This window comes from Enhydra lutris, unplaced genomic scaffold, assembly GCF_002288905.1.
Source record: "Enhydra lutris kenyoni isolate GAN:26980312 unplaced genomic scaffold, ASM228890v2 scaffoldscaffold45, whole genome shotgun sequence".
Classification (NCBI taxonomy): Eukaryota; Metazoa; Chordata; class Mammalia; order Carnivora; family Mustelidae; genus Enhydra; species Enhydra lutris.
The window spans coordinates 8,726,981-8,868,887 of record NW_019154129.1 but is presented as its reverse complement, the minus strand read 5'-3'; the positions used below and the strand labels follow the sequence as shown (position 1 = coordinate 8,868,887).

General features: G+C 51.5%; 2 protein-coding genes across 4 annotated transcripts; both read left to right on the top strand.

The window, feature by feature from the left end:
* The first annotated feature begins 21,310 nt into the window (after nucleotides 1-21,310).
* LOC111156128 (methyltransferase like 22) lies at nucleotides 21,311-38,673 on the top strand. Of its 3 annotated transcripts, XM_022516769.1 has the most exons (11): nucleotides 21,311-21,381; nucleotides 24,632-24,797; nucleotides 26,229-26,585; nucleotides 30,086-30,126; nucleotides 30,216-30,360; nucleotides 32,833-32,904; nucleotides 34,247-34,300; nucleotides 35,074-35,154; nucleotides 35,350-35,452; nucleotides 37,070-37,238; nucleotides 38,571-38,673. In XM_022516769.1, exons 2-11 carry the CDS (start codon nucleotides 24,692-24,694, stop codon nucleotides 38,604-38,606), a joined length of 1,164 nt encoding a protein of 387 aa, XP_022372477.1. In that variant the 5' UTR covers nucleotides 21,311-21,381; nucleotides 24,632-24,691; the 3' UTR covers nucleotides 38,607-38,673. The 3 variants fall into 3 exon arrangements, with proteins under 3 accessions (XP_022372477.1, XP_022372479.1, XP_022372478.1); XM_022516771.1 differs by lacking the exon at nucleotides 30,086-30,126 and having other exon boundaries at nucleotides 26,229-26,497; XM_022516770.1 differs by lacking the exon at nucleotides 38,571-38,673 and having other exon boundaries at nucleotides 36,963-37,137.
* A 16,067-nt stretch (nucleotides 38,674-54,740) lies between these two features.
* LOC111156046 (4-aminobutyrate aminotransferase) lies at nucleotides 54,741-133,591 on the top strand. The gene is made up of 16 exons (XM_022516625.1): nucleotides 54,741-54,789; nucleotides 99,624-99,737; nucleotides 109,161-109,258; nucleotides 110,926-110,955; nucleotides 112,297-112,414; nucleotides 115,880-115,929; nucleotides 121,686-121,766; nucleotides 122,587-122,679; nucleotides 123,188-123,250; nucleotides 125,373-125,436; nucleotides 125,942-126,090; nucleotides 127,191-127,328; nucleotides 128,108-128,275; nucleotides 129,466-129,612; nucleotides 132,062-132,173; nucleotides 133,359-133,591. Exons 2-16 carry the CDS (start codon nucleotides 99,668-99,670, stop codon nucleotides 133,478-133,480), a joined length of 1,503 nt encoding a protein of 500 aa, XP_022372333.1. The 5' UTR covers nucleotides 54,741-54,789; nucleotides 99,624-99,667; the 3' UTR covers nucleotides 133,481-133,591.
* The last annotated feature ends 8,316 nt before the right edge of the window (nucleotides 133,592-141,907 follow it).

Below are 141,907 nucleotides of genomic sequence, written 5' to 3'. Positions count from 1 at the left end.
AGCTAGGGCCACTGTCTCTGCCTTCCCCAGCCAGGACCTACAGCGACAGACTGTGAGAGACAAATGTCTCCATACTTCAGCTCAGCAGGGGCTGAGGGAAAAAATCACAACATCATCCCAGACATCTTGCAGAAGGAAAGGGGGACCCAAAAAGAAAGGACACAGTTACTCAAGCCCTCGCAGAAGACAAGGAGAGGGCCACCTCTGTTCAGTCCGGCACGCTCTCATTCGCTGAACAGTGACTGTGTGCCAGGCACTAAGGAAACCACAGGAATAGGACAAGGTCCTCCTTCTCTGAAGACCTCAGAGTGTCCTGGGGGACACGGAAAAAGGAAGGAATCATGCCACACGATGTAGCACAGGTGGTCACAGAAATAGGCCAAAATCGTCCCCTTTGATGACAACTGCCACTTGTGGAGTGCTGACCCAGAAGCCCCTTCCTACACCGGGGATTCAGAGAGACCCCGCCCACCTCCACTGCAGTGGCTATCCCGTACCCTGTCATGCTGATGAGAATTGAGCTTCACTACAAACAAGAGTTTCTTATAACCACTGCGTCAATGCATCACAAATTTTGTGGCTTCAGACAACACATATGAATCTGTTTCAGCTCGGGGCTCAGACGTCTGAAATCAGTTTCCCTGAGCCGAAGTTAAGGTGTCTGCTGGCTGCACTCATGCTAGGGGCTCCACGGGATCCATTTCCTTATTCTCCCAGCTTCTGGAAGCCACCTGCATTTGTTGGCTTGGGGCCCCTCCCTCCGTCTTCAAAGCCAGCCCCATGGCAGCTTCTCTCCTGTCTGACCTCCGCCTCTGTCTTTATATTCTCTCCCTCTGACCCTCCTGTCTCCCTCCTGTAAGGACCCTTGCGATCACAGTGAGCACACCCAGAAAACGCAGGAAAATCTGTCCATCTGCATTCGAGACCCTTATCCTAACCACATCTATAAATTCTCCTTCACTGTGGAAAGTAAGAGAGCCACACATCTCAGGGATTAGGATGTGGACAACTTTGGGGGCCCTGATTCTGCCCAGCACAAGTCCTACTAAGGTGGGGCTCACCATCACCCCATTGCTAGAGATGCAGAAACAAGACTTAGAACACGGAAGGAACTCATCCAAAGATTCGAATGGAGCAGAGATTTGAATCTCGGTTTACCTGGTCCCTAAGAGTATAGAGGTTCTGGTCCCTACTCTACTTCAAAAGACAGTGGGAAGAAGTCCCCAGCAGGCAGTCAAAGAGGGCTTCCCAAGAGAGGGGACCCCCAAGACAAACGGCATCTGCAATGGGGCATAGATAGGGCTTTCTGGGGCTAAACTGCGGGCCACCTGAACGTGCTTCCCTCCACTGCTCCCCGGGGCGGCATCCACACATGCCACACGGGGGAATAAAGCTGGGCAGCCAGGTTCCCTTGTCATTCCAGAGATCACGACAAAAATAGTAGCCGAGCTGGAAGCTTGAACAATCTAGCCAGCTATCGCCACGCTTGTTTGAATATCCAGACCCTCCCTGAGCATCCATCTGCAGTCTGAAAAAAATTAGCAGAATTGATGTCTATTAACGCAAGTGCATTAACCCACCCTCCCTGCCTCCTTCCATTCTTCTCCCAGGCCCTAGAGTTCTGTTCAGAAGCATTTTTCCAGTATGAAGAAGGATCTCATTTCTACAGCAGCCGGGGGAAATAAGGCGTCTAGACACAGAGCAGACAAGCCTGGCCTTCCCCAACCTCGGCCGTTCCTCAGTCTGGATAGAACCCCTTGGAGAAGTTGCAGTCAGGGACTCGTGGGACCATCCAGGCTGGGAAGGAGTGGAAATGTTTAGTATAAAAATAGTATGTAACCTTTTTTTTTTTTTAATCTTGGGAAAAAGGAAGAAAATAAAAGTCACCTATTATCCCATAGTAGAGAAAGCTCTATTAACATGGGAGGCAAATTTATTTTCTAACCTTTTCCCTATGAATAAAATAATGATAATGGCATTTATTAAGCATAATCTGAGTGCAGGCGCTGTCCCTGACTGTTTGCATCCATTGTGTCGGCCCTCGTGGCATGTGCATGAGGTGGATGCTGTTACTGTCCACAGTTCACTGGTGGGATAGAGCACTAGTGAGCATAAAGCAGTAAACGAGGGAGAAACCTCTATTTATCAGATAAACAGAGCCGGGATGGTGGACAAGAACAGAGGCTTTGAAGGCAGACCACCAGTTCTTTCTCTTTCTCTCTGGCTTTATATATTCTTTGAGTAGGTAAAATTGAGACAAGTTATGATATACACAAGTTTTAAAATTCAAAAGGTACAAATTGCCACACTGCTCGAAATCTCTCTGCCTCTCCTCATCCCAGCCACCAGGCCCCCTTCCTAAGGGATAACCGCTCTTAGCAATTTCTTTTTTAAGAGATTTTTTTATTTGTTTACTTGAGAGAGAGGGGGGAGTGGAGAGAGCACAAGCAGGGGAAGGGGGAGAGGGAGAAGAAGACTCCCCATTGAGCAGGGAGCTTGAGGTGGGGCTTTATCCCAAGAACCTGGGATCCAACCTGAGCTGAAGGCAGATGCTTAACCAACTGGGCCATCCATGGGACCCCTCTTAGCAATTTCTTTGTATCTTTCCAGAGGTATTCTGGACAAGCAAATAGGGTTTTGTACACATGTGCATGTGTGTGTGTGTGTGTGTGTGCATTCCTTTTTACAAATGGTAATATACCAAACACCTCTGTTTGCTAATTTAGCAAAAACACCTCATGATGACTCAATGGTCATCGTGAGTCAGTTGGGGGCGGGCTCTCACTGACCAGACGCACAGCACTGAGAAGACATTTCACTAGTTCCTCTTTCACATGATCATTGTGAGAAGGAAATAATGCAGGTAAAACACTTGGCTAGAGCCTTACACATAGTAAGTCACACAGTATATAAGATATTATTATCATTAGAATGGTAATCATACTACTTCTTTTCAACTCTAATTGCATCACTCAACTGGCTATCAGATGCAAAGGTAATTTGGTCCTTACCTTGAACCCCATAAAAGAATGGGCTCTAAGTTGGACCATACATCTAAGTGCAAACACCGAAGCTATCAACTAGAGAATCGCATGGGAGGAAGGCCTTGGGCCTTGGGGTCAATCAAGATTTCTCAAGCAGGACATAGCACCATTCATAAGAGAAAACCATGGTCCCCAATGATGCTAAACCCCGGTAATCACACCCACACACACAACCCCCTCTTTGTGAAGGGGACAGGAGTCTCGACTTGCTTGTCACCAATCAACAGCAAAGTCAATCAGATGTCATCTCCATCATTAAGTCGCCCAAGGCCGTGACTGTACTGTCCGTCTTGCCGCAGATTTTTGCCCCCTCAGCACACATACTTTGTGTCAGAAAAGCCAGCACAGCCAGAACTGCACACACCTCTCTAGCCAACCCTGGTGAGCAATCGAGACCCTCAGTCAACGGCTCTGGAGGAACTGAATTCAGCCAACCACCTGAGTAAGCTTGGAATCAGACCCTTCCCCAGTAGAGCTTTCAAGTGATGACCATGACCCCGGCCGACCAGGAGGCTGCAGCCTTCTGAGAGACAGACACACACAGGGCCCAAACAAAGCATCCCTGGTCCCCGCCCCACAGAGATGGTCAGATGAAGACACGTGTGCTCTTTCAAGTTGCTAAATTTGTGGTGCTTTGTTACACAGCAAGAGAGCACTGATACAGTCGGTGTGTTTCTGGAGAGCAGTTTGGAGCTGTGTGTCATGCTAAACACGTACATGCTCTTTGATTCTCCAACTCCACTTTGGGAAAAAGAGAGCCAATTTCTCCAAAGACTACATGCAAAGATAGCCATCACAGAGGGCCTTAGTCCAAGAAAAGTACCTAGCATTTAGTGAGGACCTGGCGGTTTGTATGCTTTACTTCATTTAAGCCATCCTATTCTTATAAGATTACGCCCATTTTACATGACAGCTAATAAAGTCTCCAAGAGATGGAGTGACTCACCCAAAAACGAATCAGACAATGCTTATGACATTCTTTGCGTGGTGTCTGGCACAAGGTGAAAGGCTCGATAAATCTCACAGGGCTTGTACTCATTTAATTTCAAGTGGCAGAAACCTAACCCAAAACGGTCAAAGCTAAAGAGGGCCCACAGAACTGGGGAGTTCAGAGAGGGGCCTGACTCCAGGCATGGCTGTATCCAGGAGCTAGAAGGCTATCTACTATCAGGACTCTGGCTTTCCCAGTCCATTTGTTCTGCTGCTTCTGTTTTCAGATTCTAGCCACATGACAAGAAAAAGTCCTAGACTGATTTCCTCCTGATCTAGCAAGCCTGGGAGGCCAGGAGCATAGGCTGATCCCAGAGAAGAATCTGATTGGCCCTGATTGGGTCACATGCCCCTTTCTAGAATTCTGTTGCCAGGAGGTTAGGACTATATGACTGGCCATCCTGGACCATATGATCATCTTCCAGGGGCATAAGTGTCATGATTGACGGCCCCTCCCAGAACCAAAAGCACAGGACAGAGTGGTCCCCAAGAGGAAGGAAGCACTGCAGACAGCCTGGGCACAGCCACCCCCATTAGCAAGGATTATTCCAGCATGGACATTGAGAGCAGACCGCAGTCAGGCCCCCACTGTCAACTCCGGAGCTCCCGTCACACCTCTCACGTCTTACCTCCCTGCTCTAACCTTTTCAAACGTCAGGGCAGCTCTGGAGCCAAGAACGGAGGGAGGCTGTCAGCAGGTCTGCAGAGCAACTCCCAGGCCTGATGGTGTGCAGTGAAAAGCCGCTCCTCGGGGAGCCTCCATGAACCAAGCCAGCAGGACGCAAAGGTCAGAGCTGAGCCCCGAGCTGACGTGCCCCCGGGCCCTTGCACACAAGGGCCCAGTGCTGCCAATGCAGCCGGCCCAGGGGAGGCCCTCCGAAGGCTGAGGGGCTGTCCGCTTCTCTGTGGCCCTACCCAATGTCAGAAACAGTTATAAATCGGTCATTACGGTTGTTGTTGCTATCCGTCTGAAGTGTAATCTCCAAGAAGAGCAACAACCAGGTCTCTGGCTGCCCCAGCACCAAAGGAGCTTTTCCATCCCTCTTTCACAATGCATATTCCTCGAGGACGGAAGTTTCCCTCCTCAGGAGGCAAATCCCACATTCAGTGGGATTCAACCCAGACTGGCTTCTCCTGACACCCAGTCCAGTAGAGCCCTACCTCTCTGTGCTGCTCCCATGTCTTGCCTTTCCTAAGAGGAGTCACCGCCACCCGGCCCTCTATGTGAGCTGGCATGTCGTCTGACCCCGCCACCGCAATACAAGCCTCGTGAGGGCAGGAATAGGTGTCTCCTTTGTTCACTGCTTCATGCTCAGCTTACAGAAGCCTTCCTAGCGCACAGCAAGCACTCAACATGTGCTTATTGAATGAATAAGTACATTTCTTATTACCCAATCTCTGTCAAACGTGGAAAACACACACATTGGCCCTCTCTGGACCAATGAGACCCAGAGAGGTCCTGTTTCAGGACAAACAGATGATGGTGTATTCATTTGCAGAAAGGTTGGCGTAAGCAAACCATGTATTGGCCTTGTAAGGACCTATTTAGCCAGAGGCTTCCATCCAGGTTAAATAATAACCTTGTTGTTTTAACCCTTAAACTGTCCCTGCTCCCCATCCCTCAGGGGACTTACTTAAAAACAAGTCCCGGAAACCAGCCCCAGGTAACAAAGCCCAGATACAAGGATGGGTCAGGCCAGGTGGAGACATCCAATCAGTGGGGGGTGCATACTGTCTCCCTAGCTACCAAGGAGTATGGGCCCCGCCCTTTGGGAACCTTTTGGGCGCCAGTTCTAACCAAGGTGATTGGCTAGGTCAAATGTCTACTATAGGGTAAATTGTAATTCAGTTGGTCACCTAGCATCACTGTGCAGCTTTCTCTGTGTGTTACAATCTCATTGGCCACCTGTGCGTGGCCAGGCCCAACCGCATGGCCTTTGCCCTTAAAAGCTAGTCTGTGAAACAGAGAAAGGTCGCCCTCTCTTGTAAGAGGTACAGCCCCGAACGTTCTGTTTGATTCTTGATGCTTGGCGCAAAATAAAGCTTTGCTTGACCTTCGCTTTGTATCAGTCTCGCTCCTTTAATCACAGACCCATTATTGGGGGACCTAACAGGCCTGACCAGCCTGATGCCATTAGCATCTGAGGCTTGCTGTAGACCCCTAGCCTACAGTGACATATCGGTAACAATCTGAAGGGAGCTGAGGGTTCCTACAGAAGATCCATATCTTAGGTATAGGTAAAGACTCAACCAACATTTACGTAAGGGGCCGGAATGGTAAATATTTGAGGCATCCCTGGAACATCTGTTCCACTCTGCCTCTGTAGCAGTTATAAACAGTTGCAGATGAGTGGGCCTGGATTTGGCCTGCTGGGCTTTTGCTGGCTGGTTCTACGTGAACTCTTCAGAGACTGAAGACAGGAATCTGTGTTATTATATACCAGTTAGTGAACTGGGCTGTTTCCTTGAGTCCCTAAAATAAGTCTGTCGGGCAGGCGTGATCCCCATTTTACAGATGAAGGAAAGTGAGGCTCAGAGACATTAATAACTTGCCCAAAGTCACACAGTTCATTAGCCAAGGTCAGGACTTGAATCCAAGACTCAAAGCCCTGGCCTTGGTGGCCACATCACACTGCCTCCCCTGGGATGGCCGTTGGCTCTAGTTACCCTACTCCAGGACCCTCAGGGCCTGGGCACGCCCATCCCCCTTGGCATTCCAGGCTCCTCCCATCCGCACCCGGCTCCTGTGGAGGGTATGCAAACTGCCCCATTTGCCTGCAGCCTTTCCGACCAGCCCACCCTCCTTGAATGCACCCCCCTTTAGCTGTCTTGCTCTCTCTTTTCCCCCGAGCTCAGAGCTGCTCTGTCCGCCTCGGCAAAGCATTTTCTCAACTGGGCAAGAAGAAATCGAAAGTTTTGTTTTTGCACAAGCTGTTCTCTTCGCCTATGGCTAAAATACCACAGAACAGGAATAATAACCAAAGTCATACAGAAAGTCAATATATCTTGAGCTGACACACGGACCAGCAGCTGGCTAGGGGCTGCCTAGGAACTGGAGGCAGGAGGAAGAAGGAAGAGCCATCTCCAGGAGCAGATAGAAGGCAGCACAAACCCTCCTGCAGGAACACGGAGTTCCCTTAATTCAGCCAGGCAAGGGAACGGGGGAGACTCCAAAAGATGGAGAAGTTGTAGGAATGTATCAATGGGGAATGTCACAAGGAAGGGCATTTCGGTGCAAAGACCCAGAAGGAGGGCATGGTCCGTGAAACAGTCACCTGCCTGGTGAGACTGGCCACAGGGAGAGAGGAGGACTGCCTGTGGGCCTCTGGGGCTTCAGGCAGCCCAGCACCCCTTCCTCCTTCCTCGAAGGCGAATCATGCCTTCCACTGCCCAGTCTTTTTTTTTTTTTTAAGATTTTTATTTTATTTATTTGACAGAGATCACAAGTAGGCAGAGAGGCAGGCAGAGAGGGGGGCAGGAAGCAGGCTCCCCGCCGAGCAGAGAGCCCGATGCGGGGCTCGATCCCAGGACCCTGGGATCATGACCTGAGCCAAAGGCAGAGGCTTTGACCCACTGAGCCACCCAGGCGCCCCTTCCACTGCACAGTCTTAGTGGGGCCGTCAGTCAAGGTGCCCCACCCACTCACAGCAAGATAGACCCTTCAGATGCTCCTGTTTCTGGAACTTGCCTCATGAACCCAGAACCTAATGAAGCAAAATGCTTGGGGACATGGGGTTGACTCATTCCTAAGATGCCTTCTGGAAGGTCCCTTTGCTTCCGTCCTAAATTTCCTGAGCCCTTCTGGCCCCTGTCCCTTTCAAGGCCTGGTTTCTCCAGCTTTTCCTTCCATTTGCTATGAGATTCCCCCTACACATCGTCACATCTTTTAGCATAAATCAGCCATTGCTGGTTCCAGGGGCTTCTAACCAGGCCATCCAAACAGATGTAGAGCTGTGTAAGGTCGAGCAGTCATGGGAAAGAGTGGAAAAGGGATTGGACTTTGGAGTGACTGAGTCTGGGGCCAGAAATGCCAGGCTGGCAGTTATTTCAGAAATACAGGTGAGCAACAAAGTGGCCTGAACCGTTACAATGACATTTGGAATCGAGAGGAGGGGTCATGGCCCAGCTCAACGACGAGAGTCATGCACCATTTATTCAATCCCAAACATTTCTTCAGCACCTACTATGTGCCCAGCATTTGTCCCCCTGCCTCCTTCTTTGTCATCTGCCACTTGTCTCTTACATGAGCTATTGCTATATCACAAACTACCCCAAAAGTTAACAGCACGAGGTAGTTAATACGATAAACACTTGTTATGTCCCGTGAGCTGGGAACGTGAAGGAGGCTCGGGTGGTTGTGGCTCGGCGGTCAGGATGGCGGCTGGGGCTGCAGTCATCTGACGGCTGGACCGGGGCTGGAGGGAGAATCTGCTTCTGAGGTAGGTCAGTCCCGTGGCTGGCAAGTTTCTGGTTGCCGCCACGAGGGCTCGGTTCCTGCCGCATGATCCCCCCATGGCTGAGCATCTGAACAACTTGGGAGCCGGCTTCCCCGGAGCAAGTGACTCCAGGCAGAGTAAGGGGGAACCTGCAGCGCCTTCATGCCCCCGTCTCGGAAGTCACTAATCTACACGCAAGGTGGACAGGGGGAAACTAAGGCCCACCTCTTGCAGGGAGGAACATTGAAGAATTTAGGAACATAGTTTAAAGCCACCACAAAGTCACAACACTGATCTTCTCCTACCTACCATCTCTATATACTCTATATACTCAAGCAAATAATACAAAAGCCCCCGTCTATGGGGTACCTACTATACGTCTGGCACCAGGTTAGTTTACTAAGGCTGCTGCCACAACGTACCACAAACTGAGTGGCTTAAGCAACAGAAATTTATTCTCCCACGGTTCTGGAGGCTGGGAGTCCGAAATCAAGGTGTCGACAGGATTGGTCCCTTCACAGGCTGTGAGGGACCTCTTCATGCCTCTCTCCCAGCTTCTGGGGGTTTGCCGGCAACCTGTGGCATTCCTTGGTTTCTGCTGCATCGTCCCGATCTCTGCGGTCCTTCATCTGATGTCCTCTCTGAATGTATGCCTATCCCTTTGTCCAAATTTCCCCTTTTTCTAAGGACACAAGTCCTATTGGCCTCGGTTCCTTAGTACAACAAAGCAGCGGGTGTGTCTCCTGACAAATGTCTCCAAACATACTCAGCTCTGTTCCCACCAGGAAATGCACAGACAGCTCCCTCTGCCCCGTGGCTCTGTCAGGTCTGAGCGGCTGGTCTCCAAGGACTGCCCTGTCCTCCTTCCTCCAGAGTCTAGAGTCTTGCATGGAGGATTACTGGAGGTGACAGCTCCATGAGGTCACAATCCACAGGACAGTTGCATTCTGTGTCTATGGCAAGTAATAAGGGACCCCAAATGCCATTTGGGCAGAAGCATCAAGAAACAACGATGGTAGTTAATGGCTGCACTGGACTGAGCTCTGGCCTGCTTGTCGCATTTACAGTAATCCCTGTGGGGTAACATGTAATTGTCCCTATTTTCCAGGTGAGGTTCAGAGAGATTTCCCAGCACCACACACAGGTGGTCTGCATGGTCAGTTCTCCAGCTGGATCCTACAGCAAGAACTCCACCCACCAGCAGGAGGTGGGATCTAATTCTCTTTGAACCTACACTGGCCTCAGGACTTGTAGATGGACAGAATGCCGCAGAAATGCTGTTCTGACACCTCCTAGAACAGGACGGAAAGGGCCTTGCAACTGCCACCTGGATCACCAGGAACACTCACTCTGGGAGAAGCCAAACATATGCAAGTCACTGGGCTGCCCAGAGGACCCCCCCCCCCGCAACCCTCATGCTGTGAGAAGCCTATGGCACATGGGGATGCCATGGAGGATGTCCCACTACATGGAGAGAGAGACAAAGACCAGGGGCACGGGTGTCCCAGAAGCAAGAGTGAAGAACCCGCCCAGAAGTGGAGTCCACCCCCCACATCCTCCAGCTACCACCACATGGGTCAGAGACAAACAGTCCAGATGAACCCTTTCTAAATTCCCGTCCCACACATTGATGAGGTGAACAAAATGGCTGCACAAAACACTAGGTTTTACAACTGTGTTTTCTTGGGCAGTAGAGAGCTGAAACAGTCTTGTCCTTTGTCCCATCTCTGTGCATCGATCCTGGCCTCCACGAGCTGACTTCTAATGGATGCAGCTGAGACTTTCCTCAGGGGACTCAAAGCACCGCATCCCTATCTACACCAGCAGAAAGCTGGTAGTGCCAGGGAGTTACTTTCTGTGGTGACCTTAATCAATCGCTAACTAGTGTGGGAGTGTGAAAGCCCAGTTTCCTTGCTGTGCTGGTTGAATGGTGACCCCCTCCCCACCCCCCGCAAAAAATATATCCACCCAGAAACTGTGAATGTGACCCGATTTGGAAAAAGGTCTTTGCAGGTGTAATTAAGTTAAAGCTCTCAAGATGAGATCATCCTGGATTGTCCATATGGGCCCTAAACCCAGGAGAAAGTGTCCTTATAAGAGGGGACAGAGACACGGAGGAAAAGGCCCCATGGAGACAACAGCTGAGACTGGAGAGAATGTGAACCTGACTGGCAGCCCCCAGGATGGCCAGCCCACCCGAAGCTGAGAGACAGGCCGGGAGCAGAGCCTTCCCAACAGACTTCAGAGGCCCCCAGGACAGAAAGAGAATGAATTTCTGCTATTATAAGCCACTCTGTCTGTGGTCCTTTCCAGCAACAGCCCCCAGGAAACTCTTCCACCGGCCTGCAGAGGCTAGATTCCGCCTGAGCCCTCCTCCCCAGGTTGAATCACATGCACGTGAATTCTCATCTCTGGGTCTGCTTCCGACAGAGCCTGACCTAACCCAAGGAATAAGGGGCAGGACCAAGGATGGCCCCACAGTGGCCCAACTCCAGGGAGCTGGAAGCACATTTGAGAAGACCTGCTTGCTTTTCTGTACCAACGTGCAGAGTCAGATGCCTGGGTCGGTCCGCTGGGAGCTGAGTGACTGTAGGCGAGTGACTTCACGTCTCTGACATGCAAAATGGGGCCAGTCTTCCCCCCTCAGGTGGCCTAGAGAGCTAGAGGTGGTGTACGTAAGCACACGGCAGGTGCCTGGGCTTGGGTGCTGTGCTCTGCACTGTGGGGTGGGAGCAGGGTGGGCAGCTCCCAGGCAGGGCTCCTGAAGCACACTCTGGAAGATGTAGACGTTTCACGAGCCCCTGGCTGCTCCATGTTGACCAGATTTGGTGTGTGAAGTGTTCCCAAGATAAAAGGAGCTGATGGCAAGCCATATCATCAAAGTGTATTTGTGAGATCTCAAGGCTCACAAAACTATCTCCGGCTACAATAGAGAAAAATGCAAATTGAGGAGAGGGAAAGAAGATAGACCACAAAGGCTGGAACAGAATGAAAGGAGCCGCCACATTCTGACCTTCAAATAACAGTCCCCGTTTCTGTTCTCAGGGGGTAGTACTGACCCATGGTGGCAACATTGCAGAGGAGAAAGCATTGAGTATCCAGCCCTCAGTCACCCAGAAAGCAGCCGGAGCTAGAGAGCTTGCCCACAGTCTCCTGGGTTGGGGGCGGGGGGCTCAATCCCAGGTCAGCTCAAGTCCAGAGCTTAGATTTCTAGCCCCTGCCTTCATGATGCTTCCCAAGGACCCTCCCCTCCTGACCATGCTTTTCTCCACCTTCCAGCTTCTTACCACTCCACCAAAGTTCAGCATTTCAAATCACAGTGCATTCTTAGAAGTTCTTACTCAACAGAGCCATGACACCCAGAGGAACAATGGTCATCTCAGAAACAAACAAGAAAGCCTCCTGGTGAGAAGAGCAACGGTCTTCCACCAGGCTGACATTTTCCTCAATGTCAAGACCATGACTGCACACCGCGCTGGAGATTTCAAAGTGTCACTAAGAAACGGGTCATTATGGGGGCGCCTGGGTGACTCAGTGGGTTAAGCCGCTGCCTTCGGCTCAGGTCATGATCTCAGGGTCCTGGGATCGAGCCCCACATCGGACTCTCTGCTCAGTGGGGAGCCTGCTTCCTCCTCTCTCTCTGCCTTCCTCTCTGCCTACTTGTGATCTCTGTCTGTCAAATAAATAAATAAAATCTTTAAAAAAAGAAAAGAAAAGAAACGGGTCATTACAGCCCAGGCTGAGAGCATCTCCACAGTTAGTTTCGGCACATGGGTGTTGTGACAAAAAGACACTCTGCTGGCACAGGGAGAAATTTAAATTAAGCACTTCCTCCTAGATGCGGCTGGACAGAGTTTAGAATTTCACCTGCTCCGCACATCAGTCTACTTCTCAGAGGGAAGTTAAGGTTGTTGGAACAAATTCACCGCATTTTTTTGCTCCATGTGGGGGTCAATGCAGTTGAATCCAGCTGCCGGAATGGACGTCAGGTTGCTGAGATGGAATCACCCCGATGTCCATCACCGTAGTGTTAATAAATAAAGAGCGGTATGTCCGTTCCATGAAATACCGTACTGCAGTGAAAATGAGGGCCATGCCGCACACGTGACACAGACTAGCCTTGGAACGCTAGGCAACACCATCCAAACACTAAAGAATAGACCTGAGAGTACTTGAAGTTCAAGAAGGCAAAACTACTACAAAACTGTAAGGACAAACTAATAACTGAGTACCTAAGTACCCTTGAAGGGAAGACGGTGATTATTTCTAACGGAAGAGGATGGGAATAAATGGGCTTCCAGGGGTTCTGGCAATGCATAGATCTTGACCTGGAAATTACATGGGTGTTGGCTTTATAGCTATTCTACTTTACATGTCTGTTGCGTGGGTATGTTATATCAATGTTATATTTCATAATGGTTTAAGACAGTCATTAGGGAGGGCACCTGGGTGGCTCAGTGGGTTAAAGCCTCTGCCTTCAGCTCAGGTCATGATCTCAGAGTCCTGGGATCGAGCCCTGCATCTGGCTCTCTGCTCAGCAGGGAGCCTGTTTCAACCCCCCCCCCCCCTCCCTCCCTCTCTGCCTGCTTATGATCTCTGTCTGTCAAATAAATAAATAAAATCTAAAAAAAAAAAAAAAGACAGTCATTAGGGAGTTGCATGAAGGTGAAAACAGCAATGAGGTACCCTTAGAGGCACCTGTTAGAATGGCCAAAATCCAAAACACTGACACCATCAAATGCTGGAGAGGATGTGGAGCAAAGAGGAACCCTTATTCTTTGCTGGTGGGCATGCACAATGGCATGGCCACCTTCAAAGACAGTTTGTCGGTTTCTCATAAAACTAAACAGATTCTCACCAGGTGATCCAACAGTAGTGCTCTTTGGTGTTCTCCTAAACGAACTGAAAACTTACAGTCACACAAAAACCTGTTCAAAGCAGCTTCGTTCATAATCATCCCCAAGTGGAAGCAACTACGATGTTCCTCGGTAGACAAATGGATAGCTAGGCTCTGGTACATCCAACACAGTGGGCTATGAGCCATCACTAAACAGAGATGAGCTATCAAACCAAGACAAGACACGGAGGAAACTTAAATGCACATCACTAAGTAAAAGAAGCCAATCTGAAGAGGTGACCAACCATAGGACGTTCTGGAAAAGGCGAAACTAAGGAGACGGTCAAGAAGTCAGGGGTCATCAGGTGTTAGAGGGGAGAAAGGGATGGACAGGCAGAGCACTGGGGATTTCAGGGTTGTGAACACACTCTGCATGGCTCTACAATAAGGGACACATGTCACCACCACCCAGAATGAACAGCAAGGTAGAGTATGGACTCAGGGTGATGAGGACATGTCAATGTGTGGTCCTCAGCTGTCACAAATGAGCCACTCATTGCCAGGGGGGAGGCCATGCATGTATGTGGGCGCAGAAGGGTGTCTGAGAAATTCTGCAATTCCCCCTCAGTTTTGCTATGAACATAAAACTGCTCTAAAAAACAAATTTTATTATTTTTTTTAAATGTTTTAAGAAACAAAGGAGAAGAGGGAAGAGGATTGGGCCTGGGACCTGACTTACGTCTCTGACCTCATCTACAAAATGGGAAAGGTGAGACTTCTGTCCCAGGATCACGATGATGACTAACAGTGACATACTATGCAGGATGCCTGGCAGCCTGCCATTCCTCTGGGATTAATGACTGGGATGTGGCTTTGTATTACAGAGTCACTATCCCTTACTCAGCTCAAGAAGACCAACCCAGGGACGCCTGGGTGGCTCAGTTGTTAAGCAGCTGCCTTCGGCTCAGGTCATAATCCCAGCGTCCTGGGATCGAGTCCCGCATCAGGCTCCTTGCTCATCAGGGAGCCTGCTTCTCCCTCTGCCTCTGCCTGCCATTCTGTCTGCCTGTGCTTGCTCTCTCTCCCTCTCTCTCTCTGACAAATAATTAAATAAAATCTTTAAAAAAAAAAAAAAAAAAAAAAAAAAAAAGAAGACCAACCCATGCCCAGCTTGAAGGAAACAAGTGTATTTTAAATAAAATGAAACAGAAATCAGATGAGAGACCAAGGCTATTGAGAAACGGGTGGTCCTTCCCCAGGGAGATGGTGTGTTAGCCCCCCTCCCTGCCCCCAGCATGCTCCTGCTGCTCTCGGGACTCACGGGTGATGGACCCCACTCCCGGGACCCTGAGTGATTACCCCAGGACCCCACAATTAGTGGGGATGGGATGTCTTTGGTTGGACAGGGCCATAACTGGAGGAGGCAGGAAGCATGGCTGGGAAGACATGCTGCTGCCCCATGCCCTCCACCAGTATCCTGGGGCCTGGATAACCTGGTGGGAAGAAGAAAAACAGAGCAGACTCGTGACAATTGGAAATACTCATTACTCTCCAGATGCAGGAAAGAACAGGGCAACTTCATAAGCTCATCTCAAAAGAGAACATTTTGCTCCAGGTCTAAGTGGATTGCTAAGACCTCTTCTGTTGACCACACACAGGGAGTGGCTGGGGTGTCAGTGGCCAGCCTCTGAAATGGGGTGTTCCCAGTGACATCCTGGGCAACAGCACCTCCTGCCATGCTCCCGGGGTCTCCAGTCTCTCGTTCATTCTGCAAACGCAGGTGCACAGCACCAGAAGGATGACCAGGAGAGGTAAGGTCCTGCTCTCGTGCCACTTACATCCACGGGGCTGGGTCCTGCAGGAGGTTCTGGGGGAGAGAATGCTCCCTGACTCTCTCCTGGCTTCTGGGGTCCCAGCAGTCTTGGTCATTCCCCGGCTTGTAGACACATCACTCCGATCTCTGCCTCTGTCTTCATGGGGCATTCTTCTCTCTACATGCCTTCCTCTTTCTGTAAGGACATTTCTAGGATGGTGGGTGATTTCATCGCAGAATCCTGAACTAATGACATCTATGAAGACTCTGTTTCCCAATAAGGTCACATAAGGTTCCAGGCGGGCATGGATTTTTGGAAAATACTATTCAGCCCACTACAGACCCCAAATTGTGCCAATTTTTTTAAGATTATCTGTTTATTTATTTAACAGAGAGATACAGCAAGAGAGGCAAGACAAGCAGGGGGAGTGGGAGAGTGAGAAGCAGGCAAGGAGCCTGACGCGGGGCTTGATCCCAGAACCCCAGGATCATGACCTGAGCCGAAGGCAGAGGCTTTAACCCAGGTGCCCTGGGGCAGGGGGCGGCGGGGGGGGGGGGGGGGGTGTTCAATCTTAAAACAATTCTCAAAAACGACAGTAGCAGGCGCTATAGACTATAGATACAGCCCCATAGCCCCTCCTCTGGACCATTTTTGTGCCTGTGGGCCTGACTTCTGACAGGCGGCCCCAGGCCCTTTTCACTGTAGTCACTCTGCTCACGCTCAGCTGACCAGAAAAGCCAAGGAATTAGCAGCCCTAACCAATGACTGTAGGATTTGGTGTACAAATACCCTGGTGGCCTCGCCCCTTGGGTGTGACAACTCAGAAGCACACATTCTACACTGGTTCCAATTCCCCAACAAGATGAAACTCCAGGGAACTAAAGCCTTCACACCCAGCTGGAGGGAATGTAAAATGGTGCAGCTACTTCGGAAAACAGGCTGGCTGGCCCTCAAAAGGTTAAATATAGCATTACCCTATGATCCAGCAACTCCACTCCATGGTATGCAGCCAAGAGAAAGGAAAACTTATATCCTTATAAAAACCTTCCATGCGTATTCATAGCACCCTTATTCATAATAGCCCCCCCCAAAAAAAAGTAGAAAAAAATAAGTGCCTATCCACCAACGGATGCACAAATAAAATGGGGTCTATCCACACGATGAAATATCATTTTGCCCTTAAAGAGGAATGAAGTAATGATACCTGCTACAACAAGGATTAGCTTTGATAATAAATGCTCAGTTAAAGAAGCCAGACACAAAACAGTGCAAATTGTAGGATTCCACTTATGTGAAATCCGTAGTCAGAAAGCAGAAAAGGTGTTGCTAGGGGAGAGGGCAGCAACTGGAAGTGAACGCTTGTGGGTCTGAACTTTATTTACGGAGTGACGAACATGTTCTGGAAGAAAATGGTGGCGCCACTTGTAGAGCCTCGCTCGTTCCAGCCGCGATGTCACCACACCAAAGGCAGAGTGGCTCATAAACCACGGAGATTTCCTTCACAGAATTCTGGAGCCCAGAAACCCATGTCTGTCCCCATCCTACCTTCCCCCCAGAAGAATCTGCTACTTCAGTTTGAAGACGTCTTTGCAGACTTCTTTCTGTGCATTTACATAAGCTGTGTACATCCTGGGGGGGAAAAATGTAATATTCTGTGAGCATTTTCTCTTACATACATAAGATTTATACAATTTGTACGGCCCTGTGACTTGTTTGTTTTTTTTTTTAATCTAACAAGGTGACTTGGTAAAATTAGTGAAATTAGTATGGTCTTTAAAATGCAACAGAGGGGGGCGCCTGGGTGGCTCAGTGGGTGAAGCCTCTGCCTTCAGCTCAGGTCATGATCCCAAGGTCCTGGGATCGAGCCCTGCACTGGGCTCTCTGCTCAGCAGGGAGCCTGCTTCCTCCTTTCTCTCTGCCTGCCTCTCTGCCTACTTGTGATCTGTCTCTTTCTCTGTCAAATAAGTAAATAAAATCTTAAAAAAAAAAAAAAATGCAACAGAGGCTGTCAGATCACCCCCCAGGAGGGGGCAGAGTCCAACCTGGAATCTTCCTTGTATTCTCTTTTACTCATTCTCAAGGCAACGCTCCAAGATAGATATGATCGTCAATACTCAAGAAATTAGAACATTAAGTTCCAGGGAAGTAACTCGCCTGACCACCTAGCACGTGGAACGTTCCCCACAATTCAGTGACTGAGTGGAAAGGACTCATCAGTGGCCCCGCTGTGGATTTGAACCCAGCACTGGCAAACCGGAAGGTCAGTTTGGTGCCTCTCCGCTGGGAACCGGGAACCAGAGAGGCAGGTGACTGCTGTGCATTTGTAGCAGATGCTGTTAGAAGCTAGCAGGAGGCAGGGGGCAGAATGATAATCACCCGCTCCCAGCAATCCGAGGGGAAGAGCTCTCCCTCAGGAGGACAAAATCCCCTAGAGCTGACTGGGAAAACATATCAAACATTTGGTAAACACACGACCTTTGGGAAGGGGGCTGCTCTGAACACCCAAGCCAGTAATAATCACCTGACAGCGATATCTTGCAAGCTGCTTTCTTATCACACCTCTGGCAGTGTGTCCGCCATCCTTTGCTGCATACATGATCTGTCATTAGCCCAGATGGCGGGGCTGATGTACACACCGGCATGTGTGAGCTAGCTCCGTAACCCTTGGGTCACCAAGCCCAGGGAGAGCCACTCATGGCAAGAGACGTGCAGGAAAGGGCCTTTTGCAGAGGGTTCATCCAGCATACCCGCTCGGATCTCTGGGAGATGAGTCTGCATGCCAGCTCCGCTGGGTGACTCCCGGTAAGGCACTTCACCTCTCTGAGCCTCAGGGGTGGTCCTGTGGGTGAAGGAAGACCTGAATAAGAAGAGGCCGGCAGAGTGACTTGTAAATAACTGAGCCATGGAATGGGGAGGGACGTCTCCCTGACACCTGCAGAGCCCCGCAAAGACGGGCAGGCTCCACACCCCTTCTTCTGTTAAGCTCCTGTTGTGTTGCAAACCACCCCAAAATTTAGTGGCATAAACAATAACACTTTTCTTATGTTCATGGATTCTGTGGGTCAGGAATTCAGGTAGGGCACGGGGGGGGGGGGGGGGGGAGGAGGGTAGCTTGTTTCTGTTCTGGGAGCCTTAGCCCGGAGGACTGGGTTGGGGGGCATCCCTTCCAAGATAGTTTCTATTGTGGGCTGAACTCTGTCTTCCCAAAAGACACATTCGAGTCCTAACCCTGTACCTGAACATAACCTTATTTGGATATAGGGTCTTTGCATATATAATAAGGTGAAGATGAGGTCATGGATTAGGTGAGTCCTAATCCAATAACTAGTACTCTTATCAAAAGGCCATTTAGAGGGGCGCCTGGGTGGCTCAGTGGGTTAAGCCGCTGCCTTCGGCTCAGGTCATGATCTCAGGGTCCTGGTGATCGAGTCCCGCATCAGGCTCTCTGCTCAGCAGGGAGCCTACTTCTCTCTCTCTCTCTCTCTCTCTCTGCCTGCCTCTCCGTCTACTTGTGATCTCTCTCTGTCAAATAAATAAATAAAATCTTTAAAAAAAAAAAAAAAGGCCATTTAGACACATACATACGCAGTGGCAGAAAAACTGGAGTGATGCATCTATAAGGCGATGAGAGCCGAGAGCCACCAGAAGCTAGGAGACAGGCAACAGAGTGGTATGGACTGAATGTTTGTGTCCCCCCCAAAATTCATATATTGAAGTTCCAAGCGAGAGTACACTTGAAAAATAGAGCCTCTAGGGAAGTTAGTAAGGCTCAGTGGGGTCATAAGGGTGGAACCTGACCGTGGAAGAAGATTCGTGTCCTTCTAAGAAGGGGCACGAGAGAGCTTGCTCCCTCTGTCCCCTGATGCACATGAGACAGCAGCCAGCTGATGACTGAGAGAAGGTGTTGTCTGCAACCCCAGGGGAAAGATTTCGCCAGAACCTGGCCATGCTGGCACCTCGGTCTTGGACTTCCCAGCCCCCTAAACCATGAGGAGATTGAGATCAATGTTTGTTGTTTAAGCTACAAAGTCCATGGCATTGTGTGACAGCAGCCTGAACTGACTGATACAGAGGATCCTTCTCTCAAACCTTTGGAGAGTACACGGCCCATGACACTTGGTTTCGCACTTCTGGCCTCCAGGACTATGGGAGAATAAATTCTTGTTGATTTAAGCCAACCGGTTGTGACAACCTAGGACATTAGTAAGAGTTTCATGGCTCACATTTGCAGGGCGAGAAGGATGAAGAACAGATTCGCCAGGGCTGCTGATCAGACAGTCTGCATGTGGGGTCCCCCCCCCAACCCGCAGCACACTGGCGGTATTCACTATGTGAATGAACTACTGAAGGCAACAGTAATAGCTTACAAAGTCCATTAATCTTTGACAAAGCAGGAACTATCCAATGGGGAAAAGGCAATCTCTTTAACAAATGGTGTTGAGAAAACTGGTCAGCCACATGCAAAAGAATGAAACTGGACCACTTTCTTACACCATGCACGGACATAAATTCAAAATGGATTAAAGACCTACATGTGAGATCCGAAATCATAAAAATCCTAGAGGAAAACACAGGCAGTAACTTCCTTGACATCAGCCGTAGCCACTTCTTTCTAGATATGTCTCCCGAGGAAAGGGAAACAAAAGCAAAAATAAACCATTGGAACTACATCAAAATAAATAGTTTCTGCACAGCAAAGGAAGCAATCAACAAAACTAAAAGGCAGTCTATGGAATGGGAGAACATGTCTGCAAATGATTATCTGATAAGGGGTTAGCATCCAAAATATCTAAAGAACTTATACAATTCAACACCTCCCCCCCCCAAAAAATAATCTGAGTAAAAAATGGGCAGAAGACATAAACATTTTTCCAAAGAAGACATACAGATGGCCGACAGACACGTGAAAAGATGCTCAATGTCGTCCGGCAATCAGGGAACTACAAATCAAAACCACAATGAGATACCACCTCACCCCTGTCAGAATGGCTACAATCAACAACCCAAGAAGCAACAGGTATTGGCGAGGATGCCGAGAAAGGGGAACCCTCGTGCACTGTTGGTGGGAATCCAATCTGGTGCAGCCACTCTGGACAACGGTACGGAGATTCCTCAAAAAATTAAATAGAACTACCCTATGATCCAGCACTGCCACTCCTGGGTATTTACCCACGGAATACAAGAGCATTATTTCAAAGGGATACATGCACCCTTTGTTACAGCAGCATTTATTACTGCTATTTACAATAGCCAAGATACTGAAGCAGCCCAAGTGTCCACCGACTGACCAATGGATAATAGAAAACAGAATACTATTCACCCATCAAAAAGAATGAAGTTGCCATTTGCAATGACATGGAATGAGCTAAGGAGTACGATGCTGCGTGAAATAAATCAGTCACGGAAAGAGAAATATCATATGATCTCGCTCATACGTAGCATTTAAGAAACGAAACAAACGAGCAAAGGAAAGAGAGAAAGAGAGAGAGGGAAACCAAGAAACAGACTCTTAACTATAGAGAACAAATTGTTGGGGGGTTGGGCGGGGCTGGGGATTAAAGAGGACACTTATAACGGTGAAAAAAATACAAATAAATTCATAAAAATAAAAAGCTTCTCAAAAAAATTTATATATATATATATTTTATATATATATATATAAATATATATATATATATATATATAAAACTTCTAAGTTGAGCTGCTGATGCTAACTGCTTTACAAGCATTAATCTATGTCCCGTTTTGGACTGGGTAAGCCCAGCGTGGGTTGCAGATGCGAACCAGCAGCTTCCTCTCCCGCCATGCACTCAGACCCCAGTGACGGAGGCAGGTAAGCAGGTCTCACAACCGGAGTCACAGGTGCTCTGAACAAGGAGATCCCAGACACGGGTCTACATGAGCTGGAGAACGGGGACTCAAGGAAGTCTCCCGGAAGAGGTGACCACAAAGTAGGACTGCCGTTGGGCCATAACTTACGGAAGGACCCTCGTGGCCCCAACAAGGCAGGTCTGTGTCAGGCTCGTGAATGGCGAAAGAAACAAAGTGCGAGGAACGAATTCCCACAGCTTCTAGCCATGGAAGCGTATCGCGGACGCCTCCGCCAGGGCAGCTCCGGCGGGTGGGCGTGGCCACGGCGCGGAGACGGCGGGCGCGCGCGGAGGGGTGTGGCCGCGCCTGCGCAGGCCGCCTACTATGGCGGCCGCCTGAGCCGGACCCGTGTAGGATTCCGTCGGACTTCCTTCTGCAGCCCGTGACAGGTAAGCTCTCGGGAGAGACGGCGGGATGGGGAGATTGCAGGGAGCCTCCTGGCAGGGACCCTAACCTTGAAACAGGGCCCCCACCGACCTGAAGGCCGAGTCCCCACTGGGCTTCAGTGTCCCTTGCCGAGCAATGGTGGTGGGAGAAGGAGCCCTGCTGTCGGGTGGGTTTCTGTCCGGGGTCCAAGCAGCCCCCTCGGCTCCGGGTTAAGAAGGGAGGGCGATGCCGAACTGTGACTGCCTTTTGAGAGGCGTTCAGGGAGGCAAGACAAAAAGGAGTCCCGGGAGGGGAAGAGGTCCCTGGAGCCCCTGACTCCCAAGTCTGCGCGCCGCTGCAGCCGCCCTGGACCGCGGTCCCTCCAGCTTCCCAGTCTTCACGCCCTGCCCTGCATTGTCCCGCGCCTGGACACGTACTGTCATAGAACTTCACCCAAATCTCCATGGTTGAGTGAGTGAGTTGAGTGGCATCTGGCGGAGGGAAAGCCTGGGAGGTGGGGACGTATTTCAGTCCTCAGATCCCAGCAAACTGCTTTTGGGCGGACCCTAGGGGAGAAAGGCTGAGAGCGTCTGAGTCTGGCCCCCACGGCTTTAGAGAGCCAAGCTGCTGCAGGATGAACCTGCAGCCCCAGAGAGGTCCGAGGGGGGTCCCATCAGCAGTCTGGGTGTTCTTTTCCTCCTCTAGACGGCACTGAAGTGCATCCAGTTGTAGCATTCCCAGACAGAGACTCTGAGTCAGCTATTCCTGAGTAGAAAACTGTTGCCTTTTTCCATCTTCAGTAAACACTCTTCAATAATAATTATTATTGCTACAATGATCGGTATTCACTGTTGTTATTTGTTATCCACTTACTATGCCCTGAACCCTAAAACCGATCATTGTCTCATTTAATCCTCACACAGGCAGGGAGGTAGGTACAAGACACCTCTCTTCCCAGATAGCCTGATCCTGGGAGAAACCCTCTAAAGGGATTCCAATTCCTGGTACTCAGTTGTAGGCTACATTTCCAGGAAATCTGGGTAGTTTGAATTTTAAAACTGAAAATTCAACTAGAAATGAAGAATTTGAGTTTTGTTTTTGTCTATACATAAGAAAAAAGTTGGTGTGCAATTATAGTATTAGGCTCATCTGTGGGTTGTCGTTTTTCCAACAAAATTGCCCTATAGCAAGAAGCAGCATCCTTTGGTTCATGTTTGATGTTCATAGTGTCATCAGAGAGGATTTTTTTTTTTTTTCCCAAAACTATATGTAAGAAGTTCTCAATTTTCCCCCAGGACATCTTGCAGTCCTGGGAGAGCCACATCTAACTTTGAGACATTTAGTCCCCTTTTTGGATGCGGCCTAATTTTCCAGTCCTCGCTGGTTGAGGGCTTTTGCCTGAGTGAGGATGAAGCATTTCTCCTCTGTCACTCTCACCGGTGCCGTGAAATCCTACATCATTTTACTAGGTTCACAGCCTCACTTCACAACCCACTGGCTTTATGCTGGCTTCTAGCGTCAGGTGGGAAAGCCAGCCTGGAAACTAATTTAACAAGGGGCCAGCTTTTCACAAAAAAATTTTGTGTAGATACAACTTTGGCTTCCCCGTGGCAAGTCTTTAAATGTAGGAACTCCAGTGATGTGTGCTCAGACTATGAGGGCAGCCTGGGTTATGATGATCCCATTTTCCAGCTGAAGAACTAGACGCCCGAGAGGTTTCATGACAGGCCTAGGACATACAGCTAGTGCACACACCTACCCAGGTAGGAACAGCTCCTGTAGGAGGTCAGGGTTTATGGGCAGGTTTGGGCCGAATGTCTAAAACCAGCCCCAACACAAGGAATTAACAACTGCTGTGGGCCATGTCTCTGCTCAGTTCTTTACAACCCTGGAACCCTTCAAGGTGAGAATATAGCTGAAGGAACAGGCCCAGAGAGGTGAAGTGATTTCCCCCAAGTCACGTAGCCACAAAGTGGGAGCCTGGGGTTTACACCTGCCCCGCCCAGCATCCCAGCCCATGACTCTGCAAGTTGCTGCATTGAGTGAGGTCTTGTGCTTTCCCAAGTACCTACTTTGATGCTTTCTGATGAGGCAGAACATTTGGTTGGAGAGAGAGTCTTCCTGTTTTGACTCTTTTGCCTCAGGTGTGGTTTTCCACACTTGGGTTATTGCTGTGTTGCCCGCATAATTTTCCGCATCTGTACATCACCTGTATGGTGATTGCCTTGGTTGCTTTTCCTTTGATACTACTCCCCTCCCCTTTTAATTTCAAAAGAAAGTTTTCAAGCAGCAAATTTGGGCCATAGGAGTCAACTTCTAGAATTAAAAAAAAAAAAAACTAAAGGAGAAGTCCCTAAATGCAAAGTATAAATTGTGGTTGAATACTGTTTTAGGAAAAACCAGCAATAAAGGATATTTGCATGAGAAATGGAGAAAATTGGCTATGGATAGCGATGAGGTCTTAAATGGTGCAAGGGAATCGTAAATGGTCTTAGATCTGCTAATGGGTTTATGGTTATGTGACAGCATGTCTTAAGAGACACTGTACAGGGGCCACCTGGGTGGCTCAGTGGGTTAAAGCCTCTGCCTTCCGCTCAGGTCATGATCTCAGGGTCCTGGGATCGAGCCCCGCATCGGGCTCTCTGCTCAGCAGGGGGCCTGCTTCCTTCTCTCTCTCTCTCTGCCTGCCTCTCTATTTGTGATCTCTCTGACTCTGTCAAATAAATTAAAAAAAAAAAAAAAGAAGAGAGAGAGAGACACTGTAGAGGAATTTGAGATAAAACGTGATGTCTAGAATTTACTTTCAGTTCAGGGGAGCAAAAACCCAGGTAGACAGATTACTCGACCCCATATGAAAAGGCGTTCATCACTGGATCTAAGCAGTGGGTATATGGCTGTATATTATGCTATACCCTCAACTTTCTTGTCTGTTTGAATATTTTCACGATAAAAAAGTTGGAAAAAATTGAAAGGAAAGGAAAACTTTCCTTTATCAGTATAAATTAGTATAAATGGAAATTCAGATCGTTGGCCATAAATAAAAGATTCCTGTGAAAATGAACACACTGCAAACAAAATAACACAATTCTAGCTGGATTATTTTCCCTTGCAAAGGCCCTGAGACTTTCTCCTTTAGGAAAAATAAAAGAGAATTGAAAAAGGAGAGCATATTCTCCTGGGGTGATGCAAAACTGTGTACCACCAGGTTGAGGAGTGTTTACACTTGATCCCCTTTGGGACCAGCTGTCCTGAGGACTTGATCTTGCCTTCCAGGTGCTGCTGTCCCATGATTCATGTAGAGCCCGGCCATGGTAGCTGGCCCCCACCCCAGCCATGGACGAGGTCACCTTCAAAAGTGACACTGTGCTCTCAGATGTCCACCTCTACACCCCGAACCACAGGCACCTCATGGTGCGGCTGAATGGCATGGGACAGCCTGGTAAGGTCCAGGACACGTGCAGAGGGGTCCAGCACCCCGTGGATCTCATTTTGTTTTCTGCTTTCTCATATTCCTCTTTTTGGGTAAAAGACTAGGTAGATTGCATTGTTCAGCTGTTACCCTCACGCTACTTCCTAAGTACCCTTGTTGCATTGAGTGAAGTCCTGTGCTTTCCTGAGCACCTACGTTGTGCAAGATTGAGGGGTGGGTGGACAGGACTTGATGCTGGAAATGTAGAAGGGAATGAGCCAAACCCTGCCCTCAGGAAGCCCATGTTCCGTTCAGGAGACAGGGTTCAAGCTTCCATTGCCCCACCCCAGTTCAGCCCCCTTTGTCACTAGGCTGGGGGCCTCCAGCTCCTCCCACCGGGGCTCTCTGGCATTTCTCTGCACACCCTCTGCCTTTTCATCTCCACAGCAGCCAAAGGGATCTTTTGAAAATCCAGATCACATCAGCACCCTGATTTAGGCCCTCCAGTGGCTCCCCCTGGCTCTTAGAATAAAATCAGACTCTTCACCCCAGCCTGTGAGGCCCAGCCCAACACAGGCCTTGCCTGTGTGTTCACATTTAACCTTTCTCTGCTCCTTTCTAGCCATATACTGCACGCACTTCTCTCAGTGCCTTTGTCCTTGCTGCTGTTTAACCTAGAAGGTTCTTCCCTCCCAGCCCTGACTCCAAACGTCACCTCACACAGGTCCTCCCTGGCCACCCTCCCCAGCTTTGATCACCCTGTATTAGCTTGTTGTGGTGTGATTAATACTCCCCTTTCCCTTGGGTCCTAGTTTGGACCCTAAATTCAGGAGCCAGAGATCCAGAACAGATCAGTGGCTGGCCTGGGGTTAGGTATCCTGGGGAGATAGAGGACTGCAGCCCAGGACTGTCCTCTTGAACCCTTGCACCCCTACCTCCAGCCCACCTCTCTGGAACACACACTCTTACTGAAACTCGTCTCGGTGACGTTCTAGTCACCGGATGGGGAAGGCCGCTCGGTGTCCTTGTCCTGTTCTCTAGCCCTTAGGAGGTGGAACAGTGTAGTGCAAAGTGCAGAAGTTTAGGAGTTGGGCGAACTGGGTTTGGGTTTTGCCTCAGCTATGTGAAAAGCTGTGTGGCCTTGTTGGCTCCCTTAACTTCCCGAAGCCTCAGTTTCCACGTTTGTAAAGAGTAGCTGGCACCACTATCTTCACAGCAGCAGGGAGGGCTAAGATGATGGGGGCCGAGCACCTTCACTATAGATGCTCATCTGATGGTAGCTGCTGTCCGTGGCCCCAGCTTCTTGGCTGAGCCAAATGGGCCTTTTCTGTGGCCATTACTAGGCCTCCACCAGGAGGTCTCCACCAGACTTTGAAACTCTGTCCGGGTGGGAATCAAATTTTCTGCAAGGAGGAGACCGCTTGGAGATAATTCTCCTTTTGTGTTTGTCTTGCCTTCCAGTTTTCCTGTCCCAGTTCAAGCTTCTGTGGAACCGAGACTCTCAGGCAGACTCCGGGGCTGAGGGTGGCCATCATGGCATGGGTCCTGCAGAGCAGACACCGCCCTCTGGGCCAGGCAGCACCAGACCCCCTCTGGGCAGTGACTGCAGTAGTGATATCACCAGCCAGGAGGGGGTGGGAGCTCGGCTTGACGAGGATGGGGATTTGGACGTCGAGAGGAGACCGCGGGCAGCTTCGGACTCCGAGCCAGCAGAGCCTCCAAGAGACAAGGTACATCCCACGATTCTAGCACAGGAGGAAGATGATCCCCTGGCAGACGAAGCACGAGAGAGCAGCCCCCAGGATGTCATCAGAATAGGTGAGTCCAGGTCAGCTCGTCTGCCACCAGTGCGGCACTGTAGTGTGGATCAGGGCCCAGGGCGTTTGCTCATGGGCTCTGTGTGCAGGCCCAGACCAGGGTGTACTGGAACCAGACGAGTTACCAGAACCAGCGACACTGAAACTGAGCGCAGGTAGCGCCACTGCCAGCAGGGGGAGCTGTCTGGGACACACAGGTCCCTCTCCTGCTCTCCATTGTTCTCAGGATACAGTCCAGGCAACTGGGCCTCGCTCACAGGGCCCTGCCTGACATGACTCTGCTCAGTGCTCACCCCTCCATGCGCTTTCTCACCTGTGGGCCTCTGCTGTGTTCCACTTCCTTCCTGGAGGGCCTGCCCCCAGCCTCTTCTCCCTCCCTACCTGCCTACCTTCCTTTCTTTCTTCAGTCTTTTCTTCTTTCCTTTTCCTTCCTTCCTTCCTTCCTTCCTTGCCCATCATGGAGCCCAGTGTGGGGCTTGAACCCATGACCTTAGATCAGGACCTGAGCTGAGATCAAGAGTTGGATGCCTCACTGACTGAGCCAATCAGGTACTCCCTGCTCCCAGCCTCATGTTTCTTAACACGTTCCTAGTTGTACATATCCCAGCTTCACTGTTGCCTCCCCTGGGGAGCCCTGCTGCCACCACCTCCCACGCCAATGTTTTGATTCAACTCAGCATGCTGGAGCGTTGGGTCAGGGTAGAGTTGCTGGAAGACTCAGCAGCAGGGTGCCGTGGAAGATTCTGGAGCCAGAGCGTGGCAGGGAAAGAAGGAGGTAGTCCAGAATCGATCTGGAGGAGGCCTGCAGGCCAGTCAGAAAGACCGGGAGCTAGAATATGGCTGGGAAGGGGAGATGGGGATGTGGCAGAAGTGGGGCGGGAACGCAGAAGTAGCAGCAGCAAGTGTCTACCCCCAGGCATAGGAGCAGGGCAGAGGGGTGTGGTGACACCAGGATTTCAGATTCTGGAAGCGGGCACATTAGAAATGCCAGTAGTGGTGGGAAGCTGGGGCAGGAAGTGGGCCAGTGATGTTAAGCACCTGTCATGTTTAGACGTTTGACCTACCTCAGTTCATGTAAAGAAGCCTTTACAGCCCTCCTCTGGGACTCAGGAGGTATATACAGATAGCAAGCCACAAGCCCGACGCCACGCAGCTGGGGGACAGTGAAGAAGAGTCTGAATCCGTGTCCATCTCCACAGCCAGGACTCTTGCCTCCCTAGCACTGCTCATCTGGGGGGGAAGCACTCTGTGTTGAGTCTGATCGTTGTATCTGAGGCCCCCATAAGCCTGGACACTGGCATGGGTCGGGGACACGGGGTCACTTAGGGCACTCTGAAAAACACCAGCGCTCTCATCCATCCATAAGTCCATGCAACAAGTAGTTAGTGAGTGCCTGTTCGGAGCCAAGCAGGCTGTGTTCTAGTCCATTCCATTAAGGGTGATGTAGAATTCATACCAGAACGCTACTCCATGTTTTCCATGGATTACCTCTATTCCTCATAGCCTTTCCAGGGAGGAGCCTTCCCGTTTCACAGAGGTGGGAACAGAGACCAGAGAGGTTGAGGAACTTGCCCCAGGTCACACAGCCAGTTAGTGGCAGAGTGACAGTTTGCATCCAGGTCTGTCTGATTTCAGAGCCCATGTTCTTTTCGGGGTTTTTTTCTTGTTTGTTTATTTTTAATATTTTATTATTTACTTGACAGAGAAAGAGAGCACAAGCAGGTGGAATAGCAGGCAGAGGGAGAAGGAGAAGCAGACCCCACTGAGCAGGGAGCCCAATGTAGAACTTGATTCCAGGACCCTGAGATCATGACCTGAGCCAAAGGCAGACGCTTAACCAACTGAGCCACCCAGGCGCCCCACCACAGCCTGTGTTTTTATGTCATGTTGGGAAGTTCTGTCCCGGGGGGCAGGGGGGGGGCCTGGGGGGCCTGTGATGGCTCATTTAACTCTCAGCCTTCACTTAATTGGCCTTCCTGCGAGAGGAGTGGCAGACTCGGTTATTCCGTACAGAAGGTTCAGCCTCTGGTGTGTGGGTGTTTAACATCCTGGGAAAGTATCCTGCAGGCTGCAAACAAAAGTCCCACAGCAGAGGTCCCGTGTATGGTCAGGTTTCCGACTTGCCCATCTCGCAGACCTCATGGTAAGGCCCTTCCTTTCAGCATGCCGTCAGTCCTACCCACCCTGGAGGGAGCTGGGTGGCAAGGCGATTAAATGCTTGAGCTGCAGGGATAACCCCTGGGTGTTCCATCCCCAGCTGTATGCTTCCATCTGGGAGGGGACCAGGTCTTGGACTCTGGTGCCCTGCAGAGCTGGGCTTTGACCCACCTCAACCCTTCAGGAGCAAGGTGACCTTTGACAAGTGTCTTGCCCACCCAGAGACTGTGTTTGCACCTATAAACTGGGGCCCAGGATACTGCCCTTTGGTGATCGTTTAATAAGTAATGCCCAGTATGTGCCTGTACGGGGCCTCGTACAGAGCATATGTAAGTCTCCTGACCATCGTTTTCCTCTGACCTACAGACCAGGTCATTGTTTTCCAGTTATGGGCCCATCTGAGAAACCAATTAAAAAGTACCCAGAGGGGAGGGACAGCTAGCTGGCTCAGTCAGTTGAGTCCCTGACTCTTGATCTCAGCTCAGGTCTTGATCTCAGGGCCGTGATGTCAGATCCCGCATGGGGGGACCAAACACCAGGGGCATACGGGCTGCCCCCCTCACCTCGTAGGGCAGAGCCTTGTGGAGGCTGCTTCCGACCCTGTGGGTCTCTGCCCTGCCTCGGTCTCTCAGTCTCTTCTCCTGTTCCGTCGTAAGCATGTAGTCCGATGTGGGCAAGTCTGACGTGCACGTGGAGCCGCCCCGCACTGCGCATGTGTTGTGCGTGTTTTAACTCAACAGCCATCTTCTTCCTGCTTCAGAACACGCCAGCTAGTCCGTTACCAGCAAAGATGTTTGCCACGTTCTTTTTTCCCTTTGGTCTCCTATTTCTGTTCTCTCCCCCGTCCTCCATACCACCACCAGATTTTATCCTGATACATTTTGTGCTTGAGAATACACCTTCCCATAGTTCATCTGAAATAGGATATATACTCAAACTGACTTTGTTGACGTCTGTTGTGGTTCTAAGTGTAAGAAACACGCAGAATGCACCGTGACTGTTGTCAGCATAGACCGGCCCAGGCGACGTCAATACGCTGTGACTAGCGTGCAGTTACGGAGCACAGTAAAGTGAAGTCGGGGCTGGGGGTGGGTGGTGACCAGGCTGGTCCAGGACCTGCAGTGACCCTCATCTCTAGGCTGAGGGGTGGAGACACCCAGTTATGTGAGTGACGCTCACACAGCCCCTCCCGACTATCCCACGACCCGTGTCTCTGCCGCTCTGGAGAACGCTCAACTCTAGCACCCATCCGGCCGTGTTTGCGGAATACCATGCACCTCGTCTGTCTGTGTTCTGTCCGTCCCCATTTTCACGGCCCTTTCTCTTGGTTTCCATCCTGTCCAGAGCACACCATGGCCACCCCCCTGGAGGATGTTGGCAAGCAGGTGGGTAGGTCCTGTCCACTTCCGATGGCCCCAAAGGGTCTCCCTGGAGCCTCACGTCAGTTGTCATTCCTTGTCCGTCTCTCCCCCAGGTGTGGCGGGGTGCCCTGCTCCTGGCCGACTACATCCTGTTCCAACGGGACCTCTTCCAGGGACGCACCGTGCTGGAGCTCGGGGCGGGCACGGGGCTGGCCAGCATCATCGCAGCCACCGTGGCGCGTACCGTTTACTGTACAGGTAGGCCCGCCGCCGCAGGCTAAGGGGAAGGAGTCGCCTCACGGGGCCTGCTTGACTATCAGGAAGTGAGGCCGAACAGCCAGAGACGGAACTTCGGCTGCTGTTGACTTTTCCACACTTTTCCACTGGTTTTCTGCACCCTCTGTGTCTGGACATTTTGGTTGTTCCCATGTGTTTTGGTGTTTTTGTTTTTCTATTTGCAGTTTTCTCAGTTGCCCTGCGGTGAACCCCTCTGTTCACCATTGTCTGCTGATCCTGCGATTAGGTTCCTAGAAACAGGTCTGACCCTTTTTAAACTTTTTTTTTTTTTTAAGATTTTATTTATTTATTTGACAGAGAGACAGCGAGAGAGGGAACACAAGCAGGGAGAGTGGGAGAGGGAGAAGCAGGCCTCCCACTGAGCAAGGAGCCCGACGCGGGGCTCGATCCCAGGACCCTAGGACCATGACCCGAGTCGAAGGCAGATGCCCAATGACTGAGCCACCCAGGCGCCCCTTTTTTAAGCTTTTGATGCATGTTGCCAAGTGATTTCTTTCTCAGTTTTTGTTTGAAGTAGAGTTAGACTCACATGGAAGCTGCTGAAATGTGACAGAAAGTGCCGTAGAATCCCCCCCTCCCCACCGCCACAGCAGTGATGGCATGTCACGTACCCGCAGTTCAGTGGTGACACCCGGAATTTTCCAAGAGTGCGGTGCTCTCAACTACACCCACTCTAGCCCACACGCTTTTTCTGAAAGCGTGTACCAGTTCATAAGAGGGTAGGATCTCATCAGGGGAGTGTCACTGCACTTTGAATCCTCAGTGTCTGCAGAAAGGGGACATCTGCTGCTCTGCTTTGCATCTTGTTGATCCCTAGTTCCTGTCCCCACAGCACCCATTTTGTTGCTTCTGAGACAGGAAAGGGAAATTAGGGATCCCCCTGATGCTGGCACACTTTCCAGATACTTTGCGTTGGCCACTGGCTGGGCGTGTGCAGGGCATCCCCCGGTTCCGCTCTGTGCCAGGGCGCCTATGAATTGTCAGCGAGCCCTTCCCAGAGGCGAGCCATCATGCACCACCCAAGAGCTTTGCCTGTGCCTGGTGCCCAACAGCAGCATATACTCAAGTTGTCTTATCCTTAAGAGGGGGTTTCCTGGCACAAAGAAGGGGGCTTGCATCTGCACGGCACCTTCTAGTTGGCAAAGCCTTTCATGGGCTTCAGCGCCTGCCTGTGACTTCACAGTGACCCTGGGCAGGAGCCAGGGACCCTGTCACCATCCTTCATCCAGATGGGCAGACTAAGAGTAAGGTCAAGCGCTGGCCCCAGGTCATACACACGGCCACTGTCACATGGCAGGTGTGGGGGTGGGGGGGTGCACCCAGGGTTCAGACTGGTTTTCATGGAGCGGAGTTCTGTGCCCTCCCTCGGGCCGGCAAAGGGATAATTGGGGGGCAGCCCCAGGGCTCTGGTCTCCCACTGCCACTCAGCCAAAGCTGCTCTCTCTTACCTGTTTTATATGTTAGAATCCCACAGAAGATCTATTTGAACAAAAGCTCCCATAAAGCCTTACAAGCTGCTAAACTGGTTGTGTGCTGTCCGGCACACACCATCAATGTTCTGTCTACCCAGTGGCCCCGGGAAAGGGATAGGTGTGTCCCAGGCTCTGCATGTTCCCTGGAATGGAGAGTCTTCAGTGAGTGATGGGACGGGGTCGGGGCATCCACAGCCACAGTGAGCTGGGCAGATGTCACTCACACAGCTTTCTTTGCCTTTTTTTTTTTTTTTTTTTTAGATTTTATTTATTTATTTGACAGAGATCACAAGCAGGCAGAGAGGCAGGCAGAGAGACAGGAGGAAGCAGGCTCCCTGCTGAGCAGAGAGCCCGATGCGGGACTCGATCCCAGGACTCCGAGATCATGACCTGAGCCGAAGGCAGCGGCTTAACCCGCTGAGCCACCCAGGCGCCCCCTTTCTTTGCCTTTTAAGCGTACACTCTCCTAAGTGAAAATCAAGTTTTGGTAAAATACCCACAGCCCTGCACCCCATGCCCCTTCAAGGATGCATAGTACTAAGGATTGGTTCTGCACAAAGAAAGGGAAGCCCCACCACATCAGAGCACCAGGCAGCTCAGGAGAAATGGATGTCCACAACAGCATGCCCAAGAGCACACCCCCAGCATGTAGCAACCTGCCCTGTGTCTCAGTGAATCACATGCGAAAACCCACGCCTATTTCTTTCATACACACTCAAACAGGAGCACTCACCCCTTCCCTCTGGACTGCACAGTCCATCCCCACCAGCCCCATCATCTCTTACTAAAGGGGTAGATGGTTACAAGGGGCCTTAAAGTGAACGTAGTTCATGTTGGCAGTAAACACACAGGAGAAACTTGACTTTTCCATTTTGCACCTCTCTGCAGTCAGGCTGTCGACCCTGGAGATGAGGGTGCGGTGGTGGCTGGGGTTTCACGGCGTACCCTTCTGTCCTTCCAGATGTTGGTGCAGATCTCTTGGCCATGTGCCAGCGGAACGTTGCCCTCAACAGCCACCTGACTGCTGCCGGAGGTGAGGCCCAGCGGCTCTTCCCCGTGGGAGGGAGGGCTTTCTGTTCGGCGGGTGGGACAGACGCCCTGTACCGTGACCCTGGGAGCCGGGTGTGCAGACCCCGGTGAGCACAGTCCTTTGGCTTCACGGAGCTCCGCATCCGACGATTCTGTGCTCCTCCCACGCCCACTGCCGCGTCCCGCTTTAGCTCTCCCCCTCCTGGACGTCACATCGGTCCCCACCTGATCTCCCGGCTTCTTGTCTGACCCACCCAGGCTGTCCTCCACGTAGCATCTAGAGTGACCTTTCAAAACGCAAGCCAGACGCTTCACTCCACACTGGGGTGACGTCCAGGCTTGCCCTCTGGCTCCCAAACCTCCTGGTCTGAACCCTGCCTCCTTTTCCTGCCTTGCCCCCGATGGCCTCACTGTCCACACCCCGTCCCGCCCTGTCCAGCTAGCCGAGCGCTCAGTTCACGTGCTCTTCCCTCTGCCCGGACCATCCTCCCACCCTCGCTGCCTGATTGCTGGATGTCTGCAGCACCCGCAGACATGAGCTGACGTGATAGATGCCGCAGCCCCTCCTCCCCGGACTTCCTGTGCACACCTTCTCCGAGCAGCCTGGGGGGCACTTACCCACTCAGATCAGGTCACTTCAGCCCTTGGGCTTCAGACCCTTCCGAGGTCTCCTGTTGCTGTCTGAGTGGACACTGAGCCTTTCTGCCTGCCCCAGATCCTGCGGCAGTCTGGCCTGTCTGAGGGTCCCGCCCCCTCCTGTCAGTTCCTCATCATACTCAGATCCCCAGACCTCCAGACGAGGTCACAGTTCCCTACCAGAGCCTCACTTCACCTCAAAGCTTTGCATTTTGACATCTGTGTGACTAGTTGAGAGGTATCTGCCACCTCACTCGGCCACACGCTCCACAGGGCAGGGGCCTGTCTATGTGATCCCCCATCACATCACTGAATGCCCAGTCAACAAGAACTGGGAGGGAGGAGCAGACATGACTCACGTTCTCTTTGAAGCCTCCCCTGACACCCCAGGCTGCAACCAGAGCTCCTGTCTCCTCCTGTCCCCCTGGCACATATCCAAGCTGTGCTCTGACCGCATGGCCTGGTTGGTGCGCACTGGCTAGCCAGCCTCTCCTGTGCTGCTGGTCCCCGAGGACAGGGACACAGCTTCTAAATCTTTATATTCCCTGTGTCCAATGCCAGACCAGAGACCTAGCACTCAAAAATTGTGCAGGGAAGGAGGAACGTGGAGAGGATGTTGGTGGAGGAATGGACGGATTTGGGCATAGAACAGGAAGGGTTAGCCTTTTCTCTGTTTTGAGTTGGACATTCTGCTTGGTTTGCTTTTGCAGGCGGTGTAGTTAAGGTCAAAGAACTGGACTGGCTCAAAGACGACCTGTGCACAGGTGCGCCTCTCCCTGTCCCACGTCCTGCCAGACTCAGGGCCCTTTGTCCCACCTCTGGGATGTCAGCCCCGTGGCCTGGGCTGAGCAGAGGGTCCTGGCTGTCGCCACGGTCCCTTGGCTCACGGCTACTCTGCTCTATCAGCCAGTGAATGATGGTTGCTGGCAGCTCCCACCTGCTCTGTCACTCAGACTGGCGGTGTCCCTGTACAGTAGGCACAGTAATCCCCGAGTTCCAGGTGAGGACGGATGCTCTGGGTTCAGCGCCTGCCCAGGGCTGGGAGGCCGCCTCCCAACACAGTGCTCTGTCCTCTGTCCGTGGTGGGGAGTCGGCCATGTGGCTTCAGAGCCAACTGGGTAGGAGAGTTTTCTACATTTATTATAGAGGCTGTTTTAAACCTGCATGCTTGGTTGCTCTTTGTATGAAAACTTCTGTCACCTGCCAAACATTTAGCACCTTAGGTGACCGACCTCCCCAGCAGTCCTTGAGGGCAGCGTCCCTATGCCCATTCTGGTGCAGAGCTGAAACCTAGAGAGGTGAAACCCCTTTCTCAGGGTCACCCAGCAAGTTTGCGAGGGCAGCAGTACCTGTCCCTCGATGGCAGAGGCAGACCCCTGGCAGCCACATGGACAGCCGTGGCCCTGAAGCCGGGGCACTAGAATTCAGACCTGCCTGGCGGTGCCCTCCTTCCAAGCTACCCCCAGCTCTGTTTCCTCTCCCGCCACTTCTTTCAGCCTCAGAGCTGAACGTGTGCAACGTGGCTTTCCTTTCACAGACCCAGAGGTCCCCTTCAGCTGGTCGCAGGAGGACGTCTCCGACCTGTACAGCCACACCACCATCCTGCTCGCGGCCGAAGGTAAGCTGTCCCACTCATGGTGACCAGGCCCCTCGGGGACCTCTCCCAGGTGCCTGCCACACCCATCTGCGGCTTTCAGCCTGTGAGCTGCGGCCACTGCACGTTCATAGTGACCAGGTGCAGTGTGCGGGGTCCTCCGAGGGACAGATCTCCCTGATGGTTGCATTTTCCCGTTGCCCGTTTCCTTCCCCGCAGTGTTTTACGATGATGACCTCACAGACGCTCTGTTTAGAACGCTGTCCCGCCTCGTTCACAGACTGGAAAACGCCTGCACAGCCATTCTGTCTGTGGAGAAGAGGTGAGCTCTGTGCCCCCGAGAACCAGACCCCCTTCCGAGCGCACTTATTAGGGTCGTCCTGTCACTTGCTCACTGAGCACCTGCTGGGTACCAGCACGTGCCACCCCTTACCCATGTGGCCTCCTGTCATCTGCCTGCCCCCACCTCACCGGAGGGGAGAGGAAGGCTGGGGAGGGTAGCAGGGAACCCGTCATGGCTGACCTGTGAGCAGACGAAGCCATAAACACGCCCATGCTCCGGAGCCAGCACAGCGGCCACCCCTCTGTCGAGGGCCTCTCTTTGTGAATGTCCCCTCTGACACCTCAGGGCCCCAGGAATGCCTGTCTTCTCCCAATCCAGATGGAGCCCCTCCAGGACGTTTGTCACTTGAACATCCTGAGGCATTAGGGCTCCCACTGAGGGCATGTCTGTTTTGTGGTGGACACAGTACTGGACACTTGACACTGTTTTCTCCAATTCCTGTGCTGGGGCACAGCTCTTCTAAAAGCAATTGAAATAAAACCGGGGTCCCTGGCTGCCTCAGTCAGTAGAGCATGTGATTCCTGATCGCGGGGTCATAAGTTCGGCCCCACATTGGGTGTAGAGATTACTTAAAAATAAAATCTTAAAGGAAAAAAAGCCATGAAGCCGACCCTACTTAACGACCCAGCAGCGTAGCATCTAGAAATCTGCCCTGGGGAAGGGATCACGGCTGTGTCGCCTGGGCATATCCATCACAGCGCTGTTCACACGGATAATATCAAGGAGCTTCTTCAGGGCACACAGGAGCAGTGACAGCACGTGGACCTTGCCTGGATCCTTATTTTATAGACACAGGGAAACCTCGAGAGCCCTGCCCTGACTAGATACTGAAATAGTAAAGAATTATCCTCACATTTGTTTCAGGTGAAACAAAGAAACAGGATCCTTTATCTTATCGAGATACACATGGCTGTTTACAGAGGAGACGCTGTGATGGCTGGCGTTAGCTTTTTAATAATCCATCTGGGTGTGCGGGGAGGCAGAGACCACAGCAGCCATGAGGTGGAAGCTGGGATGGTTGATCACACTGTAAGAAATTTCTCGTAGTTAAAGATCTTGGAAAGAAAAGGGGAAAAAGCAAAGAATTTGAGTGTCAGGTTAAATCGTATTGCAGGTTAGGGTGTAGAGGTGGCTGCGCGGCCCCACTGGGAGGGCTCTGGAGGACGTGCTCTGAAGTCGCCCCTCTGATGGCTGCCCGCCCACCGCCTCCCAGCAGCCTTCTCTCCCTACTGCTCTCAGGCCCTGCCCTTCGTACACTCACTGCAGAAATGGTCTCGGGCACCCAGCGTGCGGTCTGTGCCGGAGGAAGCGTGGGAGGCCGGCTGGCGGTGGCCTGCGTCTGCCTCCTGCCCTGCTTTTGTAGCTCAGGGCAGGGCCTGTCTTTTCGCGTGGTGGTATCATGGCACCTGACTTTGCCTCTCTGAGCCTCAGTTGCCACGTCTTTAAGAGGGAAGCAATGACCGTGTCTACCTCTCGGGCTCTCTTGCAGATTCAGGAAGGAAGCGCACCATAGGCGCTCAGTGAAAATCCACCGGTGGGAAGTGAGGTCAGGGAGCCCAGGAAGGTGAGGCATGTGTGTCGGCTGCTTGTTTGCAGGCTGAACTTCACGCTCAGACGCCTGGATGTCGCGTGCGAGGCCTACGACCACTTCCGCTCCTGGCTACAGCGGCTGGAGAGGCTCGCGGATGGCCGGCTGCGCTTCGCAGTGGAGCCGGTGGAGGCCTCCTTCCCGCAGCTCCTGGTCTACGAGCGCATCCAGCAACTGGTAGGCGCGGCCCCCACCGTGTGTGGGCCCTTGTTGCTGTGCACAACACTGCTGACCCCGGGGTCCTCCAGACATGGGCCCTGCGCCCGGGTGCTGTCAGGGCAGAGGAGCGCGAGCAGGCGAGGCTGTGATGGGGGCTCCCCATTCTTAGGGGGGTCACTGCATCTGCTGGTGGGTGTGAGGGCCAACCGTCGCCTTGGACTTGAGAACATGTTCTTTCCCTGCGGGCAGTTCAGGCTCCAGAGGAAGCAGGGCGGAGTACAAGAGGTGGTTGATGGCACAGGAAGGCAGCGGGAGGGCACTTGGTGGGGTGCTCGATGCAGGAACCCCAGGAGGCCACATCTTCCCTGGAAATATGCTGGCCTCTCAGACTAGGCAGGCCTAGCTGATGACCCATGGCCCTTCCAGCCGGACACACTGGGTCCATCAAACTAGGCCTCAAAGAGTCATTGTCCTAGTCACGGTACACAGGCCAGGTACCATGCCGAGCTCCTTCCTCGGAGGATACCGGGACAGGGCAAGTCACGCCACCAGACAGCGGCAGAGCTGGGGCTTAACCCTACAGCCACGTCACTTCCTGTTACTTTTTTTAAACCCAGGTCAGGGGGAAATCAGAGAAACAAAATTACCCTTGAAAATCCCAAGAGCTACAAGTCCAAAGGTCTGAAATGAATGACTTGTTCTCTTTGCCTCGTGGCTGTGCCTTTTCTCTGGGTCTGTGGAGACCAGTCCTAGTTCTGAGGAGGAGAGGGGAGTGGGCTCTCCCTCGAAGGCTCCCCGTCCCGCTCCCCGAGCAAGCCCAGCTCTGGACTGTGGTTGCGGTGTGTGAGAAGCAGCTCTCTGTTCGCTTCTGCGCCGCCTCCCCACCCGTCTCCCTGTAGATGGCACCCAGTCTGCTTCGGCCCGGGGAGGACTCAGTTTCCACTAAGAAATTGGACTTTCTCCACCGGCCCGTGTCAGGAGAAGCACCACACGGCCAGGAAAATCAGCTTCTTAAGAAATTCAGCAGTCGGGACACAGCACTTAAGATCTCCCCGAATGGAGAAATGGCGACTTGCTGCCATTCTTCTGGTCCATTTTGATCGTGTGACGTCCTCATGTGTCTTGGATGAATGCCAGGACTTAGCCATCCAGCTTCTCTTCCATAGTGGGGCAGAAAGAGCAGCCCAGAGCCGCCAACCATCAGAAGCAGCTCCTCGCTCCCGCGCCAGTGCGCGTGCTGCCCGTGGTTCGCGTGCCGTGGGACTCTTGTCCTTTGCTGATTACTCCCTCTCTGACACCGTGAAGGCTCCTTTGTGAACCTCGGGAATCTGCTTTCTCTGTTTGCTGCAGGAGCTCTGGAAGATCTTTGTGGAACCGGTAACGTGACCTGTTGCATCCACGAGCGCGGCTTCTCAACTGGTCTCAGGATACGTTTCTAATAAAATCGAAAGCTCACCAAGTAATGTGTTTGAGATCGTATCATTTTTAAAAAGTGAGAGATGTACTTTATATGGCCAGGACTTTCTTGCTCTGCCTGTTTTCCGTGCTGCCGGCGTGCCGCATATGCGCCAGGATGTCTCGAGAGCTGTGGCCGGGTGGGGCAGGTGTTCTCAGCTTGCCTGCCCCTGAGTCAGGTGCTTCAGGTTCCCTGGCAGGCAGGAGACCCGGGGCTGGGCCACTAACATTTAGTGCTCCGCGGTGTTACCTGCTTACAGATGTGTATAATGTGGTCACCACAACCGCGATCAGAACACTACCAAAATGAGGCAGGGAAGCCTCATTGCTTTCCAAGCCTGTCCATGCCCCATCCCCATCCCTCTGGCGAGGGCCCATTCAGAGGAAGTAACAGGAGATGGCAAAGAGGCCTTCATTTTCAGTTTTAAATTCTTTATAACCAAAATCAGGTGAGCTTAGAACAGGCACGAGCACGCTCTTCCTGGTCCCGTGTGTCTGACCCAGGTCCCAGAGCCCATGCTTTTTCCACTCCTCCCCTTGAGCTCCTTTTTCTGTTTGCTTCACATGTCCATATTTCTGTCTGATCATTTGTCTTTTTCTCTGCGCCCCCCATCTCAACCCCTCCCTGTTGCTTTATGCCCTTTTCCCACCATTTCTCCCTCCTCTTCCTTTCCAGATCAGCTCCCACCCTCCTGCTTCCTTGGTCCTCCTGCGGATCTGCCCCCACCACAGTCCGTATACCCTCCTTGCGTCCCTTCCTCTCAGCTCCATCTGGACACCAGATTAACTCACTTCATCTTCCCCACGCCTGGGACTTCAGCTTGGTTACACGCATTTAACAGTTGCGAAAACTATGGCTCTAAAAGGAAAAAAATCTCCATGGGTCAGGGCTTTGTCTCTCTTAAACATCAGTGCATTCCTGGCATAAGGTCTGTCCCAAAGTAGGTAGTCAACACATAGTATTGAACTCCGGGGGCATTTGGCAATGTTCGGAAAGTTTTGGGTTGCCACAACTTGGGGAGAGGGTGCTGCAGGCCAGGGGTGCTGCTTAAACATCCTGTAATGCCCAGGACAGCCCCCAGTGGCAGGAGGGCCGGCGTTGAGAAATCTGGATCAGGAAGGAACAGTAGCTTCGTTAGGAAAGAAAAACGTAGCAGCTGAACATGCAGAGGAGATGACCCAAGAGAAGTCTCACCCTCCCCTCTGGGAGTGGGAAGAAGATCCACACACACTATCTCTGAATCCTCCCAAGACCCTAGAGAGGAGAGATCGCTGTTTTACGTGGGAGAAATGTGAAGTTGAGAGCGGTTGTGGCGCCCACCGCCCTCACATAGACACCACGTGGCAGTCGGGCTCGGAGCCCGTGCTCCCCCACCCCTTTCCGAGTTTCCCGGCCCACCAGCAGCAGCAGCCCTGGCCCAGACCTGACTCAGAACCTGCTCTTGGACAAGACCCTGGTGATTTGTGCCCAGCGATGGGTTCGAGAAGCGCAGCCTCTGAGCTCTGCGCATTTCCCGAGGTTCCTACACAAAACCATCCCTGATAGGCTTGCCATCCTTGAAAAGAGTTGCAGATCACAATGGGACATATTAATAACAAGTCCTCGAAACAGAGCCCCACGAGACACAGCCCCCAGCTGGCGATGTGTCAGCACTAACTGACATTTTCCTGGCACTCCTGGGGACAAGCCCATAAATGTAACTGGCACCAGGCAACAGAGTTGTCACGCCTTTCACCTGGCGCATTAGGGGGAGTGATTTCATGTCTAAAGCACTTGGCCTGAAAGCTTCCTCTAAGTGGTGCCTAGAATTAATCTGGATCTACTATAATTCAAAGCATCATCCGATTTTCACTTCTCGGAGTGAAAAGAGCAAATGAGAAAAGTCATATGGAACAGACCTGCCTTACATCCAGGCTCCCCGTTACACACGAGAGTTGCCTTGGGGACCAGAAAGTCCCTCCGAGGAAGAGGCAAGCCATCCTCCACACCACCGACCCCAAATCCAGCAAGACATCCTGTGGGCTGCCGGCAGTGGGAGACGTGATTCCTAGGGAAGCAACCTCACAGACCAAGTTCTTCACAGAGGGAAGACCATAACGCCTGCCCATTTGCAGTGAGACCCTTATATGCAGGATGGCCTGGACTTGGGGAGCCATAAATTGACAGGCAGACCTTGGCCTTACATGACTCTGATGTGGAACGTCCGTAGGAGACCCAGCTTGCCACCTCTGTGTCAAGGTGACCTGCACACATCTTGGCCCTCAGGCACAGCAACCACATGTGTCCCCCATGGGTATCGGGGCAAAAAGGCTGTGTGCATGGTCCTCCCAGGGGGATGACAGCTCTGTGCATGCTGTGTTTCCTGTCCTGCGTGCTCCTAGAAAGCTAAGGGAATGGACTTTTCATTTGGTTACGTTGCAGTCTACTGCGTCTTGTGGGAAATAGTCCGTTGGAACTCACCCCCATCCCTCGGCCAGTGCACCTGCCCTGCAGAGAGCAGCACCACAGACATTGGAAGGAGCTAGAGAGTCAACCCTGGACACTAGCTCAAACCAGCGAGACCTTCCAGATGGTGCTGTTTCTCACATGGCAACTCCATGCAGCGTCCAAAGCAGATGTCAGCAAGGATTCGCTTACCCGACATGGGTTAGTGATTCAGCCCAGCAATACTGGGCCGCCAACTGGTGGCTTTTTAGTCCGTGAACTACTAAGTGATGTTACAGCCTGTCTACCAAGAGACTGATATCAATCTGATAGTTTTGTGCATCTCAGCCCTCTGTTGGAACCACCACGGGCTGTGCTACTGTAGAAGTTAGTGGGCGTGAGTAGTGAAAAGTGCCCTGGAACCTTGGGGACAGCCCCGATCTCTGTCCCCACACAGGCCCGCATTCTTGTCAGCCCAGTCTGGCATTCAGTCTTGTGATTTCCTAGATGGGGGGAATAGAAAGGCTGGAAGTGTGGGGGCAGATACAGGAAGAAGAGGGGCTCTGGGTGACATCCAGCTTTCTGACTCGGGCGACTCTGTCTTCGGAAGTCTGTGAAGGCCCACCGCCACCCCCTCCACCAAGGGAAGATTGAGTGGAAGGACACTTCGAGCAGATGCATGAGACCTTTGAAAATATTTATTCTTCAGCATGTAAATAGAATGGAAAATCTTCCTGCTGTGAACAGCCACGTCTGAGTGAATTCGGAGACTTGCTTCTCAGGCAGGATCGGTCACGAATGTCAAGGATCTACTGCAGACAGCTGCCATGAGAGGTCTTTGCTTAAAACCCAAATCCCTTTGCAGAGCCCACTAGGCCTTCAAGGTCTGGCCTCTGCCTACCTTTCCAGTCCCATCCCGTCCGCCATACTGAATTCCTTCCTCCCAGAATGCACCATGTTCTTAGCACCCCCACCACTCTCTGAGACGCCTCTCACCCAGCCCCTCTTGTTATTTTCTTCATCCAGAAAGCCTTCCCCAGATGTCCACAGCCCCTGAGCCTTCTATGATATGACCCATTTAAAACTTAGTGTGATGGTTGTGTTTCCCCGCGTGCCTCCGTCACGGATGGGGAGCTCCATGGGGACAGGACTGGTGTCATTCAAACCCAAGCCTGACGCATCCCGTCATTCCACAAATATTTGTCCGCCACTCTCCGTGTGCTGGATGTTGACTGGGTGTCTGGGAAGAAGCAGAGAGCAACACATCTCACACCAGTGCCTTCGTGGCATCCAACAGGCAAAAAACATAAATATATAGGGTGCGTCAGGTTGCGTAAAGAACAATGACCCAGAAACCAAAAGTAAGGCCGAACGGTGACTGCACCGTGCAGCATTTGCTGAAAGGTGTTTATGTACCGGACTGCTCGGGGTGCAAGCATTTTGCAGTTTTGTGAAACTGAAACCACATAATGACTTACTTTTCTGTCTAGTAGGAAAATCACCCCAAGGGGAGCAGCAGTTTTGCCCCATGGGACCTTAACCAAATTTGTATCTAACATGGCGATTTCATCTTGTCATTTCGTCTACGTGCTGTAAACATCCTTGTTTCTCGTGTTCTCTTTTGAACCAGCTTTGTTGTCCTGCTTTGTCCCTCATTTGTGAATTACAGAAGACCGATGCGTGCTATCAATTTTTTTTTAAAGATCTTTTTTTTATTTATTTATTTGACAGAGATCACAAGTAGGCAGAGAGGCAGGCAGAGAGGGAGGAAGGGAAGCAGGCTCCCCACCGAGCAGAGAGCCCAATGCGGGGCTCGATCCCAGGACCCTGGGATCATGACCCGAGCCAAAGGCAGAGGCTTTAACCCACTGAGCCACCCAGGCGCCCCGCACGCTATCAGTTTTAAAAGAACTACATTTTGGTGGTTTAAGCTTTATAACCTCGACGGGTTTGATGAGGGCTATGAAGAAAAGCATAGGGATCTGGGGGCTAGATGAGCATCCATGAGGGGCAGGGGAGGGGGCCGAGAGGGGAGGCAGAAAACAGATGAGTGGAAGAATGAACTCAACAGCCCAGAGTTTTCAAGGCTCCTTACTGGGGGCCAGCAGCTGGTGAAGACAGGTGTGGAGCTTGTTCTTGGCTTCACATAGCCCAAGCAGCCTGGAGGTCATTTCTTCCTCCCCCAGGTTGCAAGGCTTAAGGGGTGGGCCTCATCGGGAACTTCGCCTCGGGGCTGGCTCAATGGAGGACCCTCGCCACGAGATGGCGCCCTAGCCTCGTGAATTGACCGCGGGACCTGCGTGTCCCCACCGCGCCCCCTCCCTACTCCCACCAAGGAACCCAAGGCAATCAATCATCAGTCCCCTTAGCTACTGGCATCTGCCCCAAAGCGTGGGTCCCCAGTGACTCTCGGGGAACCGTAACTAACCTGCTATATATTATACAGGCTCTGATTGCTGCCCAGTAAGCTGAGGCTTTAAAAGCATCTATAGCCTGTCCAGGGCCACAGGACTAGGAAGGAACGAGGTTGGGATCTGCGCCCAGGCCCCTCTGACTCTGTAGCCAGTGGTCTTTGTATTGTCTCCTGCCCGAGTAGGGATTGTTTGTCTGAAGGCAAGCAGAAGGGGTGTGGATTGGAGACTGTGCTGCACCTTTGTCCTGGGATGGATTGAAGGGTTAGGCGTCCAAGGGCTAAGAACTTGATTCTGCCCCAGCCTTTACGAAGCCACAGATACCGGAGCCAGGCAGGAGCCCTTCTTTGCGGTAGGGGTGTGTGGGATCAGGAAAGGCCACGCTCAGAGATGGACTCCAGGGGCAGGTGGTAGTGTTTCTCGCTTCAGAGCTCACTGAGCAGAGAGTCTGGAGCTGACAATGTGGATGCTGAGGCCACAGATAGAATGAACCAAGCCTTGTCCCCACATCCCCTTTCACTGGGGGCTCCCAAGAGGCAGTGAATCTCAGTGGTTAGAGCATGGCACCTGGCATCTGATCTGGGCTCAGACTGGCCCCAACACTCACTCCTGGGAGCCTCAGCATCCATATCTTTAAAATGGGCACAACAGCACGCTCACGCTCAAGGTCGTACTTGTGTGCACGTGAGGCATCTGGCACAGAAGCTGGGGAGGGGGGTGTGCGATGCAGGACACGGAGGCCATCACCGTCATCTTCACTATTATTAATTATTCGCCATTGCATTGCTATTAATTGCATGTCGGTGGGGGGGTTGGGAAGCTCCCCAAGCAGGCGTCTTGCTCAGCAGTTAATGACGGCAAAACAATCTCACTTGCCTAACCACTGTGCCTGTATTACTTGACTGACAGCATGGGTTATTTTGAAGAGAAAAAAAAAATCAGTCAAGCTCTTGAGTATGCCATCCCTGAAAGGTTTCCACGACAACACACACCTCGATGTTCTAGGCAGCGGGTGGCCCCTTGGGGAAGAGTCAGAACTAAACTCCAGAGGTGGGGACGGGGTCCTCCCACTCCCAATCTTCTGGCTGTTCGTGCAGCCCTGGGCAGGACTCTTTGCGGGGTCTCTCTCTTAAACCTCTCCACAGCCCCCCAATGATTCTTACCTCCACTTCACAGATGAAGACGCAGAGACTCAGAGAAGCTGACATGGGTTAACACCCACTAGGTGATGTGGGCTTTCTGGGTTTCACTTGTCAGAAACCCTAGAGTGGGTTTCTCAACCTCAGCACTGTTGACATTTTGGGCCCAATGGCCTTTGTCGTGGGGCTGTCTTGTGCACTGTGGTGTTCAGCAGCATCCCTGGCCTCTGCCCACTCGAAGCCGGGAGCATCTCCCTCCTCCCAGGTGTGACAACCAGTCAGAGGAGGTGCTCAGGAAGTCAGGCTGAAACCCAGTTGTCAGAGCTCCTCATTGGGCTAACCCTGGCCTATGAGCAAGGAAAGCAAGAGTCAGGGAAGAGGAGGGGTCCCCAAGGGGTCCCACAGCCTGCGAGCAGCAGCCTGGGTGGAGGTGGCCAGGCCATTTCCAGTGCAGCCTCTAAGCCCTGCAGAACCCAGTGGCCTCTGTTTGCTCCCGCAGGAGAGCGAAGCTGAGCTGTGAGCTCAGCTTTCCATGCTGTATCACCGATTTGAGGACGGGCCAAGGAGTCTAGAGTATGGGCATCCCCGCTCAGGGCCAGCACAGCAGGTGTCAGGCCTCAATGACACACAGGCAAGTGGCCTGGGAGGAGGGCTGTCATCTCCCCAGGGTCACAGAGGCAAGTGCCATGTGTTTCAACGCAGGCAGCTTTGATGCCGTCGTCTTCATAAGGAGGGCGGGGGCCTTCTGTGGAGCCAGCATTGATTTCCCAAGCTATGTGCACAAGCTGTCACCTTCAGTACTCCAGCAACCAGCAAGGAGAAACTATGATCAGCCTTTAGAAAGCTGAGGTCAGGGAGAGTCAGTGGCAGGCCCAAAGTCACACAGTTGCAGAGCAGCAGTCGGCCTGGGACTGGAGCCCTGGTGAACCCAACTCAGGAGCTGCTCCCTAGAGCTGATGCGAGGTTGGTACCTTCTGGCAAAGCTCCTCCGTCTGCTGCTTCTGGATTCAGCATGGGAACAAGCATTTGCACACACTTCATGCCTGCCAGCTCCCAGGGAGCCCAGGATTCGTTTTTAGGAAGACCTTTTTTCGTGGGAAAGGTCTTCGAAATACCAGTCAAGCAACTGTCTAGTCCCCACCAAGCCTGGATCTTTCTGGGGTGTTCAGTTTGGAAAGAAAGAAAAACAACAAGAGACTGTTTCCTCTAACGTGTGTCAGGTCAGTTAAACACATACTGAGCACTGCTCTGTGCTGGGCGCTGTGCCTAGCACCTGGTGTGGGGTCCTGAGTCAGGCTAAGGGCCTGTGCCTGAGGAGCTCACAGCCCTGGGAGAGATCCTTTAACAGCCTGCCTGACACACAGGATGTCTCCTGTCAGCAGTTTTGGTGAGTGTGGGAGAATAAATGGGCAGTAGACATGCAAGCAAACGAGGGCTGGAATCACCTAGTGACTTTGAGAGGGAACGACTGGATTAATGAACTTGTGAGCACTATGGAAAAGGTGAGCACAGACTACGAGAGCCCAGGAGAATGGCATTTTAAAATCTTAGCAGAGGCCAAAGAGGACGGGGAAGAGGAGGAGAGGAGGAGGAAGAAATCCAGGAAACTCTGGATGTGGAACAAGAACTCCTTCGTTCATGGCTGATGGGAACACAAAATGGTAAAACCACATTGGAGTGGTCTGGTGGTTTCTTCCAGGACTAAACCTACTCCCGCCATATGAGCCAGCAATGGTACTCCTTAGTATTTACCCAAAGGAGCTAAAAACAGCCACCCAGGCAGAAACCTGAACAAAGCTATTTATAGCAGCTCTATTTTTTTTTTAAGATTTTATTTTTTTAGTCATCTCTGCACCCAGTGTGGGGCTCAAACTCACAGCCCTGAGATCAAGAGTCACACGCTCTCCTGACTGAGCTGGCCGGGTGCCCTGTAGCAGCTCTATTCTAAATTGCCACAACTTGGAAGCAACCAACGTGTCCCTCTTTCCATGAAAGGATAAATAAACTGTGATCCATCCACACAATGTGATATTATTCAGGGCTTTTAAAAAAAAAAATGAGCTACCAAGCTATGACAAGCCACGGAGGAGACTTAAATGCATATCACTGAAAGAAAGAGCCAATCTAAAAAAGCTACATGCCGTATGATTCCAATTCTGTGACATTCATGGAAAAGCAGAATGAGGAAGACAGAGAAAAGACAGTAGTTTCCGGTGGCGAAGGGGAGGGAGGGCGAGCAGGCAGCACAGAGGATTTTCAGGGCCGTGAACCGAGTCTGTATGATGCTGTAAATGACGGACGATGGCATAATACATCCGTCCCTCCCTGTGACTGGACAGGAGTGAACCCAGATGGAAACCAGGGACTTTGGGCTGGACGCTGATGCGTCCGTGCAGGTTCATCGGTGTAACAGATGTCCTGTCTGGTGGGGGCAGGCTGTGTATGTGTGGGGACAGGGGGTACATGGGAGATCTCTCTACCTTTTCGCCAGTTCTGCCATGAACCTAAAACAGCTCTAAAATCATTTTAAAGAAAAGAAGAAGAAGAAGGAGAAAAGTAAGAGAAAGACCTTAGCCATGGATGATGGGCAGGAGGGTAGGGGAATAGCCAGTGCCAATGCCCTACCCAGCGTGCACCTGCCTTCAAACTGTCACTGTCTGAGACTCAGCCTGAGGGCCCTCGATGGCCACCTCAGCCTGCCCTACCCAAAAATGACTGGGGAGTTGACACCCCGGGCCGGCAGTCCTCCACCAATGACTGGTACTCTGATGTCTGTATGACCCTCCATGGAGTAACTTCGAAGTGAGCTCCCAGCGCTCCCCAGCAGGATGCCAGCCCGGCTGCGCACTGTGATCACATTATTACAGTGCCCTACCCCAGTCCGTGTCTCTTGGGTCCCTTCCCAGGTAAAGCCCTCAGGTCCTTGTCTCAGGGTCTGCTTCTGGAGGAGCCCACACGATGAGAGTGATGATTTTAAGAAAGGTCGTGGTGATCGCCAGTATCGGTGGAGGACTCCTGCAAGCCCACTTCTCCTGTTTCACACGCGTGTGAGCCCAGTCACGCAGGTGTTACTGTCACCATCCTCGCCTTCCAGCATTCCTCGTTGTCACAGCCGGCTCTCCAGAGTTCGAGGATATAAGCGCTCTACCACTCTGTGCCCTGGTTTTCGTCTTCTGTCGTCTGTACGGAAGAGAGGGAAGGATGGGGGGCAGGGTCGGAGTAAAAACTTGGGATATGCTGGCCGAGGGGGGAGAGTTTGTTCTGTTTGGTGAAGTTTCAGCACAGAGTTGATGGACAGCTCCTTGGGGCCGAGAGCTCCCTCAGGGAGAGATGAGAGCAGTCAGCACTCTCCCTCAGCATCCTGCTCTGTGCTGTCCTTTGCACACAGTGAAATGGATCAGTATTAACAGACCACTCTTGCATGCCAACTACCGTCCTTAGAGATCTCAGAAATACCATAGATCTCAGACATGCCAACAAAGTCCTCAGAGATCTCAGATAAGAGATAAATGCTTGGCTGTGTTCTCCAACGATGGAGATGAGTGGGGGAGCCACACCCCACCGTCTGACCCCCTGAAATGCCCTCACATGTTCTGGCAAGAAGAACTGGGGTGAGTAGAGGGCATCTCCGGCTACAGGAGGAAGGGACCTAGAATGTATTAAGCGCCTTCCATATTATTGAAACTACATACGTGTTATTAACATAGGGTTTCTCCACCTCAGCTCTAGCGACATTTTGAGCAGGATAAGTGTTTGTTGTTAGGGGTTGCCTATGCATTTAGTGCATCTGGGAAGCCCTCCAGGGCATGAGAGTGGCACTAGGGGACAACACAGTTCCCCTGTTCTTTCAGTGTGTCCCAAGCTAGAAGGAGAACTGCACCATTGTGTTTCTTGGAGGCTGGTAGTTCAGGAGAACCCAGTCATTGGAATGACAGTAGAACAGAGCAGTAACACATCTGTGATGTGTCAGAGGCTACAGCTGGGCATGGTACACCACCTGACAGGGCTTGTGCAGGTCAGGAGAGCCAGAGGCAGCTCCTGGGTCTTCGAGGAACCCAGCACAAGAGACAAAAGCATGGGAAATCCAACCCCTCTAGGCCAGATCCCTCTAGGCACTCTAGCCTCTGGGCAGATGTCACATCCTTCCGGTGACCCCTGGTCATCATGGCTAATGTATTTGCTCCAACTCTAGGCACAGCATCCTGCTTTTCATTTCCCCCAAAGCACTTATCAGAAATTAGCTTCCTGGGGTGCCTGGGTGGCTCAGCGGGTTAAGCCTCTGCCTTCAGCTCAGGTCATGATCCCAGGGAGCTGGGATCTAGCCCTGCATCGCGCTCTCTGCTCAGCGGGGAGCCTGCTTCCTCCTCTCTCTGCCTGCCTCTCTGCCTACTTGCGATCTCTCTCTGTCAAATAAGTAAATAAAATCTTAAAAAAAAAAAAAAAAAGAAATTAGCTTCCTTAGTTCGCGTTTGCCTTTCTTATACTCTGTCTCCCAGCACCAGGATGGAAACTCCATGGAGGTGGGACCTCAAATCCCCAAAGCCTAGAACGGCTCAGCACCAGAAATGGAGTAGATGCTAACTGCTTATTTATTGCCTGACTTATCCAATGTCACATGACCATTGGGAGGAATGAACAGATGAATTACTGAACAAGTGAATGAGTGAGCTCTGGGCAACCTCATACAATCAGGCAGGTCACTTGGGGAACCTGGTAATAACGAGAGCTGCCCATGCGCGGACATCCACCAGGGGCCAGGGATGACCTCCTGTCATTCACCCCAAACAGCAACTACTGTGCTAGACATGGTTTTCTTGGCCTGATAAAATACACATAATACAGCATTTACCATTTTAATTTTTTAAGATCTATTCATTTATTAGAGAGAGAAAGTGTGAGCAGAGGGAGAGGAAAAGAGAGAGAGAGAGAGAGAAACAAACTCCCTCCTGAGCGCAGAGGCCAATATGGTGTTCGATCTCACAACCTGGAGATCATGACCCAAGCTGAAATCCAGAGTCAGACACTCAACCGACTGAGCCACCCAGGCACCCCAACATTTACCATTTTATTTATTTATTTTTTAAGATTTTATTTATTTATTTGACAGACAGAGATCACAAGTAGGCAGAGAGGCAGGTAGAGAGAGAGGAGGAAGCAGGCTCCCCGCTGAGAGCCCAATTCGGGGCTCAATCCCAAGACCCTGGGATCATGACCTGAGCTGAACCCAGAGGCTTTAACCCACTGAGCCACTCAGGTGCCCCACATTTACCATTTTGAAGTGCACAGGTCAGTGGCATTAAGTCATTCACTATGCTGTGCCACCATCACCCCTGTCTAGTTCCAGAATGTTGTCGTGAACCCAAATGGACACCCCATTTCTACTCCTCCTCCCCTATTTCTTCCACCCCCAGCCCGCAGCAACCACTAGTCTACTTTCTGTCTCTGTGGATTTACTATTCTGGATATTTCATTCTGGACCCACAGAGTATATGGTCTTTTGTTTTCAGGGTTCATCCACATTGTGCGATATGCCAGTGCTCCATGCCCGTGTATGACTAATACTCCACTGAATGGACGTACCGCAACATGTCCATCCATTCATCTGCTGACGGACATTTGGCTTATCTCCACTTTGGGGCCACTGTAAGTAGTGTTGCTAAGAACATTCATATACAAGTTTTGGTTCGAACTGCTGCTTTCAGGTTTTTGGATCTCTACCTAGGAGTGGAATTGCTGGGTCCTATGGTGACTCGTGTTTAACTTCTTGAGGAACCACCCAATCGTTTTCCAACATGGCCAGTTTTTATGTTCCCACCAGCAGGGGTTAAGGGTTCCAATTTCTCCACATCCTTGCCAACACTAACTGTTTTCCATTTTGTTATTATGGCCATCCCAGGGAGCGTGAAGTAGTGTCTCAGGGGGGTTTTGATGGACATTTCCCTAATGACCAATGATGATGAGCATCTTTTTATATGCTTTTGGCATTCTGTATGTCTTCCTTGCAGAAAGGTCCATTCAAGTCCTTTGCCCATTTTTGAATTGGGTTGTTTGTCTTTTGGTTGTTGAGTTGTAAGAATTCTTTTATATTCTGGATCCTAGATTCTTTTCTGATATATCACCTGCAAATATTTTCTCCCATTCTGTGGATTGTCATCTCACTCTCTTGATGATGTCCTTTGATGCACAAATGAGCTTTTGGTTTTGATGAGTTCCACTGTATCTGCTTTGGTGTTGTATTTAAGAAGCCATTGCCAAATCCTAAGTCATGAGGATTTACTTCTCTGTTTCCTTCTAAGAGCTTTATGGTTTTAGGTCTTATATTTAGGTCTTTGATCCATTATGAGTTAATTTTTGTGTATAGTGTGAGGTAAGGGCCCAAATTCATTCTTTTACATGTGGATGTTGTGGTAGGCACTTTAATTGTTCAGTTCACAAATGAGAACACAGAGACTGAGAGGCGGTAAATGACTTATCCAATGTCACATGACCATTGGGAGGTAGAACTGGAATTCACTACCAAGTCCCCAGCTGGTCCCCTTTCACACCCAAATGCCCTCTGTGATATCCCTGTATTATTTTGTGAGCAGGGAGTGTGGAAAGCACAGACCTAAAAAATAAGGCACACACATTCTAGTCTGGCTCCAGGCAAGTTCATCTCCATCTCTGGGCCTCAGTTTCCTCTGTACAAAGGGTGGCTGATCTCTAAGGGCCTTTCCTCCTCAGACTGTTTGCGCCGGAGAGCTTCATGCTCCATTGTCCTCATCTCCCTTCTCAGAGATGCTTTTCTGGAAGGGGCTCCATCCTGGGTCACAGCCAGCCCCTGCAAACTTTCTCGGGATCCCTTGCAAGACACCTGCGGCCCCAAGCAGCCCCGTAGGAGAGCTGTGGGACTGTGAAAAATGCAAGGGGAGCTAATGTGAGAAAGGCCTTACCAGCTTGCTGACGGTTTTCTTCACAAGTGTCACAATGAAGCTACTTGAGAATCGGCTTGCAAAGCACCTGGCTGTTAATATCCCTCTCACACTGCTCCCTAATCAGAAACAATGCAGCTCTTCCCAAATGCCCAGTATCAGGGCCTCGCCCCCAGTGGGTGATGCAAATGTTTATTTCCCCTGATCGTCTTGGACCAGGGCTTGACAAACTTTTTCTGAAAAGGGCCCAATGGTAAATATTTTTTGGCTTTGCAAGCTATATGGTCTCTGCCACAACTACTCAGCTTGGCCATTGTAGCACAAAGACAGCCTTAGACGATGCACAGGTGAGGGGTATTGCTGTGTGCCAATAAAACTTTACTTACACACAGTGAAATTTGAATTTCAGTGTCATCTTCATGTGAAAGGAAATATTATTTATTTTTACTTTTTCCTACCATTTAAAATATAAAACCCACTTCATATCATAGCTTGCAGGTCATATAAAACAGATGGTGGGCTGCATTGGGTTTAAACTTTTGCTTTCTTGCTTTCCATTTTATTTAGTTAGTTAGCTAGTTATTTGACAGAGAGATAGAGAGAGAGCACAAGTAGGCAGAGCGGCAGGCAGAGGGAGAGGGAGAAGCAGGCTCTCCACTGAGCAGGGAGCCGGATGAGGGGCTCAATCCCAGGACCCCGGGACCACGACCCAAGCTGAAGGCAACCGCTTAACTGACTGAGCCACACATGCTCCCCTTGTTTTCCATTTTAAATGTTCTTTTCTTGGTTATAGGAGCAATATATATTTGTTATAGGATAATTAGAAGTTAGTGATATGTAAATAAAGTAAAATTAGAATCATCTATAATTTTAACACACAGCTATAACTATTTATGCTAAAGAGAATTTATTTTTTCTCTCTCTCGATCTATGTTGGTGCTGTCCAATGCGATAGCCACTAGCTACATAATGATGATTTGGCCTGAAACAAAAATTCAATAAAATCTAAATTTTAGACACTCAGTCGATTAGTACATTTGTAAAGTCTTCGATACCCATGTATGGCCAGTGGCTACCATCTTGGACAGGACCGATACAGAACATTTGTGCCACCACAAAGTTCTGTCAGACAGCACTGATCTATCCAGGTCTATTTACATCAATTTAACCAATACAGGATAATACCAAATAAACTTTTTTGGTGGTTACCTTTGTTCACTTAATATTTTGGGATGACATTTTCATACCACTCGATATTCAATACTTACGTCTTATTGGTGGAATTCTGTTCATGCAACAGATGTCCCTTTAGAGTCTCTGTGGTTGTACAGTTGTTTCCAGTTTTTTTGCTACAATAAACAAAATGCCAGTAAACCATTTTATCCCTAAACCTTTGCACCATTCATTGTTCAGGAAAATGTTTTTAATGGGAATACCCAGTTTCTCTCCAGGAAGGCTCTGATCATTTGTACTCCCATCAGCAATTCATGAAATTGTCCACTTCCTTGAAACCCCCATAAATAATAGTAGTAATAATAATAAAAATTAGGCCATTCTGGTAGATGACGTTTTCCATCTCTTATGCCTGCCTTTCTTTGACAAACTTAATTTCCTCCTATGTTTATTGACCATTTTATTTCTTTGGGCAGGTTTTGGACAGTAAAGAGGATTATCTACATGGCTTAGATTTTAAGGAAAAATTGCTAGATTTATAACCCAGGCCTCATAAAGTTCTGTAAGCAAGGTGGCAGGATTAACATACCAAAAAATATTGTCAAAGCTCTCTCCATTTCAGCAGAACCTTGGATCAATTATATTTTCTGTCTGTTCCTTTGGGTGATTCTTATTTATTGTTTCTTTTTGGTCCCTATCCTCATAGACCACACCAGAGAGCAGGTAGTGTTTTGTTGTTGTTGTTGTTTTTGGTTTTTTGTTTTTAGTTTTTTGTTTTGTTTTGTTTTGCTGTTTGGCTGTTTTTTTTTATTTGCTTATTTGTTTGTTCTTTACTTGTCTTAATTCCTAGAACAACAGTCCTTGACTAACCAGAGATAGGGCAGCCTGGATTCCTGGAAAGCAGAAAGGAGGGATCTCAGGTTTCTGCAAGATACCAGCAGACTAAAGAAACAATGACTGATCAGGATGAACAGGGAAAACCAAGCTATGTTCTTCTGTGGCCTTTTAGGGTCTGGAATTTTTATTCATTATGAGCTCTTGGTGATCACATGTTGTTCTGATGGGTAGTTTGTGTGTCTTTGACTCTACCACTGAATGAATGCATCCTCTTTCCAAATCCCTTTAGAAAGCTACTGGGCTATCAGTTGTTCACCCTTTAATATTAACTAGCTTTCCTATTGCATTTTAATTTATATAAAATCACCTTCATCACATCTACAATCTCATTTACACCCATGAAGGAGGTACTGTCACTATTGTCCTCCTTTGCTGTTAGGGAAACTGAGGATGGGGGTAGGTGGGGTGATCTGCCCGAGATTATGCAGACGGAACCATGGACTCTTAGTCCAGTGCTCTTTGCATTGTCTCCAGGGTGCACAAGCTATTTCTCTTGTGGAGCTGGTGGGGCAGGAGGTATTAAGCGAATGGCAACTGAGAGGGCTGAGTGAGAGGGCCCTGAACGCCCGCCCCGGAGGGTGGCGGTGCAGAGAGGGGCAGGGCATCATCCGACACTGACTCCGGATCTCGGGTTCCAGAGCCTGGGCGCGGGGTGCAGGTGAGGCAACTACACTCACTCGCAGCCCCCAGGACCCAGGCTAGAGGACAGGAGGTAATTAAGGTCTAGGTGAAATCAACCTATAGAGCCGCCCCCTTTTAGAGACGCGCTCTCCACCCTCCACCAGATAGGCTCCCCTCCGGCCTGACGAGAGTCCTCAGCCTCCTCCTCCCCAGCCCTAACCTTCGCTCCCGGCCCTCGCGGTCCCTCCTCCAGGCCCCCGGCTCTTTTGCCCCCGGAGGCCGGACTCTGCCCCCGCCCTGCCTTCCCCCTCCCCCCGGGGGCGGTGGCCCGTGGCGGGCACGTTCATTGGCTGCGGCGCGAACGAGGGCCGGGGCCGACAGCGCTGATTGGCCGGCGCGGCTCGGCGGAGCCAGGAAACCCCGCGAGTCGCTGGGGGAAGTGGGGCAGAGACTGGACGCACCCGGAGCTCAGAGCGCAGGAACCTCAAGTCGGAGCCCAGCAGATCGGAGTCCGCAGACCCGAGCCCGGGCCTGGAGGTAAGCGCACCGCGCCGGGTAGCGTGGGGGCGGGCCGGTCCACGCGAGACGGAGTCCTTTGGCCATGCAGCCAGGGAGCAAAATCGGGGCGTCTTCATCCAGAATCGGGGCCCTCATCCACTGGAGACGCGGGTCCCCTCCCCCAAAAAGAGAGGGTCTCTCACCATCCAGAGAGCAGAACAGCCTCCTTTTCCCATCAGAAATGGGTTCTTTCAGTCCTAATCCCCAGGTTCTAGAGATAGGATTCCCCTCCCTAATTTACCCCTTGGAATGGAATGTACCCTCCCAAAGTGGGGTCCAACCCCCGCACATATCTAGGCGCCCCCCCCAATCTCTTCGGAGACGGATGCACCTTCCGCCTCCCTCAGAAACTAAGTTTGGATCTGTTCTCCCACCCTTGCTTCGGAATGATGAGGGTCTTAGATAGATAGGTCACAGATAACAGTATCCTCCCTCCAGGGAAAATGAAAGCCCCCAGATGTCCTGGGAAATAAGCCCTTCCTTAAGACAGGGAAATCTCAGGGCAGAGACTCAGCATGTCACCCTCAAACCCAACAGGGATCTCCCTGCATACCCCACCTCAGCATCTGGACTCTGGGATTTGTCTTCAGATAAATGATGATTCCGTTCCCCTCCCCCACCCCACCCAAGACCCCCTTCCCACCCCTTACAGAGAAATGCTTGCCGCAGACACCACCACATTAAAGCATATTGGGGAAGGTACCCTCTTCCTCCAACAGATGTAAGGCCGGGGCTTTCATACTCAGCAATAGGACAAGGGTCTGGCCACCCATCAGGACCGAGTCACCCACTTCACTCCACCTCTCTCTAACCCTTTCAAGAGACAGCCTCTCACTAGCACTCTACACCCACTCTCCCTGCCTTTCCCAAATCCCATCCTTTCCGACTATACTCCCACACTTCACTGCTCCACCTAATTCCATCCCACCTTTCTTCTCCCACCCTGGCCAGAGATGAGTCCCGAGGAGGTTTGATAAGAATGAAGCCCTTAAAGCCAAGATCCTGAGCCTAGGGAGGACCCTTCTACTGCCCTCTGAACTCTGACAGCAGAGATGGCCTCTGAGGCAGTAGGACCACCAGGGATCCCCTCACTCCCCCCAAACAAAGGGCTGGTGTTCAGGATATTCTCCCCTGAGGCAGTCCAACCTCTCCCCTGGAGAAGGGAGTGTCAGATGCAAAGAGGAGGACCCCAGCTTGCTCCCTGGGCCTTGCCCCTTTACCCACAGCTCCAGTGGGCACTGCTCAGTGGAATTCCCTGGGCACTTGGCCAGAGCAGGTAGATGCTACAGGAACCATCCGTTGGCTGGAGACAGTGTTGGCTTTGCTGGGCTAAGGGTCAGCGTGTTGGTGACTTGAGGGGGGCCGGGAACAGCTCTTCTCCGGCAGGCAAGGGTGGAGGACAGGAACGAGAAAGGCAAGGAGCTTTGCCTTGCTCTTTAGAGCTGCACCTGGGACATGAGGTATGGAGAAATGCGTGTCCTGGATGCTCAAAGAGGTCAGTCCCGGGGAGAGGTAAGACTGGAGTTCTAAGCTTCTGGATTAAAGGACTTCTAGAGGGCTTCTAGATTGAAGATCCTGCCCCTTCTTTTGAAGGTTGAGTGAACAGAGGCAGAAAGAGGGGAAGATACTTGCTCAAGGTCATCCGGCCAGTGGGTTGCAAAGCTAGTCACAGTCTCTCCCTGGATTGTGGGGTGCTGGCCTCCAGGACAGGAGCTCCGGTCCTCACATTTACAGCTGGGACTGACCTCTCCACTTGTCAGAGGAGGTTCAGAGGCTCCGAGAATGTTGCGCAGCTCGGAAGGGGCAGAGCTGAAATGCAGCACTGCCCCCCGCCCGCAGACCACCTTGTAGAATCCACTCCTGGGGGTCTGCACTTAACTGCTTACCCCATGGGAGCTTTATGCTGAGCCCTCCACCACACTGACACTTGCCAAAAGCCAAATCGACCGAGGGTGGTGGACGAGATGGGTTGCAGTGTGCTGGTGCCTGCGACCATTGCCAGGGCCTCAGTTGTGTAGCTGGGTTTGCTCCGGGAACTTTGCACAGGCCCCTTCCCTCCGGTCCCTACAGCTATCTCGTACCCCTGTTCAGAGCACAGCTCTTGTTCCTGAGGCACTGAATGGGGCCAGAGCTGAAACTAGCCACAGGGCTCCAGAACCACCCAGCTGGGCAACAGTGACCAGGTCCCTGCAGATGGGAGGGTCTTGAGGCGGGGCTTCCCCCTGCCTCCAGCTAAAGGGCTGGCAGTCACGTTCCGGTTTAGAGGAGGGAGCCAAGTTCAAGCTGCCAAGGTCAAAGTTCAGAGCATGAGGGGGACTGGAGTGCATAGGGGTCAAGAGATGGTCCCTGGACTCCTCTTCTCTGGGTCTAGAGCCCAGATCTGCTACTTAGTGTGTGATCTTGAGGAGATTTTTAACCTTATCCACATAAAAACGAGTTAATCCTCGTAAAGTGTGTAGCCTCTGCAAGAAATGGGTGGGAGCAATGATTGTGATTTCAAGTGCAAAGTGTGCTTTTAGGACCGCAGACCGTGGTGGTCCGATGAGCCAAGAGTTTACTGGCTGGGGAGCCTCAGGCAGGTCATTCCCTCTCTGAGGTTCAGTTCCCTCATCTTTGAATGAGGTTTGTTGGGGGGCAGGCATCAGATAAGAGAGAGCCGCAGAGCAGGCTTTCTTATCCTTGGCAGTATTGACATTGGGGGCGGAATAATTCTGTCTCGGGGGCCATCCTGTGCACTGAGGGCGTTTAGCTCCATTCTGGCCCCTCTTGTTACTAGATGCCAGTACGAGCCTGTCTGGGTGTGCCAACTAAACTGTCTCCAGGCATTGGCAGATGTCCTCTGGGGGACAGAATGACACCCACCTCTCCCACTGAGAACTGCTGGCCTAACGCACATGTTTTGCATATCCTTGATGCTTCTCTTCCTTCTTGGGCCTCCTTGTTCTGCTTCCTGCATGATGGAGGGGGTGGTGTCTAGCCTCTGAGACTCTCCGCATTAACAGCGATCTCAGTCCGTCACATAAAACAGAACTTTACTGTGCATTGACCCGGCCTCCCATTTTACAGATGAGTAAACTAAGGCTCAAAGAGATGTAATGGCTTGCCTAAGGGCTTTACCCCCTTCCCTCCTAGAGGTCAAAGAAATGTTCATGCCAGCAGCAGTTTCAGAAATAACCTGGTTCTGGAGCCTTCTTCAGAAGGTCATCCGGCCTTCTCTTCCAGAACTCGCACTGCCCTCCCCCCTCTAGGACTCTCCTGTAGCAGTGCTCACTCGTGCATGTAGCTCGGCGAACACAGGAATGTTTACTGCAGAACTTTGCAGCACCAGCACGGGGAGGGGCTACAGCGCAGTGCGTTCACACAGGGAAATGAGCAGTCTTTTTAGAAAAATGAGGGAGATGTACATTCCTGACCTGGAAAGTTCCCCGAGACATTTAATGAAAACAATAAAGTTGCAGAATTAATATATACAGTATAAAAAAAAAAGATACATGTGAATGCGTAGGAGAATTAGTCAGGCAAGAAAGGGGCACAAAAGAGACATGTAGGGGCGCCTGGGTGGTTCAGTGGGTTAAAGCCTCTGCCTTCGGCTCGGGTCATGATCCCAGGGTCCTGGGATCGAGCCCCGCATTGGGCTCTCTGCTCCGCAGGAAGCCTGCTTCCCTCTCTCTCTGTCTCTGCCTGCCTCTCTGCCTACTTGTGATCTCTTTCTGTCAAATAAATAAATTAAATCTTTAAAAAAAAAAGAGAGAGAGACATGTATATGTAAGAATATATACACGGGGGAAGACGAAGGGGAGGAACCCTCCAGCCAGCTTCCCATGCGTTACAGATGAGCAAAGCACAGCACCCAGAGGTTGACAGACTTGCTCTGAGTCACTCTGCCAAGAGGTACAGCCATGGGACCCCAGCCCACAGGAGGAGCCCCACCGCTGTCCCCAGGGTCAGCATACTGGGCGCAGGTGAGATCTTTGGACCGCACATTCCTGCCTGGACCCGTCCGTCTCTCTGGGGAAGTGCCCTGCCAGCAGTCTCAGTGGCTGAAACTCGGGCCTCTGTACTTCCCGAGAGTTCGGAAGCCACGAGAGAGGAATCTGAGGCTTCCCTGTCCCAGGCTGAACTTCTGCCCTGGCTCTAGGGAACTCATAAGCATTCCAGTGGGCTCTGGGGTCAGAGCGCCCACAACTGAACGGGGCTCCTGCCAGCATGACGGTGTCATGTGACCACCACACCTCTCAGCATCTCATTTCCCCAACTTTGGAAAGGGGTTAATAGTGGAAAGCAGAAAGGAAAGTGGTGGGAAGGGGGTAGTAATAGGACCTGCTCATCACCGAGCCGGCTTGAGTATCTCCCTGAGGGAATTCACCAGAACAGTGTTCCAACACCTGGTCTTCTCTGCTGCTATGAACACGTACCTACAAGTTTTGGGGTTTTTTGTTTTTTAAAGATTTTATTTATTTATTTGACAGACAGAGATCACAAGTAGTCAGAGAGGCAGGCAGAGAGAGAGGAGGAAGCAGGCTCCCCACTGAGCAGAGAGCCTGATGCGGGGCTCGATCCCAGGACCCCGGGATCATGACCCGAGCCGAAGACAGAGGCTTTAGCCCACTGAGCCACCCAGGTGCCCCACAAGTTTTGGTTTAAAGGCAGTTTGGGTTTCCTTTCTTTTGGCTGTATGCTCAGGCATGAACCAGTCAGGTCACATGATCAGTCACATGGTAACTTTGTTCAACCTGTTGAGGAACTGCCAAACGGCACCATTTTACGTTCCCACCAGCAGCGTGCGAAGGTTCCAATTTTTCCGCATCCTTACCAACGCTTGCTCTTTTCCAATTATTACTATTATTATTATGACTGTTACCGCCGTTCCAGCAGGTGTGAAGTGGTATCTCGTTGTGGTTTTGATTTGCAGTTCCCTAGTGACATGGAGCGTCTCCTCGTGTGCTTGTTGGCCATTTGTGTATTTTCTTCAGAGAAACATCTATTTAAGTCCCTTGCTCATTTTGAGTTAGGTTGTCTTTTGTGGTTGGGGTTTTGTTGTTGTTGTTGTTGTTTTAATATTGTTTATTTATTTATTTAGAGAGCTGGTGCAAGTGGGGGCAGAGGGAGAAGGAGAGAATCCCAGCAGAGTCCACTATGTGGGGCTTGGTCCCACAACCCCGAGACCACGACCCAAGTCGAAGTCGAGAGTCAGACACTCAACTGACTGAGCCACCCAGGTTCCCCTTGTGGTTGTTTTGAGAGGTTTTTTTTTTTTTTTTTTAAGATTTTATTTATTTATTTGACAGAGAGCGATCAGAAGTAGGTGGAGAGGCAGGCAGAGAGAGAGAGAGAGGGAAGCAGGCGCCTTGCTGAGCAGAGAGCCCGATGCGGGACTCGATCCCAGGACCCTGAGATCATGACCTGAGCCGAAGGCAGCGGCTAAACCCACTGAGCCACCCAGACGCCCTGAGAGCTTTGTATATACATAACTGTATGTTGTGTTGCCATTTCCTCTTGCATGGAAGCATTTGCTCAGCTCCTGTGGGTCAGGCTGTCTTGTGACCTTGGGATATCAAGGTGACTGTAATAGTTACTGCCCCCAAGGGGCTCCCAGTCTAGAGCAAAGTTTCTCAACCTCAACTCTACTAACTCTGGGGGCTATCCTGTGTGTGACAGGATGTTTAGCATCATCCCTGATGCCCGTCCCACTAAAAGCCAGTAGCACACACACCCCCATATTTGGACAACAAAAACGTCTCCAGACATCACCAAATGTCCCATGGGGGCAGACTTGTCTCTGGTAGAGAACCACTGGTTTAGAGGCTAAGACAGATGTGTATATCTACAATTTCAATCCTGTCTCTTGTGCCTAAGAGGGTTCATGGTGAGCCTTCAGGATATACTCGGATGTTGGGTGGGTGAGTGGATGGGTGGATGGGTAGATGGATGGATGCATGGACACAACCACTTTGTTGGTTAGATAAAAGGATGGATGAGTGTGTAAATGGATGAATGAATAGTTGAATACAATTTACAAAGCCCAGACATGTGCCTGAAATTCTACTATGGGAAAACAAAACAGTGTTCTTCAAACTGCAATATTCTACCCTTTCTCTCCTCCTAGCACAGAGGTTCTCACGCTTGAGCATAAGAAGCCCTGGAGGGCTTGTTAACACACAGATTGGTGGGCCTCACCACCAGACTTGAGGATTCATTAGAGTCACTGGCCTGGCAGAATGCTCCCAACCTGGTTTCCATATTCTTTGAGAACCCTGCACCCAAATCCCCCACCTCGCCAACCTGTCCTTTCTCAGGGGTCTGTAGACTTAACTGCCAACTCCTCCCAGTTAGGTGCTCGTGTTTATTACCTTGGACTATTGGCAGCGTGCTGGAAATCTGTTCCGTGGCCACACTGAGAATTTCTTCAAAGCTGGGACCCACTGTGTCCTAACGCCTCACTTCTGGGAATGTGGTACAGTGCCCTGTAGCATCACAGCATCTGGATACTCAATAGAAATTCAGACAGTTGGGGCTGCCTGGGTGGCTCAGTTGATTAGGTGACTGACTCTTGGTTTCAGCTCAGGTCATGATCTCGGGGTCATGGGATTAAGCCCTGAGTCGGGCTCTGTACTCGGTGGGGAGTCTGCTTGAAATTCTCTCTCTCCCTCTGCCCCTCCCCCTGCTTGCTCACTCTCTCTCTAAAATAAATAAGTAAATCTTAAAAAAAAAAAGAAAAAAAAACAAAGAAAAGAAATGCAGACTACTGGACCCTACAGAGGCCTACAGAATGTAAATCTGTACCGGTTTGGCGGTAAAGGGTGGTAGCTGGGATTCCTGGTCACATTCAAGTTTGGAAATCTTGTCCTAGGATATCTCTGTCATCCCCACAACTCAGAGCAAGGCCCTGCTTAGCTTTGCGAGTGAGTTATACTGACAGCGCTTGATACAGTATAAATGATGTCCGGCTGGAACATCATGGGCATTACTGGTCGTTCCTGTCTTTGCCTCATGCACTTTATCTCTTGGAATGTCTGAACCGAGGGCTTGACCTGTGGGAAAACAGAGGTCCAGAGGAGCAGGGCCTTGCTCAAGGTCGCAAGATGACCATGAAGCAGAATGGAGATTGCCATCCATTCCCTCGAGGGGAGCAGGACCCAGAGGGGTTGATGGGCCACCACGGTGACACAGCATGGCTCAGGAGGGTGGCATTTGGAAGCTGCTGGGCTTGCTCTTCCAAAGCGGGAAAAAAAATGGGAGATGACGTAAAAGTAGGCCAAGAGCCTGGGTGGCTCAGTCGGTTAGCATCTGCTTTCAGCTCAGGTCATGATCTCAGGGTTCCGGGATCCGGCCCCCACACTGGATTCTCTGCTCCGTGGGGAGCCGGCTTCTCTCTCTCCCTCTGCCCCCTCCCTACTTGTGCGCTCACTTGCTCTTTCAAATAAAATCTTTAAAAGTAGAAGAAAAGCAGGCCAAGAAACAAATTGAGTGCTATGCTTTCATTTACTCAAAAAGTATTTATTGGGTACTCCACAGATGCTGGCATTGTGTATTTGGTATTGAGTGAAGACAGCAAGGTCTTGACCTTAGTGGCTTCTGTCTTGGTGAGCCGTCCTATCACCCAACGTCCGTTCACTCATTACTGTGGCCTTTAGTTGCACAACTTCCGTGTGTCCTGCAGAGTACTAGGGGTGTGTATTTGCGTGACGAGGGAGACATAGAGACCCAGCCGCTACACCAGAGGATCTTCTAGGCTGACTGTGGGGAGACAGACCAGAACATCTGCCATTCAGCGAGATGCATCCTGGGGAGGCTGGGAGAACTTAGAGTTTGGAACTCAGAGAAACCCTGGGGATGCTAGGGAAGAAATTGCAGGCAGAAATGCCAAGACAGATAGTCTCAGAGAGACTGAGAAACAGAGAGAATTTGAGCGGAGCCTCAGAGACATCACCGAAAACTGTAAAAAAGACAAATCTTCAGGGGCACCAGGTGGCTCAGTCGGTTAAGTGTCTTGTGTGCCTTGGGCTCGGGTCATGATCCCAGGGTCCTAGGATCGAGTCCCATGTCTGGCTCTCCACTCAGCGGGGAGCCTGCTTCTCCCTCTCCCTTTGCTGGCCACTCTCCCTGCTTCTGTGCATGCGCATGTGCTCTCTCTGTCAAATAAATAAAATCTTTAAAAAAAGGAAGAAGTCTTCAGATTAAAAAAGGGTAAAATCATGACTCCCATGCAGACACAAAAGCACTGGATTAGGATTGTGTTAAACTCACTCAGTGAGGGGCTGGGGCAGATGTTAGAACCAGTTCAAAGGCGAAGTCAACTAAAGCACAATTATATATGGAGGAAAGGTGTGTTGAAATGAATTGCAAATGGAAGGGGAAAATGATTGGACATGACAGAATTTGCTCGTCTATCAGTTTGCCACAACTTACAAAGGACTGGAAAAAATAGCTCAAAGATAACGAACAAGGCTAGAACCAGATAACCAGAAAGTTTGTATTGTATGCAGATAATGCATAATATTCCATTAAGACACAGGTTTTTTTTTTGTTTTTTTTTATTTTTATTTTATTTATTTATTTGACAGAGAGAGATCACAAGTAGATGGAGAGGCAGGCAGAGAGAGAGAGAGGGAAGCAGGATCTCTGCCGAGCAGAGAACCCGATGCGGGACTCGATCCCAGGACCCTGAGATCATGACCTGAGCCGAAGGCAGCGGCCTAACCCACTGAGCCACCCAGGCGCCCCAAGACACAGTTTCCCCCCCCCCCCATAAAACCAGTGTTTAGAGGGTGGTGGAGGCTTTCAGTGAGCACAGGGTGGGTGAATGAGGAGAGGGGAAGCTGCAGGAGGGCCAGATCATGGACATCCAGGTGACTGATGATAATGTGTGGACTTGACGCAGAGACCAGTAGGAAACCGTGCAAGGGTTTTAAGCAAGGAGGTGACCTGATTTGATTAGCATCAAAGAAAGATCCTTCCGGAAGCTGGGTGGAGAGCAGACTCCCAACTATAGGTGGATCAGAGAAGCCTGATAAAAGATGAGATGACAGAGACATCACCTAGAGTAAGGCTTGGCACATGTCTTCTATAAAGGGCCAGATAGTAAGGACTTGAGCCTTTGCAGGCCATACAGTTAACAAACACAACTACTTACCTGTACCATGAGCAGCCAGAGACAGTGTAATGAATGGGCAAGTCTATGTTCTAATAAAACTTTATTTACATAGATGGGCCAGTGGACCGGATGTCTTCCGCCACCCCAGCCCTCCACCATGGTTTGTCCATTTCTGACCTAGAGCGGTAGTAGAGTAGCTAGAGCTCTCCATGATTTTGACAGGCCTACTGATCCGTCCTCTGCCTAGATCTCTAGAACACATGAGTAGCTCTACTGGAGGGAGCCTAGGGATACCTTCTCCCGTTAGCCTCTGAGCACGAGTTCCCTGAGGGAACCAGGCAACCCTTGGGGCAGATCCCTGGCCTTTCAGCAAAAGCTTTTAGGACCTCAAAACTCCTCTGGAGTCAGGATTGGCCGAACAGCCTCTTCCAAGCAGCCAAAAGAGCAAGCCACCTCGGGAGCGCTGTTCCTGTGTGGGAGCAGAGCCTGCCTCCCCTCTCCTTGCCCAGAGCTGTAAATAGCTCTCTGCTGGCTTTGCAGGCTGAGCGCCCTTCTGGGGACGGGCTGGAAATGAGCCCACCAAGGCAAGGAGCGCTTGTGCAAATTACCGCCTGCACGTGGGGTTTGTGAGCCTGGCATCCTGCCCCAGCCCTAAGTGCACAGTCCTCCCGGGGGCCAAAAGCAGGGCTCACATGAGAGCGGCACACACAAGGATGTAGATGTTCTGCTCTGGGGACAGGGTCTGGGAAGGATTCAGAGCTAGGATCTCAGAGTAACCATAAGCTAGAGGGATGGGGGAAATGTTCAGAAGACCCTGGACTCTGCCTATCCTGATGCAAGGACTCATAAATAGTGGCTGTTCGTGTTTGCCCAGGATTCAGTGGGTGCTAGGGCTATTGCTAGGGCTGTTCTAAGGAGTATATTTGGTCATGTCCCTGAAGGAAAGACTGGTCAAATTGCAGAGGTGGGAACGCAGGCCCAGAGAGGGTGGCAGACTTCCTCTGGCTCTCAGAGTAACAACATCATGTCCACGGAGCGACCCAGGCGTACGGACTCCGAGGCCCCGGGCCTGACCCTGAGCCACACGGGTGCCACTGTGTCCATCGTCCCCATCCCCCAACCCTCCATCTGAGCTCTGTTTACTTATCAGTCATCAGGAATAATAACGTCCTATCCCTTTACCAGCTGCTGTGGCAAATGAGAAAGCAGAATTAAAAAGTCAGAAATGCTGAGTAAGACCAGCAGTAGGCAGAGGAAGTCCAAAGTTCACAAAGAATTCGGATTATTGGTAGTCATTGATCCCTTTCAGCCAAGTGCCCCACCTCAAGGGCCTGCCTGGAGTGTGGGTTGGGGTCTGTTTCTTCGTTGTTCCTGTGGGCTCAAGGGAAAGGTCACGTCTGTTGTGGGCTTCCTGAAGGCCCTGGAGATGGTGACTTCTGGACCTCAGTTTCCTCATCTGTAAAATGGCCGCAATGATACCAGTCTTGGAACAATGTATTGGCAGTTACCGGGTAGGAAGTTCAGGGTGAACGTGGTTGAATGCTTTCTACCTGCCAGACACCAGGCTCTGTTTGGATGATCTCATTTGATGCTTTCGGTACCCAGATGGGAAGGTCCTCGTGTGGATGAAGGCAGAATCAGAGGGTTTTAAATTCCTTGGCAAAGGTCAGAGGTAGGAAGACCCAGAAACTGGACTTGACCCGAGACCTGCCTGGCTCCAAAACCCATCTTCAAATGTGTGACCTCCAAGGGCCAGAGAGTCAGAATCTGGCTCCTTCCCTTCCCATGCCTTTGTCTGTCCACTCTATATGTACTTACTCTGTTTTTCAGTGATAATTATTTTCTGAATAGGCCAAGTAGCACGCAGTAAAATACTCAAACAGTAGAACTCAGTTTACAAAGAAAAGAAAAGTAAATTTCCCTCCTTTATACACATCTCCTGGGCCTCTTCCTTTCCCTAGAGGCAGCTCCACTATTTTAAAAGGGATCACTGTTTTGCACTTTGGGTTTTTTTTGTTTTTGTTTTGTTTTGTTAGGGGAGGAGGGGCAGAGGGAGACAGAGAATCTTAACCAGACTCCCCTCTGAGCGCAGAGCCCAACTCAGAGCTCAATCCCAAGACCCTGAGATCACAACCTGAGCTGAAATCAAGAGTGAGCCACCCAGGTGCCCCTCACACTTTGTTTTTTATCCTTAATATATTGCACGGGGCTCTTGTTACCCCTTTCCATGGCTGCAGAAAATTCCGTGCTGTCGGGTACTTACTTATCCCACCAGCCCTGTCGACGGGCTCCGCATTGTTCCCAGTATCCTGCCATCCCAGAGGAGGCAGCAACAGACAGCAACGCGCATATTTACTTCACACACATGCAAATATTCCCGGAGCATAAATTCCTAGAAGTGGAATTGCTGCATCAAAAGCTATGTGTGTAGGGTTTTTTTTTTTCCCCCAAATCCTTTCTGGAAACCTTTTTCTTATTAAATATAACATGCATATGGAAACATACACAAAACGAAAAAGAACAACTCAGTCTTTTCTCGCGGAGCTAGCGGTGCTATAAATGCAGCCAAGTCAGGGAGCAGAGTGCCCTCGGAGAGCCGGGAACAGCAGGCTCCTTATGCCCTTTGTAACCATGATTGCAGCCGCAAGGAAGCCCTTCCGGTGTCTCCCAGAGTCCGTCCTTGCTCTTGCCTAGTGCTCTTGTACATGTACTACCTGGGGAGGCATCCTTCATGACAGATTAGTTTTGTCTGGTTTTTTCCACTGCGTCTAGCTTCTCCCGCACGCTGGGACATCTGGGATTTATCCAGGCTACGCCCCAGAGTCTCTTCCATTCGTTTTCACTGTTGGCCGGTTGTCAGGGTGTGCACGGGCCATCATTTCCCTTATCTTCCCCACTGCTGGGAACATTTGTGTTGTTTGCAGTTTGAGGTCTGTCTTCATCTGCCCCGGCACCAGGACAAAATACATAGTTCCGGAAGCTGAAGGTCCGCGATTAGGGTGCCAGCACTGTCCGGTTCCGGCAAGGGCTCTCATCCTGGCCGTCTTCTCACTGTGTCCCCACATGGCAGAGACAGCACCCCGGTGTCTCTCCTTCTCACAATGACACTAATCCCACCATGACAGCTCCACTATCGCCACCTCATCCTAACCCACCTATCTCGCAAGCGCCCCATCTCCAAATACCATCACACTGAGGGTTGGGGCTTCACTGTATGAAGGAGGAAACATGATGCGATCCACAGCAAGGCTGGTTACACAAAGTGCTGCCATGAGCACAAAGTGGCTGCCCGATTCGGACTCCACCAGCCATTGCATGAGACTTCCAGTTGCTGCATATCCCATCCAGCTCCGGTACCTGGACTTGATATTGTATTTGGTCATTTGAGCCATTCTGGTGGGTGTGTAGTGATTTTTTAAAACTTCCCTACTTACTCACTGAATTTGATCGTCCCTTCTATGTGTTTCTTGATCGTTTGGATTTGCTCTTTTATGAAGCGCCCATTCAGATCTTTTGTCCATGTTTCTTTTAAATTGTCTGGGTTTTTTTCTAACTGTAAGAGTCTTTGTCACGCTTGATAATGATCCCTTTGGCAGTTGTATGTTTTCCAAATAGCTTTTGTCCTGTGGTGTGATTCCCATTTTCCTGGTGACTTCTGGTGATTGGAATTTTTAATTTTTTATGGCTCACATTATTAATCTTTTCTTTTATGGTTAATGGTTTTTGTGTCCTATTTCAGTAACCCAAGGTCATCCACAGTGCCCCCTCCTAAAAGCCTTCACGTTTTACCTTTCAGATCTACGTCTATTACCACCAGGTGTTGATGTTTATGTCCTGCATTAGGATCATGACGAATTTTTCTTTCCCTAGAGATAATCTAATTGACCCAATATCACCGCCACTTTGCCGTAGGTCTGTTCTTCTGTTCTCTGTTCTGTTGCATTGGTGTTTGTCTTTGCCCTCCTTGCCATGTCGTCTTAACCACAGTAGCACTGGAATATGATGGAACGTGCCAGATTGCCCTCTAAAGAGAATGCTACTGGGGCACCTGGGTGGCTCAGTGGGTTAAGCATCTGCCTTCAGCTCAGGTCATGATCTCAGGGTCCTGGGATCGAGCCCCGCATCGGGCTCTCTGCTCAGCGGGGAGCCTGCTTTCCCTTCTCTCTCTGTCTGCCTCTCTGCCTACTTGTGATCTCTCTCTGTCTTTCAAATAAATAAATAAAATCTTTTTAAAAAATAGACTGATACTAACATTTTAACAAAAATGTACTGAGGGCCTAATGTGCTCCCAGATAGTGTAATGTTGGGGATATGATTTTAAGTATAAACACAACATAAAGAGTTCTGCGGTCCTGTAAGCAGCCAGACATGAACCAAATAACTATAGAAACAGATGCCATGGCAATGGGGTGGTGCCATAAGAGGGAGAGGACTGTGGGTCTAAGAGTGTGTGAAGAGGGGACGGGTCAGGGAAGGCTTCCTGGAAGAGGTGTGTCATGAGTTGTATAGGAATTAAGGAATCGGAAGCAAGGGAAGAGCATTTGGGGTAGTGGGATCAGCATGTGCAACAGCGCTGAGGCAGAAGCCTACGTGAGAAAGACACCAGATCCAAATGGGAGAACGCAGAGGGAGGGGAAGGTCTTGTATGTGGAAATTAGAACAGTGAGTGGGGCCAGACCTCCAGACCGTGTTCAAGGGCTGATTTTTGTGCCATCATTAACAATTATCCTGAGCAAATAACAGGGGTCCCCTTGAATCTTCCACATTAAGAGCAGTCCCGGGAGTCCTTTCAGCGTACGTAGGGTTGCTTCTTTGCAGGAGAAAATGTGCAGCAACCTCTGGAGTGACAGCCCTGTTCATTTAGCTTCAGCCGACAGCATCTGGCACCGAGCACTTGGCTTGTGCCAGCCGTGGAAGGGACGGCTCCTCCACGCAGGTCTGCCCGGCACAGCCTTCTGCCCCAGCCTGACAACCATGTCTTGCCTGCTGGGCCCTCCTGGGAAGGGCCTGGAGCCAGAGGCCGTGCTGTGGGCTGGAGCTGTTCCTCTCACTCTTCATAATCATCCCTGCTCACCACCCTGGGGAGGCTCTGGTGTCCTCACTCCACGGATGAGAAAACAGAAGCTCAGAGAGCCTAAGTCACTTGCCTAAGACCACACAGTTTCCAAGGGACAAATATAATAGTCCCCAGCTCTCGACAAATTTAATTTCTAAACTTGAGTCATACCTTTTTTTTTTCTTTTCAAAATAAGGAGTAGGTTAGGCTGATGAAGGATTTCACTGTAGCTTTGCAGCACTGTTCTGAGTCAGGATCCTAAAACGCCACCAGATGCATGCCCTGAGCTGCACAGAGGGGTATCTAGGCCTAAGACCTCGATCCTGCTCTTGACACTGTCCTTTTAATTTGGTAGCCAGCGTGGGGTTTGGGTTCTTTCTAAGGGGGGGTAATTAAGGTTTTAATCAAGATGTATGTCCGCTGGGTTTTTACAGAATTGGAAAGTGGGGAGGAGATCTGTATAGACACCAGCCCTCAAAATCTCATTAAAACTGGCCATCCCTGTTTTGGGACGGGAGATCCAGACGAGGCCGACAAGACTGACGTTATTTTCATGAATCCAGGCACCTGTTGTGTTCCTCGGGAGTTTTCAAGGCAGTAATCTGTTGGCAAGAGTACGAAGCAGCGGGGAGCTCCAGGGAGGTTTCAGAGCCTGGAGGTATGGTGCCATCTGGGAATAAGGATTGGTTTATCCCTCGACGCTGGGATAGGTCAGGGGGTAAAAATCAAGCTGAATGCAGATTTCTGTGCGTCCCTACCTCCGCCAGCCCGTGCTGCACGTCGGCGCACGCTCTGTGTCCTGGGCGTCTAGGCTGTCTGTGCCTGGCGGTCCGTGTGCTCCCTGCAAGCACCCTCAGGAACCCCCTCAGAACCCCATGACGTGACTTCAGACCCATTGATCAAACTTGCCCCTGTTCCCCAGAAACCAGGTGCAGGAGCTGGAGTTTGAACTGCTTTGCGGGAACTGTTCTGTGGGTCCCCTTGGAGGGGATGACCTGCCACTGTTCCTTAAGAGGAGGAGATTTCCCCCCCGGGGGCGACGGTGCCCTGCCCCTCCTCCCACGCTAGAGGACATTTGTCAAGGTCTGGAGACACCTTGGGATGTCACAGCCGCCCCGGGGTGGGGGTGGGGGTGGAGGAGCCGGGGAGGGGGGAGCCAGGGGTTTGGGCGGCAACATCGGCACCCAGTGAGCAGAAGCCAGGGCTGTTCACTAACCATCCTGGGGGCACAAGGCAGCCTCAATGCACACAACGCAGAAAGATCAGGCCCGCAAAACCCATAGTGCTGAGGTAGAGAGACCCTGCTTAAAAGCACACCTTTTCCATACCCTTTCTAGAGTTTTCAGAGGCCGTTTGCTTTGGGGAGTACATCTCTCCATGATGCCTTGTCCATGGTGATTGGTTCTCGAGGGGTTTCTGGAGGTTCTCCCACTAGGATGGGATCTTTGTGTTGGGAGTCAGTAGAATGCTTTAGATAACAGTAAGGAGTTGAACCCGTGATGTTGGGTTCAGCATAGATTTTATTTTATTTTATTTTTAAAGATTTTTATTTATTTATTTGACAGACAGAGATCACAAGGAGGCAGAGAGGCAGGCAGAGAGAGAGGAGGAAGCAGGCTTCCTGCTGAGCAGAGAGCCCGATGCGGGGCTCGATCCCAGGACCCTGGGATCATGATCTGAGCCGAAGGCAGAGGCTTCAACCCACTGAACCACACAGGCGCCCCTCGGCATAGATTTTAAAACTCACCATTCCGGCTCCTGCATTCCAGGCTGCTTCTGATGGTGCAACCCCCGGGTTGATGGGGGAAGTGGGAAAAAATCCCGCACAGGGGTCTGAAGCCCTGCATACCTGCCATACCATATTCTGGGCCTCCTTCTGGGAATGAGAAATGCTCATAAACACAGGCCATGCCGGTCAGCATGGTGTCCCAAAGGTCATTCACTGTCTGCATGTTCATCTGTAGAGAAGGAGCAAGCGTGCGGGCCTCTCCTTGCCCTTCCTGTAAGGGTTCCACTGTCTTGCGCAACTGATAAACACTTTCCCCAGTACAGTTAGGGAGAGATTCACGTGGTTCAGACCTTTGAAGGAGCCAAAGGTGTGTCGTAGGAGGTAGGAGATGGAAACAGAATTTTCCCGGGACTGGTAATCTTTAACCTGGAGAAGGTTATGAAATGAGGCATGTTCCCCTTTCAGGCACGGGGGTTACCAGGAAAGTCCTGCGAAGGCTCAGCTGGGGTCTGCAGGGGCCCTCTCCGCATCCTCCCCGTGCCCCTGCCGGCGTCAATGAGCAGAGCCAGCTGCAGGGCTCAGGGATGTCCCCACACGAAGTCGCTGCGCCCCCGCTGTCAGGGCTTGCTTTGGGGGTGGTGCCCGGGTAGTGCACGGCTCTGCTTTTCATAAGGAACAAAAGGGCACATGAAACCCTTTGACTAGCCTCTCTTCCGAGCGCGTTACAGGAGTATTATTATTTAACCCCCAAGGTAGGTCCTGTTCTCATCAACATCTTACAAAGGAGGAAACAGGCACAGAAGGTCTAAGTAACTTGCCCAAGATTACATGAGGTTGAAATTTTCCCATTTCCACCTTCGGTGATTAAAAGTTCAAGGGCAGTCTGGCCCAGAGAGGCAGCCTCTTATTGCTTAGGGCAGGTCCCCCATCATTCGTGGAGGAAGGTCCTCTGGCCACCCCAGATGAGGGTGCCCACTTCTCTTTGGGGGAAGTCATTGTTGGGGTCCTCCTTCTCATACCACTCTGTCGTCTTTCTCCAGCACTCAACTGTGCATCCCAAGAGGACACAGGTTTTATATGTCCTTTCCGTGTCCCTAGCATTGTCCCAGGAGCTGGCATAAAATGAGCACATGGCCAGTGTTTGTTGAATGCATACATGAGTACGTTATTTGGATATTTGGATGGACTCTATCAGAGAAGTTCTTGACAGGGTTCCATGTACATTCAGGTCCCAAATTTGCTTGGAGGGATTTCTTTTGTTTTCGTCTTGCTCGCCTTTTTCCAGTAAGCTTATTGTTTTGAGATCCTTCTAGATTCACATGTAGTTGTAAGACGTAATACAGGGAGATGCCCTGTGCTCTGCACTCAGTTTCCCCCAATGGTAACATCTTGCTAATCTGTAGCCACAACCAGAAACTCGTGATGGATGCCAGCCACCCATCTCATTGAGATCTCTTCAGTTTTATGTGAATTCACCTTGTACATTTCTTTTTCTTTTTTTCAAGATCTTATTTCTTTGAGAGAGAGAGTACGCACAAGCAGGGGGAGGGGCAGAGGGAGACGCAGACTCCCTGCTCAACAGGGAGCCCAGTACAGGGCTTGATTCCAGCACCCTGGGATCATGACCTGAGCTAAGGCAGATGCTTATCCCACTGAGCCACCCAGGTGCCCCACCTTGTACGTTTCTAAACAACAATGATTTCTGTCCTCATGCAGGTGCCAGCTTAAACCAAAAGTTAACACCATCTCAGGGTGGCTCTGGGGTTGGGCCTGGGGTCTTCAGAGGTGGAGGCTGTGGATGGTGAGGTTGGGTCACCCTGCGGGTGCCTGGTTACCCAAGGTCCAGCCACCTAGGTGGCCGATTCCCTGAGCTCCTCTGGAGCTCAAAGAGAAAGGGTGAGGAGACTGCACTGCGCAGGCGTGCTGTGGCCGATCCCTAAAACCCACACTAGGGGGAGAGATGAAGGCAATGTGACTGCTGGGCTGTGAGAGCATTTAAGGTGATGTCTAGTAAATCCCTACAGGTAACTCGTGTGCTCCCCACACACCACCTAAATCCTTATCCACAGGTTCGAATCCCCAGCTCAGCAGTAAAATCTCGAGCTTGTCAGTTAACCTCTCTGAGCCTCAACTGTAAGATGGGCATAGCCATTGTATCTACTGGGGTGGTCGTGGTGGGGATTAAATGAGATAATACTTAGAGACACCTGGAAGAGTGCCTGATACAGAGTAACTGCTCGGTGGAAACTGACATTATCCTGGCCATCATTTCTTTACATTGAATCGATGTGCTTTATTCACTGGGCTTTGCCCCAGGCACCCATATGCACACACCAATGCGGTTTTAGACCCGAGGACCAAGGGTGACTCAGTGACTGTTGGGAAGTGATGTGATTCTGAGCCTCAGTTTCTTCTTCTGGAGAATGGGCATGACGATAGACCCCGCCTCACAGACTTTGTTGTGAGATTTTGGTTGTTAAGGCACACAGCAGACCCTCCTGAAATGGATCCCTGTTCTTTGCCATCTAGAACCTCCCATGAGGCATCAGACAAATCACTTGTCTTCTCTGAGCCTTGTTTTTTTCACTCCGTTAAAAGGGAGGGTTGGGCAAGATCTGATTATCCAGCTTTTAGGGTTTTCAATTTGAGATTCCCAGTCATCACCACCACTTTGCTAAAAGAGGAGCTCGTGTTTTGGGTGGAATGGCCCCTTGGGATTGGCCATGGCAGGTGCCGCCCGAAGGCTGAGCCACCCCTGGCCATGTACCACATCTAGGCAGGAGCTCCCAAGTAGAGAAGGAAAAAGTAGCAGGTCACCACATCCAAACACCCGCGTTCCCATTTTGGGACACAGCCCTGCACTCCCTTCTTCACCCACATGCTGTGCTTCCCCTACCACCTCCCCATCCCCAATGTATTTCACAGGGACACAGGGCCTGGCAGGCCGGATTCTGCCCACCTGGCTCAGCTAGGGAACCCAGGCCTTGAGCCTGAGTCACTGGTACTGGGGCCACCAGCATCCGTCCTTGTGACCAGAGCTCTTTGTTCCCAGGCTCCTCGAGCTTTGCCGAGGGACGTCCTTTGGAAACAAGAGTGGCATGTTGGTGCCACGTGGTTAGGGGAAAGTTGCTGAGTGTACAAGACATCTCCCCACTTGAGCTGGCATTGTGAGAGAGAGGGAGGGACTCCTCAGAGATTTCTGCTAAAAGACCGAATGAATGGGAAGCAGATGGTTGGTTTGCACTGGCTGCGATAAGAGGCTGGCGCCTTGCTGGAGTTCTCATTTCCCGCAGGAGCCCAAGGACAGTAAAGATTGCACTTCCCCCTCTCCGTAGAATCACCCCGTAGCACCGTGCTCCTGACTCCGCAGAGACGCGAGGTGGCCAGACAGACATAGGTTCAAATCCTAGCTGCCATTTATTTGCTACAAGGGAGGGGGTGAGCTTTGCCTAAACTACTCTGAGCCTCAGTTTTCCTGTCTGTGAAATGGGAACGGGTTTTGCCCATGACAGAATGCAGTTAAGTCTCGAACGAATAGCACTTATAGTGAGCACGGGCACAAGCAGTGATTGGTGATAACCGAGTAGAGCGGTTTGCCTGGGACATCAGGTACCTGCCATTCCTCGGAGCACAGCAGTGGCCCCAGGAGAGTGGGCGATCACACAGGCACAGAGTCTCAAAACCTGGGGCTGGGAGGGGCCTCTGAGCTGATCCAGTCTAACCGAGCCCTTCCTGGATGCTTGAAGCCCCTCTTGTACCTCCTAGAGGGGGTGTCCAGGCTCTGGAGTGGAACCTGTTCCCATGCAAGAAGCTATCTTAGTTATTAACCTGAAATCTGCCCATTCTGGCTATTTATTTCCCTTTTGTTTTGTACCTTATCCAGGACAGTAGCCATAGTATAGGCACCACTGGACTCAAACCTGCGTCTCAGGGTCCTGCCCACGCCCATAACCCCCAGAGCCCACTACCTCTGTCATTCAGGGTCCTGGTGCTCATTCCACTCTGCCCGGAATTCAGCACAGCTCTGGACACACAGAGGGCCAGTGTGACCTTGCAGGGGGAGTCCCAGGGAAAAGGTTGCCCTCTGCCTGTGAGCTCTCCATAATTTGCCAATTGGCAATCTGTGTTCCTGGAGTCCGGGCCAGCCCTTCTTGTCTGCAGATGCAGACCAGCTGATGGGACCATTGCAGGAGAGATGGGGGAATGTTCCCAGCAGGCAGATGCCCTGGGAGGCAGATGGAAGGGCACCCAAGTCGGACAGGCCTGTATGAGTGAACCCAAGACTGCCTACTTCCCCAGAGGCCAGCTGCCTGGATTGAATGATCATTTGTTGATTTTAAGTTCCCTGGTATAGAGTCATCCTGCTGCTCCCATCCGCAGACATGTCCACATCCCAACATTCAACATATAATTTATATTTTGCACTCACTAGGAAATAGAGGTGAGCCAGGGAGGTGGGGGGCTTGCATTCTAGTGCAAGAAGATAGCCGTGTCAATGGAGAGATGGGAAAACAGTGACAGGCCTTGATGAAGATCACATTTGGTGACATGCGGTCGTGGGAATCAAGGAAGGCTCTCTGAGGGAGGTGATAGCTGAAGAAGGTGCTGGCCGTTCAGAGGTGGGGGACACGCAGGTGTGTGGGGCAGCTTTAGGGGCACAGCAGGTGCGTGGGGGCAGTTTTGGGAGATTTGGAGCTTAGTCCTTCCAGCTCCCCCTGGAAAGTGGATGACACGAGGGCCACAGTGGAAGCAGGGAGACCATTTAGAAAGCTGCTTGTGGCAGAGGTAGCTCGGATTCAGGTGGAGACAGAAAGAGAGGAGAGGATGTCCTGGAATTGTCTGGAGGGACATCAGGCCACGGAAGCGTGGAGTCAGTGCCTGGGTTCAGACCGGGGCACGAGTGGTACATGTACAATCTTGGGCTCTCCTCCCCTCATGTGTACATGTGAAAGTGGGGGACATCACAGTTTGTAGATTGGAGGTGATGAGAACGGGGCCTCTCTTGGGTGACTGGTAGAAACATTCATGGAGATAATGCACGCGTTTTCCAGTGTTGAGACAATGAAGTACCACAGACAAGAGGGCTTTAAATAGCAGAAGTCAACTCTCTCCTGGTGCTGGAGGCCAGAATTCCAAAGTCAAGGTGTCAGCAGGGCTGTGCCCCCTCCAAAGGCACTAGGCCCCCCTGCTTCTAGTGCCCGAGTGCTCCTGCTGCCGCAGGGAGGACGGCCCAGCTGAGCTCACAGCTCTCTTCCAGCAGTAGCTTTCCCCGCCTTGGGCCCACGACCCCTAAAGCCTGGCCCCAACTGCTCTTGCTGAGAAAGGGGAGCTGGGGGGATCAGGCAGGCCAGCAGTGTTGGCCAGAGACATGGACAAAGTGGGGCATGTCCCTGGCTGTATCGTCTGTCCTTAGAACCAGCGGATCAACCAGGTCTGCCCCTTGTTAGAAGGAAGCTGACTTTCAGTGGCCTGCCAGAGCTAATGGCAGCGACCAGGAGAGCCAGCATTTCATGCAGAGCTTGTGTATCTTCCTTCCTGTGGCAGGTGCCCCTCACCCCCCACCCCCCGAGGGCTCTCCCTCTACCAGATGGCTCCCACGCTGTGAGCCTCTAAATCTTAGTGGCTCAGACAACGACTGAGCATGATCTCCCCACTCCTGTGGGTTGGCCAACTTCGGTCGAGTGCTCCTGGCTTAGGGTCTTTTGCGCCGTGCTGGGCCAGATGCGGCTGGGGCTGGGATCATCGAAAGCTCGACTGGGCCGGATGTCCAAGATGGCTTCTTCACCCCCCGGGCCTGGCATTGCAGTGCTCTGGACCTCTCTCTCCATGTGGGTCTCTGCCTCCAGGACCTCTCGTGGTGATCTGGGCTTCTTGTGGCTCAGACGTCTTCCAGGTAGTCCCTCTTCCATAGAGACAGGCAGAGGCCTGGCCTAGACTGGCAACACGTCCCTTCTGTGTTGCCACTGTTTTGTGTTTTATAGCTCTATCATGATATAACCCACATACAAAGCAATTCACCCCTTAAAAGCCAGGTCAAATTCAGTGGGTTCAGTGGCATGAATTACACACACAGGGATGTGCAACCCTCACTGTTCTCTGGTTCCAAAACCTTTTGCTCTCCCCAAATAGAAATTCCGCAACCAGTAAGCAATAGCTCCAGCAACCAGTAATCTTAAATCTGCTTTCCACCCCTGTGAATTTGCCTGCTGCTGATGTGTCATGGAAGTAGAGCAGACCCCATCCTCCTGTGCCTGGCTTCTGGGTGGGAGGCCATGGGGGGTGCCCTGGGGGTTTGGGCACACCTGTGGCAATGGTGGAGGTGGGAGAAGTGGGCAGATTCTGGATCTGTTTCCAAGGCGAAGCCCTTGGGATTACTGATGGGTTAGACAGCATGCCAGAGAGGGGGCCCGTGGAAGGGTTGGGTGGCCTGGAGCCTCATGCGGGCACCCGAACCAGGCACAAGTAATCACACAGCTCTGCTGTCATTTCAACGGAAACCTACTATCTGTATTAAGTGATACCGCTTTCCAGATAGAATAGTGATGTAAAATCACTTAAATTTATTTGTTAAAATGCAAGATCACTTCAAGGGAAAGGCTTTTTATAAATACTGGCCAATACAGCAAAACGAGGCAGACCTCAGGTGCCAAGTCTAGAGAAGCAGGTCTCTCCAGCGCCATCAACATGTTGGCAGAAAAACCAGACGCCGTCTGCTGTGGAAAGCAGCAGGGTGCGCATGCCCTCTCGAAAAACCAGACTCCTCGTGGAATGGACCAGCGCAGACCGCCAGGTTGTTATTGGGAAGATGGGACAGATCTGCGGCTTCAACGCCGCCAGCCCCCGGATGGAAGGTCGGTGAACTGTCTGCAAAGGGCCAGATGGTAAATGCCCTCGGCCTGGGGCCCTGCAGTCACAGCTCCTCTGCTCTGCCAGCCTAGCCCTTCCAGGCAGCTGCAGCAGCCACAAATGATCGCATGTTCCAGAAATGTTTATTTGTAAAGTCAGGCAGCTGGCCAACATTTGTAGACCCCTAGCCTATAGTCTGAATCCCAGGGTAGCAAAGCAGCAGAACATCCTCTTCCAGGACCTTCTGTGAACCCCAGACCCCCAGACTCCGAGCTGAAGCTCAGGCTTCCGCCCCCCACCACCTCCCCCACAGCCGTCTTGGGGTGAGCCGAGAAGTCCCGTTTCGGGTCAACCGAACTCCTGCCGATGCTGACCCACTTTCACCTTGTAAGCATTTCCACCTGGGGATTGGAATCCGGTTTGACCTGGTTCAATGCCAGAAAACAAATGTACTTTTTATAGCCCATTTGGAAGCTCATCTCCTCTTTTCACACCTTCAGAAACCACACCGAACATGGATCAATTTTCAAGTGCCTCTGGGCTCTGTGTTAATGCCATGTCAAATTATTCGGTAGTTGTTTTCCTATAATTAAATGTCTAGATGCACTCACCTGCCATTCACTGAGGCCACACTCACCCTTCTTGTGCCTTCTTTCTGTAAATCATTTGAGAAAGCCAGAGAGGTGTCTTTCCTCCTAACATTGGAATAAACTAGTAATACACGTCATTACGATGACTCAGAAAATACAAAAAAGGAGACTGCCACCCCATAGATGAAAGATGAAAGATAAAAGTGTTGTTCAACAGAAAATGTGTTTCTTTCTTTCAAGCTTTGCTTTCCCCTGTTCCGGTTTATGGTTTTGTTTTTGTGCCTCAACAAAATTCTAGCCAGACTGCACCTAAAACTTCCCAGTTCTTTCTTTCTTATTGCTTTGCTTCGAAAATCATTTCCCTGCCTTTCTACGTAGTTTTCGGTAAATGATTAAGCTACTGTATCACAGCTAATTTGAGGGGTCCCCTACTGCTGGTTGTTTACATGTTTTTTTCAGCTGTCCACTCTTGTAAACTACCCTGCCGTGACCATCTCTGAGCTCGGGACTGCGCCCCTGTGTAAGATTACTTGCATTAGCTAAATTTCTGAAGGTGGAATTATTTGGGTTTAAAATAGTATCTCTTGATCCCTAGTGGCTACATTGTTTTCCAAAAAGGCTGCGCCCAGATACTCTCTATCAGGGTCTGTTTGGAAAGCCAGGGGAGACGTTCTGACATTCAGACCTGAGATCAGAAAGGCATTAGCTTAGCTCCTGGTTGGTCGGTTGATTTTTCCTTCTGGGTATCACTTCAAAGAGAGGAAACTGACTCCACACCTAACACACTCTCTCCATTTCACAAAGTGGTTAAAGAGAGGAGGAAGGCTTCACATTTCTGTGGCCAGTGATGCCATTTCTGCATACTAGCTATTTGCCTACGTTTCTCAGTAGAGCCTCTAGACCCTTTGGGTTAGGACTTTGCACACAATAGGGGACTTTAAAAAAAAAAAATCCAAGTGTCATTCGGGCAAGTTTCCTTTCTTCCAAGCCCTCGGGTCTTTTATCTGTAAGATGGGAATAGTAAGAATTCATTCAGCAGACATTGAACGTGCCCGTTGTGTGTGCCAGGCACTGGGCCAACTGCTGGGGACACCCTGCATCTCTGGGGTCTCGGGAATGGCATGGAAGGTGCACATTCAGGGGATACACAAATGAATATACACGTGCAAACAGTGGTAAGTGGCAAGAAACAACACCACTCTAAGAAGTTACATTGGATGCTTTTATTTCCATGCAGTTAAGAAAAAAGCTTCTCTGAGGAGGTAACATAGGAGGTTTGAAATCCGAGGCATGCCTGGAAGTTGACCAAGCAAAAGTGAGGGAAGCCATCCAGGCAGCAAGAGTAGCCCATGCAAAGGCCCTGAGACCACAGAGCTCTGTGCTTTCCAGGAATCAGAGGCAGGGGTTGCTCGGGCAGCATCTCAGAGGCCTCGTGAAAGCCTGGGAAGCAACGCTGAGACAAGAAGTGACAGGCTGAGGGACAAGCAGGAAGGTGCCCGTACCCGCGGTAGATGACCGTGGTGATCTGAAGGAGGCAGTGGAAATGAGGGAGAAAAACAGATGAATCAGAGTCCTATTTCAGACACAGATCAGAGTTCCCTTTCTTGCTGCTTTCTCTGGTTTCATCCTCCAGCTGATGACCAGGTAATCGTGTTAGTGTTCAAGGATTCAGCCCTGGACTGTGGTCGGCTTCTAAGCCAGTTTGCAAGAGGCAAGGGTGAATCCTGCCTTTCTGAGGCAGCAGCCACACTGTGGAATTGAGCTGGCTACGCTCAGCCCGGAGTCAGGGATGTTGGCAGCTTCAGAGCACGGATTTCTCGGGCTCTGGCCAGGATCATCCCAGAGCCAGCTGCAGTGGCAGCACCACCATCCCCATCCCCAGTGAGACACAGCCAGTTCTCGTATGTCACAGGGCAGAATTGGCCCTACCGGGAGGGGCAAACCAGCACCGGCCCGCCATCCCACATGCGATCCCAGGAAGGAAGGAAGCCACCGCTGTGTCCGACAGGGGGCTGCTCTGCGGGGGTAGAGGTGGACTTGACTTGTCTCTCTGATTCACATCCCACCGAGGCAAGAGGAGGCACACGGGCGGGGGGGTTCATTGTCTGGTTTATTATCAATTCTTAACGTCCCACGTGGGTACAAAGTTCAGGGCAAGTTGCAGACTTTTTAGCTAATGCTTAAGTAATCTTAAGTATTGATTAATCAGATTGTTTGAAATAAGTGCCACAAGTCAAATTGTCCACTCAGAAGTTTAATTTTTACAGACCCATGTGATTGGCGTGTTGTGATGGGGTGTTTGGCATCCGTTGGTGGCTATGTGAGGGGCCAGGATGAACTTCGGTTCAAACTCCAGCTCCTTGGGTAGGTAATTAGCTCTGTGATCTTGGACATGTTCCCTAAACTACCCGAGCTACATGTTTCTCCTCTGTTTCTCGTAAGAGCACCTTCTTCCCTGAGTCTTGAGAATTGAGTGGACTCATGTCTAGGAAATAATTAGCCAGAGCCGGGCCAGGCATACAGCAGGTGCTCAGTAAAGGATGGGCAATATCAGTAAGGTCTGGACTCATTCCAGGAGTGAATAAACTAAGCTTCGTTCTCGAGGAAGCCCCGTGTGGCCCTGAGCACCTGAAATGTAGCTCGTCTGCACTGACAGGTGCTGTAAGCATAAAACACACGTGGGATTTCCAAGATGCAGTAGGACCAAAGATATCCAGACCTCACTGATTACTTTTCGTATTGAGTATTTGCTGCAATGATGATTTGGGGATATATCAAGTTGAATAGAACGTGTAACTAACATTCATGTCATCTGGTCCCCCTTTTTTGCTAATAGGGTCACTAGAAAATACTAAATTCCTTCTGTGACTTGCATTTATGTTTCTTGTCGACAGCACCGATCTAAAGGCATGATTTAAGAAGCAGGAATGAGTAAGAAATGGAAAAAGCATGGACTTTACAGCCTGAAGGATTTAGGGGCCTGGAGCACCTGCGTGGCTTAGTCGGTTAAGTGTTTGACTTTGACTGAGATCATGATCTCAGAGTCCCGGGATCAAGCCCCACATAGGGCTCCCCACTCCCTGGGGAATCTTATTTCTCTCCCTCTGCCCACCCACCCCCCTGGCTCATGCACACATGCTCTCTCTCTCAAATGAATAAAATTGTATTTAAGAAAAAAAAAAGAGAAGGAAGAAAGATTTAGGGGCTTATCTGGTTAGCACCAGAGCTCTCTGTGCTCCTAGGGAGTCCCTTAACCTCCGTGCACTTTGGCTTTCTCATCTGCAAAGTGGGAGTGAAAATTCCTACCACCAAAGAGCTTTGAAGCTTACATAAAACTGTGTATGTGAAGGGCTGAGCTGTGTCCTCAGCACAGGACAGGTGCCCAGACAGAAACATGTGCTGGGCTTAGCATTCCAAGGTGGCTGAATGGGTCCTGAAGACGAATTCATAACTACCTCTCAGTGGTTCAGCAAGCTGACCTTGGCACGCTGTCTTGACCCCTGTTGCCACATTTGACCTTCAGAATAACCCCAGGAGGTGTAGTTAGCACATCATAGAGCTGGAGAGACAGAGGCACAAGAGCCCTTGAGGGTGTGAGCAGGAACCGGAAACCAGGTGTTCGCCTGTGAACCTTATGCTTTCCAAAACTTGCCAAGTTTTCCAGAGGCAGGTTTCAGTCTCACGTCCCCTCCAGTCAGATGGTGTCCCCAGGTGTCCCCTGGACCAGAGAGAAGGCCAACACCTAATACAGCCCAGCAGCCTGTAGGGCAACCTTGCCTGGTAAAGCAGAGGAGCGCTGTGTGCTACTGAGGCAGACAGGAAGGGCAGGAAAGGCCCCCCCTCCCTGCACCTCTTGGTCTCCAGCCTGGTGGAGAGCAATGCTGTCATTTGTGAGAGGCAACTCATGAAGCCATGCTTCCTGGACACACTGGCACCCACTTATGTCTCAAGCCAACCTGGTGCCCAAATGTAGAAGCTTCCAGGGACACAGGAGACCTCGCCCCATACATGCTTTATTGCAACGTGCTTTAACTTCATGGGTTGAACAGTTTCTCTCGTCTGTGCATAAAGTGCTACCTCATTCTTTTTATCAGCTGAATAGTATTCTGTATTACAGATGTGCCGGAATTTATTTAGCCAGTTGCCAGTGGTGGACATTTGGGTTGCTTTCCATTTCTATTAATGAGGCAAATTCCTTCAAGTAGAATGATGCTTAGAGAAAAAGCAGTTAGTGCATCTAAAAATTTACAGATTTTGACGAAAAGGCTCTCCACGGTATGTGTGTAGATGTGTAGCCCCACCGGCCATGTATGAGGTGCTTGTTCCCCCCATACTGTCAATGTGGCCAGATAGTTCGCGATGGGAGGTCAGCATGGACAGAGCAGCAGGAGGGTGAGGTGGCCTCTGGGCGGCTGGGCAGCTGTCCAGTTAGGAAACTGGGTACCTGAACCAGGACAAGAGCGAGGGAGGAGAGGGTGGAGGCTAGAGCCGGAGTGTGGTGCTGAGTGAAGGTAACAGGATAGAGGAGCCAACCATGGGTCTTGAGTTTCTGACTTGGACAGATCGCATCTGTTTACTGAGATGCTGCACATAGGGAAGGGAACACGTCTGTGAGGAGAAAAACAATGATTTTTAGTTGAGATCCTACTGAGCTCAATATGTAGGACATCCTGTTGGCGGTATCTACTGGCCCAGGGAGGAAGATTTGGGGATGGTGGATCTCTGGTGGAATTGCAAGTGTGCATGAGCTGTCCCTGGGGTGCATGGGCGGATGGATGGGTCGGTGGGTGAGTGAGTGGTGGGTGGGGTGGATGGATGGATGGACAGATGGACAGACAGGTGGATGGGTGAATGGAAGAGAAGAGGAATGGGTGGGTGGGCAGACGGACGGAAGGATGGGTGGGTGGAGAGATGGATGGACAGATAGATGGGCAGATGGATGACAGACAGAAATCCAGACTTCATTCTGTTTAGATTGAACCATATGAAATTGCTGTCTTCGTTGTTCAAAAATGACAAGATACTTCATTTTACGCAGGCTAAAGTATTTGGGGGGGGGAGGCACATCACGATGTCTGCAATTGACTTGGAAATGCAACAGAAACAGAGAGGATTCGCGGGTGGCTAGCGGGGTGGACGGGTGGTAAAGCCTGGAACAGTGGGATGGTGAGGAGCCGGGGGTGGAGGCAGAAGGCAGGTAATCGCAGTCAAATTCAGCGCCTCTGCACGTTGGAAACTAACACAGCACATCCATGGGAAACTGTTGGCAATTTCATGTGGTTTCATTTAATATATATTCCTCGTTTGGCCAAGAGAGCCTTCTGGGTTCCCATCTGTGGCACCAACAGATCTGCCTCACAGGGTCTCTTTGGTCTTCTCCTTCCCAGAGTTGAGGGCTGGGGGTCGGCGCGCCTCCCTCCCGGAGTAACGTTGAATTGCCCTAATGAGCTGATTACTGCGCCAAGTTCGTTGGTATCTGGCTTGTAATAATTATAGATTTCCTCTGCGATTTGATCCCATTGGTTGCCACAGCAACGGCGTAATAGCTCCGCTGAAGTACTGTCACTGTGATTTAGACCCAACATGTCTCTTGCAGCCTCCCATCCGGTGCCCCCACCCCCTTGCTGTCGTCATGGCAACTGATGAGCAGCATATGACCGAAAGCCCTGTGTCCCCCCTCCTCCCTCCTTCTCCCCTCCCCATCTCGCAATCAGCCGTCCCCACTTCCTCTCCTGGGCCCCGCTGGACAGGCATGGACCCCAGCTTGGGCTGTGCTGGGGGGGACTAGAATAATCCAGGCCCCAAACCCCCCACACACACCCAGAGGGGTCACGTGGATTGTCAGAGCCGGAGCCTCCCCTCCGGGCCCCCCGGGGTCTTAGAGATGACTTGGCGTCCCTCAGAGCCCCTTCTTGTCTGGGGCCATGCCATAGGCGGGATCTGCTGGGCCGCCCCTACATTTAGAAATCCGAAGCCTTGGATCACTGCTTTGTACTCCAGGGGTCCCGAGCCTGTGAGAGAAAAATCTAGGAAGAGGGCCCTGGAAGGAGAAGGGGGGTGGGTTGCAGAGAGCCTATTTCAGAAGGTCCCAGGTCCGGTGGCGCATCCTTCCGGCCTCAGCTGAGCTGGGCTCAAAACATCTTTTTAACAGCCCATGTTCTATTTTTCTCTGAGTGTTTATCTCTCTCTTTTTTTTTCCCCCAGTCTCTGTCTGTCTTTGTTTCTGTGTGGATCTTTCCCTTTCTGCTTCTGCCGGAACCTCTTTGTGAAGCCACTTCTCAGCCTCTCACTCTCTTCCGTCCCTCCTCCTTCACCCCCTCTCCGTGCCCCTGCCTCAAGCACTTGCTGGGAACCGGCTGAGAGCATCCTTGGCCCAAACCTGCTTTGCTTCTGAGGCCCTTTTCCTCCCTCCCGTACCTGAGCCCATGGTTCGGGGACTGCCTGGAAGTCCGGACCATCCTCCCGAGGGGGAGCTGGTACCCGGAGGCACCTCTTAGGATGAACCCAGCCTTTCTCGTCCCTGGGACTCTGCAGAATGGCATAGAGGAGGCGTTTTAAGCAGGCGGAGCTGGCCTTGCTTCAGGACCCTGATTACCAGCCACTGTGAGTGCAGACGTGTATGTGTGTGTGCTTGTGCGTGCGCACGCGCGATATGTATTTGCATATATCTACTGGTGTATGGAGGTGTGTCTCAACCCGTGTCAGTGGCTGTTATCTGGGGTGCTGGGTGTGCAAGTGCACACGCCCATGTGTGTACCCGTGCGCGTGTGTACAAGTGTGCCTGCGTATGGCTTTTGGTCTGAAGGACACACAACTGTACCAGACAGATTTTTCAAGGACTCTCAGTGGAGGGAGCACAGTGGGATGAACCTTTTAAAGTGGGAACAGAGAGAGGGAGAAGAAAAAAAAAATTTTATATCAAGTGGGAACAAAATAAGCAAAAATGCTATTAAAATGACAGATAAGGGATTCGCTTTGGCCTGTGGGCTTGCAGAAGCATTTCTGCACACATCTGCCTTCTGTCCCCAGGAAATGAAGTGAGGGTCACCTTGAAAAGGTATTTTTGCTCAAGCGCTAAAATGAATCCTTCCTTTCCATTCCGAGGGCTACAACAGCACACACGCACTTGGGCCTGTCTCTTTGGAACTCGGGAATGGAAGGCTCTGGTGGGGGGGGTGGGGGTCGCCATCAGGAGCACTTTGCTTTGTCCTCCAGGAGACCAGGGTTTGCAGTGAGAATTCGTGCCTGACAGCCAGGAGGGCCCATGCCAAGAGCAGGTAGGAGGGACCTTTGAATGGCGACTCCCCTCACATCTCACACTCCTGTGGTCAATTAGAAGTTCATTTTGAGTTTTGTTCTTTGTTTTTTCCATGGCGGCAGCCCGTGCCCTGAGAGGCAGCGAGAAGGAAGCAGGTTTAGAAAGCAAAATTTGCAGGACGAGATGTGGGAGATGTGGGAATCATGGTGACTTGCTGTTTTGTAGTTAGTGTGTGAGATCCGGCGGCCAGCCACCCCTGGAAGGGACCCTGGGGAGACTCGGCGGCCGGCCGCTCTGGGTGAACGCTGGCTGCAAGCCGGCCATGCCCCGGGCACCCTGGGGAAAGGGGCGGGCCTCAGGAAGGCTGAAGGCACAGCGGGGACAGATCCCAGTCCCCTGACACGGTTCCCTCACCTTCAGAGGACTGCTGCCCCTCAAATGTCCTCCAGGATGGCACTCTTGTCCCCTACACCATTCCCTCCGTCTGCAGTGGCCTCACCTCCGTGGTCTGACACCTCCCAAAGCCCTCATTGCCTTTAAACCTCTGTCCCTACCTCCAGGGAATCTTTAACTTCCACCGGAGCAGAGCTACACACCCTCCCCCATCTCCCCCAACACCTTGTACCCCTGGTATTATGTACCCTGTAGACCTTTCACCATGTGCCCATGATCTACAGTCCGTTTTACAAGGACCTGAAGAAAAATATTAAGACAAAATATACACAGAGCCGCTGACCTGGAGTCGCACGGTGTCGTGTCATAAAAACCAAAGGGGTGAGACGAGATTCCAGGTTGAGAGAGACCAAGGAGCCAAGTGAGCCGACCACGCGCATTGCTGCTGCTGCCGGAAACACAAAGAACAGCTACGAAAGACATTTCACGGACAAGTGGTTGAACTTGAACATGGGCTTTCGCGCAATAGCACTGTGTCAGTGAGAAATTACCTGAGCGTGATGTCATTGTGTCTCAGATCATTTGTGCTCAGGGTGTACGGAACGCTCGGGAGTTCTGTTGTTTGGTTTGTTTTGCTGACAGAGAGGAGCAGTAACCACTTAGAGGACTGTTAGGAAGATTGAAGCTGCTGTATCTTACGTAAAGAGCTTAGCGCAGGGCTTGGCCCAGAGTGGGCGATCGGTTGTTTGTAGCTGCTGTTGCTGGTTTCGCTTGCTAGTGCTGTCCGGACACCTGGGATGGGTGCGGATGCGTGGAAGGGGTCTTTCTCTTCTGCACCCAGGACCGGCCCCCTGGGCTTATGACCCGCGCTCACCATGGCCCCTCCCCATACTTGGTTTAATGCTGTATTGTCACCATCTTGAAATTCTTAATCATTTCTCTACATGGAACTTCAAATACTCATTTTTGCACCGGGTCCCGTAAATCGCCTCTCCAGTCCTGTCTGCACAGCCACCAGGAGCAGCTCTTAGACTAAAAACTCCCTGTCACCACAGCATAGCTCAGACTGGCCCAGCCAGCCTCGTCCATGGCTTCAGGCCCACCCCTGCCCCGACACCATGTGTCGGCCTGCCACGTCCAGCACAGTGGCCACTCCCCGAGTGTGACAGTCAGGCACCCAAGATGAGGCTCATCCGGACAGAGATATGCGTGGGTTCAGAATTTATACTGGGTTTTGAAGACGTCACACGAAAAAAAAAAGGGGGGGTTGTAAAATACCTAATAATAATCATATCGATTACATGTTGAGATGATTTTATTTTTAGGCATGTAGGGTTAAATAAGATTGTTAGATTTCACCAGTTTTGACCTTTTTTTTTTTTTTTTAAGATTCTGTGTTTAAGTAATCTCTGTACCCAACATGGGACTCGAACCCACAACCCTGAGATCAAGAGTTGCATTCTCCACCAACTGAGCCATCCAGGTACCCCTGATTTTACTTTTTTAGCGCGGCCATTAGAAAGTAGAAAATTACTCACGTGGGTCGCATTTGAGGCTTGCGATATATTTCTGTTGGACAGCACTGCCTTCTACCAGATTACCGGCTACTCTTTCATGACTGTAAACCAAACCAGCCACCAGACGACAGACCAGTGGTTCAATTTCCAGGGTTTTTTTTAAAACCAGACTCCAGCCCTGATGCTCTAGCTTAGATCCATGTCTTCCCCAAAAATCCATCAGGCACGTCTCTCTGGTGGGGTCATTGCCGCTGCCAATCTTTTTTCCTCTTCCGTTCCTTCTTAAAATGACCCAAGACACTGATTTTTATACCCAACAAGTTTGTTGTGTGGCCTGAATGTATTTGCAAGGCAGCACAGTGAGCAGGAAGAACACTGAACTCGGAAGAACTAACTCAGGGATTAAAATCCCAGATCACTGACCCTCCTTTGTCGGGTGAACCTGGGCCCTTTGCTTAACTTCTCTGTGCAGGAGGCAGAGTGGCGCCAGCCACAGAGTCTTGCAGACCTGGGTTGAAAGCCTGGTCCCATGGCTTCCAAGCTGTGTAACACAGGACAGGCCCCTGACCTTAAACACACGGATTCACTGAGCCTCCGGCATCCACACCAGAGGGCCGAAAGCAGCCTTTCTGCATTTTCTCTGTTTTGTGTTTCTTTCCCCACCTTGATGTAGCCCCTTAGAGTGGTCAGGAAAGGATGTAGACAAGGAGTGTTTATAAATTTATAAGTGTTTATAAAATTAAAGTGTTTATAAAATCTCATGGCTCTTTGGTGCTGTGAGCTGGGTGTTCACACACTTGAAAAGCTATCCTGAGAGCCAACTGTGTGTGTGTAGGGGCGGGGGGTCTCAGTCCTGAGCAGGTGGATGGATCCCCAGTCATCTTGCCACCCCCCGAGGGCCCCCCTTGCCATAGTGACCAAGAACACAGGCTGTCTCCCTGGGACCCCACAGTCAGAGCACTGAGCTCTGTGGAGTGCCATGCATTTGTGGAGCCTTTCCTGGGCGACATGGGGCTGCTGAGCTGAATCACTCCCCTGGTATCAAGTGACACTGTTGGTCCTCATCACAGTGTGAAGATATTTATTGTCTGTTCCTTCCACTGGAACAGAAGGCAGAGACTGCTGCCTGATTCTTGTTCCCACACAAAGCCAGTCCTTAGGGTTTAGTATTGTGTCTCCGGGCTGTGGGTGCTCAGGAAATGCCTGACAATGAACCCAAGAGTGAATGAATGAGTGAATTTCCCTGAGTAAAGGGAGAGACGGAGATGATCACATTATAGGTGAACTGGAAAAGAATGTGCGTAACATACACATGGTAGACACCAGCAGTTGTTAGAACAAGACGGTGGGTACAGCCAGGTTCACCCTGAGTATGTGAACATTTTCATTCAAAGATGAAGTTAGGGGCGCCTGGGTGGCTCAGTGGGCTAAAGCCTCTGCCTTCGGCTCAGGTCGTGATCCTAGGGTTCTAGGATCGAGCCCCACATAGGGCTCTCTGCTCAGCAGGGAGCCTGCTTCCCCCCTCCCCCCGCGCCTGCCTCTCTGCCTACTTGTGATCTCTGTCAAATAAATAAATAAGACCTTTTTTTTTTTTTTTTAATGAAGTTAGGTTGCTGGAGAAATACGGATAAATGGCATCTCACCCTGAAATGGTGAATCAGGAAGGCTTCCTGGTAGAGGTGACCAGAAGGGCACTATGAGAGAGCACCTAGGAATTAAGGGGATACAAACAGGAGGCAGGGGCAGGAAAGACATTGCAACAGACATTAGCATGTGGGTGATGGATGATCTGGCGACAGGAAGGAGCACAGTGTGAGGGAGTCACTGTCAACAGGGCAGGGAGGGGCGACCGTGTACCCGGCCAAGCAACTAGGCTTAATTCTGGGGCCACCGGGATCCAGGGAATATTCAAATAGGAGACGGACTGGGTAGCTGCATTATGTAGCTGTACTGCTTCAACCCAATCCCCCAATCCTTCTCTTTTCCCTGGTGGATGACCAGGGTTCCTGTACATCTCAAGGAGTATCATTTTAGAAATTCGCTTTTTTACGTAGCAACTTTGTTTTCCCCTAAAGGTATCAGAAAGTCATAAAATGGGCACCTGGGTGGCTCAGTCAGTTGAGCATCCGACTCTTGATTTCATCTCAGGTCATGATCTCAAGGTCATGGGGTCAAGCCCCTTGTCGGATTCAATGCTTAGTGGGGAATCTGCTTGGGATTCTCCCTCTCCCTCAGCCCCTCCACCAGCTCACGTGTTCTTGTTCTGTCTCTCTCTCTCTCTCTCTCTCGCTCACTCGCTCAAATAAATAAATAAATAAAGTCATAAAACAGAGGCAGTTCTCTTAAAGGAATGGGAGGTGGAGAGGCCTCCTGATGGAAGTCAGAGCACGGGGTATGCTGGGACACCTGGGTGGCTTTCCCTGCGATGGAGGGTGCCAGCCCAGGATACGTTCCCATCACAATTTTATCCGCCCCGGATGTCTGGCTCCGTGCAGACAAAACAGAGAGAAAGCAGTTGTTTTTGTTTGCTTGTTTTTGGACAAAAGTAACACATTTCTGGCCTCGAAAGCCGATAAGCCTTCTTCCCCCAGGCTTAAATCCGAGCTCTCTCTTTGGTGCCACATTTTTGTCCTCCTGAGATCCCACTCCTTTTGCAAAATAAGCTAAACAAAGCACGGTCAGCTGCGCGGCTCAGGGCTCCTGCCATCTGCCCTTGGTTGTCCCAGAGGATGACTCCTAGCACTCCCTAAGGGAACAGATTATGTGTTTTGTTTTGTTTTTGTTTTGTTTTGTTTTGTTTTTTAGAAGAACAAGCTACAGGACAGGGAGGTAGGACTGGGCATGAGGACTTTTGAAGTCTCCCATTTGGAAGGCCTGCCTGTTTGGCTATGGTCGTGGGACCGACGGCCGCTGTGGTCGCATCCAGAGCAAGGGCTGAGGCTGCCTGTGTGTGATTAGAATAGTCTTTACGAAGGTGGTGAATCGAGGTGCTTTCTCATGACTACAACCTTGGACCCACCCTCCACAAGCTCACCTGCACCAAAATGTTTAAAGAATTAGCCAGAAAAATGTGGAATCAAGAAACGGTGGATAAACTCTTTTTCACAGATTAATGTTTAAAGTACTCAGCAAGATTTATCCATTACCTGGAGCTGTCCTAAATACTAAGGAGCTCTAAAGACACCAGTTCTTTTTCTGAAAGGACCTTCCAATCCAAGGGGCTCCTTGTAGAATGGAGACCTCTGCTCCCTGGAAGGGACAGCAGGGACAAGTGTTGGGGCCAGGGGAAAGTCCAGGTGTGGCCTGAGGTTGGAATTGTTAGTTAGGGCCGTTGTAGGCCCCTTCCGTTGAAACTATGGCCAAAAGATGAGCGTCTTTGGGAAGGCTACGGACAGTGACAACTCTTGGTTTGAAGTTCTTTGTTCCTATAAAAATTGTCTATATCGGCCTGAGTTGTCTGATGAGATTTCTGGGTAAGGACTGAAGCCATCATCCTGGTAATGGGGCCAGGTCTCAGACTTCAAGCCGACACGGCCCTGGTTCTCACCCAGCTCCAGTGTCTTCAGCTGCATGACCTTGTACAAAACCTCTCTGGGCCTCTCCCCCTCCCGAAAAATGGGAAGAGTACCATTTGCCTTCCAGGAACAGGCAACACCGCGTGTTGAGGGTTGACATGGTAGGGACTGGTTTATTGAGTTGTAGCAGATCCCTTCACGCACATAGAAATGAACAATCCTTTGAAATATTGAAAAGTGAGGATATCGCTCATGGTCGATAGGAACACGATCAGGGACATCTGGTAACTCTAATGAGCAACAGTGTTTCCATTCACCCGCCCTGCAGAACCTGAAGGGAAGAAATTGGGTCTTTTGTTATCTGCTGTGGTATTTGTAGTCCTTAAAATGATTTGTTTTCTCTGAAAGGGAAATGTATCTCCTCCAATCACCTAATTGCTGTTGGCCCTCCCACCGGAATGTAAGTTCCCTGAGAACAAGGTGGGATATGTCCTCATTCAACATGGCATCTTGGGGGCTTAGCCCTGGTGCTCCCTACGCACCTGTGGAACCAAGCAGATTTTAAAGGCCAGACCTTTCCTTCTGCAGCTTTAACCCAGGGTAGCGTCTTCTGCATTGGCACAAGCATCCTTCCCAACCAGATTCTATTCCTTTAATCCTTCCCCCTTGCAGGATCAGAAATACAAAACTAACTCAACCATCGCAGACGCGTCTTTCCACATTCATGCTACCCGCAGAACAAAGGCTGTCTTTCCCTTGTCTGTTCTCTCTCCCCTTTACCCTGTTCACAGGCTGGGGGCCACCTGCCTCCTAGCACCAAAGTGCTCATGCCTCATGGGTCGCTTTTGTTCTTCCCATTTCACAGATGGGGAATGTGTGGCCCCGGTGAGTTGCGCAACGGGTCCAGAGTCATCAAACTGGTATATGGCTCCTCTGGACCCCATTTCTGACTCACGTGACTTTCTTAGCTGCATGTCTGCCTTTTGTAGGAGTCCACAGTTGCCTGTTTCCAAGAACAGTATCGCCCTCCCCTTGTACAAGTCACCGATGATTGCATGATGCCGCGAGAGAAAGGGCATAGGACGTCAGGCATGCAGGGAGGGAGAGCTGGGGCCTGTGCTGCGGAGACCGTCAGGGGAAGCTGCAGGAGGGGGCACTGGAGGAGGGAAGCCAGGTCCCTGCGCCATCCGTCACAGCCCGGTGAATGGGGCCCTGTTAGCCATCTGCACAGGCCCAGGGCTCCGGCTTTGTTGGTTGCCATGACGACCCTTGGCCCTGACAACAGAGGCGCACTTGGCTGTGTGTGTCATTGTGTCCCATCCAGTCTGCAGAAAAGCCAACAGGACAGCCTGGGCTGCGGCCCGGGAAAGGAATGTCCCGCGCCTCTGCCAGTACTTTTGTCTCAGCCCTGGGAGCAGATAGGAGAATGAGAGACAGAGCATCTTTGGGGGCCCCAGAGAGGCCTGGGGGTCCATTTCTAGCCAGCGTGAACATTTTGTGTTCACGGGGCCTGTGAGGCCGCATAGTGGAAAGGTGAGCCAGACACATCTTCAGGTCATTTGTGGAGTGCATCCGATTTATTCCATAATTGTTCGCCGTCAGGCACTGCTCTGGGGCTAGGGACACAGCAGTGACCCAAGTCTCACGTCTCAGTTCACACTCTCTAGCCCATGAATTAGGTTCAGAAGGTATTATCCCTATTTCTCAGATGAGGAAAATGGGGCACAGAGAGGCGGCTTAGCATACCCAAGGTCACACAGCAAGTAGAGGAGTCTGGTGTCACGTTCAGCACCCCACACATTACTTTTCCAAATGGCCCCACGGGCTTCTTTCTTCCTGTATTTTTGGGATGTTTAACTCTCAAAGTCAGAAACCCTCCATTTCCAGAGAGACGGGAATCCTGCAGACCTGGGTCAAGTGCAGGGTCCAGCATCCACCTCTGAAGACAGTAGTTCTCAGCCTCCCCTCGGGGGCTTCATGTCACACCCCTGAGACTGGTTTAGTTGTGCTGGTGGAGCCCTTCCTAGGTCTTCTGCTCCTGGAGATTGTCACAGGCGGCCAAGGCTAAAAACCGCTGACTCTGAGCTGGGAGACCCTGGAGCAGCCCCCCAACCTTTGGAGGCTGCCATCCTGCACATGGTTGCAATTACATATGCAGGTGCATGGCGTGTAGTAAGTGAGCAGCGAACAGGAGTCAATACTTTGATGACTTTTCTTCTTCCAACAGAGCTTTTTTTTTTTGCCATTTCCCCCATTGATTTAAACACTGCACTGGCCTCTCCCCATCCCATCCCGCCCTAGGAATGCACCAGGCAGATAAGAGGGAGCAAAGAGAAGTAATTAGCATTTTAATTAAAGGAGGGGGGGCGCAGGGGAGTGGTGGGTGGGCCTGGATGGCTCAGGGTCGGGTTGGACCAGGGTTTTCGACTTGTTTTGACTGAGACGCACGGTAAGAAGCCGCGTTTCTGGCAAGTACCCTGCGTGCCTCAGACAAAAATTACTCTTGCCCGCCATGCGCTTGGATAATTCCTGTTCTGTTTCGTTTACGGGTTGATTTAAATTTCCCTTTCTGTTCTGGTCACATCAAGGAAGGATATCCGTGTGTGATGCTAGGCTACCTTTGACCCCGGGCTGATAAGCCTCTTGATGCGCAGAATACACAGGGCGTGGGGGACAGAGCAGAGACACAGATGCTCACACTGCCTGTAGGGCGGGAGAAGGGGGTCAGGAGCAATGCAGTGGGGTTCCCCGCATACTGGCCAGTTGGTTCTTGGGGTCGGAAGGGGCCATGGAAACTATGTGATCCAACACGTGGGGAAACTGAGGCCAGGAGAGGCAGATGTGTTTGGTTCCTAAGCCAAGCAAGGGCTGTGGTGGACAGTCATGTACACAATGATTCCAGACTTGGGCAGAGGAGAGTATTATTGTTAAATTGTTGTTTTAGCACAAATTTCAGACCCACGCACTAATTTTCACGGGAGTCCTCCAGTAGACCTTTCCAAAGGCGGGTGTTGCTGTCCCCGTTTCACAGCTCAGACGTGTTCAGTTCACTCACTGCAAACACTGACCCGGGAACTGCGCTGAGCTCTGGGTACCACGGAGAACAAGAAAAGCCTGAAAAAACTCTCCTGGGTTTTGCATTTTTCTAAGTGTGATTGGAGTGGCTCAGACAGGAAAGGTGATGTGAGATGAATTATCCTTAAAAAGGTTGGGGACGCAGTAGGAAATGATGGAAGGAAAGTAAGAGAGGAAGCCAAGAGCGCACCGAGGGTATTGGTGCCCCAGTTCTGGCGAGATGGTGCAGCTTGGTTTAGGGACTTGCCCACAAGCGGGACCCCTGGGCACCCATCTCCCTGCTGTCACTATCAGGGGAGAAAGGGAGCCTTCCTGTGTGACTGCCTTGCATCTGAGAGGCTCCAGAGCATGTCCCCAGGGAGAGACTGCCTTCTGTTGGGCACCTTTCCTCCGTGACCCCAGACACCTCCATGGACCTCAAACACAGAGCTCTAGAACCAAGCGCCGCATCATCCGCGGAGAACACAAAAGGGAGGGACAAGTCAGAGATAGAGGAAACTCAAATGTCTGAAGAGCCTGTGATCTGCCAGGCTGTTCACATCAGTTGTGCCTAATTTCCAGCATGACCAATGAGAGAGACCTCACTCTCCCCACCCCGTAAATAAGGACACTGAGGTTCAGAGCGTTTTGGTAAGTTTCGCTCTTTTAGACAGTGACGTAAGACCGTGAGCTTTAGAGCTAAAGCCCAGGCTCAGCACACATAGCTGTAGTGTCTGTTGCAGCACTCATGACAGACATCACTAATCTATCACAGCGCTGTGTAATCTCGATCTTGGTCACGGGTTCATCACCAGCACCTACACACAGTGCCTGGCATACGGCGGGTCGCAGCGGTTTCTGCTAAGGGGATGACTGAAGCAAGCCCGGTACGTGACAGGTTGTAGCAAGAAGACACTCAGACGCAGGCCTGCGTGACCTCACACCCTTGTCTTGTCTCCTATCTGTAAAAGGGGAGGGCTAGCTCCATAATTCTCTTGTTTACTTTCATGTTTTTATTGCGGTCAAATTCACATAAAACAAGATTACCCATTAACCATTGTAAGTGATCAACTCGGTGCCTTTGGCACATTCACAAAGAGGCAGACGTCGCCACCAGCTCCAGAACTTTCTCATCATCCCCAACAGAAACCCCGTACCCACTAGAAAGTCCCCCCCCACTGGCCCCTCTCCCCAGTTCTGGCAACCACTCACCTACTTTCTATTCTTTGGTTGTACCTGTTCTAGACGTGCCGTACAAATAAACCCAGGCGTGGCCGCTCGTGTCTGGATTCTTGCCCTGAGCATCATGTTTTTGTGGTTCCTCTACTTTGTAGCATCTGTCAGCACGTCATTCCTTATTGTGCTGGAGAAGGACTCCGTGGTGTGGACAGACCCTGTGTGGTTTACCTGTTTGGCCATTGACATGCACTTGGGTGGCTCCCATCTTTGGTATTGTGAATGGTGCTGGTATGAATGTGTGCGTACATTTATCTGTCGGAAAAGTTCCTATTTTGCATTCTCTGAGGTGTACACTTAGGAGTGGAATTGCTGGGGAACCTGGGGGGCTCAATCGGTTGAGCATCTGACTCTTGGTCTCAGCTCAGGTCTTGATCTCACAGTTGTGAGTTCAAGCCCCGCATTGCGCTCTGCACTGGGCATGGAGCCTGTTTCAACAACAACAAGAAAAGGAGTGGAATTGCTGGGCATTGTGGTATCCTGTGTTTAACTTTTCAAAGAACCCGTAAGTCTTAAAGGCTAGGGATTTAGAAGCTGGTCCCTGGCTCCTTCCTCCCTTTCAACCCTCACCTTTGTAGGTGCCCTCTGACTTGCCTCAGGAGCCCCCCTCCTCAGCTCACAGTGACCCCAGCATCTCACGACGTGCGACTTGTTCCGTGCACCCCGCCCCTGGACCTGGCTGAGCAGGACCCTTTGGAATAAGACGGAAGAGCTGGGCTCCCTCCCCCCACACAGCCAACCCTGTGCCCCATCTTCCCTTCCACCTTCCCTTCCCTCTGTGATTTCATGTCCTGGTGACCCTCGCTGTGCACCTGACTCTTGCCCATTCCGTAACTCATACCCCCTGAGCATCTGCTGAAGCCCGCACCTCCCCTTTCCTCTGTGGCTTCTGAAAAGCTGCTCCGCTTTGAAGGTGCAGCTCAGGTGACACATCACTGACATCGTAACCCCCACCAGAATGAACCTCTCTCTGCCTTCCCACAGCACCTTATGTATTTGTACCAGCAAAAGTCAAGATTTCTTACCATCTTATGCAGAATTACTTGTTGACAGTGAAATGGAAAATTTTTACATACATATCTTGCCAGGTTATTTTGAGGATTTATTGACATGAAGAGGAGCAGCCCTAGTGCATTAAACTCTCCCATTCTCTCCCCTCGTTCGTTTGCCACTAAATTATGAGCTTCAGAAGGAGAGGAGCATTTTACCCATCTCAATACCCACAAAAAGCAGTGCCTTGCCTGTAACAGGCACCTAATTAATTTTTGTTGATTGAATTAGTGGGCTAGATAAAGTGAGCGCATGACATCAACTCTTCTGATTGTTGGAGACATATTGTGCTAAGAATTCACGTCTGATAGAGATCAGGTTTTGTTATAAGGTCAATTTCAACTGCAGGCCACCGAAATGTCACCGCCATGTATTTCCCATTGTGACATTTTGTAATTGAAAGCGTGCAGGTGTGACTCTCACTTTCGCGGAGCATTCAAATGTTAATGTGCGCATTCTCAGAGATTCTCTCGCATTTTCAAACACATGCTTAATGGAAATTAAATTGTGTGGAGTCTTAAGTGCTCCAGTTTGACACAAAAGGTTTTAAAGGAGAGACAGCAGCCGCTGGTTCTGCATAGTCACTGTGCTGCTAAATGAGCAGGCTTGCTTTGCGTTGGATATGCTGCTGGAATAGATTAAAAAAAAAAAAAAAAACACCCACTGAGTTATCGAGGAAAGACTATGGTTTCTCAGTTAATTTATGGTCACACGTTCCAGACCCATGCTCTCCTCAATAACATTTCCTCTGGTAAAAAGCAACAAAGTTTCCTCTCTGAACTGGATCATTTGTATCCATCAAGCCCCGGCATCTAATAGGATGACGGGTAGGTGTTGAGTTAATCGATATTGTCATGAGGAAAAGCAAGAACAGTCCCAGGCATTCCTATAACCAAGGTCGAATAAATCACCCATCTGAAACTCCATGTCCTCACCTCCAACACAGGAGACACCCTCCCAGCTGGATGGCTGGGCCCACTGAGGGGGATAAAGCGCCCTTCTGAACCCATACCCCACTCCCTCACACTGCAGTCACTGCCTCCCAGAGCACCCACCCAGAGACACTGTGCCCTTAGCCATGTGGCACCTGCTGAAGAGGAGAGCCCTAGGCAGGCACTCCCAGTGCACACTCCCAAGATGGGGAGCTCAGTCTGAGTCTCTAACCGCGCTATTAGCCGGACTCCGGAACCTGACACTCCTGGCCCTCCCCCATGGCACCGGCTCACCCCCAGGGATACGGGGACTCGTGGACTCTTGGCCCCAACAGCATCAGCAGTGAGGGGGGCACTCGTGGCCAAGCTGGGCTGCAGGCAGGGGCCAGGAAGCATCCATGTCCTGGACCTCCGCCCTCTCTTGCAACCACTTCTCTGTTACACACTGTTCTGCTCTGAAACACCCTGTCTGCATGCCAGCTCCTCTCCCAGGGTAGGAGGTGGTGGACCCCACAGCTCCCGGGACTCTGGCCTATCCCCATCCAGTCAGCTGTGGTCGGGGGGTGACACAGCATGGACAGGGCTGCCAGGTCTGCACCCCTGTAGACAGAGAGGGGAGTTTCTGAGAGCGGGAAGGCATGGTATGCTGAATGGACACCCCAAAGCTCCCTCCTGCACCCGCTTCCTGGGGTGCACCTCAGTGGCCTCATCTCTGAAGAGGATGGCTCTTCAGTGATGTAGCCATTCATCTCCTGGGGTTTTGGGGTAAAACAGGCAGTTGTCTGCAGCACCTCTCAGTGCTCAGGTCATAGTCATGCCTGGAGGGCAAGCACTGCACCTGATGGTCCCTGTGCCCTGCGTCCAGTGCTCATGGGGGAGGGAGGGGCGCATAGTAGGTACACCATGAGAATTCATGGAATGAGTGAGTCCTTAAAGCAGTGCCAGCATCGCCCTCCTTTGCTCAGCCTCTGCTTATAATAATACAGCCCCACGTCCCATTAGCTCTGGGTGCACTGGGGTGGGAGCACTGCCAACTCATCGTCCTGAGCTTGGCACCAGACACCCGCCCGTGTCCTCACCCAAGCTGCTAAGCCCGCCCACCACCTCTAGCTCGTTCTTCCTCCATGCTTTGTTGCAGAGTGAAGAGAGGGACATCTCAGAAGTGTTAGGACTCAGCGACTCTGGGGTCAGACAGATCTGTTTTCAGATCCACCATTAACCTCTCTGTGCCTCTGTGTCCTCATCTGTAAAGAGCGGAGCACAAAGCATTGTTGTGGGCATTCATAGCAATAATGAGTATTAATAGTGCCCTATGCAAAGAGCTTAGCACAGCGTGCAGCGTGCAGAAAGGATGCGGGAAACAGGGTCCACAAGTTGTGAGACGTGAATGGCTCCATCATTGTTCTGAGATACAACACAATACAATTGAAAATACACACTCCAGATAACAAAGCGGGGATTTAGCAAGAAGACCCACAAACCAGAAGATGCAGTGGGAACACACTTCAGTGGTGGCCTGGGGAGGGACTGAGGGGAGGTGATAGAAGAAAACAGACAGGGTGGGGGTGTTGCTCCAGGCCCACAAAGCATCGGGCCGGCAGCCCGCAGATCTAGCCAGGGGGGGCAGGGCTTGGGAGGGGTCAGAGGGAATCCACATACAGGTGGCTCAGGAGCTGAGAACCCTCACTCCTGGGTTTCAGAGCAAAGTTCCACATCCAGGGAACCCCCTCCATCTCCAGCAAACTCAAGAAGGTTGGTCACATCCCTGGAAGCATGCACTTCCCAAAACAGGCCGCCAGAAACTGCACAGGGTCCAGGGATTCCCAGACAGTGCTGGGGACCAGTGTCCTGGGCGGGGACAGGGCGGGGGTGTCCCGGCCTCCTGTGTCGTGCAGCCACTGCATCGGCTCTGAACCCTCCTCCATCTGAGCCCTCCCGTCTCCCTAATCGGGCTGGCTTGTCCCAGGTGGGTGACACACTGAGCTTGTCAGCTCACCTACAGAGGGATCTCAAGCCAGCTCTGTCCCCTTGCTCTGATTTTTCATCTAGAAAATGTGCACAGTGATCCTGCCTGGGGTGTGGTCCAGGTCAAATGAAAACACTTTTATTGGGGCGCCTGGGTGGCTCAGTGGGTTAAAGCCTCTGCCTTTGGCTCAGGTCATGATCTCAAGGTCCTGGGATCGAGCCTCGCATCGGGCTCTCTGCTCAGTAGGGAGCCTGCTCAGAGAAAGCCTCTCTCTGCCTGCCTCTCTGCCTACTTGTGATCTCTGTCAAATAAATTAAAAATTAAAAAAAAATAAATTTTTTTTAAAAAGAAAGAAAAAAAAACACTTATTAAAGAACTCTCCACAACTAACATGGGTCTCGAGCCCACAACCCAGAGAGCAAGGGTCACATGCTCCTTGACTGAGCCAGCCAGGCACCCCAGCCCTTGTCTTTAAAAGTGTACATTCTGTATGAAAGCAAAGGATGTGATGCCAGAAGAACCTTCTCCACAACGTGGGAAATGGCTGGCCTGATTGTGCGTTTCTGGTTTCTTGCAGGGTGGAAGCGTGTGAAGGGGCCTCTGTTCCTGGAGGATAGGATCATGGCCTTCATGTTGCTCAGCCGGCGGCTGGCCTGCACCTTCCAGCACAACTACCACCTGCTCCCGCCCAGTAAGCCATGGGGGTTCTTGGCAAGAACTGGTCCTGATGACTGGGGATTCTTGGGGCTGGCCAGCCAGTGCTTCTGGGGCTGTCTTCCCCTCACACACGTGAAAACTGTCCCCATCACTGCCCCCGCCAGGTTTCCCATATCTGCCATGCGCTCCTGTCCCTGCGTGAACAGCTGTATGGTGGGCAGGAAGCTGATCCGGCTTGGAGCCACATTGCTTGCCTGGAGTGACATCCCCAGCAGCCTGAAGGGTCCAGCCTGTCCTCACAGGGGCTGTTGGGGAAAACACGTAGCTGAGCTTGCTACCAAGGAACAGGAGGGCTACAAACATCCTTGTGATTGACCTAAAGGCCAAGTGGGCTTCAAGGGCACTGGATAGGAGGCAGCTACCCCCACTGGGCTCTCCCCAACCTGCACCCACCCGCACCCAGCTGGCCCACAGCACCGCCCGCCCTGCGGCCATGTCTCTACAGGGCTTCTGTTTCTCTCCGCCTCACTGAGTGCAGGCGGCTCAGCCAGGCCAGCCTCACCAGGATCCCGTGAGACCTCCCTCCCAGTAGCCCCACCAGGAAGGCACGCATGAATGCCATTTACAGGTGAGAAAGCCGAGCCTCAGAGAAGCAGAGTCAGTCTAGCTACAAACACTGGGTTATCATCCCTCCCCCATGTGCCTCCCTAGGCCTCTGGGGAAGAGAGGGGCTAGCGGCAACCCCCTTAGGGAAACCCTACACACTCACCCCCAGCCTGTCCCAGTTCTCTTGGAGCCCCATAGTTGTCATCGTGGTATCTCTTTCTTGTTGGTCTCATCTGCCTTCTGAAGACGAAGTGCCGGCCGTGGCCTCGGTTAGCATGTTGAATGCTGGTGTTTATACCCCGGGTGGGATAAAGAGCAGGCGTGTTCTCTCTCCCGCAAGAGTATTATTAGCAGGTTTTGTTTTAAAAAAAAAAACAAAAAACAAAAAACAAAAAAACCAACCAACCATTTAATTTGGGCTGATTTTACAAGTACAGAGAAATTAGTAAGATCATCCAAAGAGGTCCCCTGGGCCCCAGTGTCCCCCACGGCTAAAATCTTGCATTGCCAGGATGCTCTTGTCAAAAACTAAGAGGCTGACCTTGTACATTACTATTACCCGAACTCCAGACTTCTCTTCGGATTTTACCAGCTTTTCCCTTGACACCTCTTTCTGGATCCAGGACCCAGCCTGACTTCCCCCAGTCCACTTAGACGTCATGCAGTTTCCTCTGGTCTGTGACAGTTTCTGCCTCCCCTTATTCTTGACCTCCGTAACCTCGAGGAGTTATTATAAGAAATTATAAGAAAAGCATATTAATGCTGACCCATTATTATATTAAAAATGAACCAACACCTGACTGATGGTGCAGGTATGGCGTGCTCCAAGCAGGAGGGGAGTCCTCCCTAGCTAGTACTGTGGAGCACCTGCTGGGTGCTGAGGGTGGTGCCCGGTGCTGGAGACAAGAGAGTGTGGCCCCATGGGGCCCCAGCCTGGTGGCACACGTGGCTCTGCTTTTGCAGGTCGTTTTCAAGGACAGCAGAGCCTTCCCAAGTTCACAACCGGGAAGGAGCAGTGGGTCAGGACTCCTACAACTGGGCCCCATTTCACGAGCGAGCCTGACCAGTGGGCAGGACTGTGAGGCTCCATCTCGCGTTGGGGAAGGGGGGGGGTACTGCTGTCCTCCCGCTTTGCCTATTTCTTGCTCAGAAGGAACGGTGCATGTGAAAGCGCTTCGTCTACGCTTCCACTGGGTGGGGAGTGACCTAACTCCCATTTTACAAGCACAGATATGGAGGCGCGATGAAAAACCAGGAACGGATATGACTCAATCGGGGTGACCAGCTCTGCATGTTCTTGGCCAGAGCTGAATCTTTTTTGGGCACACTTGTGCGCGATGGAGAGAACCACACCGTGAGATTTTTTTTTTCTTTTCTTTTGGCGTATCGCTTTGACATATCTAGTACGACAGAAGAGGGATAGATGATTGATAGATGAGTAGATAGATAGACAGGAGTTTTTAAATACTAAACCACGGTGTTAGCAAAAACACAGGAATATGTGTACTCCTACACCGCTGATGGGCAAGTAGCAATAAGGAAATCATTGTAAAATGGTAGCTAACCTTTTAATCCATTTAGTCCCCTGCGAGAGGAAAGAGGGACTCAGAGAAATTGTTCACTTTCCCAGAGTCTCAGCGTGAGCAAGTGGCTGAACCAGGCTTTGAGCTGAGAGCCGGGCTGGCCCCCAAACTTGCAACCTTAACCACTCCATTAGTTATTGCCCTGTGACAAATAGCCCCAAACTTAGCAGGTTCAAGTAATGTACATTTAGTATCTCACGGTTTGCATGGATTAGGAATCTGTAGGCGAGGCGGGCAGCCTTGCTGGATGCTCCGGCTCGAGGTCTTATACGAGGGTATAGCTGAGCAGTGAGCCAGGGCTGCGGTCTCTTGGGAAGGCTCACTGTGGGAGCTGGGGTGGGGGGAATCCGCTTCCAAGCTCACTCCCGTGGTTCCGGCTGGATTTGGGGCCACACGGACATCTCCACAGAGCAGCTCACAACATGGCACCTGCTTCCCCGGAGTGAGGGAGAGTAGGAGGGTGCTTCAGCCCGTCACCACGCCTGCTGTGCTGAGGTGTCGGTATGGTGTCTCCACCCATCGGATCACTGTGAAGCCACTTGACACGGTGGCTCATGGCTGTGACAGTGCTCCCAATGTCATTGCTTCATGCCCCTCCCCCCACATCATTGATAATCTTATCCTGGCAAATGGTGTGCAGAGACTGGGAGACTAGACAGCAAAGCCGTTACCTCTGGGTGGTGAAGTTGTTGATATTTTCCCCCAGGAGTGTGTTATCAAAAAAAATAAGCAAATAAATAAAGAGCATGCTGCCTTCCTGAGAACATGACAAAGGGCTAGAAATTTGCTACTCGGAGGCAACATAGTGCACAACAACCCTCTGCCCATACCATGCCTGTGATGCATTTGGCAAAAGACCCGAACAGCCTGGAGAGTCCCCTGTCCCCTTAGAGAACCAGAACGCCCAGGACAGTGACGGAGAAAGTTCATCGTCAGCCCCTGCGGTGTCCAGTTCGGCAGATGCAAACACAGACGGCAGCTGTGCCTCTGGCGCGGAGCCAAATGACGGCCAGGGCGTTAGACACAGAGAGACCCTGGGGATGGATCGGCCCCTGGGTCCCCCTCATCCACAGGAGTCCCCGTTCGAGCAGCCACATCCCCTGCTCTCCGAGTCCGCAGCAGTGTTCCTGCTCCTGATGCCCTGCTCAGGTTAAAGAAGAGCCCAGGTCCCCTGAACAAGACGAGAATTCGAGAATGTGAGTCCTGTGTCATGAGGCTGCGGCCTGCAGTGCGTCCGAGGAATGACCGTGGGCTGACAGAGAGAGCAGCGCCAGTGGTCCGGCTTAGCCGGCCATCACCCCACATCCTCCTCCTCAGGGCTGACAGAAGCTTCCCGGGAGCCTGGCCGGGAACCAAGGTTTTCCACAGAGCAAGAAAACACCAGGAACAGAGGAGAGATGCCCCCCTCTTCACAATCCACTGCCCCCCACCCCCAAGCATGGATGAAAAAAGTCAAGAACCACCTAAAGGCAATGGCAGGTTTTCCAAGATTGTCGCTTGCCTCGGAAACCTCCGCCGGAGGAGGAGCACCCGGGCAGAGTCCGCTCCCACATCAGCGGGAACGGGTGGAAAGAAAGGAGGAAGAAGGCTCTGTGGGCCGCCATGTTCCTGAGAATAGGGATGCTGGACGGGATGTATTTTCTGCTCACCCTGCAAGGGAAGTAAAAACAGGAAAGTCAGCCAGAGTGGGGGAGAGTTTCAGCCTCCAGGTGGGACGGCAGCAGAACTGGCCCAGAGCAAGAGTGTCGGAGATGAGAAGTCCTAGGTCCTCGGTGTCAGGCAATGGCCACCGACTTCTGACTCCGGGCAAGAGAAACCAGATGGTCGTTCTGGAAAGGGTACTTGAGGCTCCGCGGAGCAAGCTCCCGAGAGACGCGTCGCTGTGGTTGTGATGAAGTCAGCTCTGCAAATGCGATTGGCACTCGTTGTCAGGACGGTGTCCCTGTGATTGTGGCACGCTCCGACAGTGAGCTCTTCGGGGAAAGGATCAAAGAACTCCTTACAGATTTCCTCAGGGCCCGGAGATGAGCATGAGTCACAGAAGGTCCTCTGAGGGTCCCCTGGCCGCCATGAAGAATGCCGTTCAGACACTCGGGAACTTTCCTGTGCAGCAGAGAACACTGTGTGAGCTTCTGTCTGGTGAGGCGGAGGTGCGTGGCGTCTGTGAGGGCCGTCCCTCCTGCCCCCCGATACTGAAACCTCTGGGAAGAACGTTGCCCTTTACACTGGTTCCAGTGGCCACACCATTGGTGGCTACACCAATGGCATTAAGACGCGAGGGCTTGGGGAGCAGCCACAGCTAGAAGAGCCATAGCAGATGGCGCATCTTCGACTCAAGGCCAGCAAATGGCGCTGTGGTCACCTTCACCATCAAGAACAACGAACAACTCGAGGTCTTTGAACTCCGTGGCCCTCGGGCTGGCAGCTGTCTTGCCACAGCTAAGGAAGATGTCCCCAGACCAGCTCCTTGTTGGGTCTCGTGCCTGGACCATGAGATGCACAGAATCAGCTCCGGCTCGGAGGCCACTGGAGGGCCCCAGCAAACCGTTCTTTGCACAAAGGTGGTGCGTGAGACCTTGTGTGCAGTGGTTCCTGCCCGACTCAGCCCATACCCACAGCATTCATACTGGTGACCGCGTGTGGATCTGTGCGAGTCACAATCACACAGTGACTGGGAATATCTAGGGGAAAATGATGGTGGCCGCGGACCTGGAGAAATTGGTCTGTGTTTGTAGGTTACAGTCCCACAACTGATCGCAAGTTTACGGAGGACACAAAGACATGATTATGTGTATGATCACCCGTAAAATGTGGTTTATACTGGACGATGCGATGCCAACATTCAGGCCACGAGGCTAAATCTGACGCAAATTACCCTTGTCGGTGGCACACTCGCTTCCTGGTATGTGGCATTTGTAGATCATTCAAAACAATGATGCTCTCTGACCACACGGACCCAAACTTTCAAACCCCAAGGTGTCGCTGGAAGAAGTGTGATGCTCTTTTCATGGCTCAGAAAGGATTCAAACAGGACACACAGGACGACGGGCTAAGGATAACAGCAAAACTGATTCCTAAAGACTTTTGCCTCCCGTCTTGGAAGGTCACTAGTTGAACTAATTTCACATCAGCCCCACACAGAGGCCACAGTCTTCCCTTCTCCAGAGAGCCAGCGAGGAAGTGGTGTCCAGCCAGGTGCACCCCAAGTGCAAATCTGGGGACCTCTATGGGATGTAGGTTACACTTGAAGTTCTTACTGGAGGTTGGTCAGATTTAAACAGATTTTAGGGAATGATACTTCTCTGGGACAGCATATAGTAATTTATACTACGAGTATTCTCCTGATATTTGTTAAGGATATAGATCTTAATTGGTTAAAAATAATAATAAGTAGGGTGGACAGTTGGGGAGAGGGAAGATAAGATTTTTTTAAAAGTAAAGCAGAGCAAACAACTCCAGCTCAACTTGACCTTGACCTTGGCCAGGCTCACATCTAGAGCCCTTGCTGTTTAGGAAACTGGCATTCGTTTATTACTCTCACTATAAAGATCAAGAGAACAGTAAAAACATTTGATGGCTGTTTTTATAGTTTGGAGTTAAACATTGACTCTGGATTGGCGAGGCCCCGAGGGTAGCAGGCATCGTCCCCAGACCCAGAGGGCTGGGCTGGACCCCTCCCCGCTACCATGCAGGGTCTCAGATCTTGGGGCACATGCCTGCCTCCTAGCTCTGATGCTTCATTAATGAATGAAAATGCTGGATGGGTCGAAATTAATTCAAACTTTGTGTGCTTCTTTGTGCCTCTAGAAATTTGTCTTTGAAGGAAGTGAGTTGTTTTGCTGCAAATGTTTCATTTCAGGGCCGGGCACTAGATGAGACGAAAGATAGTGTCTGGGAAAGGAGAGGTCTGAGGGACAAATTTTCAGCTTAGCCGCTTACCAGCTGTGTGACCTTGGGCAACCGAATTGACCTTTCTGAGCTTCTGTGTCTCCTTCTGTAACACGGGAATAGTCATAACCTCTACTTCCCAAGGGGGTTGTGAGGCTTAAGTGAAACAATCCATGGAAAATACTCAAGGTGCTGCTGGGTATGGTCCCCATAAATTCCCAGTGAAGGGACATCTCTGCTCGTGTGACTTGTTGTAAGAGATCCCAGGGAAGGAAATCTGATTGTTTTCTCCTGTGGTCTATATATTACCATTATATATCATCATTAAGAGAATATTTGGGGTGCCTGGCTGGCTCAGTCTGTAGAGTGTGTGACTCTTCATCTCAGGGTCATGAGTTCAAGCCCCATGTTAGGCGTGGAGCCTACTTTAAAAAGAAGTACGTAAAAGAATATTTGTTATATTGGTATTTGGTTATTTTCCTCTACAAAAAGTCAAAAATGAGATCTAGTAGGCAAAGCAAGAGTATTAGACCTGGGTTCAAATCCTGACTCTGCAACGGACTAGCTGTGTGGCCTTGGGAAAGTTGCTTAACCTCTCTGCTCCTCCTCTGTAACCTGAGAACCATCTCTCGAGGAATCTTGTGGAGAAATCAAAACCATAGATGGGAGTTCCCGTGGGTAGGGCCTCGGGCCTGCTTAGCACACGGTGGGGACTGAATCGTGCTAGCTGCCCCATCTTCCTGTGTTCGATAGCTGTTGCCAGCAAACTTACCAGGCTGTGGTAGCCCAGAGACCCTGGCCCTCTTCTGTCCATAGCCACAAAGACTTGGCACATGGTAGGAACAGATGCAGATCTCCATACAGACTTGTCTGCCCGCCACCTGGGCCTCAGCCTCCCCGTCTCGTGCCCCTGATCCCTGGGGGATGGGTTCTCACCCTCTCTCCACTCCCCTCCGCGTGTCGGCTCACAGCCCTTGGCATCCTCATACCCATAGCTCCACACGTCCGCACTCACTCCTGTCATTCCCCTCGAGACCCTTTAAGCTGCACTCCCACTGGGGCTGCTTCCAGCGCCAACATTTCCACTTTCCAGATCCCAGGAGATCTGGCTTCTGTGGTACAGTGTCAAGACACTTTCTGGAAAAAGGAAGAGCGGGCCTGTGTGTCCTCATTGGAGAACAGCTTGCAATTTTGAATTTTTCACTTCCCCTCTTTACTGGAAACAGAGCAGGATCCTCAGCGGTTAATAATTGTTTTTTTTTTTTTTTTAATCCAAACATGTGTCCTTGTTTTATGCAGATCTAGCTGGAATCGGTCTGGACCAGTAACTCTGAGTTCGGCCAAGGAGGAAATAAACAGTTTAATGTAAAAAAGAAGTCATCAATATGTTCCATGACCTTTAACTCAAGCTAATGGAACAAACTCTGTAGGGATTCCCTTTTCATTTTCAGATCAAACAGAAGACAATAAAAGCCGGCTGGTTCATGCCTTGAAATAAGAATAACACTGAATTTTAACTGGACTTCATGTTCAAAGGGCTACATTTTGTTACATAATTAATTCAAAAACCTCTTTGATATCCAGAGCAATTATGGAAAATTAAGAATGAATTTAAGTGTTTTCTAGTATGGCTTTGCAGTGTGTGTGTGTGTGTGTGTGTGTGTGTGTGTGTGTGTGTGTACGCAGGCGCATGTGTGTGAGACAGAGAGAGGGAGGGAAGGACAGAGCCTAGCACATTCTTTGCTTCTCTGAGTTTTGGTTTTCTCTCCTATAAAATAAAAACAATACCGTACCCCTCAAGCTTGCACAAGGAGAAGTGAAATCATGTATATGATTTACACAAAGTGTCCAGTAATTCCCTAGTCTGATACAACTCAAGTAAGAGGAACTAACATTTCCCAGACACCACATTTGTGCCAGGAAGATCAAAGATGAGCAGGGACATTAAAGCGATTTCTGGGCCACACTTACTTTGTGTTCACCACAACTTTCTTTCAGTCAGGGACCAAGATCTGGGGTTGAGGCTGCCTTTATCTCAGCCACATGCTGAGCCTTGTGGGTCTAGCCTGGGAACTCCCCTCTATACATTGATTATTATGCAAAAATGTGAAATGGATCTCAATCAAATGACTTGCGCCCCAAAGTTTGTTTATTTGATTTTTAAGCAAAAAACATGTGTAAGTGGGGACCACCTGAAAATTAAAAGAGTTGTTGTTGTTGTTGTTTTTTAAGATTTTATTTATTTGAGAGAGAGGGAGAGTGGGAAGAAGGGGCAGGGGGAGAAGCAGACTCCCCACTGAGTAGGGAGCCTGACATGGGATTTGATCCCAGGACCCCAGGATCATGAGTCGAGCTGAAGGCAGATGCTTAACCAACTGAGCCACCCAGGCGCCCCGGGGACCACCTGAATTTAGACGTTTGATTGTTCCCTCCTTTGATTTCTGAGTGTCTCAAGCAGGGGCACAACCCCAGGGGTGGTGCTCCTGGCATCTGGTGTGTGGGACCAGGGACTCCGCTAACCACCCTCCAGTGCTCCAGACGGCCCCACAACAGAATTATCTGGCCCAAATAGTGCTGAGGGCTGAGCAACTCTGGTCTATATAGACATTTGGATATAAGTTTGGCTATAAATTAAATTTTGGCAAAATTTAGATAATTTTTATAATCTGACCTTTCACATAGTAATACCATGCCCATTTTTCCATGTCCATAAAAATTCAAAATTTCCAGGGGTGCCTGGGTGGCTCCGTTGTTTAAGTGCCCAACTCTTGATTTCAACTCAGGTCATAATCTCAGGGTCATAAGATCGAGCTCCACATCAGGCTCTGTGCTGGACGTGGAGCCTGCGTTAAGATTCTCTCCCTCTCTCTCTGCCCCTCCCCACTTGTGCCCTCTCTCTCAAAAAAAAAATAAAAATAAAAATAAAAATTTCCATGAAATGGTGGACTGTGTCATACTGTGTTTAGCTGATCTCCATTGTTGGAAAGTTAGGTTGCTTTCTTGTAGAAAGATAGTATTATTACAAATATTTGTAACCTGCATTTTTGTATATTGTCCCATTATTTTCTTAGGATGAATCCTGAAATTAGATTGCTTAGTAGAAAGGAATAGGAAGGCATCATTAGCTGATACTCGCACCAGCAGAACAGGAGCACACCTGTTTGCCTACAACCTCACTAGCACTGGGCTTTCCCATCTTTTGGAATCTGCAGTGTTTTTGTGGTGCCCAGGTCTGGCCACACTCCGTATTCAGGGGTGGCCTGGCTAGGATGGGGTGGAGGTCCTGGCCCTGTGTCTGTTGGGGACATTGGGCACCTGTTAGGGCAGAATTCTCATTATACCTTGTTACCAGGGATTCTCATCATCTTTGTCTACTGCAGGCTCCAGACACATCAGTCAGGCCGCGGCCAAAGTTGACGTTGAATTTGATTATGATGGGCCCCTGATGAAGACTGAAGTCCCCGGGCCTCGCTCTCGGGTGAGTTGAGCACACTTGAGTGGTGTTCTTAAGAACGGAACGAAAGGCGTCCATGAGGCAAGAACACAGTGACGCTTGGAGACCTGTGTCCTTAGCTGCTTTCAGAGAGTTTACCGCTAGAGATCCGGGTCATTAAACTAGCCCATCCTGCCATGACAAGTGAAAGAGGCCTTCTCAGAGGAGATGTATCCGTTGTCTGTTGTCACAGGAATGCTGTGTAACGATCACAGGGTCCCAGTAGCATACAGATGGCTTATGCATCAGGGGTTAACTGGGAGTTAGCTAGGCAGCTCTGTTGAGCCCATCTACATGCCTGGGGGATGACTGGCCACTGGTTGATCTAGACTGAGCTTGTCTTAGTCACTGCAGTGACTTGGCTCTGCTCCGTGTGTCTCTCTCATCCTCCGGCAAGCTGGGCTGGGCTTGTCCTCATGGCAATGGCAGAGGAGAGCACGTAATGGGTCTCTTTAAGATCTAGGCCCCACGTTGGTCTACCATCACTCCTACCTCATTCTCTTGGCCAGAGGAAGTCAGATGGCTTGCTTTGAGTCCAGAGTGAAGGTCTGGGGCAGAACACCCAGCCAAGGTGGAAGAACATGGCAATGCTAGATGGCACAGAGCAGGGACAGCAAAGGCCCTTGATCTTGACCTTGAAGGATAAAAAGGAAGAGTTCACCAAAGGAGTGTGTTATTCTGTTGTAGACAAGGGGAATGGAATGTGGAGAGGCATGTAGGGTGACAGGACGTGGCATACGAGACACGCTGGGTGGCTCCGAATCCCTGGGCTGGATGTTACTGTGTGAGACGGAAGAGGCACAAGATGAGTCTGATGAGGGAGGGTCATGCCTCTCCTCAAAGATGCCACACAAACCTGCATATTACACATTTCAGGGGGGAGAGGTGGATTTTCATTTCACAGTGGTGAAGTACCTGGGATAATTTTTTTATATCCTTGTAATTAATATTAGTTTCTATTGTTATGTGGAAATATATAATTTCATGACACTAGTTGCTGAAGTTGATTCTACGTTGGATTATTTTTAGAGATTTAATCTGTGTAGTAGTAAAGCAACTAGTTCCCAATTCACAATTTATAATTCCCAGTTTCTGTATAGACTTGGACAGGTGGTTTTTGGAGTGCTCACATTATAATGACACATGGTTCTTTGATGTGCAAGTTTATGTTTTCAGTTGATTTTATTTTTTCGAACAGGGCGTTAAAGCCTCTTTTTCCCTAGTGGAAAGGGAACCAGGGTGCCTGTGTGGCTCAGTCCCTTAAGCGTTCGACTCTTGAGCTCAGCTCAGGACTTGATCTCAAGGTCACTGGCTGTGGACCCTACTTTAAAAAAAAAGGAACCTATGCTTTTACGAGCACTATTACATAAACACCTTTAGCTTAAACATTTTTGTTGAATATTTTATTTGACTTTATTGTTATCCTTCTAAGTTTCTAAATCTCTGTTGCACTGGTAATATAACTGGCAGGAATATTTTCTGCCAACCATTGGTATGAAGCAATTTTTAAATAATTATAATATTGCTAACTAATTAACTGTGAAGTTATTGGCATAAGGGTGGGGGGAAGCCCCAGGACTTGGGAAGACATGAAAGACTTCTTCGGCAAGAGTGTGTCCTTGCCGTAACGCTTTTGCTCTTCTTGCCTGCAGGAGTTAATGAAACAGCTGAATATAATTCAGGTAAGTGAGCATGAGCTAACATTCCCTCCACTCCTTCCCCGTTACGACTTCATACGACTTCACTGAGGGACGCAAACATTAGGCGGGGCCAGCTCTTTAAAAAAAAAAAAAAAAAAAAAAGCAAATGTCTTAGTTCTAAACCTTCCCCCCTCCCCAAATTTCCCTTATGATTTCTTTTTTTGACTTATTTGTTATTTATGTGTTATTTAGTTTCCACATTTTGGGGAATTCCCTAAATTTCTTTCTGTTACTGATTTCCAGTTTCAATCTTTTGGGGATGGGAAACATACTTTGCGTGATTTCAGTCCTTTTAAATTTTACTGAGGCTTTTGTATGGTCTATCCTGGGAAACGTTCCGCATGCACTTAAGGAGAATTTGTGCTCTACCACTGTGGGGTGGAGCGTTTTGTAAGTGTTTGTGGGATCTGTTGGCTTTGGAGCATTGTTCAAGTCTTATTTCCTTGTTAATCTTCTACCCGGTGGTTCTATCCACTATTGAAAGCTACTATTAGAGCTGCAGCTCTTCTCTTGTAACTATAAGTTATGCCCATTTTTGCTTTATGTACTTTGGGGCTCTGATATCAGGTGCTTACATGTTTATAATTGTATCTTTTTAGTGGACTTCACCTCTAGAAACATTTTTGTTTGTTTTACAGTTGACTTTGCCCAATTAATATAAAGCATTTCAGTGTTCTTAGGATTGCTGTTAAGAATCATGTATCTTTTTCCATCCTTTTTCCTACAACCTATTTGTATTCTTGAACTGAAAGTATGTCTCATGGAGACAGCATCTTTTTATCCAGTCTGATAGTTTCTAATTTTTTGTTTGGGTTGTTTAATACACAGTTAATCTTATTATTGATATTCTTATATCTTCCATTTTACTCCTTGTTCTCTATATGTCTCATACACACACACACACACACATACACACACACATATATATGTATATATATATATATATATATATTATTTTTTTTTTTGCTTTAAGTGGGTATCTTTTAGTGGGCCACTTTCATTTCTTTCATAATTACTACACATTTTTTAGTTTTCCTCATGGTTGCTCTAAGGCTTACCATTGTCTTAACATCAGAATCTTCTTCAGATTTATTTCTGAACCTTTTGTTGTTGTGATATATAAAATACATACAGAAAAATTCATAAAATACAAATTTCAGCTTAGGAAACTGCTATAGAGCAAGCCATACATGTAAGCACCCACAGATACCCTCTGTGTGACCATAGAATGGGCAGGACACGGTTTACTTCTCCTTCTTTCCCCAAAAGATGGAGAATCTAGGAGATTGTAGTGACCCTGAATCAGTCTCTGCTTTCCCCAAGAATGCAGAGGCTGTGCACTTTTTCTGCAATTATGAGGAGAGCCGAGGCAATTACCTGGTCGATGTGGATGGCAACCGGATGCTGGACCTGTACTCCCAGATTTCCTCTGTCCCCATAGGTAAGAGCTGGGAAATCTGCCCTCATATGTGGGACCTTCTCTCTCGTTAGTCATGGTGATCCAGACTTTAATGCTCCTTCCAGTACCCACATCCCTGTGTGCTGCCAGACACTTCCCTTAAGGGCAGAGAAAAGCAGCAAGTAATTAGTAGGGGTTCTGTTATAGGAACTTTACGTATCTTTTCTTCTCTCATCGACTCTTACTTGAAACCCCACAGGGTGAGTAGGTATGAACACCCCCATTTTGTAGATAGATAAGCAAAGCTCAGAGAGGTGACGTGGCTTGCAGAGGAAGCATGGCCAAAACGTGGGCTCAGGTCTGTGGGACCCTAGCCTTTAATGTCAGCTGCCTTAGGTTAGGTCTCGTAGAAGAGCCTGAGGCAGGGGTTCTGTGCAAGTTGCTTTTCACGGACACACTCTCGGGAGACAGAGGAGACAGGGAAAGGCTAAGAAGGATGAGGTCTTAGCCAGAGACTAGCCATAGCCTGATCCCACAGGGGGCTCTGGGGTATGGCTTGCACCCCAGAGTTGGTCTCAGACAGCATCAAAGAGGCTGGCCTTTTTGGACACCAGGCCAGTCAGTCATTGCCTCTCAGTTGCCATCAAGAAGGACATGGCTCACCTGTTGGGCAAAGGACCAGGGAAGTTTTCTAGAGAAAGAGATGACTGGAGCTGTTACCGGCCCCCCCACAGGCAGCTGGGAGAGGGGTGGCCTGCCCAGTCAAGGTGAGCAGTGGGATCACCAGTAGCGTGTGCCTCACCACACTTACCTCCGGGACATACAGAGTGTGGCTCACTGCTGGAGGAGGTCGCGGAGGACAGTGGGATGGGTAGGGCTGACTCAGACGTGCAGGTCACTGCTGCTCTCAGTGGTCTGTGGGCTGAGCATCTCGTCTAGTGAAGCCCGTCCCTTTGTGCACTATGCCAGTCCCTATTTATTTCCCATTAAGGTGCAATTAGACAGTAAGGTGACTCATTCCTTTTGGGAAGCCCATCATTCAGACACACTGGCTTCTGAAGACATTTTGGGTTCTTTGATTTACACAACGCCATCCACATTCCGGGTGGGAGTGAGAGGGCCAGGTCTGGAGGGAGTTCTTAGGGTCAAATTCTACCTCCACCATGTAACCGCCAGAGGCCATAGGCCCTTCTCTTCCCAGCTAACTCCCTGTCCTCCCGCCCCCCGCCCCCCCCCCCCCGGGCCTCCCTCAGTTCTCATCCCCAGCCAGCCAACAAATATGTGGGGGCGTGGGGGATCAGGCCAGCAGAAGTTGAGAAAGCACAGGGACCTCTGACAGGTCTTCTCTGGGCGCCTTTTCTCCCCTATCTGTAGTCTTTGAGATGACTTTTTCTAACTGGTAACTGCTGAGAATTTGCCACAGGCCTGGCATATTACACACCTTACTCACTATCCCATTAGACCTCCACCACAGTCCTGTAACTGCTGGTCTTACAACATCACCTCCAGCTTACCCATGGGGGCCAGGTTTCAAGACGTCACAGAGTTTGTCCCGCATGTCCAGGGAGTCCAAGGGTTTGAAGCAAAGGCCCTCTGCCTCCTAAGCTTACTGGTGTGACGGCAGCCTCACAGACGGCTGCCCGGTCCTGCCCTGGCCTGCAGGGCAGAGTCCCACAGTGTTAAAAGCCCAGGCGTGGATTTCTCTGATCAGAGGGACCAGCTTTGCTCTCTTCTCTCCCTCTGAAGTCGACGAGACCAGGCACATCTGTGGTTTAATAAGATTTTCCTGAACTGGCTTATCTACTGAGGCAGCAAAGTCATAAACACCCAGGCAGCACGATAAAGAAAGAGCCAGAGCCGAAAGACCTCTGGCTAAAATGCAGTTGGAAAAACCCACAGAGTGCTCCTTTCTTGAGTAACGAGCGCCCTGCAGCCTTGGGCCCAACACGCCTGCGAGTAGGGTGAGGGGGCGGGGAGGCTGCTCACAGCTCTATCCCCTTGGACCCCCAGATCACCACCCCCAACACACACACACCAGCCCACCCTCCTCCAAGCAGGCGGTGAAACCACAAGGTTCTTCCGGTCCGTTCGCTCTTTGATGCTGCAGAGGAGGACGTCTCCCCAGGGTGGCACCAGGGTCTCACCAGCCCTCTGAACTTGCTACCCTCCCGCAGAGCCGAGCGGGCCCCAGGCCCTGAGCCTTAGGTGGACCTCTCACCACAGTGGTACAAGTCTCCCTTCCAAGTGAGTGCATTTAAGGGCTCCTGGCTGGCTCAGCCTGTGGAGCATGGGACCCTCGATCTCAGGGTTGTAGGTTCAAGCCCCACGTTGGGTGTAGAGATTACTTTAAAAAAATAAAATCTTAAAAAATAAAATAAAAAAGTGCATTTAAACTAAAAATGAATTATCTTAACAAAAATAGACAAGGTATGCGTGGTAAAAATTCTGGTAGTCGGAGACCAGGAATTTCCTTCCAGAGTCTATTTCCTGCGCCAAGATCCACCGGCTGGTCTCTCTCTCCTGCAGCAGTGCTGGGCTCCCGCCTATGTCGCTGGATCTCCACGTCATTCATTCGTTCAGCTACTCTCTACTTAGGACAGTACTTGGCCACTGCCTCGGAGGGGCTTCCTATCTGGGCTTCTGACCTCTGTGGCCCCCACAGACTTGGCCTTCCCGGGGGAGTCATTGCCAGGATCGGGGACGATGAACGGAAACCAGAAGTACAGGCCTCGAACCCGGGACACTCTGGCTCCGGGTTCTGTGTGGCGTCCTCCCTCCTCTGTGATAAAAGACCCCCCTGCCTGAGCATCTGCTGTGCATGGGGGGCTTTGTGTTCGTTATGGCCCCTGATGGGTGTCGGTTTGCTTTCAAGCCGGGAGACACAGTTAAATGTGCGTGCATTGCTCATGGTACGCGTGTGTAGGGTGAATTCATAGAAGACCAGTTGCTGAGTCCAAGGGTATCCTAGGCCCTATCCTGCAACCTCAGGCTCAGCTTGGACAGTCGATGCAGTGAAACTCTGGGGCGCGGCCTGCATGAAGGAGTGGGGGGCGTGGGTCACGAGGTGCAGGCCACACCATTCGCTTGCTCAGTCCCTGAGCAAACGTGTGTTGTGACTGGAACCCAGTGGCCCCGGGGAGGGAGGTGAGCACTGCGTCTGCAGTTTGTCACACTGGCCTGGGGGACCACTCCCAGCCCTGGTGCTGAATTGGGTCTTCACCTTGCATTCATTGTCCCATCTGTGTGACTAGCCCAGTAGGGCTCAGACCCGAGCCTCAGGATCAGCTAAAGAATTTGGAAAGATCTCTGGCAGCAACCCAAGTGATCCTGAGCCCAGAGATCTGGGAGGGCCCCAGGAATGGATCTTGTCTGCCAGGGACAACAAGGCCCTTTGTGAAGGGAGTGGCAGGTTGGAAAGGAAGTGGGGGTGGCTGTGAGGGGGCCCCGGGGACCCTGGGCACCGTGCAGGCCTCCAACCAGGACTCCAACTGTGCCCTCTCTCCCCAGGCTACAGCCACCCTGCTCTCCTGAAGCTGATCCAACAACCTCAAAACGCGGTGAGTCCCCGGTGACGCAGTGTTCGTGGTGATCCTGAGTGTCACTGGGCAGCCTTCCTTTGGAAACAGCCCATGCATTCATTCATCCTTCATTCATTCATTCATTCCACAAATATTTATTGAGTATATACTGTACGCTAGGCACCTGAAATGCCTTGGTGAGCGAAACCACAGAGCCCCGCTCCCACATAAGCGTTGGATTGCGTCCATATTAAGTGCCACAGAACCAGGCAAGCAGTACCGTGTCGGCATGAAACGATGATGCTGGCAACAGTGGTCGACATTTCTCGAGTGTGAAATGTGTGCCAAACACTGCGTTCAGCACTTCACAGCTGCAGTGTTGACAAGTCTATGAGGCAGGGCCCGCTGTCATCCCCATCCTACGGATGAGGACACTGAGGCACAGAGAGGTTAAGTATTTGTCCAAGGTTGCACAGCTGGAGGAGATGCTGGGGAAAAAATCCACAGGGCCTGGGCTTTTCAGGGATTGAGGGGGCTGTGGGTCAGGGAAGCCTTCCAGGGAAGTGACTGAAAGAGAAGCAGGTGCCACCAGGGCCCCCGCAGGGAGAAGGGGGTGGGAGGGAGAGCAGCTATGAGGACGAGGAGTGAAAGAGGACAGGTGGCCAGAGCCCAGCCGCAGGGACCTGACAGCATGCAGACTTAGGGACTGCGCATGCCGGATGTCAGTCTCAGCACCGGTGCTGGCTGGAGAGGCACTTTTCTGCCGGGAGGCTGTCCTGGGCACCGTAGGACGTTCAGAGACACTGCCGGCCTCCCCCACTCCATGCCAGGAGCGTCCCTGTCTTCAGCTGTGAGAACCAAACGTGCCCACAGACACTGCCATGTGGGCCCCGGCGGGTAGAGGCGCCCCAGATTATCTTCTTAATTGTTCCCGCCGTGGTCCAGTGAGAATGCCACCACGTTGCCTATTGCTGCTGTGGCCAGTTACCACCAGCTTCAAGGCTGACAACAACACCTGTGTGTTGTGGCACAGATTTCGTGGGCCTGGAATCTGGCGGGCTCAGCTAGGGCCTCACAAAGCAGACATCAGCTCTTAGCTGGGGGCTGGGGGGCAGGATCTGCTTTTGCTCCTTCGGGTTGTTGGTACCTCATTCTTGTGACTTTCGTGCAGCCCTTCTGTCCTCAACCCAGCCATGGCCGGGCCAGTTCTCTCTGCTTACCTTCTGTTTCTGCTCTTAACAAAGGGCATGTGGTTGCATTTAGCCCGCCTGGAAAATCCAGAACGATCTCCCTATCTAAGCAGATCCAGAACCTTAATCACGTCTGCAAAGTCCCTTTTGCCGCATGATGCCTTCCTGCTGCGGGATGGGAGGAGGGTGTGGCATCGTCTTGGAGGCCAAGGTAGCACCTACGATACCCCTGCCGCAGGCTTCCCTGTACCGTGCAGACGTCTGTGCTTTCCTCGTGCCCGGGGGAGGAGGTTTCCCACCCCCGCTGAGAACGTGTGACATGCAACTGCCCCCGCAGCATGCCCCGGCCGGACGCTGTCCCCTCCCGTCTAACAGCACAGGTGCGCCTCTGCACTCTGTACGGCCACGTACGTGGGGTCTTGCAGTGTGTGTCTTTATCGTGCCTGACTTGTTTCCCTCCAAGTCCGGCTGCGGGTCCGTCCTTGTGTGTAGCCACAGGTCGGCCGTGTCCAGGGTTTTATTGCCGTCCCCCGTGTGCGTCCGCTGCAATGAACAGGCCGTCCTACGGCTGCTGGGCCGCCGGATCGTTCCCCCCAAAGAAGCCGGGAACATTGGAGCACGTTTGCCTCGCGGCCGGCCACCGCTGGCGTGGCCCTGCGCCGGCCCGTCCCTCCCAACAGCGGCGTGTGAGTTCCGGTTGCTGCAAGTCCTCACCCACACCCAGTGTCCCTGCACGGCTTTTGCTCTGCTCAGTGACACGGGCAGTGTGACTTCCAAAGAGAGATCTAAGCCAGGCCAGGAGGAGGGGGGGCAGGTGCGTTGGGAACCGACTCCCGGGGCTTGAGGTCTTGTCTCTTTTAACCCAGAGTTGAAGGTAACAGGAAGGAAATGCATGTCCCCCCTTAGAGATGGCTCTGCCCCGCAGGCAGGGGCTCCGGGACATGTCCACCCCTGCTTATGGCCAAGCTCTGGGGCCCCGGAAGGTGCCTGGCCAGCCCGTTTGGGAGGCTCCATGGGGATGTTTACAGTCAAAGCCTGGCTTTGTTTCGAAACGTTGTGCAGATCCCAGATGCCTCGGCAGTTGGTGCTGAAGAAAATGTGTCAACAAACATGTCACACACATTTGCGGTGTCAGCTGCCTCCGGAGGCAGAATCATCCCTGAAAACACGTGATTTCGGGGGATGCCCTGCCCCCACCCATCTCTGCCGGGAACCGGGGACTTGGCTTCGTCCTCCCTTCCTTCCGCCTATTTCTTGCGTCTCACCCCTCACCCTGTCAGGGCCAACCCCGGCCTTGCATGTCCCCAGCAGCCCCTCGCCACCAGCCCCCCACCCCAGCAGGCCCACGCTCACCTCCTCCAAGCTGTGCCCTGCACTGAACTCTTACCCACACCCCCCGGTTCCCTTACTTCAGATGCAAGCCCTTGGTGGTCTGACTCCTGCGTCTTCAGCCTTATTTCTTGACTTTTGTTCAATCATCGGTTACGGATTGAATCCCTCCTGCATGCTGGGCGCTGTTCTGGGTGCTGGTGAGGTCCCGGTCTGCGTCCGTCTGGACCTCAGTCTGTGCTGACATTGCCCTGCAGAAGTCTGGGTTCGGCCAAGTGAAAGGAGCCCCTGGCACAGTCTTAGAGAAGTGGCAACTGCCATCGGCTCAGCCTGGGTGGCGAAGCAGGGGGGACACCTGGGGCACCAGGGTGGGGGGCCACTGGCTGACATGCTGGGTCTTCAAGTTCTTGACTGCAGATGCACTCAGCTGGTGACTATGCTCCTTTGCCCGTCAAGGGCAGGTTCCTACCAGGTCGTTGAAGTCCTACGAAGGGGCCAATCCACCCCTTTGTACCCTAACCACATCACCCTCAAATTCCAGTATCATTACTTCATGTGGCAGCAGAAAACAAAGCCGTGGCCTCTGGATCCACTTTCTGGGTTCCAGTTCCAACTTCTACATCACCATGGCCATGGTCAGTGCACAGTCATTGCACTGAGTGATCGAAGCGACACCTGGGAGTGCTGAGCTGCTCAGCGCAGACCCATCCCTCCGCCGTGACCCCCGGGCCTGTCTGCGTGACGGGTCATCTCGACTGAGCTGCTGCCGCATCGCACGCTCAGCAGTCTCACTGGCCCCTTGCAGGCACCAAGGTGGATAAGGACTCTGAAGACCAGAGAGGTTTAGCCTGTGCCTCAGGTTGCACAGCCGCTTAAACCAAAGCCCATTCTGTTCACACCGCACTTATGACCGCTGAGTCAGACGGCAAGGTTCTAGAAACCTATCTTCATTTGATTCTGCTACCCAGTGTCCCAGATAATCTTCTGTTCTTAATGTCACGCTTTGTTGAACAAGAACACCACCCCCACATCCTCCCTGGTCCCAGATAGGCAGTCAAGCTGCCAGGCAGCGCGGCTGTCCCCTCCGTGAGCCACTCCCCCCACTACCAGCCACGGCAGCTCGCCTCAACCCTGATCTCACCATGTGCTTGATTTCTTAGGAGCCCCATGAACAGCTCAGAGCTAAAAGAAAATGCCCCTCAAAGGGCATTACAAGCCAGCCCAGGTCTCTGGGTTGCGCCAGGCAAACTTGTATCCTGTATTAACATTTTGGGGTGGAGTCTGCCTGCAGTTTCTGGCAAAGGATGGAAGCCTGATCTGAGTCGTGCTTCTGCCCCTTCCTGTCTGTGTGATTTGCAGCAGGTTGCTTGACCCCTCTGGTCCTCAGTTTTCCCAACCCTACAGTGAGGAGGGTTAACATCCCCTGCTACTTGCCCTAGACTCACCCACATGGTCACAAAGCAGAAAAAATAACAGGAAAAAAATTAATAATGGAATCTGCCCCTATTTCTGGCAGTCCAGGCTGAATCCTGAGGCCACCAGGAGGCCTCCCTCTCCAGCGATGGTGCCATGCGGATTCGCACTGAGATTATGGCACTGATGATGTCTGAGAGAGGAACCTGAGAGTCCCCAGGCCCCGTCATTCCCCCCGCTTTTAACTAGGCGATGCGACCGCACACTAGCTTCAGATGTACAGACGAGGTGGAGACAGCGCTCACCTGCCTTTCACCGCGTTCTCCCAGGGCCAACACCTCCCTCCCTCCCTGCAGCACCACATCAAATGAAGAAATTAACATGGGCACGTTATGTAGTGCGGACCTCGTTCAGAGTCCCCTGCTTTCCCCAATAATGTCCCTATTTTGCTTCCAGGATCCCATCCAGGATGCCACATTGCACTTAGCCCAATCCCTTTTCAAAACCCAAATCCACCTCCTGGCAACCTTGCTGTTTCCCCATTGTGCAGGCCCTCCCTGGACCCTTCCCCACCCCTGCCCGGGGCACTCTGGACTTCCAGGGGGAGCGGGCTCTAGGCTTCCTCCATCCGAGCACACAGCCTCGTCCCGCGTGATCGAAACTTCTCCCATGGTTGGCGTCTTTCCAGAATTAAATGCCCTCCTTTATCCTCACTTTAAAGCAAGTCTCTGCAGACCAGCTTGTGGGGAGATTTGGGACCCTTGCCCTGGCATGTGTCTCCAACCGCATTGCATGGCAGCTGGTGGGCACACCTGTGTTTCGAAGCCATCAGGCAGAGAGGGGCTGGTTCTCTTCCAGAAGGCAGCCCCCTGAGTGTGCGACTGTCCCTTAGACCAGAGGCTGTTTTAAGAGAATTTAAAAGTCCAGACACAGGACACTTTGGTGCCCAGATACTTCCCCAGTCCATGTGCAGTCCGTCCCGCCCCAGCCCCTGGTAACCGCGTGCTGCCGTGTATCCCCCTGGTTTTGCCTTTTCCAGAATGTCCTATGGAGGGGACCATGCGGTGCGTACCTCCCTGATTCTGGGATCTCTCGCTCAGCACGGTCACTTTGAGACTCTTCCGTGTCCCCCCGTGTTAGGGCGCGTGTCGGTAGATGGTTCCTTCTAGGGCTGAGCGGATTCCCATGGCGTGCAGGTATCACTCGACTTTCCCTACCGCAGCCGAGGGACGTGTCGGTCCTTTCCAGGTTTGGCAAATAAACATAAAAGCCACCGAACACATGCACATATGCTCACGTCTTCGTGTGGACGTGCACTTTCGTTTCACTTAGGTAAATACCGAGGAGGGGCTGCCGGTTGATGGCGCGCGTGTGTTTTCAGCATTGTAGGAAGGGGCCACGCTGCCTCCGAAGGTGGCTGCACCCAGGTACATTCCCACCAGCTGTGAATGAGGGTCCTAGTGGCTCTGCACCCTTGCCCAGTACTCGCTAGTGTCCACTCTGTTTTTTAGCCATGATGATGGGTGGGTTTTAAAAATCATAATGATAGTTAATTATAAAATTGTGATTTAATTATAATTCACAGGAAGTTAGCAAAAAATAGTATGCAGTGTACCTCCTCCCGGCTTCCCCCAATGGTGGCATCTTCTAGAACTACAGTGCAGTATTACAACCAGGAAATATGACGGTATCTTTTTACACCTCAAGCGATCCTAGTGGATTTCTCCAGAAGTGGGCCGTTCCCAGCACCTAGCGAACACCGATCCAAGCACACCCGCTGTGAGAAGCTCTCAGCTGGTCTCGGGTCGGCAGGGAGCAGGGTCAGGGCTGAGAAGTCACTGGCTGTCTCCTGCCTTTTTGCAGAGCACATTCATCAACAGACCTGCCCTTGGAATCCTTCCTCCGGAGAACTTCGTGGAGAAGCTGCGGGAGTCCTTGCTCTCGGTGAGTTCCCGGGAACTGCCCACCCCTGCTGGGACCTGCCTCTGGCTTCCAGCCCCGCTGGGGGGCGGTTCCATCTCTTTCAGGGGGTACCAGCAGCGGGAGGAAAGGATCGAGAGCCACCCCCTTTGAGGATGGGGTGTGTCTACTTCAGTCTTGCTCTGATGCTGGTTTTTCTCATGAGGAGCGTTTTCAATTTTCCTTTTAAAGAAAAGAAGGGATCCCTTGTGTGTGCCTGAAAAAGGAAGCGGGGGAATTAACATTTGTCCAGAGTTTTGCACGTTATTCACCCTCCCTGACATTTCAGTTTTAGTAGTTTCAACAATTAAAGTCATTCTTTTTTTTTTAAAGATTTTATTTATTTATTTGACACACAGAGAGAGAGACCACAAGCAGGGAGAGAGAGGGGAGAAGCAGGCTCTCCACTGAGCAGAGAGCCTGATGCAGGGCTCGATCCCAGGACCCTGAGATCATGACCTGAGCCGAAGGCAGAGGCTTAACCTACTGAGCTACCCAGGTGCCCCAATTAAAGTCATTCTGAACCTCAGCTTCCCACTTATAAAATGTGGGCATCTAAGGGGATGGCGGGTGCACTGGGCAGGCTGATCTGGGCTTTTCTTTGTGGCTTTTTCCTCCCTGCCCTCCAGCTTCCAGGCTTTCCTGTTCCCTTTCTCCCAGTCCTGCTAAGCTTGGGACATTCCTGGATCCCTCCCAGCACCCCACGGCCCCCAGTGCCCAGCGTGGGCCCCTGCGGAGGCTCAGCACCAGCTAGGGCCAGTGGGAATCTCTGGAGCCAAGGCCACAACTGTTTCTCTCCCTGCAGGTGGCTCCCAAAGGGATGTCCCAGCTTATCACCATGTCCTGCGGCTCCTGCTCCAACGAAAATGCCTTTAAGACAATCTTCATGTGGTACCGGGTGAGGTTTGGGGCATGAGCACTTGCACGCGCGTGCATGCACACCCACGCGTGCACACACAGGCTCCCCAGTCTCCAGCCACACACTCACCCCTTGTCCACCTGTGCCTCCCACCTGGCCGGAGTACTGACCGCCAGTGCCCACGGTTAAAATCCGGAGAGGGCCACTGCCTGGACAGGGCTTCCCAAGCATCCCGCGGGGGTCGGGGGGTGGGGAGACCAACTTACCCGATGTCACCACACTGGTTTTCCTTCGCATCCCATACCCCATCTCAGCAGCTCTCCAGCGTTGCTGGCAGCACAGTGACGCTCCTGTATGCTCCGCCCCTCGTGCTGCTGCAAGCTCAATGCACAGTCTCGCACCCTAGTGCAGAGGGACCAGTCAGCGTATGTGATCAGCCGGGAGAAAGTGCTCACTAGGGACCCGACCGAACGTGGGTCTGCGTACAACGGGGAAGGCCCTCCTTCCCCGGAGAGTCTCTGAGATTTCGTCTGTTGTGTGTTGTCAGAGCAAGGAGAGGGGTCAGACGGGTTTCTCCAAAGAGGAGCTGGAGACGTGCATGATTAACCAGGTGAGCACAGCGCGCCCTTCTGCCCCGCCCTCCGGCCCGTGCGGCTCACACACCCTGGCCCTCTCGGGGAGGAGGCATCCCACGCAGCTCGGCACCTGTAACAGAATCCCACACACAGACTAGGTAGCTTACACAACAGAGTGTGTGCCCACAGTTCAGGAGGCTGGAGTCCAAGGTCAAGGTCGGTTCCATTCCCTGGGCTGGCCCTCTGCATGGCCTGTGGACGGTGCCTTCTCACCATGTCCTCACACGTCCAGGAGAGAGCAGGCACTCTGGGATCTCTTCCTCTAAGGGCACCGACCCCATCACCAGGGCCCAACCCTATGATCTCATCCGATCCTGATCACCTCCCAGAGGTCCTTCCTCCAAACACCATCACATTTCGGGGAGGTGGGGTGAAGGTTTCCACATGGATATTTGGGAGGGACACAGACATCACATCCCTACCAAGGGGTTCCCAAGCATTCCCACTCCCTGGTCCATTCCTTTGGTGTCAAGACTGAATGGCGCCCTTCCTGACCGGCACGCATCAGTTTCCCAGGACAGAATTGGACTGTCTGAGGAACCTTTAATATACTCACCAGAATCATCCAAAATGTCAGCACAGAGGCACATACAAGAGAGTTCACCCCATTGGAGGTTATAGTCTTGATAACCAGGAGAGATTGAGAACCAGCTATATAGATGGGGAAAGGGGAATGGAACCCTAGTGGTCCACAGAGGTGCCAAGGAGGCAAGTGTCGGAGGTGAGGGGTGAGCATAGGGGCACAGGGAAAACCAGGGGGGTACGTCGCAAGCTCCCAGCCAGCTTCAACCAGAGTAGGCCTGTCCTCCCCCATTCAGTGACTTAGACAGAAGAGTCTGCTGCTCTTACAAAAAACAAAAAACGAAAAAAAACAGGAGCCACTGAATTCAATGATCCCCTGCATACGTCCACAAGATTCTGCAGAAACAGTCACAAAGGGTTTCTCTCGGCCGGGAGACACACTTGCTGTAATTTAGTGAGAACAGTGGAAGGTAAATTGCACAGACCCTGTGCTGTCAGCCATGTAAGTAAATGCACAGGAGATTACTGGGAGAAATCCTGCTAATATGTTTACAGTGGGTTGCCTCTGGGTGGTAAGATTGTTTTTAATTTCTTTTCATGCTTCCTTAAATTTTCCTCCCCTAATCCACCTCTTTCTCTGTGTTCACACAAACCTCCATAAACTTAAGCACTTCCTTTCTCCTTCTGGCCGCCTTTATAATAAACAGTGGGTCGTGCCTCCCCCCGCTTCTCACCTGACCCCCATGGACATCCTGTTCCGTCACAGTTGTAGGTCCCGTTGCTCATGTTTAGTGGCGGCATCAGGGGACAATTAAGGAGAGTGACAGGAAGGGTATTCCAGAGTTTGGGGAACAGGGAAGGAGGGTTAGTGCTCTTCCCCGGGGCTGTCAGGGACCCCGTGGAGATCAGCCAGCCCGAGAAAATGTGATGTGAGCCTCCCAGCAACTCTGGGTTCCCAGTAGTCTGCCTAAAGCAGCTGGAAATGCGTCTGGCCTGGTTGGAAATGAGGCCACTGTGCCATCCGCATGGGAGTTCCTGCGTCCCTCCTGAGCACGGGGCAGCCTCCTCATAGGAAGAGGCTGCCACTCTGGCCCCAGCCCACAGACCCCTTCCAAAGGCCCAGAGACTTGCAGTGAGATGCTCTGCCCAGCCTTGTATCCTGGGAGATGTCCGGCCCACCAGAGCAGTGGATGCCAGAGCAGTCTGGTCACAGTATGAGCTCAAAACTCATAAGCCCCAGCAGCCTAAACAGGTGGTGGGCCCTGGGGCAACGTGTCCGCCCAGCCTTTAGGCCTTAGCCACCTGCTGTGGCCACGGGAGGAAAATGGGCCCAAACGATGCAGAACTTGTAAGAAGCCAGAAGTTTAGGTAGTTACATGAAATCTCTTGATTGAAAACATTTTCACTTGAATGTCTGTGGGCCAGGTGTAGACCTCGGCACTCAGTCTTCACTTGGTCCTGAGAGCGGACTCGGGTTCTTCTGATAGACATGTGTGTTCTTCTGGGCGCGCGGGGTCAACAGTACGATCCCCCGCCCTAAGACTGTGACTGACCACCACTGTTTTCTGGTCCTAGGCCCCCGGCTGCCCCGAGTACAGCATCCTCTCGTTCATGGGCGCGTTCCACGGGAGGACCATGGGTAAGGAGGGCCCGTGTGAGCCCCTGGTGTCAATGAGACTACGATTAACAGCCGCAGCCACAGTGACAGTCGCCTTAGATCCCACCTTGGCCGTTTTCACGTAGCATCTCACCAACTCCATGCTGTTCTCTGCAGAGCGGGGCCTGTTAGTCCCACTTTGCAGATGTGGAGATCAGGGCCTGGCAAGGAAGGAACATGCCAGGGCCCGACAGTGGCATAGCCGGGATTCAAACCCTGACTCTGTGCCTTCAAAGCCTGTGCTGAATCTGCAGTGAATCAGGAAGGAAAACGTGCATGCGCACACACACACACACACACACACACACACACACACACACACACACACACACAGGTTCTGCTTCAGCATCAGGGTACCACAGGAACTCCAGGCAGCAGGCCTCCCTGGGGGTTGGAAGACACGGCCTGAATTGCCCGTGATCTGCTTTTTCGAAGACTGTTCCTCCTCCTTCCCCAAGCCCAACCGCCTTGTGTTTTGCTGGCCTAGGATGCTTAGCGACCACGCACTCCAAAGCTATTCACAAGATCGACATCCCTTCCTTCGACTGGCCCATTGCACCGTTCCCACGGCTGAAATACCCTTTGGAAGATTTTGTGAAAGAGAACCAGCAGGAAGAAGCCCGCTGTCTCGAAGAGGTAACACTGCCCCATCTCCTTCCCCTCGGGGAGGGGCATGCAGAGTTTGTCTGGGACCTGCGTGGCGGTCCCTGGGAGGGACGTGGGGACAGAGAGGCCTTGTGTCCCACATGTTCCGCACCGGGAAAAGGAACGGGACACCTTGATTTTGCCTCCTGGCATCCATCACCCTGTTTCCGGTACTGATTTCTGGTACCATTTAAGTTTCTTTGGGGGTAAGCTTCACTGACTCGGGAACAAGAGAAGCTTTATGAGGATACGGGGCAGCCCATGGAAAAAGTGGATGCCTAGGACCCTGTTGTCTACCGCTTTTCAACCCGCTCTCAAGTCCTAGCGCTGCTCTGGGGTTGCAGCGAGGGGTGGAGGAGGGACTGAGGACGGACAGCCCTGATGCTGCGCCTCTGCCGTAACCAGCAGCCCCCCTTCGATCTGTTCTGCGTATTAGGTTCCGTGTTAGACTCTGGAAGGAGTCTTTGCTGGGAAAAAGACACTGGAAAGTCTTCATGCTTGAAATCTGAGCTCAAATGAGGCTGGTTTGAGGCAGCTTTGCCCCTTAGACGTGTCATCCTTTTCGATCATTTAATAATTAACACGGACTGCGTGTGAAGCGAGGTGCTAGGTGCTGGGTACTTTGTAGTAAAGAAAAGAGACGGGAATGGAGTCTAGTACAGCCCCATGCCACAGAAATATTTGGCTACATAGGTAATGGCAGTTTTTTTAGAAATCACCGTTTTTTTAAACAAATTTGTATCTGAGATTCTGCACAGAAAGGACTCTCCTACCAGTATCACGCCGACGATACAGTGGCCGTAGCATCGTACTTGCGGCGGGGGCAGCAACTCCTTCCCATGTGTCGGGCCTGTGCTGGGTGGTCTCATTCAGTCCCTCTGTGGCCCGAGTCCTTAGTTTCTGCCCCGCAGGTGCTAGCACCAGGCCCAAGTAGGGCGCATCCCCGCCCACACGAGCGGCTCTGAATGGCTGCTGCCATCTTCGCCGGAAGTACACATGAACACGTGTCTGGCATCACTTCGGGGGGAAGGGGAGACCACCTGCCCATCCTAGGAGGTTGCCCTACTAGGCAACCATTGTTGGGAATGCAGGTAGAGGATCTGATTGTGAAATACCGGAAAAAGAAGAAGACGGTGGCGGGGATCATCGTGGAGCCCATCCAGTCAGAGGGCGGAGACAACCACGCGTCTGACGACTTCTTCCGGAAGCTGAGAGACATCTCCAGGAAGGTCAGTGCATGGGGTGGGGGCTGGTCGGGGCCATGGGCCCTCTCCAGCTGGTTTTCCAGAGCAAAAGGTTAGCTCTGGAGGCCTCGAGCATGTCCAGATGGTCTGAGGCTGCCTGGCGGCCTCGCAGGTAGGGGCATTGGAGGCAGGGGCTAGGTTGGGAGTTTGTCCCTAAAATCTCACTGCAGAACCAGCCTCCACCGTGCCACGTTAGTCAGGGACTTGCCCAATCCAGGGATGCCTGGGAAGGCCTCAGCCTCCTGTTCTCTCTACAGACCCCACCTCATCTCTCAGCCCAATGTGATCCACACTCCATAGACGCGAAGCGAGCAGACTCTAGACTAATATCCCGTGTTTACTTTAATACCTCGTGCATGTGCAACTGGCACATCCAGCCAGTAAGACAGGAGCTGCTCTAAACACGTACACAGTAACCGGCGGTCGGGCTGGTGAGTGGAACCGGCAAACAGGACAGCTGGAGCTTGGGAGGCAGGACTGGACCTTTCTGCTGGGACCACCAGCCCGCGGAGGAAGTCCGCTGACTCACTTGGGGCCTGAAGCTGAATCCAGTGTCACTGGGAGTGGGTTCAGGGCGTACTCGATGTTACGGTCCTGTTCTAGCTCAACAGTCTGAGGACAGGTTCAGGTCCAGCTCCAATGCACCTGCCTGGCCCAGGAGCGGGGGCCTGGTTCACACAGCAGAAAGCGGTGCGTCTGTGGCTGGATGGATGCTGGTCAACGTGGTGGGTGTTGATTTGTTCCTTCTCTCCCATCTCTGCCAGCACGGCTGTGCCTTCTTGGTGGACGAGGTCCAGACGGGAGGGGGCTGCACAGGCAAGTTCTGGGCCCACGAGCACTGGGGCTTGGCCGACCCTGCAGACGTGATGACCTTCAGCAAGAAGATGATGACTGGGGGCTTCTTCCACAAGGAGGAGTTCAGGCCCAATGCTGTGAGTAGCCACCCACCCTGGCTCCCCGCCACTCCTTTCTCCAAACCAGGAGCTGAGTGGACACCTACCAGGTCACATAGGGCCCCTGACACCCACTTCTTACCAGTGTAATTAACCAGTGGTTATGATCACCCAGCTCTGTGCGGGGCAACTTCCTCACAGCCCACTGTCAGTCTCCTGATCTCCGTTGTTAATAGCCGATAATGTTGTTAATAGCCACTGCTTTGAACTGAGCATGTGCTCTGTGCCTGGCCCCATTCTAAGCACTTCTCATGTCCTTTTAATCCTTAAAACAATCTAACCGAGTAGGTGTTATTTTTCTCTCCTATTTTGCCAACGAAAAATCAGGCATGGAGAGGTTAATTAAACTGTCCAAGGTCACACAGCCTGTTAAGTGACAAAGCCAGGATTCAAATGAGGAGCCCATGCTCTAAACCAGTACACTGTACTACCAGATATACATAGGGGTTCTCATACATACATACATACACACATACACACACACACAGTCATCAGGGGCCCGGGATCTTTTCTTCCACTATTCCTGCATGTGCTTTCCACCCTCAAGATTGCCTCATGATCCAAAATCACTGCTGGAGCTCCAGCCATCACATAACAGTTCTAGGCAGTAAAGGAAAAAGGAGAAAAGGACAAAGTGGCCCCCTTCTTGTCTTAAAGCAGCCTTCCCAGAAATCCCACAACATTTCTGTTTCTAACACTTTGACTAAGATCTGGTCACATGTCCACTCCTGTCTCCAAGGGAGGCTAGGAAGTGTGTTTTAGTTAGCCGCACTAACACCTGAATAATTCATGGAGGAATAAATCGGTGATCATTGTAAGTCAGACTGCCACCAATCCACTCCTGACTCCCCACCTGTATTTTCCAGGATAAATCACTTAACCTTTCAGAACCTTGGCTCCTCTTCTAGAAAATGAGGATTATAGTAGTTAAGGGCCAACTGTCATGGTTGCCCCAGGACTGAGGGATTGTCTAGGGCATGGACCGACTTGGTCTCCCTAACAGTAGCAGCTGTTTCAGTGAGATGACGTGCGTTACCCTCCCGAGCCTTGGTAGATGCTCGTTGGTCTAGTTTCTCTCCTCCCAAGATGGACACGTGTCTGAAGGAAGTGGGGCCCCTCCAGGGTGTGCCTGTGTATGAACCCTTCCAACACCCTGGGCCTCGTTCCAGCCATACCGGATCTTCAACACCTGGCTGGGGGACCCGTCCAAGAACCTGCTGCTGGCCGAGGTCATCAACATCATCAAGCGGGAGGACCTGCTGAACAACGCAGCACATGCTGGGAAGGCCCTGCTCACGGGGCTGCTGGACCTCCAGGTACCCCTCACGCTCCCCCGTCCATGGCTCCCCACCCTCCAGGGCACCATCCGAGCTCTCTGTTTCTGTAGGGTCCGTCCCTCCCCCACTCCCCATCCCTGGCTCTCTTAAGTTCAGGCATCCGTCCTCTGGGAAGCCTCACAAACACACCCCACTCACACTCCCCCCGACACGTCACCTCGTCCCTTGTTGCTACTTCCTCTCACACGTACCACTCCACAGTAGCACTAACGGGACAAGCCACAGAAGTGATTTTAAACGTTCTAGTAAGCAGACGGACAGTAAAAAGGAAGGAGGCAAAGTTAGCAATAATGTGTCTTACTTAACCCATCACGTCCGCACGATGACTTCGGCCTGCGGTCAGTACAGAAAACTGCCACTGTGGGATGTTGTATTCTCTAAGACTTGGAAACCCGGCCCAGACCTTCCACGGACAGTGAGTCTCCACTTGCACTTGCCACATCTCAGGCCACACGTGGCTGCCGCGTGGGACGACACAGCTCTCGGTTATCATTGCTTGCCTTTTTGTCATGCTCCCTGCCCGACACCCTCCCCCCACTTAGCGCGCACACGCGCACACACGTGCACGGGACTCTCCCAGATGGGGCGGGGCCAGTGGGAGCAGAGCCCGCTCAGGAGCTGGAGGTCAGCTGACCCTCCCCAGTTGACGGTCACAAAGAGCCCTTCCGCTGGGAGCTGGAGGGTCCAGTTGCCTGTGATGTGAGCAGAACCACCAAGGCGCGATGGCAAGGGGGGTGGGGAGGAGGGTCGGTCAGTTGTGGTAACAGCCTGCATTATTGAGCGCCTGCTGCGTGCCCGGGCCTGGAACAGGGGCTCTTAGACACCCGCGGGGTGAAGTCCAGCAGCGGTGAGTGTAGCCACCATTACTACCCCAGTTTTACAGGTGAGGGAACTGAGGCATGGAGGGTCTGTTGGCTTGTCCAAAGTGAGACAGCTTCCATATGACACCCGTGGGGCTGGAACGTGATGCTGGCGGACTTCAAAGTCCATGTTCTAGGGGTACCCAAGTGGCCCAGACGCTCAAGGGGTAAAGTGTGGTTGTTAGAGCAGCTGAGACCCTCCAGCCAGTCAGCAGGTGCCTGAACAAGCAGAGGAAGTGCTGCAGGGACTTCCGAGCCTCAGTTTCCCCACCTGTGGAGACCCACTGGGCCCTCCTCCGCCGGTGGACCATGCATGTAAGTGCCTGGCACCCGTGTGGGCCCTTATTAACACCAGAACGTGGCTTTATCTCCACTTTCCACCAATGAGATGACACTTGCCCCTCGGCTCTGCCCCACTGCCCTGAGATTATGTTTTTTTAACATTTATTTATTTACTCATTTATTTGACAGGGAGAAAGAGAGAGCGTGAGCGCACACATGCGGGGTGGTGGGGCAGAGGGTTAGGGAGAATCGATCCCACGACCCTGGGATCATGGCCTGAGCTCAAACCAAGAGTCGGATGCTTAACTGACAGAGCCACCAGGTGCCCCTGCCCTGAGATTATTTGCGGTCACACACGCCCTGTTGATTGTCCTTCCCCACGATGCAGTGGGGAAGAACCGAGGTCTTCTGTGCCCAGTGACTACGGAGCTTCCTCGGACTGCTGGAACAAATGGCCACAAGCTGGGTGGTTTAAAACAAGAACTGGTTCTCTTATCGTTCTGGAGACCAGAAGTCTGAAACTTGTAAGACAGCAGCACATGTAGTGATTCTTTCCGGAGGCGCAGAAGGGGCATCCACCCCACACCTCTCCCGGCTTCTGGTGGCGCCCGGCAATCCTGGGCATCCTCTGGCTTGTGGGTGCACATTCCGGCCTCTGCCTCTGTTCTTCCCGCCTCTGTTGTTGCCCACGTCTCTGTCCAGATCTCCCTCCTGTAAGGAGGCCGATCCCTGGAGTTAGGGCCCCCCAATCCAGTGTGATCTCTTCTTAACTAACTGCACCAGCAAATACTCTACTCCAAAGTGAGGTCCCATTCACAGGTTCCAGGTGGACGTGACTTTGGGGAGGGGAGCACCGTTCAACCCAGCACCCAGTTTCAGAGCCTGGAATGAAGTGAGCTTCCTCTCCTACCAGAATCACAGCTTTTCTGGAAGTTCTGATAAGGATGCCTGACATCCCCTGAGCACCTGCTGAGTGCCAATCTTGTGTCACTAAATTCCCACCACGGCCCATGGGGGACAAGAGCATTTACATCCTTCAGTTTATAGAAGAGGAAACTGAGGCACGGGCCACTTACAGGGTGCTTCAGGAGAGAGAGGCAAAGCGGGTTTTGGACTCGGGACTGGATGTGTGCAGAGCCAGAGCTCGTAAGCCCGCAGCCGTCCTGCTGGAGCTGCACAGGCCCAAAGGCCAGACCTGGGGGGCATGTGGGAAGCCGCAGTGACGGCCCGGCTGCTGCCCGGGTGATGGGCTTTGACATGGCCTCCCCCCCCCCACCCCATTGCAGGCACGGTACCCCCAGTTCATCAGCAGAGTGAGAGGACGAGGCACCTTTTGCTCCTTTGACACTCCCGATGAAACCATACGGAATAAACTCATTTTAATGGCCAGAAACAAAGGTAAGTGAGCAGGACTGGAAGCTGGGCTGCATCAGGGATCCAGGTCACCTGGGGACGGTGCACTGCGGGGCACAGGGTGGCAGAAGGTTCGAGGGGCTGAAGACAGTCTGAGTGCTCTTTCTGAAAAGAAGGGACAGTGGCCAGTGGGATTTCCTTATTCATTCACTCGACAGACATTCACTGAGAAGGTGAGTTACACAACAAAGGAGACAACTGAGATGATGAAGGAGCTAGACCATCGGGGCCCTTCCTTCAAGGAGCTCACAGTCTAGCATGCAGGGAACACGTGAGACGGCTTTTCGTAAACCATCGGTTGCAGTTCTGCGTCCTAGGAAGGAGGAAAAGGGGCTAAGGATGGAAGAGTGGTGGGGGGAGTGTCAGACCAGGAAATCAGGGGAGGCTTCCTCAAGGAAGAGGCATTTTACCTTAAGTCTAGCCAGGGAGCCGGGGCTGGCCGGGGGAAGGTGGGGAAGGGCATTCGGGCACAGGGAGGGACGTGTGCAATTACCTGAGGCAGGATGGAGCCCACAGAGACAGAGAAGCCCCTGGAACGGGTGTGAGGAGGGGCCACGGGGCACACGTCACATGGGCCTGCAGAGCCCGTTATAGAGTCCCAGCTTCTTCCTGAGCTGTGGGAAGCCATGGCAGAGGCGCAGTGGGGTCAGAGTGTGCGATCGGAGGCCCTAAGATGGGTCAAGCATAGACACGGCCCCTTCACTGCTCCCTCCCAGAATTCCTGAGGGGCAGGGGTAACTCGCCTCCTCTTTAAGAAGAGAAAGCTGAGTTTCGGGGGCACTGCGAGACCTTGACCAGGACACCCAGCTAGTCAGTGCTGAAGACGCCCTTTAAAATCAGCAGGTCCAACCCTCCGTGGTGACAGCTCTGCCCCTCGCACCCGCTGCCGGCCTCCCTGCACTCCGTCATTTCCCTGTTTGCTTCTTTCCTTCCTGACTCTACCACGAGTTTCTGGAAGGCAGGCCTCAGCCGGCCTGGTTCGGGGGCTGCAGAGCAGGCATTTGAGGTAGAAGGGAAGGTGGGAGGGAGAGGGAGAATGGCCGGCAGGCTGGGAGGAAGGACAGACAGAAGCTGGATGGAAGGAAGGTGCACTGCAGGTAGCCCCCTCCCAGCGGCCACGGCGCGGCTCTGTGCCCAGGCCGCTGACTCCCCTCCTGCCTCTGCTTTCAGGCGTGGTGTTGGGAGGCTGCGGGGACAAATCCATCCGATTCCGCCCCACTCTGGTCTTCAGGGATCACCACGCGCACCTGTTCCTCAATATTTTCAGCGACATCTTAGCAGACTTCAAGTAAAGAAGCCATTTCCACTGCGCTCTGAGAAAGCCCCGATCTCAACTGTTGTCAGATTGATTAGTTTGCCTAATTCATGTTTTCACTTAAAGTACCAAGAGGCGAATGCGTAAACGGAAGGGTTCTTTGTGGGGAGGGGATGTTTGTGGTGGCTTCGGGGGGAGGGGATGGGCGGGAGGGGCTGGTTTTGATTTTCCTCCCTGCAGAGCCAATGACACACGTGGGTCTGAGCCCAGAAAGTCTGCGTGAGCCCTGGACATCGTCTTCGGCAGGGCCATGGGGGTCCTGGCCATATATGTGCCCACCTTGACCCGAACAGTTTCTTTGGAAGCCAGGCAAAGGAATGACAGCTGCTCCCGGGACTGGTGGCGGGGACTTCTGGGTTCCGGTCCCTCTCCAGTGCCGTATTGCGTGATCGAGGATGCGGGTCCCCTCGCCTGATGCAGACGGGCATGCTCTCCCCCTCCCGTCCCGCCTGGGGCTCTGAGCAGGTCCCATGCACAGTTCAGCAAAGGACAGGACAGATGACACAAAGGCAGGACAGTTGGAACATTGGGCTGGAGCTTGCAGTGCAGGAAGGGGTCGCTCCACTCACTGTATCTGGGCATCCTCTAAACTGTGAATTCCGTCCTTGAAGGGGCTTGGCCTTGGAGACTCTCTGGGTGGCATCACCGGCACTTCTTACTCACCACCTTCCATTCCCCCGACACTGTCCCCTCTGTTAAATGTGATCCCAGGCCTGGGATCCCAGTGTGTCCCCTGAGCATCCACGGGGACGCACAGGAAGGAGCCAAAAGGTCAGAAGCACAAGCCAGTGGCCCGGGAGCGGAAGCCCAGGGCTTTGGGCAGCAGAGCCACCTCCCCCTGTCTCCCTGGACATCTGGGGTCTGACCCGTGGACCCCTCGCCCCAGGGGCTCTTTCTCTACTCCCCTTTGGAGCAGCCCTCACTAGACGCCAGAGCTGTGTGAAGCCCTCCGGCACGGAGAACTGGTTGCTAAGCTAGATTTCTTCCTGAGGGTAGCACCGTGAAACTCCAGGCACAGAGCACCATGCAGAAAAGATGGCCTGTTGGTTCCAGGTGGTTTCCTTGTACTGGCCACTCCAGGTTAGAGACTTTCCCGACAGAGAGGAGGACGTAGCTTACCAGGCAGATGAGAGTTAAACGCTGAGTTGGACGGTAGCGGAGGCCAAGCGGCCTCTTCTGGAGGCGAGACAGTCTTGGAACCGATCAGACTTCCGAGGCTCCTACAAAGAGCCTCTGGTTGTCCCGCAGCAGCGGACTGGTGTTGAGTGAGCGGGCTCAGAGGCCGCGAGGGAAGCGCTCCGCCTCCCGCTGCCTGCTCGGCTGTCTTGGGAACTGGACACAGCAAGATTTTCAGTTCGGCTCTTTGATCTTCTGATAACTAATCATCCAAGACCTCAAACGGGTGGTGGTGGTTTCTTTTTCTTTTCTGCTTCCACTCTTCCCAGTGGTCCTCGACCTATGTTTGTCGAGAAGAAAACGCAGTGCGTATTAAACAGACGCGGTCAGATCCGTGGCTTCTGGCGCACGCCTCATCTTGGGGTCTGTGCTAACCATGGCTTTCCAGGAGGACTTGTGTTGGTGTAGGGCCGTTGGCTCTGCCGGTTGAACGGAGGTGTCTGCCCCTCTCTGTGCAGGGTACCACTCGTTTGTATGTCCATCTGTTTATTCTGTCATTCCTTCATGGAACTCTCGCTAAGTCCCTCCCCTGTCCCAGGCCCAGCGCTAAGCACTAGGAATACAACATGGTCCCTGCTGTCAAGGGACCCCCATCTCACTGGGGACAAAATTCTTCAACCGGAAATCCAAGCCGAGTGGCAAGTGCTGTGACAGATGTATGGGAACGTCGGGAAGTCAGAGGGAGTGGCAGGCAGGCTCAGGAGGTTTCGGGGAGAAAGTAACCTGGAGCACGGGTTGGTAGAATGAGCCAGAGTTCTCCAAGCAGACAAGGCAAGGAGGAGTGTTGCAGAAAAGGGGACAGCACGTTCAAAGACACACCAGTTCATGGTCTCATACCTTCCCAGATTCCACAGGCAATATCCCAAGAGTTAAGGCCTTATTTAATAAGCCAGATGCAAACCAAACCCTAATTCATTTATTGGCATAAGTAGGCTTTCTCTGGAGAACCTCAGCATTGGGTGCAAACGGCAGTAAGGTCCCCAGAGTCCAAAAGGTTTTCAAACCACCGCGCAACCAGAAACTCAACTCTTTCGGTAGAGAGAGTGGCTGTAGGCATTTTGTTCCCTCTCACGGGGCAATCATGGAGAAGTGAAATCGTTCTACCTGGAAAGGCACTTCCAGACTTATTCACTCCTTACCAAGGGAAGTTCCCTCGCGTGAAACTTTTTAAGCCATTTTTCAATACGATCTTGTTGGCTCAGGGCATCACACGAGTTCCTGAGGCGTCCACTTTTGGGGGTGGGGGTACAGCTGGAAGAAGTTCAAGGAAAAGACTCTCGGCAGGGCTCGAGATTGTAAGGGCTGAGGTGGGTAAAAACGGGGAGCCCAGCCGACAGGGGCTGACTAGGGCGGGGCCCACAGAGTGCTTCTGTCGCCAACGGTCTGGGAATGAATCCATCTCCCATCAGTGCCATAGACCTTAGTTAACTATCTCTAGCAAGTCTTGTTACTTTTACAGAAAACAAGGTCCTGTAATAGCAAGTCTTAGCACATCCTCACTTTTATTATAATAAATGGGTGTTTTTTATAATTTTTACTGACACTCAGTAACCATGCAAAGTTGTGCACATTAATATACCTGTGTATCTATACCTATCTCTCTACATATACATATATATATACACATACATAGATCAGCTCATGGTAGAGAACCCCAGGTGGGAGCACCACCGACTTAAACATTCGAAGTGATCTTGTTTACAGTATTCTGTTGACAGTACCAATCAATGATAAAGAAATCAACATGTCACAATGTAACTGATGACCATATACACAATTCCGTGAATTAAATGTTTCCTGCGTTAATCAGTATTCTTAATTAAAAAATTTATAATGGAAACATGAGCACGAACGTGGCCTTTTTGGGGTTGGGAATGGTTTAGTTAAGTCATCGTCTGACAAGTACCTATTAAACACCTATTATATACCACTGAGGGAGGTCTTGGGGGATTACTCTGCCTGCGTAAGTCTGCCTTGGACTCAGGAAGCACCGTGAGGCCACTAACGTCACCAGAGCTCAAGGACTTAGCATGTGGTGGGGGCACAGGGGTGGACAGGGCATCGTCCTCACACTCAGCTCATCTCCTGGTGGGGTAGAGGTCACAGCAAGCCAGCGTAGGGACCAGAATATGGGCAGACCCCAGATGCTGTAGAGGTAGGAAGTGCAGGCCCCACGTTGGGCTGGAAGTTAGGTCCCTGAGTTCCATCTTCAAGGTTGAGCGGGACTGCTCCAGTGATTCTGAGGAGGGACGGAAGGCAGTCCAGACCGAGAGCAAAGCTAACCAGAGGCACAAAGACAGGGTAAGGACAGGTGTCCTGTGATGTGGTCACAGAGAGACCACAGGAGCCAGAGACTGGACCAAAGAAATAGGCGGGCTCAGCTATAGAGGACCTTCCCCGCCCTGCTCAGAGGCACTGCATTTCCACGCTGTGGTGCGGGGTGGGGAGGTCACCCACCATGCTGAGCGCTCCTGTGAAGGACGGGGAGGCCGAGAGACCGGTCAGGAATCTAGGACAGTCAAGATGACTTGGCGGCCTGACCTGGAACGGGGATCATGGCCCCCCCCGTCACTAAATCTCTCAGCTGTGTCAGTGACCCTGTGTGGCTCTGACTTTTCTCACCTGTAAAACCAAGGTGTGGATCTGTGGTTTTCCAGGTTTCCTCTACCTTGGATACCCAACATGTCTATAAAAGAATTTTCTTGGACGGCAAGATTTACCATTCAATGTGTTTTTTAAAAAATAATTGCATCTAGTAATGTCAGTTAATCATTTGTTGAGCATCTACTATGTGCATTTTCCTGACAAACCTATAATTTTCCTGACAAACCTATGAGCTATGTATTTGTATGCCTATTTTTAAGGTGAGGAAACGATGTCAAAGAGGTTGGGGGAACTGCTTGGAAGCCAGGATTTGAAACACACAGGTGTGTGAAAGATGGCCTCTTAGTGTATAAACAGACGTGTGTCTACACACACGCAGTCAGGTTAGGATCAGGGGCGGGCAGGGACTGTCTTCCACTCCAGGACCTTTCCAGGGCCAGCCTAGCTGCCAGCCTGCCCACCTGCCTTGTAAAGTCAACCTGAGCTGATCGGCACTCATATGCGCTCTTAACGTAACTTCCTAAAGTGGGTGGTGGAAGGTACCGAAACCTCACGGTCAAACACTCTTTGTTAGAAACAGACACTGCTTTCTACTTTCTATTCTCCTTTGCTGCTGGGGAGGCAGAAAGCTGCGGGGGAAGGACCTAACTCTGCTGCTTTCTAGCTGGGTGACCTTGAGCAAGTCCCTTCACCTCTCTGAACCTCCTCGGCAAAAGGAGGGCGCTAACAGTAAAGCTCGCTAACATCTATCAGATGCTGCCCTGGACCAAGCACAATTTAAGTGTGTTCCGGGTAGCAAATCAGTCCCCCCCGCCCCCCGCCAGCCCAGGTGGGTGCAATGGTCACCGCTGCTTCCCACAGGAAGAACCCAAGGCACAGACAGAACTTCTCTAACCGGTCACAGCTACAACGTGGCAGGACATACAGCGTCTCACTTATGGTTCTATTTCTGAACGGTCTGTTTCTGTCCATGTTAAGTTCCCACCCATAGATATTAAGTCTCCTTCCTGAAGCGGACACAAGCCGAGCCGAGTCCTGGAATATATCTCAACTGTTCATCAGTGAAATGGATGTTTTGTCACCAGAGCTGGTACAAACACGGCCAGATGGTATGGGCCCTGCCTGATTAATTGGGCAGGATTTCATAGTTGAATGCCACAGGATCAAAACAAGGCCATAAAAGCTGGACTCTGCCTGGGGTTCAAAGGGACCTTATTGCTTTCCATGTGGGGACTCACAAGGGCTGAAGTCACAAAGCAGCCGTGGAAGGAAAGCTCCCACCCCTGGCCATCTGGGCAGTCTACCCCAGACTGCCCCCCACCCCTGTGAGCAGCAGAGCCCACCACATCGGTGCTGGGGAGGGCACTAAACGTGGTCCTTGAATGGTAGAAGTCTTATCTTTGGTAAGCAGCGCAGGTGGGACACTCGCTCCCAGCTGCACGCACCGTGAATGTCCCTGACTAGCGCCGACCTCACTGTGTTCTAGGGGACCACGTCTGTGTGCGCAGGTGGCTACGAAGGAATACCCCTGCTGGCTTACAACCCTCTCTGAGCTCCCCAGGTGCATCCTGGAACTGGCCCCCATACATGGGGGGGGTGGGGGACAGGGCGATACCCGAGAAAGAGGCAAGCCACCCCGGATGGGCAGGTGGCTGGGGTAATAAGGGAACTTAACTTACAAGCCTTGTCCCGGGCAGCTGCAAGATGAGGGGCTCTCCAAATCCACCTGCCAGAAACTTAAGAGTTTATATGGAGGCCTTCACTGGGTTCACTGGCGTCCACTGCGCAGATGGGCTCAACACCATATCCCTGTGTTAAGGCTGTATCCTTGGGCAACTTCTGGAAACAGAGAAGTCAGGTGGAATCTACATTCCAAGGACAGGGGAGGGGCTGAAGAACCTTCGACTGCCCGGGGCCAGTTCGAGGGTCAACGGGCAGACAGACCCCCTTGAGGACCTCTCCAGTAATCATACACCGGAAGGCTTAAATGGTAGACATGTATTTCTCACAGTTCTGGAGGCTGGAAGTCCATGGTCAGGTTCTTAGTCAGGACCTCTTCCCCCGTGTCCTCACATGGCCTTCCTGGGGGCATACACACACATACAAAGACTCTTTATTTGTAAGGGTCCTAATCCCATCATGGGGACCCTAATCATCTCCCAAAGCCCCACATCCTCCAAACACCACTACACGGGTGAATTTCACGGCAGGGGCGGGGGGATACACCTTCAGTCCCTAGCAAGTAATGTATGGAAACGGGTGTGGTACAGACCACCCCATCCCCTGCAGCTAAATTATACCCAGCCCAGGGCACAGAGGCGCCCAGAGTTCAGACGGGTCTCAGCAGACAGGCAGGAAAACCACTCTAAAAGGGACAAATGTGACCATGTCACCAACGATCTCCACGACTTCCTGACATCAGCTTAGCTTCCGAGTCCAGAATGGGAATTCAAAGTGGAGAAACTTCCCTTCACCTACAGAGTTGGCTTGAAAGAGAGTTTTGGGGTTTTTTTGTTTGTTTTAATATTTTTAAAAAAGATTTTATTTATTTATTTGACAGACAGAGATCACAAATAGGTAGAGAGGCAGGCAGAGAGAGAGGAGGAAGCAGGCTCCCTGCTGAGCAGAGAGCCTGATGCGGGGCTCGATCCCAGAACCCTGAGATCATGACCTGAGTCGAAGGCAGAGGCTTAACCCACTGAGCCACCCAGGCGCCCCTGAAAGAGAGTTTTTTACAGCATTTTTCTTCATCTGTTAAGCCAGACAACATGCTCTGTCATAAAAACTTAAAAACGGTATTAGAGGGTTATAAAGTTGAACATGGACGTCTGCCCTCCGTCCTGTCCACACGCCCCACCCCCGACCGTAACCACTGTGAACAAATTAGAACCTACACAGTTTATACAAATGCAAAAACAAGACCACACGAAACTATACTGTTCTGTGGCTTGCTTTTTCCACTTATCATTATCCTATGGTTACCTTTCCACATCAGCAGATATAGTTCAACCTCATTCTTTTTTTAAAAGATGTATTTATTTAATTTAAAGGAAGAGCATGGTGGGGAGGGGCAGAGGGAGAGAGTAACTCAAACAGACTCCTTGCTGAGCATAGAGCCCGACCCAGGGCTCAGTCCCACGACCGGGAGATCATGACCTGGGACGAAACCAGGAGTTGGATGCTCGGTGGACTGAGCCACGCAGGAACCCCCCAACATCATTCCTTCAAAGGGCCATATAATAGTCTGCAGTATGGTTCTACCAACATTTATTCACCACGTTACCTACTAACAAACACTCAGTTTACTTCTAGTTTCATCACCGCTGTTTATGCGTTTTACTATTAGGAACATTCGATGAACAGCCTCCTAAGTCTGCTTGGGTGTTTCTATCAGATGATCACGTGGGCACTGTTGCCAAAGTGGGGGAAATTGCCCATGTATCTAAGGACCACTGGTATCTCCTGAGAGCAGATGCTTTATTATCTGCATGGCCTTTAGGAAGGGTAAATCCCAGTGAGTCTCAAAAGTTGGGGTGCCTTGGAATTACCTAGGAAGCATAAAAATACAGATACCCCGAAGGCGCCTGGTTGGTTCAGTGGGTTCAGCCTCTGTCTTCAGCTCCGGTCATGATCTCAGGGTCCTGGGATTGAGCCCCATGTCAGACCCTCTGCTCAGCGGAGTCTGCCTTCTCCCTCTGCCTCTCTCAGTGCTCTCTCTCTCTCAAATACCAGCATCTACCAGAATCCGCAGGGGTTGCGCACAGGTGAGTTTGGACATCTCCCAGATACTGCCCTCCTGGTGTGTGCCGCAGGGGCCCTTGGGTGGTCAAGTGCAGATCTGTGGCTCTGGCTCGGGAAGAAGAGGATGGAACAACGCATGTGCTGTGTGCCCTCTGCTGGTGCTGTGTGAGCCGACAACTCACGGAAATGGAGGCTCTTTCCTGCCACAGCTGCTGAGAACGGGGCTCTCACCTCCAGTGTGCGATGCTTCAGGGCAGTGACTGTCAACTGAGGCTACACGTGAGAATCACCTGAGAAACCCTGAACAGCAATGCCTGGTCACAGGTGTGGGCAATGGTATATTTTTTTAAGATTTCATTTATCTGACAGGGAGCCAGTGCCAGCAGGGGGAGAAGCAGGCTCCCTGCTGAGCAAGAAGCACGATGCAGGGATCCATCTAGGACCCTGGGATCACGACCTGAGCCAAAGGCAGACTCTTAACTGAGCTGCCCAGGCGCCCCTGGGCAACCATATTTTTACAAAGCTCTCCAGGTGATTCTGCACATGGAGCCGAAGCTGAGAACCCCAGGAATACGAAGTCCGCAGGGATGAGTTACTCTAGCGTTTTCTGTTCTGATAGTCTAGTCCTGAAATTCCCAGCCTGGCTGCATTTCAGAATCAGCGTCAAGCTTGTCAAAAAGATTCTGGGGACCCATCCCGAACACAACCAGAATCTCCAGGGGTGAGGTTCACTCAGGTAATAGCTTACAACTAGACCAACATCAGGGGTTGAGTTAATTCTTGTCTTTAATGAGGTCAAAGTCAAATCATTAATACCTCTTAAGACATTTTATAGGGGTGCCTGAGTGGCTCAGTCGGTTAAGTGGCTCCCTGCTCAGTGGGG

Bases quoted from the DNA above. Each gene is read 5' to 3' on its own strand.
- LOC111156046 (XM_022516625.1), top strand. From the start codon at position 99,668: ATGGCCTTCATGTTGCTCAGCCGGCGGCTGGCCTGCACCTTCCAGCAC. The intron at 99,738-109,160 runs GTAAGCCATGGG...TGTCTACTGCAG, and splicing joins CTACCACCTGCTCCCGCCCA to GCTCCAGACACATCAGTCAG. The intron at 132,174-133,358 runs GTAAGTGAGCAG...CTCTGCTTTCAG, and splicing joins TTTAATGGCCAGAAACAAAG to GCGTGGTGTTGGGAGGCTGC.
- LOC111156128 (XM_022516769.1), top strand. From the start codon at position 24,692: ATGGACGAGGTCACCTTCAAAAGTGACACTGTGCTCTCAGATGTCCAC. The intron at 30,361-32,832 runs GTAGGCCCGCCG...CTGTCCTTCCAG, and splicing joins GCGTACCGTTTACTGTACAG to ATGTTGGTGCAGATCTCTTG. The intron at 32,905-34,246 runs GTGAGGCCCAGC...TTGCTTTTGCAG, and splicing joins CCACCTGACTGCTGCCGGAG to GCGGTGTAGTTAAGGTCAAA.